Source organism: Excalfactoria chinensis, chromosome 15 (assembly GCF_039878825.1).
Source record: "Excalfactoria chinensis isolate bCotChi1 chromosome 15, bCotChi1.hap2, whole genome shotgun sequence".
NCBI classification, from domain to species: domain Eukaryota; kingdom Metazoa; phylum Chordata; class Aves; order Galliformes; family Phasianidae; genus Excalfactoria; species Excalfactoria chinensis.
The window spans coordinates 9,654,613-9,790,259 of record NC_092839.1 but is presented as its reverse complement, the minus strand read 5'-3'; the positions used below and the strand labels follow the sequence as shown (position 1 = coordinate 9,790,259).

The following is a 135,647-nucleotide window of genomic DNA, read 5'->3' as shown; positions in this document are numbered from 1 at the left end:
TCTTGGGAGACAACACACAACAACAACTCACAACTGCTAACATGATGCACATCGATGCACAACAGGTGGGGTCACAATGTGATCACTTGCCCAAACCAAGCTGGTCAGTTATACTATTTGAGGCTCTACCATCAATAAAAAAAGAACAAATCCACCCACCACACAGGGTGAACGGGAGGTGATGTTTGCAAGGTTTCACCTAACTCCACCTGAACCTTTGTGCTTGACTGGGCTTGTGATGCCTAAATATGAGATAGAGCATGTCAGAAACTGACTTCAGATGTGGACTCATGAATATTTATAGTTTAGAGAAAAAAAAACAACACCTAAATTTGTTTTGGCATCGGCATCAGTCCGTATCAGTCATTTGTCTGCTCGGAAATTTTCAATTCAAATGACAACATTCTACATATCAAAAGGATGGCAGAGGCGCATGAAAACATATACCGGATTGCTGACTAGCTTGATTTTCTTCCTTCCTCCTTTCTGCTCATCTGTTAACCTCTTCTCATACTGAAGGGAAAGCGTTGACAAACGTTGTGCCTACAAAGATTAATTAAAATAAATAAAAAAAAGCTCCCCAAAATGCTTTTCAAAGTTAAACTCTACTTAATTCAGCCATTTCCTGTAGGAAAGCTGCTAACCCAGCTCGTGACACCACTCCACAAAGTGAAACCAAGCAACCATAAATTACTGCACAGCAGACTATGGCACTTACCTCCTTCTGGAAAGTGCAGTCTACTGGACATTTCATGCAGATAGAACCGAGCAGAGGAAATCAGAGAGTAGATTCCTGATGAAGCAAAGCTGGGCTCCCAGCTAACTGTTTCAGGGTAGGTCTGGGAGGGTACACAGGTGTGGAACTGATGTCTCACACGCCCCCTCACTTTCGTGCCTGGAAGTACTTCTCACTGATGAAACCGTGTCATGACTTCTCTTGGGATACTGGGAAGCCCAAATAGTCTTATAGGAAATATCAGGTCAGATGGGATGAGACGGTATTAGAAATTCCTGTGGTTTAACAGGTTCTCTTGTGTTCCCCATTTCCAGTAACAAACAGTTGCACTTGTACAACTGTGAGTGGGAACACTAGCATACACAAAGCTCCGAAAGCTAAGTGCATTGGCATAAGCAACAGGTGTGGAATTGCTTAACAGAAGTCTCCAACACCAGCATAAATCAGTATCAACCACATTACACTGAGTAACAGATGAAACAGTGGGATAGCCCCATATTGCCCACTGATTTCTACATACCTGTTGAGAAAGCAGGTACTTCAAGTGATTTATTTCTTTGCTCTTGCCCAATAAAGAATCTCTTAGTGAGTACGTGACTATCAGCCCACTTACAGAACAGTGTGGTTTATTTCTGAGAAGAACCGGTGAAACACAACCGGACTCTTCTACTCCACTGTGGCTTCTAAATGTGTTTGTTCAGATTAAAGTTTCAGAGACAAACTAAACTAATCACACCTATAGCAATAAAAATAAACAAAACTCCAGGCCAGCAGACAAACAAAACTCCAGTGCACTCATAACACTGCAAGGAGAGTGAATTGCAGGCAGATCTGACCAAGGTAAGAGCCCACTTAAGTATATTAAGTGTCGTGTAACAGAGTGAATGCCTGGAATACAAGCTGCAAGTCAAACATGCACGACACATGCACCGAGTCAGAAAAAGGTCTAGAGATATCTTCCCATTCTAATCCCAGGCTACATATGAGCAAAACCTTTCATAGTATGATGCGGAAGACATGAGGCTACCACTAAGTACTTCTCACAAGGAAAAGAACCCCCACATCATTCTTCGAGTGGACTGAGATACTATTTATTGTAATTAGGTTTTTTTTTGTTTGTTTTGAGATGACAAAGATTTGTTTCCTTAGAGAGAAATTTTCCACTTGGAGTGACAGCAGCTTAATTTCCACGCATAGGGTGCAAGGGTACAGAGTAACTTGGACAGAAGAAAAAGAATAATACAGCTCTATGATGGATGGTGAATAGAGCAATGAAAGCACACAGACCACACCACCAGTCCAAATGCAGTGGTTAGTAAAGACAGCTCAACACTAGACTTGTAGCACGAAATCTGGCTCCCTCAGAGGCACTGCACATCTCAGCACCACACTGCCCAGACTTCTGGTACCAGAGGTCACTGATTTTGGTGCAGCACAGAATGACACAGACTTTTCCAAGCCACAGGCAAATAGTAACACTGTACAGGAAGATGGACACACGAGCTGACTCACTGCCTATTCATCGAGACCACCAGCTTACTTGACTGAAGGAAATCCTGAGCTAGACCAAAAGCAGTGCAGCTGTTATCAGACTCTCTTCTCAGAGTGATGAAGCCCCATGAGATGCGACGGGCTTTCCGAAGGATGAGCTCAGACATCCATACCACATCATGATTAAGGTACCCACAGGCGATGGAGCTGATCTCTCATCAGCTACACACAAACAAAACATTCTTTGTTTCTTCGAGCTCGTACATTTCATCTGTCATAAACCCATGTCCATTTATACGCTTTAGGGATTTTCAAATCCTCCTTGGATGTTCCTTACACACTCACACCTTCCCTTAGGCACGTTCCCCTAACAAACTGCTTAGGTAAGTTGTTCTAGATGTTTCTGGAGTTTACAGTATAGTCACCAGTCAAACTCCATTGTTTCTTTCCATTTGCTATCTGCTCACAGCACTGTCCTTTTACCAACCTCTGCTCTAAGAGATCTTTGCTCTCCAGACTGCATGGTTAGCTTCCAGAACCTACATGGTCAGCACTTACGGAGCACAGCCTAAATATGTGCCCATTGGTTATCTAACTGAATGTGGCAAGGAATCTCTTTATTTAACTGAACTATGAGAACCTGCAATTTCTAGTGCAATTAGTTTTTCCTCAAAAGAGAGCTGAACTGGTACTACTAAATCAATGCCAAACTCATTTTGCTTTACAGCCTACAATTTTCACTTGGGATTATTTTGCTGCAGCACTGTCATTACCTTTTCCTCCCCTGACAAATCATCATCTTCCTCTGCCTCTTTGCTGTTCTTCTCATTGCGCTCCAATGCATCCAAAAGCCCAACACATCGTCTTCTAGGTGAGATCATTTCTTGTTCGTATTCTGTGCAGAGGCTGGATGCTCCATCTCCATTTACTGGCATTACTGCATAACGCAGATAAGAAATCAACATTTTTGTACTCTCTTGCATTTTCTCTGACTTAGCAACGCCCCAAAATCTTACTTGGCAATCCACAAAGAAGTACTGTTTTATCTCCTCTTCCATCTCTTGCAGAGCTGCTTTCTATGACTTAGGAAGAAGATTGCCTTGCTCAACCACTCCCAAAAATCGCTCAAGAATTTGTTATCACAGTGAGGTACAGATTTAAGTAAGGACTTCTCTCAAACTAAAGGGAAAACATATTTAACCTTCAAATGGCTTATGATCAATGGAAAACAATCTCTACTGCCACAGTTGCCTGTGTTTGAATGCTATATTTTATGGATTTTCCTAACAAAACATGAGATCCTGCACAAATGGATCTACCATTCGTGTGGATGAAAAGTAAACAGCTGAGTAAGATCGTCTGAATTGCTCTGCAGCTGCACAATAGATGGATTCAACATAGCTGCACAGATGGGAATTGAGGGGGAGAAAAGGTGGTGGCCAAGACAACCTCTTTATAAATGACAACCTGCAGTCAGACTGGCTTAGACATAAAGCAAAGTCTCATCCCCAGTCTCTGTCATAAATTCTTTGGAATCAGTTTATAAACACACTTCATTGCACTGATCAGAAATGAAGCAAAACAGGCTGGAACATTCTGAAAGAATCTCTGATGTGAGAAATATTATTTTGCATTAGCTAACCATGAATTTTAAAATACTGTTTTCTTTGAAGGCCAACACCCTCTTTCTGTTTTCTTACCCAAATTACTACGTAGGAGTCATTCAAACTAAAGGATGGAAGAACGACATATGAAAGCCAGTGCTAGTCAGACAGAGTTCCAGTTTTTACTTTCTGAACAATGACATTCTGCTGACTTTCCTGCAGGAGACATTTCCATGCCACATCTTTGTGCTGTAGTTGCAATTGCTACTCTGATTCCCCAGCACCAAGCTATGTCCATTCTAATCAGACTTTGACATTGTTCTTTGAGCCCTACGCATTTTCCCTCCTATTCCAGTTTTTAGTCCCTTGCTCTATCTTTTCTGCTTTAACTTAAAACAACAACGGAAAGTGTATCTAGGACCTACCTATCCTTTTCCTCTTCAAACTGGGAACATGATCATCCAAAATCTTGGCTTTCTGCAGGGAGAGGATCCGCTCAGATGAAGTAGAAGGTTCCACATCATTTTCACTCGGGGTAACAGCAGAGCCAGAAGGGAACTGTGCCACAGGTGGGGGCATCTGCAAGCAGTTTACAAAACGTTACGGTAGGCAAAAAGCTACTCTTCCAATCCACTTCCTTTGTGACCAGAAATCCTGTCAATGACCTGAAGACATCACATTTGTTCCAAAAACTCTTAACAGCAAGATTATTCAAGCGTTCTGGATTTCCATGCTTTTGATGACAGGAACAAATAACTAGAAGGTGACACATACAGATGAATTAGAGTAAGCAGGCTTAGCACTAAGTGACTCTTAGAACAGAAAAGGCACACACCACTGTTCAAAACCAACTGCTTCCTAACAGCACTTCTACAGCATCACTCCTTCTGGAAAAGCACACTGGGTTGGGATTCACAACAAAACTCCTATAAATCATCAGAAAGGATCATCAGGTCATCCAAAAATCTGAAACGTATGATTTTGAACAACTTGTATTCAGCCAAAGTATCTTCCAGGAAATCATCCAAATCTGTCATGTTTATTTTAGTCCTAGTCTCCATCTGGAGGCCAAAGAATTCCCCATCCTGGCTCTCAGCCCATTTCTTGCTACGCCTTTCTCCAGCACATTACAAAGTCTTTTTACAAGGACTAATTTTTATATCAAGGAACTACTGTTGAGAAAAAGACCTTCTTAATGCAAAGAGAGACATCGTATCAGTAAAGAAGACCCAGCCACGAAGTTTAATAACTTCTGGGTTTGTCTCACTCTTTACACCAGTCAGCTTAGATCTACATTTAAGGGTTTGACTGATTCTTTGATGTATATACCTTCTCCCAGAGGGCCAGGAAGTTTTTTGGATACTAGCATCAGTTTCTGTATTTGTATGCCATCCAGTGAAGACACTGTTTGTTTAGGAGTGACTGGAAAAGGAAGTTTTTTTTGTGATCTAACCTAATGAGTTGTGCAACATGACACCATATCCTGTTATAGCTCACTCAGATATACTTCCTTTTCCACAAAGCTTCCAATGCAAAATGATGCCCCAAAAGAAAGGTTGTTTAGAAGCGACTCCTTCACATCTCTTGCATCTTAGTGTCCCCAGTTTCCATTACTAACAAAAAGAAAAAATGCTTTTAGTCTGTTTGATTATTAAAGATACTTGCAATTTCTTGAGCAACGCGGAAGAAGACTGAGACACTTCTGACTGCGTGCCCAAAGTTGTCATAAACGTTCACATAAGGGCGGACCCACGAAGGCAGCTTTCCTCTTACATTATCAGTTGTGAACCTATGCAGGATTAGAAAAGGAGATAATTATTTGCTAGATGGACTAAACAAATTAAATAAATGCTGGGACAAGGGAGGAACAGAAAGACAATAGAAGATTGAAATAGTGCAGCAAATATAATGGGCTGATGTCTGCACACAGTAGAAAAGGACTTTGTTGTTACTGTGCATTATGCCATCACCCAATTAATATCATTCAATCATGAAGTCTTTAACTATGCAACAGTAGTACCATTGGCCAACATCCCCTTGTCAGGCCTCAGCATTGAGGGCCATCAACTAAATTCATGTTGCTTCAGCAATACAGTCTTTCCTTGTTTTCATCTTCTCCAGATGAAAACCAGATACAGGTTTATATCTAGAGCAAAGGTTTCACCTGTCATCACATAGGAAGATAGCACCATAGTCCTGGCGATGCCTGATGACCCTGCCAATAGCCTGGTTAACAGCTCTGGAAGCTTGCTGATTGTACCACTGATGCCCAGATAAATACTGCAATATGTGGGAGAAGGAATGAATATATCAGTCACCAGGTAAAAGCACACTCTGTGACACGCAGTCACTACTCAGTTCTAAATCACTTAAAAAGGTATCAACGAGATCCTCTGAAAAAGCTCTATAAGCCTAGGAAAGCCAAATTCAGGTTGAATCAAGTATCACAGCTGGGACACAAAACTCAAGTGGTAATACACAACTCGAGGAGCTACTTAGTAGATGATGCACTGACTTCCCCAAACGGGTATTAAATAATACAGCGAATCTAAGAGCTAACCTGCAGCATAATAAAATGAATTCATAATGCCCTTCATTCTTGTGCTTGAGACAATACCAAAAAGAAAAACCACCACAAACAAATCAACCAGCACAGGCAATTCTTCCCCTCACCCTCATTCTGCAAAAAGAAATGCATGCAAAGACTTTGATCCAAACTTTAATTACACTGGGGATTTTTTTTGAGCTGTATTTGATTGCAACCATGTCAGTAGAAAAAGAATTTGGAACCCTTAATGCTATCAGAAATACGTGAATATACATGTGACAAACTCGTAAGGTTGTCTGACGTTCATGATCTCACAAGGGTGAGAAGAAGAGCCAAAATCTATAGGGACAAGATGGAAAAAGGCACAACAAACCCGCAAACAGCCAAAAGGTTACAGCTGCCCAGTATTACCTGTGCACCCATACTACTCTTTTTCATTTCATTCAGGAACTGCATCTTTAAAACAACTCTGGGCTCCCAACGAGGAGGAAATGGAAGGCCAGTAATGATGACTCCTCGTCCATTCATGTCTGCAAAGTCCAAGCCTTCGCTGGCCTGAAGAGAGAGGGGTCTTCAGCAACAACTCTTAAGGTTTATTTTCTCAGGTGTATCCAATTTTGCATTCATATTATTAATCCTACAAGTACAATAACCTAAATCGTCTGTTCTTCAAGTATGTGCTACTGCAAAGCATCATCTCTCCACAGATGCTGCTCCTCTCAGAGTGATACACCTTGGAAGGACAGGCATATTCACTAGAATCCGGCCCATAAAGAGCTACATTTTTTTCTTAATTGATCCAACATCAACTCTGAAGAAATGCACCCAAGGCTCAGAAGATGAGTTTCTCTTTGTAGACAGTAGCAAAAAGTCTGAGTAATTTGCAACAACGTAAATATTTCCACTGGTATCGTAAATCAATTTATCAACACTTCATTGAAAGGCCACCACATGCAGCCAGGGGATTGAGAACAACATTCGTTTTAAAAATTGAGCAATATTTCTGGTTTTAATCAGTGTCGTTCCAACATGCACAGTTACAGTTGTTTCTTTTAATTCTCCTCCAAAATTGTTCTCATTTAATGAGTCAAACCTTCTGTTCGCAGCCAACAGGAAATGTAAGTATCATGATGCTGATCCCCTTTAGAGAACGCTGAGATGTAATTCCTCAATAAAAATAGGAATTAAACGTATATATACTTGATATAAATACGAAAAGGCTTCGGGGCATCCAGCTTTTTTTTTCTCCTCCCCACTCGACTATGGTTACACAACATAAACATCCTTGTTAAATTCGAAATGGGACGTAATGTGATCGCAGATAACATAAGTTCTCAGTTACATTACCTTTCCCCGACACACTGCCAAAAAAGTAGCTCCATTGGACTTAGGACAGGCAATTTTACCATAGTACGCATCTATTACCTAAAAGATAAAACAAGATTAATACAATTTTTGCTTAAATTATCTCCTTAAGTCTAGGCAAGTATAAAAGGTTGACATCAGATATTTCTGAAGAGAAAATAGACCCACGGACTGTAGTGTATTTCTCCCCTTGAACAAAACACGCAATTCAGGAAAGCAATCCAAGGATATTACTAACTCTTAGAAGCGTGCAGAGCTGTTACAAGCAAGTGAAAAGAAAGCAAGAAACTGAAAATTTAAATACTTGAGAATGCCAGGATGGGACTTCATATAATAATCAACAGCACGTGATTCAGTGGCAATCAGACAGCACTGTTACATCACTGGATTTCAAATGAAGACTAAACAATGCACAAACAGGTGGAAGAGTAAAGGCAAGCTGAATAGAAAACACAGTTCGAAGAAGCTCTCCAAATGTTTTAGTTTTATCCTAGGAACAGGAAGTTAACACCAAAGCACAACTCAGGTACTTAAGCATCATAATAGCTTGCAGATGAGTTACAGGTATGTAGTTCTCATTCCCTACCTCTGAAAAGCTTCCTTTATTCCTGGGTTCCACAAACATTGGCTTCACTTCTTCTATTCTTTTAGCAAAATCATGCTCCTGTTGAACAGGTAATGAACATATCAGAAATTCTCACGTGAAAGTAAACGTCTTCCAGAAATCCTCATGAGAAAGGACATGCTTGGACTTTCCCACCATCTGCTCCTCTCCATGCCAAACACGTGGAGATGGGGGCAAAAACGTTTTTAATAAGCATGGTTAAACAGCATAACTACCAACCATCTGAAGTGTGCAACCAAACCACCCATAAAGAGAAAACAATTCACATACTCTCCAATATTCCAGGCTCTTATCCATGACAGGATACGATGGGAAAAATACCAACAGTCCGTGAGGTACGACTCGCACAAGATTACCTGCAACAAGATAAGCAAATGAACAGTTCAGGGTATTTTTCTCCTGGCATGGATAGCAGAGACTGAGCAGGAAAAAATAAATTAACAATATGGCTTATCTCCAAAATCTCTCCTACTTTCTTGACGTGAAGGTTGGAGCCTTAAGATTTCTCTTTAAATCCTTTCAATAATCTTGTTGTCAATGTAGAAACTGTAGACTATGGTGTTGCTAATATCACATTTTATCCCATAAATGCTATACTTCTGAAAACCACTTATAGCATTACAGGTTTTCTAAAGTGTCACCGTAACTGAATAAAACTCATTATGAGTGCACCAAAGTCGAGGGAAGGAAGAGATCTATTTTCAGATCTGCTTTTCTTTTTCCTTGTTGTTGTCTCCATTCTCTACCCACTGCAACTTAAACGATCAGAACAACAGATCAAGTAACTCAAACCTGATTTTGAAACTTTACCTGTCATAGTACAGACCGCACTGAGAAATCATTCAACTGTTACTTTGTGAAAGCATTTTTCTAAGTTCACCACTGAGGCCACAACGAACACCTCAGATCTCTCTCCTCCCTTTTGCTGGTGTTCTCTTCCTTCAAGCTTTTATAGACCTAAGGTTCCCTTCGTACCACAGTCAGTCTACGCAGATGCTTCTATTGATGTGTGAGAACAGAATAAAAGTTTCATGGTTCCATTATGTTTGTAAAACACGACCAAAATAAATGCTGAATTAAGATCAGTTTGACAAACCGCATTTACATACATCACATGAAATCTCATCAGCTTCTTGTGATCCTTAACTGTTCTGTGAAGTGATGCTTGGCAGTATAACCACTGTGCATCTATTTGCTAGTCTGCATCGCTTTCTCATCATGCTGAAGGACATTTGTGAATCAAACAGCTGATAGTAAAAGTGAACTCCTAACATGGTAACATGGAAATATTAGATTAATCAAACTGGTTTTCATACATAACTCTAGTAGCCAGCTGCTTGAGCTACAGGAGCATACGAAAGAAACAAATAGTACTTAGATACACAGTGCAATCTTTTGCCTTTCTCTGTCTTATCATTGGCTCCCTTTTAATGTTTCAGACACCTTCCAAGTGATTTCAGTGCAGCAATGTGTTTTTGAAAGCCGTTCCCTTCACTTACCAATGGTTTTCCCCAGAGAAGATAAATAGTCCTCCGAAAATCTACAAAGAAAAAAAGTCAGGTAACGTTCGCTCTATTTTCTTCTGTACATTTTTTGTGCATCTTGACCTCCTCTGATATTGATCTAAAATAGCACACATTCGTATTGCTCCCAAACACCCACACCGAGCAATACTGTGACAAAGTGATACTATTGCTACTAAATCTTATCGCTGGCAGTCATTTGAGTTTATGATTAATACTGACATATTAGAAACACAAGTTCTGCAAGAAAAGTTTGTCGATCAGTTCGTGAAGCCTGACAGACATTACAACACAATTTAAAATAACTACAGATAAAGTAGGTGTGGTGAGGCTGCGGGGGCAAAAGGGGTGAACTTGGTTGCTATGGTTATTGTTTACTGCAGATACAAGCAGAGTGAATCACTTAATTAGACTGAAAAAGTACTGTTCTACAATGAGCAGCATTTATCTGTTTCTTCCAGCCCTGACTTACATGTCACCTGTTCTCTCACGCCCTTATGCTTCTTTCTATTCAGTTTCACGTAGTTTCTCATACTTAATTTTCCCAGGAAACTTAAATACGCAAGGGAAACAAAAAATAAATCCACACTTATAAGAGCTATAAATATTGGTATCACCAAACAGCTGTTGTCAAAACATAACTAACGCTGTGCATTCCCTTTCTTCAAAATGGTGTTTTAGGCCAGAGGCAGGGAAATCCCCAACCTTTTCTCCTTGAACGATGTTATCTTCAACAAAATACGCTGAAACTGAGCCTCTGAAAACAAGAAACGCCATCTGAGGGTTTTCCAGGCCTCTTTATCTTCTCTGTCAAAATCATTTAGAATCCTTGAGCCCCCTTCCAGTTCTGTGGAACATCTGGCATGTTTCTCATTCATGGAGTAAAAACTCTTTGAGATGTATTGTTGGATCATTCTGTATTGCTGAACAAGAGTAAGCTGGGCCAGCAAAAAGGCAAAACTCTATCATTCTCAGCTAGAGGTACAGGTATAATGCTTGAACTGAAAGAGGTTTAAGAATGAGCCAACATAAACAACGAGGAAGAAAATTAAACAGAAGAACACGTATATCACACACAAGGATATCTTCATTTCAAAGAGCCATAGAAGGATTGGAACCGAAAACACAATGGTGGCACAAAGGCCTTGGCACTCTTCAGTAACCTCAGAGAACTGTAAGCAAACAACGTCAATGTGCAACAAAGCATGAAAATACCTCTTAAAATGATATGCTGAGTTCTCAATGAGAATAACCTATTATGGAATAGAAGTCCGTATACCATGAACTTCTTTGCTTTAGTATTCATTGCTGGCACTACTCTTTTGCAGAAAAAGCAGAAGGAGCAGAAAGATGGAGAAAAATAATGAAAGACCAGAGAAAAGGAAGAAACAAAGATTTGGATATGTTTTTCTTAAGAAGGCAACGTAGAGGTGAAAGGCGGGTCGTTTGTGATGAATATCCTTAAGCATAAAAATATTTGTTACAAAGGCCAGGCACATTTCAAGTCGATCGAGTGTCCACAGTAAACTGAGGATGAAGCTCTATGCTAGTGTTGTCAGACTGCTCTGTAATGTGAAGGAGGGAGGTGGGACCAGAGCATGATCTGAAGGAGGAAACCTGCCACATCAACAGTGTAAGCAAGTAGGAAAGAGTCTGAGACAGCAGTCAGGTTCAACTGTGAGTCCAGATTGTCAGATAAAGTCACGGACGGGGATCAGTCAGCAAGCCAGGGTCAGATCAATAGGGCCAATGGCCAGGTGTGGTTATAACAGAGCTGGAGACACTTCCTGTATTAGTGCAACTCCTGAGCTCACTTCTCAGATGAAAAGGCATCACTTCTGATCTGTGGGGGATTTTCCATGTGAGGTCAGTCAGGGGCATTAAGGACTGTTACTGCACTCAGTGCCCTGATCCTCACTCCCTTCCAGCTGTCTACTTCTAAACTTTCTGCAGTAGTGGTTATAAGGGTGTTGTTATTCATGTTCATTCACCCGTGAAAAGAACTGCAGAGACCACTGATTTCTCCAGAACCCAAGATGAGAGAACTCAAGGATTCAAAGCAGAGTTCCATACAGAAGTTCATTACCTTCTCTCATAAGTAGAATTGAGCACAGCTCCATCAGGTCCTTTGGGAATGATTCCAACCCAGAGCTGCCGTTTATCAATAACATGAGGATTCTCCAAGAGAACAGGAAAAGGGCTATAGAAACATGAAAGTGAGACTGAAGTCACAATCCCTTTACGATTCTCTACTAACAATCAGTCCAGAACACTCAATTAGATCTGGGATAAAATAATAAATAAACTGAATTTTCAGTAATGTCACTGTTCACATACCCAGGCACTTACATCTGCATTTCCATTGTAAACGATGAGAGAGGGGAGAGAGTCCCGCTAGTAAGGATAATTGTTCTGACTCCCTGTCGAACAAGTTCATGCATGCTATATCCAGGGCTGAAACACCAATAGCTTAAGGTCTTTCCTGTATCGAATAAAGAGAAAATAAGGGAGGCACACCGTATAGTGAGAAAAATAGGATATGACTCGCACATGGCAGCATTTGAACTTCTAAAACTAAAACATCTTGGCATATGAAGCTAAAATCCCAGGCGTACATGTGTCTTGCTTTGGCCCTTCCCAATTTATTATGATTATTCAAAACATAATTTAAGATGTCATTGCTCACTCATACCTTCAAGTAGATTCTATTACCATAGAATCATGGAAAGGATTAGGTTGGAAGTAATCTCATCAGCTATCTCAGGCTATGTCACTTATCCTCACCAATTACAGCTTGTAGACAATTATGCTCAAGTAAATTATTTCCAAATCCCTTGAAAACAGCCATTCTTCAGAGGTTTGCAGCATTTCCATAAAATATGCTACACATCTATAGAGAAACTGGAGATCTCATCAGTCACCTCTGGCCTCTGCCAGGTTTACACATAGTACAAGTCTCAATACATCGCTAGGCTGTCACATGGGTACTTGCAAGTAGTTTTTATTTCAGAAGCAGATACACCCATATGTGTTTGCAACATCACAGAAGAATGTTGTGACTGCTTCATATTATTTTTATTCACAGGCGTCCAAATGATGCAATAAATCCAGTGTTTTTGCTAGCCTTTCCCTGCACACTTAACAAAATCCACTTAAAATTATTCCCGTAACTCAATACTCTGAGCAATGTCCCAGGAAAACAATAGATGCAGAATAACAAACAGCACGTTCTGCTGTTCAGAACAGCAAAGGGAATACACTCATGGGGATGTTATGTGAAAAAACATCAAAATTGAGGGAAAGCATTCTTTGAAAAACATTGCTTTCATCCTTAACAAAATGACTTCTGTAAAACAAACACTTATATTCCTGAGAGCATTTAAATGAATAATTAAGTAGACATTCACAAGGCAAGGTAGTTACAATGATCCTTGGGAAGAATTCTATTAAGAAGGCTTAGATAAAAGGCATCCATTTCTCTTTAATAAGAGAGGAGATGGATTGTTTTCAGTCCAGCTTTTGCATGAACCTGCGTGAGCTCTGTACCTTGTTTTTTTGCAGCTGATGAATCCCAGAGATCTGTCCTTTCCTTCTTCTTCTTCTGATTACTGTTATCCAGATGAATGTGTACCTGAAGGAGAATAAGAGCAAAGCTCCCAGAGACTGCTGCAGAAATGAATTTGCACTTCATCCCTACCAACAGCTTGCTCATGATAAAGAGCACAATTAATGCCATTAATGTGATACTAAAGCTGTATAACTTCCTATCTGCCTTTCATGTTTCGTTTCCAGGTTTTCATGAGGCATCTAACAAGGAGCAAAGAAGCACAGCAATTTAACCCCCCGTTTTCAGTCACTTTATGGGAGCAGCATTTCATGGGTGGCCCTGAAATTTCACTTACGCCTCACAGAGAACTCCTTCACAAATGGCATTACAAAATCTGAGTAATACAAGACATCAGTTTGCCAGGAGAACACAGTACTTCTCCAATTGCAACATTTTCGATAATTCACATTTTCTGCACTTTCCTTATTACATTTTAAACTTCTTTTTTTTTTAAAGAGTTTCTCAATAAATTACTGCATAGATCCCCTTTTTCCGTGGGACCCAATTTAACTATCTTTCCTGGAAGAACCTGCATAACCCCCTTGTAATCAACACCCCGGTTTGCTATGCTATCCACATCCTTCTCAGTCTTGAATACATAAGCACAAACATTCAATGCTACCTAGGAAAAGCACAGAACAGAAAGCATTTCATACCTTATAATACCTGGATATCGACTGAGGTGGCACAAAACTGGTTGTGCCTTCTGGAGGATCAATGTTGAACACCGTCTACAAGAAACAATAGAACGACATGGAAAGATAACAACAGTTATCAATGAAATTAACATACCTTTGCACTGAGAAGTGTTCCCACAATAATCACTGGAGAGATAATCTTAAATACATCTCCCTGCTTCTTTTATTTAATAAGGTAATTTTGAACAAACACATTTGCTACAGGCAATTCTTGCTAACCACTGGTCTTCCTTGTTGCACTGAACAACACAAGCCAGAACCTAATTATACATTCAAATTATACAAATGATAGTATTACTATTCACACTGTACATGACTCTTGGTTGCTCAAGAACACAAGCACACCACATGGTCATGAGATGACAGAGAGCCACAACTGTGTGTGCAAGAACTTTTGGAACTGAGAACTCCAGCTGTGGTATCCTACCCCAGTATCACACTGCATAGAGAAAAATCGAGTTGTAACTGCATTTGTTCATCCACATTTTACATGAAAGGCTTCTAAAAACCTCACACAAGTGCAGAACAGAATCGTGCTTCCTTCCCTTTCCTGTACTCGATGTCTTATGACTAAAAGGGACGCAGTTGCAAACACAGCTTTTCCTGAACCCAGCTGTGCTTCTCAAATATTTATAAATTCTGATGATATTTCTAAACAAAATTTCTTCAGACATTTAAAATGAATTCTCTGAGCTCACAGGAACATCAGCTAGTTAACAAGAAAGATGTTCTCCAGTAATAAGAAGGAAACAGAAGCACAATTCCTGGAAAAATACCTTTTTTTTTTTCTACAGATCTCCTGACTTCACCATTATATTCAAGAAATAATAATGCAGCTTAAGTGATATTTTATTTGCGTCTTTTACCTTAGCCTGTCTGTTTTTTTTTGAGGTCTCGCATTCCCACACACCAATGCTTGAATGCGCACAGCCCAATAACCCAGCTCCACCTGGTGGAGGCTAAACCCAGACAAAATTCAACCTTGCTCACCACAATGAGACATCAAACCTACAATATAACAACCAGGGTAAAAATCAAAGTAGGCTGCTTCATTAGGCAGCAGCTTCCTCCTCTAAACCTGTATAATTCCATCAGTGCACATGTATATGTACAACAAAAGGGGGAAAAAAAAGTGGTTCTCTCCAGCGACACTGAACAGTTTTTAAACCAACTCTTCTATATTTCAGGCACCTGTAGCAGCTGCATTAAATATTTACCTGGATAATATCTGAGAGTTTATGTAATCCAGAGGTATTGATAAATATCCCAGTGCCTACAAAGAACAACACAATTACTCTTACAATAGAAATCTATGTGAGAGTTCAACACACAAAAAACCACCATCAGTAGAATTTCAGTAAGCCCACCTCACACATTGCTCCTGGTTTTGGAAAAGAATCCTCTGCGTGTGCACATGTGTGAACACACAGCAGTGAATGCTCAGCTTTTGACACAACACTGGTTCTTAACTAATTTCTGGTTCATGAACAGGCAACGTTTCCCAATAGAGGGCCTAGAAACAAAATGATACTGTTCCTCAGGGTCTGATTTTTTGCATTTTGAGTGTTAAATGCAAAGATGCCTTTTTCCACTCCACCCAAATCAGCTCAAGCTTCCAATTACTTACATCAGGAGAAAACATCCAAGTGAAATGACTGATAAATTTACAGACTTACGGCCTGAAAGAAACTGCAAAATCTGCTCTAGTGACTCCAGAATCGAGGTCTTGGTTTGGAACGTTATTTGGGCCTTTGCAAACAGCTCAAAGATGTAGCTGCAATTCAGAAATAAAAAAGCACAAGTGGGTAAACACTGTAAATAATCACATGGACCAGTTGCTATTACTATTATTATTACTATTTAACAGCAACAACTTCCAGTTGCAAAACATTCTCAACTCAGTAAGAAAGAAAAAATGATGGGAATGTAAATAAATATATCCCATCAAAAATAATGATTGCTACGTAAGGCTGTTCAAGGAAAGCTGCAGCACTATTTCCAGGAACCAGAATATTACTACCAACACTAACAGTCACTGATCAATACTTCACACAGTGATATGTTTTTTGCTCCACTGCAGGCTTGTTACACGAGCACACAGAAGTGCCTTCATAAGCAGAAAGCTCACACTAGACTCAATTTAACCTGGGTTTAGAATTTCTTCTTCTTCTTCTCACATGCAAACACATTAACGAGAAGACAGTTACCTTCCATCTTTGGTGACTCCACTGTCATTTGGTGGCAGCTCCACTGCATCAATTGCACTTTCCAGCTGAAGAAGAATTTCTTTGAGGGAACCAAGAGGAAAAATAGTTATGGTTCATAGAAACTCACCTCAGGAGCTCACCTGAATCCCTTCTTCAAATGCAATTTACTCAGAAGCTGCCATCAAAGACAGCAACTTAGCTGCTCCCTTGACCCCATAAACAAGCTAAAACAATTAAAGCCTATTTCCTAGATGTTGTCTCTAAATATTTGAATTAAATATTAGCAAATTCTATGACCTCAACTCTTGGATTAAGTCTGTGGTACTCACAAAATACAGCTGCTAACTAAATATTGAACTCTTCTCTACAGATGGAGAAAGTTCTTGGAAATGCTTTGCAAACAGACATCTCGAGCCCTTGACACAATCGCTTCATAGCATCACCTTCTTACAGCAGAATGATGCAACCAATACATTGCCAGCACACTGACAACATTACGAAGTAAAGGAACTTCTGGCAGAGAGACAAGGAATGCATTTATCTGCTAAGCCTCACCTCTCAAGGAAGTAACTGCAACTAAATATTCAACAACCTCTGAAAAACGGAGATTTCCAAGGATTGCTCAGTTGTTAACAGTGACACTGGATGAATCTGCTTATCCAGTTGCTGACCAATTTGCCTTCTGAAATAGTTACAATAACAACTTTTAACAACAGAACAAAAATAAAACAAAAAGAACCTTACTCTTTATCTTTGCTATATCTTCAAGTTCCATGTTCAGCCCTGTGGAAGAAAAGAAAGATTTTAAGGAGGATTTTTTCACATCTGCTTCATTTCATTCTTAGTTTCTTCAAGCCTTTTCAGAAATTATCAGTGTGGAAACTAGCACTGCATACATCAGGAAAGCATTTTCTGTATTCCATTCACTGTTCCACTTCATGACTCTAACAATCAGAAAGATCAATGCAACAGAACGGTGACACAGGAAGTGTAATGGCAAAGGGAATAGAGCAAAGGAAAGGTTTTACAAAGAAAAAGCAATTACCCACCTCTGAAGATTTAAGACTGCAGGGAAAACTCCACAAAAGAGGGATCTCCAACCAGAGATCCTTCCCCAGTGCAGACAGCCCTTAAATGAAGTCTAAGAGAGGAGCCAGGCTCCATCCCTTCCAGTCTTACAGCTGAATTGCCTCCCCTTGTGCTTCCAGGGCTGACTGGGTCCTTTCCCCACGTGCTCAATCAGTGGTTCAGGCCGTGACTCAACGTTTACCACACAGCATTTTACATCACACTGGTTTGGCCAAAGTTTTTGTGTTTGTCTGACATTATTAATAACCACTTACCTACCAATGAGAGTCAGTTTTCCAGAAGCTATTAGAAAAAGTTATTCTCTAGTTATATATCCCAGTAAAACAGCAGTTTGCTGTCACCAACACACCTGAACTGATGCTCTCCATGTTGAATTCGGCATTTACTTCATTCTGTTGAACTACTTTGGCTTGTTCTTCCAGTACGAAGTTTATAACATCAATTGCTGAAGCCAAATCATAGGCCGTCAGGTCAAAAGAAGATGACTCTTCACACAATCTTTCCTAAAACACCAAGGAACTGAAGCATTACTTGGACTGCACAACGTGTTGTTTGAGAGATGGCAACAGAACAGAACAACCTACCACATTGTGAGCTTCATCAAGTATTATCACAGTCCCCTTCAGATCAATGTTGTGAGCTCGTCGGCTCTACAGATGAGGAAGAGAGTGAGGGAACACTTATGGAGATTACAATTGATAGAAGAAAATATTCCTACCATACTAGGACCTGCAAGTTTATCAGAATTGATTTCACTCATCATTTTTGCCACCAGGGATTTGGGAGGAGTGAGGTGTAAACTAAGGGGATTTAGCTTGTGGGTTGTTTTCGTGTTGTTTGGTTTTTGCTTTTGTTTCATTTTAGCAAGTTTATTCTTGTGACATCTGTGCTGGGAGTTGATGCTCTGAAGGCATCCTCAGCAACACCACGTCATCTAACTTCACAAAGGTTCCTTGCTCAAGGTGGCCAAAGGTTTTTGTTAGATGTATTAAGCGTTGGGTCTTTTTGCCTCTTGCAGCAATGCAGCGTCACCCAGCTTCTACTACAATTCATGAATAACATCAGGTTGCTGCTCACTGCAGAAACAAAAGTTTCTCAGAGCACATGCAGAACTTTTGCAAAGTGTGCTACTGAAGGTTTGATTGCAGGAGGTAAATATAATCAAACAACAAAGACATCACATTCAGCAAAGCTAACTCGAGCAAAACTACAAAGAAATCAACAAAAGAGAAAAGCTTTGCAAACTGTAGGAAAGTAAAACTAAATAGTGAAAACCACGAAAGGGCAGCCTGAAATAAAGAAAATTGTATTTAAAAACAGAGAAATGTGCTACCTTTGCGTCCAATAAATAGTTGTAAGGCATAAAAATAATATCTGCCTGCTGCTTCAGGCTTCGAGAGAGATAATAAGGACAAGCTCTGTTGGAAAAAGAGTAAGCACAGGTTATAAGGTAATCGTAGCAGAAATATTAAGAGTGCATTCATCATTCCTGTACTGTGTTTCATGCTCTCAGTGGTTTCTAATCAATTTTCCTAATGAATTGAAACTGTCATGTTTGCTTTTCAGGCAAATAGCCCCATCCAAGCAAAACATGTAGTAAAGTGTAGAAACTAATGCCTATCAATGCACACAGCTCAGATGAACAAAGGAAAAAGGAAACTGATAAAGAGTGTTATTTGTTGCTGCATTATACTTTTAAACCTGTAGGCAAGAGGTAAATGCTGGGCTATTTTACCTCAATAAAAGTCACATCATCCTCTTAAATCTGACACAAAACTGTAATGTTTGTCACATTAGATGACATTGGAAGCCTTTACTCAAGCAAGAATTAAAATACTGGTGATCTGATCTATCTTTACACAAGAAAGAATTGAAAAAGAATGCTGTGTGATGAAAACAACAGTAGAAGTTAAGGCTTGAGTACACACACAGTTTTGTCAGAAGCTGTCTCTGCAACGTATCTGGCTACTTCACTTGGTTCTCAGCATTGCTCTGCTACTTTAGTGTATGTCCAGGTCATATCAATGCATTAAAAACTACAAGCTGATGAACGGTTTTCACAAGTGAGAAGGAGTAAAATCAGAGAACAACTACCTGTGCTTGCTTCCATTTTTAACCAAGTCTTCGATATCCATGATTGAGTCCATCAGCCCTTTCTCTGTAGACTTTTCTGTGAACAGTTATAACATTACAACCAGAGGCTTAAGTGAAGGCACCCCTCAAGGACTTCTTGTTACCCTGTTCATCACATTCATCCACTTAACGTTTAGTTCTTGAAAGACATGAACACAGAGCACAGCACACGCATATATATATATACATACCACATACAAATGCACACACAGACTCTGCCTACTCTTTCAAACTTCCCTACCTGCCTAGCAACTCCCTCTCCAACAAATGGGGCTTTATTTCCACAGCCAAACTCACCTTCCACATTGTTATAAAAATGACAAGCACGAGCCATCACTTTCTTTCGGCACATATAGATCTGCAAAATATAGCACTTTTTAGCACAGCTTGTCAAGCACTGTGAAGTGAGCTAAGAGATGAAGAGTTATCCATTATCCATAATCACTTAATGACTAAACACGGGCCACAGTTCTTCAGTTTTAAAATCAGGCATCCTCCTGTTCCCCCGAAGTTATACTCTGTGTGTGTGAGTGGCACAGAACGCTCACATGTTTGGAGGAAATTTGCTTACATTTTGCTACATGTTTCAACAGAGCAACCTTTGACATTACTCATCAAAACAACAGGTAAAGCAGCCACTGATGCATTACTTTCAAATGGTTGTTGCCATTAAAAAACACTGAAGCACAGACCTGAATAAACTGCTAACTATTAATCACCTCTCATGTGCTACACAATCACATCCTCCTTCAAATGCTACTGGAACTGCCAAACGAAATCTTGCACTAAGATATAGCAAGCTCCACAAAATGCATGAAGAAAACAAAAGAGCATCTTTCACTACAGCCTCCAGTGATAAAACAGTGTCAGGCTTAAGAATTACACACTTTATGCCAACACAAAAACCAGCCTGGCATGTTCTTGTTACACGTGTTTCCAAGGCTCTGTTCTCACCTGCATGTGGTTGCTCTCCTGTCGTTTCACTTCAGGATTGATGCAAAGCTGCTCTCTGGAACCCAAAACACATATCTTTGGCCTGTTCAAACAGAACATACAAACCTGGTGTTAAAAGACAAAGCAAGAAAGAAGAACACAGTTGAACACACCTACGTGGGGTTTAATACCTCAAATGTGAGAGGTTCATGAGAAACAGATGAGCATAAAACACGGGTCAGAATCATAACCAATGAGTTAAGTCTGTCTGCAACAGCCACAGATACGCTCCATAGTACTACATTACTCCTGGGAACAGTGGGAGGCAATGAGTAGCAGCTTACATTGTGCAGTAGAGAATCTGGGTTTTGTTATGACAGATCAGCCAGATAAGCTGGGGCTGCCACTTACTGCAAGCTATTTGAAAGGCGGCTGTCATTCTTACATGCATGAGATCATGACAAGAATTAATGCAAGGAATTTTGGAAGCAAATGTGTGAAGTAAAGAACCCAAACCAGACTGAATTCAGGAAATTCAACAACTGAAGGAGAAAAAGACAACAAAGAACCCCAGGTTGTACACACACACATTAAGAGAAGCACATTTCAGTACCAGCTTTTTATACCATCATAATTTTATACAGACATAAATTCAGACAGCAACTAAAACAGTATTTTCTTCCACCTTTTCTTTACATAGGAGCACTATCCTAAGTCATATTTACCTGTAGACTGTGTTCTTTAATTCGTTAATGACCTGCGTAAGCTGAGAGTGAGTCCTGGATGCATAAATTATTTTAGGAATGTCTGTGTAGTACGCTGAAAAACAGAGGGAAAAAGAGCAGAAAAACACTATTAGCACAACAAGAACATGTGATATTATTCGTTTCCTCTCCCAGCTGATGCTATGGCAACAATTTGCCCTGTAGAGACAAGAGATTCTGTCACACAACTGCTCACACGCATAAAATGAGCTCAACGTGCTTTTAATACTCTAAGAAAATTAAAAGTACGGCAATAAAAGCGGGTGTTCATTAACATCCCTGCATCGCTCCCACTGAATATACACAATGAAGCACTCACTTGGGATATCACCATCCGTGGCAGCACTACCCCAGGAGGACACGGGTCTGTCAGGGAACAGCTCGACTCCATTCATACGCTGTGCAATTTTACGGGCTGAGATGGTATCTTTGAAGTGTTCTCTCCAAGCCAGAGTGGAACAGAGCAGGCAAAGGGTCTTTCCTGTACCCGTAGGGCTCTCTAGAATGCCGTTCACTTTCTTTATTGAAGAGAAATAAAAGGAATAAAGGGAAGAACGAGTCATTGGGAGGTTCGATAGAACAAATACCCGCTATAAAAGCATAACGTGGAACAGGACAAAGCACGGCGGGGCTGTGCTGGGCGGTCTCACCGTCTGCAGACACTCGAGCACTTTGGCCATGTAGGTCTCCTGACACTCATAGGGCTGGAAAGGGAAATCCACCGTGACTCCCCTCAGCGTGATCCTGGGCATCGCTGCCGCCCGAGCCCTGCAACGGAGAGCACCGTTAGAAGCCGGGACCGACCGAAACGACACGGAAAGCCCCGCCGATCCGAGCCCGTCCCAGCCCAGCCCGTCCCGGTAGCGCTGCCATTAACGCCGCCATTAACGCCACCAGCCCTCACCTCCCGCACCCCCGTTCGGAATCCCCGCGTCTGTATCACGCGCCCTTCCGCCAAGTTGCGATGCGTCACTTCCGACGGAAGCTCACTCGAGACTTCCGGCGTTGCCCAGGAAGTGGGGCCTGTGTGGGCTGTAGCGGAGCCTTGAGGCGGGGATGTTGCTCTGCTCAGCCGCTGTGCGGTTCAGGCCCTGGGAGGCAGCAGGTTGGTCGCCTGTCTGGGCCTGAAGGGGGCCCAGAGGCCGCTTTTGTCAGCCTGTCCCCCCTGCTGTGCTCCTCCAGTGTGTCAGGAGTGGCTGGAGCGTCTCCTCTCCTTGTTAGAGGCTCAGGGTGATGGCGGATGGCTGAGCTTGCTCTCTGGGGCTGCTTTCTGCCCTGCATACCTGGAACCCTGCACAGAGAGCAGGCACAGAGCACGAGGTTTGCTGTGCAGTCACCCTGCCTGGTAGATAAGGGAATGGCTCCTTTATTTTGTTGGGCCTTGTGGCTTCTGCAGCAGTGAATGTTGACAGGTGTCTTTTGCTAAGGGTGAATGTGCTGCTCCTTTGTTCTGCTTCCCTTCAGCACATTTCTCTGCCTCCCTGCAGCCCCTCGAACCTCATGTGCCCACAACCAGCCCTGAGCTGCTCTGTGCTTATGGATCACTGTGTAAGATGCCAGCAAACCATGCAGCTCTTTGTAACAAATGGGTAGGTATGGTTTACCTGGATCCCTACATTTCACTAATCTGCATTTTACCTACATGAGGAGAAAGGTAGGAAGGAAATGTTTCATATGCATCTCCCCGCGTTGTCGCAGCATCCCACACTGTTAAACAGTTGCCGTGAAGATGCAGCACAGGATGTGGTTTAGTTTACTGTATCTTGTCAAATAGCTCCGAGCAAACAGCAAGGCGTAATGTTTGAATGTAGAAGTGTTCAAATACTTTACAGGCCTTAAATGTGACTCTGTTGTATGAGCTGATCTCAAACTTCTGGTATATGCTGAGTTCCATTAGGGGAGTTTACTTGTGTGGCTATTTTGCTCACCAGTCTTTAAACTCCTTGAGCTGAACTTGACTGGCTTGTAAACTGTCTTTAACTGCAGCTAATGGGCTGGAGAGGTTGGGGTTATTCCTTCTGTGCTTTGCAGCGCTCCACACAAAATGTAACAGTTTATTTTGCCCCTGTTTCTGCATATGCCAGAGAGCTCTAACTTGATACTCATCGTGCAAGATTATGCTGCAAAAGAAATGACTTATTAAAACTGTGAAGCACCGTAAGAGTGAGAGGTAAGATATTTGTAATGGAGAATAAAGCTTTAAAAATGATCGCAACTACGTGGAATTTTCTGTCATTATTTCTTATGACTTTCCTACGCTAAAGAAGAATAATAGCAGTGCTATGTCAAATCAGATTATTTTTAGAGTTCTTTAGGTAATGTTGATTGAAGCAATGTTACTTTTAGAGGAGAGCTGGAAGGCTACCAAACCCAAAAAGGAGCGTGAGTCAGCAGCCTGCTGTTGTCCGGGCTGTGTGAGTCAGCACTGGCTGAGGGCTCCTTATCCTTCTGGAGGATTGGTTCTCTGCACCATTTACCTTACTTGACCAAGTCTGCAGTGCCAGCATTGGTGAGCCTGTCAGTGCTGCACCTGAGTGTTCTAAAATCAGAGCACCAAACCTCATTAAATTTGTTTCTCATTAAAGTTGCTGAAGAATTGTGGGGGTTCACTGAAGCTGGAACATCTGTTTGATGTTGTGACACAAACACAGGAAGCACAAGAAGTTGTCTTATGCCTGGACTTTCATTCTGGTTCCTGGCTCCCTTCATTCTTGCAAGGCAAAACTTTGAAGAGGGGGGAAAAGAGAGAAAAGGAAGGTTTTAAAGAACAAAACAGATCAGTGCAGTTACTTGGCAGCCCAGCCACCGCACTCTTAATGCTCAGTAGATAATAAACCAAGACAGGAAGACATGCAGCCAACTGAGTTTTCCTCCCTGCATGCTCGGGTTAGTGACTGTTGATTTGGAATGAACCATTTTTCATTTGAAGCAGCACCTTCAAGGGGAGAAATACACAAAGGAAAGACCTTGAAAAAGATGAGCCTCAAACTGTGTAGGGAAAGAGGGGTGTGTGAGTGACTGAAGTGAGCTGCAGGGCCTGCTGCAAGCAGAAGGTTTGTGCAGTGCAGAAGTACAAAGTGCACCACCTTTAGTTTTGTTCAGAGGCCGCCTATGTGGGATTTCTCTTCCCATCTTGAGGAATTGGAGGAGACTTTGAAGAGCAGCATTGACTGACGGTGAAATTGCTGCTATTTGTGGGAAGGATATTTGTCTCCTTTGGTATAGGAGAGAATTAGGTTGCCATTCATCGTCCTTCTGAGGATGTGTGATGGTTCCTGCAGCAACCATCTAAAACTTCTGTTTGGCCACATAATTCTTTGGTTCTTTTGAACCCAGGTAATCCGGAGCCTTGGTGTCTTTTCCTGCTGTTGGGTAATAGCAAAACAAAAGCTTTCCTCTTTGGCACCCAGACTTTCACACAGTCATTCTGTCATTAGGAAAATGAGTAACTACCCGTTTTACAGATGAAGCCGCCTAAGCAGATGGGGTCAGTGATTTGGTGTGTGGCAATCACTGGACCGGAGCTTGCATCTTCACCTGCTCCAAATTTGCCCTTTGTTATCTGTAGTTGCTCAGCCCTCCAGCGTTGCACTGTTCACTTCTGTACCCACACCCAGGGGTGACCTGAATCCACAGCTTGTTTTGCACCTTTACGTGACTGAAGTAGCACAACTCTTCTCCCCGACCCAGTCCCTTTGTACAACTTGGCCTCATTTCTCAAGTGCACGATGGTTATGAAGAAGAAACATCAGAATAACCCTGTTGTTTCCTTGCCTTCAGGGAAACATTTCCTTGATTTAGTGCTGGCATTGTCATGGATTTCTTGTTTTAGTTAACGATTTCAAGGGGTTGATGGCTGCCCTGTGTGGAACATTTATCATTCCATGCCAGTTAAGGCAGCTTCTCCCAGCTTGAGACTGCAAATAGTGCAGAAAGGTCTCATGCTATTGCCTGGCAGTGTGCTAGTCTCTTATATTGCAGTACCATAGAAACTTGAAAAGACAGTTACATTGAAAATAAGGAAGAAAGGTCACCCAGTGTAAGAGATGGACCCAGCATTAATTATATTGAAGTTCTTTATGTGTCAGGTCATCTGGAAAGTGCCATCAGTGCTGGAGCTGAAGTGTATGCTGTGTGGCATAGCCACTTCCATGGAGTTTGATCACTGTTTCTTGTGCAGTGTGCTCCAATGGGACACGCACCTTGCAAATGTCCTGTACCTTTTCTAAATAAAAGGAAGAAAACTTATGCAGTTGATGTCTGGATGCTTCAGAACATTGCATGGGGTAGGCAGACCCTGTCAGACCTCCTGAGTGAATCAAAGCCAGAGCTGACACTGAATGGAGCAGGAGAATTCCAGTATTGGTGTGCCTGGGATTGCTGTCTTTACCTGCTGATGGGGAAATATATTGATGAGCCATAGGAAACTTCAGCCTGCAGCCCTCAGGAAGACCTCTAAAGTCATAGAAATTCAGCCTAAGGAAAAAGCAGGGGATTTACAGCTGGGAAATGAGCCTTGAATAGATGCAGGTAGCAGTTAATTGTCCACTTGGGATTAAAAAGAACCCTGCTCCAAACATGGAGTGGAAATCTGTGGATAATGCCAATATTATCTTGAATTAGCCTTAAGATTTCTATTTCTGTGATAAAGCTTTTCATTTTATGTACAGCACTGAGGGAACGGGGCTCTTGGAGTCTGGGAGAAAAGAGAGGAAGAAAGGACTCAGAGTCTTTCAGGGCATTCAGCAGACACTGCATGTAGCTCCCATCCCTGTTGCAGCCGCTCTGCCTGCAGCAGTGTGAGCAGCCCATGGATCCCTGCAACTGCTGGGGGGGCTCTGGAGCGCCTGCATTGCAGTGCACTGGGGGGGCTGCAACCAGGGGCTGTGCAGGGGGCTGCAGGGCTCTGTGCAAAGCCCATCTGAGGGAAAATGTGGTGATTCTGTGGTCCTGAGCATGGCTGGGGGGCATGCTGCAAAAGGTGTGCTGGCCTCTAGGCCAGAGAAGAAACAAAGGGGGAAATGGTGGAAAATGGAAAAGGAAGAAGAAAAGATGTCCCGATGCCTGAGAATAATAATAATTAACACATACATATATATAGAGACAGGAAAGTTCCGCTGGATTTGGAAGGTTCTCTTCTGCTCTTCTGCATCTACTTTTACATCACGTTCACCCCTAACTGCTGCCCCTTTGGTGCCCTGGTGCACAAACTGTGCCTAAAAGCATGGAGCCCACCAGGAAACCCCCGTCCTTCCCTGCACTGTTTGGCTGAGAATGCAGCAGTGTTTGGGGTCTGGCTGTGAGCCCCATCCTCCTCATTACCAGAACTCAGAGCTGCCCTTGGGGGCAATTAAAAAAATGAAACGAATGGAATGAGATGAAATAAAAGGAAATAAGAAAAGGGGTAAATAATAAAGACAACAAAGATCATGAAAATAAAAACCCCACCACCAACAACAAATCTGCTCGGTTTTGCTTTCAAACAGATAAAAGGGAAGGAGAGCAGCAGACAAGAAAGGCAGGCGGGGGGGAAGGCCATCTTTTGCCGGAGCTGGGTGTGTCTGCTTTCCCCCCCCCCCTTAGTCCCCCCCTCCCTGCTCCGCAGTTCTGGCAGCGGACGAACGGGGAGGGACCGCCGTCAAAGCCGCCCGGAGGAGCCGGAGCCGCTCATTGCCGCCGCCCGTCCCTCCGCTCCATCCCCGCGCTGCGGGCGCTCCGCTCCGACCTTACCTCCCCGTACCCATCAGCATGGCCAGCACCGTCTCAGGTAGGGCTGCTCGTTACCCTTGTTCTCTTATATATATATATATATATGGAGGTTTCCTGTTTTATTTGTTTCCTTTGGGCTGTGCTCTTTTGGTTGCATTGTTCCCCACCGCCCAGCACACACCCCCTGGTGAGAGGCAGTGGGTGCTCTTTTGATTTTAATAGCGATCCACCCATGATAAATGTGTCTATTTATACGATGGCTGCTGCTACTTTGCACCATCCGACGATGCTGCCTGCCAATTAATGGTTATTTCCGCAGTGTGATGCAGCTTTCTTTTCACTCCCCTTAAAAAACGTGCACGGGGTGTAGTTGGATGCAGAGAAATGCAAAATGGCATTTCCTTACAGAATCCCTTACAAGAAAATAATGCCTAAACCCAACCTGGGCGCATTGCTGTGCCTTCTCCCAGCTCCCCACCCTGTGCTTCTTTCATCAGGAGATGCTCCAGGGGAGCGGTCCTCTGATGGCGCTGGTGAAGCAATGCTGCAGGGCAGCCCCCCTCCCTCTTTCTCTCTCTCCCTCCCTCCTCCTGCAGCAGTGCTGGGGCTCTGGGTGGGCTTTGCTCCCCTAAAAGTGATCCTTGTCCTTTTTTGAGCTGGAGAGCATGGATTGAAATGGCTGGAGATGAGGTGGAGGGGAAAAATCCTGCATTGATACAGCAGACAGTGGGTGTGTTCAGGGGGTCTTTATCTTTTCCTTTAAAATAAAATAAATAGAAGTTTCTGGAGAAAACATTTACAGGGCATAAAGAGAGGCTTGAGTGGGTGAAGCTGAACCATGCTGGGCTGAGGTGTGGGGCTGAATAGGAAAGGAAGACAAAAGGGAAACATGGGGAGTGCTTTTGTGCCCCCTCCATGGCAGAGAAGCAGGCAGAAGGCAGCAGGCATACCTGCCTCTTCCTTTGCTGGGTCCTTCTGGGTGTTCTCTGTTCTTTTCTCCTTTTAAAAGGGATGGGAAGGTGGGAGGTATTGTGGGGCGGGTAAGGTGTGGTGGGCTATGTGAGCAGCTGTAGGTGGGGAAGCAGCATGTCAAAAGGTGTCTGAGTGGTAGGAGATCTTCAGCCATTGTATGCATTTGTGCAAGTGTCCCCATGCCAGGGTGTTCTGGGAGGTTCCCCCAGCTGCTCCCACCCTTTGATGGGGCTGGGGGTGCTTACAGCTGGGGAGGGGGCATGGATCCACTTGGGGGGACACAGCAGGCTGCTTGGCCATGACACCAAGGGTGCAGCTTACCCAGCATGGGCAAGGTTCTGAATGCATCCCTCATTTGGTGCATTCTTGCTTTCCCAGCCCCATGCCTGTGGCACATTTCACCTGCTGGAAGATGCAGTTTTACTGCCAGGGCAGACTTCAAATCATGCAGGAATGTGGGCTTCACAAAACCTTGTTTTCTGTGGCTCTCTGCAAGCAGAGAAGCGATGTCAGGGGGTTGGAAGGCAGGGCTGTGGCAGGAGGAGAGCAAAGCTGAGCCTCGCCCAGCATTGCAGCAAGCAGCTTCCCACCAGCTGCTGTCTCCATAGCTGGAAAAGGCTGGAAAAGCAGGGGAAAAAAAGGCAAGCTGCTCCTTAAAACAAGGAAGAAAAAAAATATCTTGTTTTCTCTCTTCATTATCCCCAGCCAAAGCTAATCCATGCTGCAGGGAGAGCAGCTGCAATTGTCTGCAGCTGGTGCCCAGGGGCTGATTCCCCCTTGGGAAGATTTTCTTGGGTTTATTCAAACAAATTGCCAGGATGGTAAGAAATAGGGCTCACTTCCCCCAGCCCAGCAGTTGGCACTGGCTTCCACCTTCGTTTTTTTCTGGCCAGGGTTGTGCCTGCTAGTGCAGAAGCGGAGGGAGCAGCAGCACATGCTCAGTGCAGGTTCAGCTGCAGTGCTGCAGGGCCGGAGCCCCACACACCCTCCTGCAGCAGCTGGACAAAGCTTCGTGCTTCCTGCAGCTCCTAATGGGATCCTGTGGGGCTCTATAGGGTTGGAGCTTTCCCCGTCGTGTGTAGTTGTCTGGGTTGAGCAGAAGCCAGGAGCACCAGCTTCCTCCATAGAGATTATGAAATGATGCAGTAAGGTGGGAGCCCCATGGGCTTTTCTCGGATGCTGGTGTCTGAGAAGGAGGAGCTGAGAGGAGCTGCTGCTTGGCATTCATGGATCCTGGAGTTTTCCCTCCTGCACTGAAACGTCAGAGCTCTGTGGCCTGATATGGGCATGGGTTGCCCTCTTACACCCTTTTCTGAATGGTGTTGGTGGACATCAAACAGCATTGCTTCATACTTTCATTTCTACTACTGGTGAAAGTCAGGGTTCTTTCTGCCGCTCCTCTCCATTCCAGTGTTCAACAAATCACTATTTATTTTCTTTCTCCATTGTTGATGGAGTGCACGTGGCCTGTCTTAGATATTATGGTACTTTTACTGGGACCTCAGTTTTGCAGGCCAAGAGAACCTCTTGCAGGCATTGCTTTTTAATTTAACTGTTCATCAGTGTCTCAAGCAAAGGATCGAAATCTTTAGATAATATATTTTCTTTCTAAAATATAAGCCATATCTTCATTGGTGGCACCATGTTGGTACTGTGTTGACCCCTCAGATATCTCAAAATTCTCCTATGCAGAAGGGAGCTAAACTGTTGCTCATATCTTCAGCTATGATTTAGAAATACAGAAGTTAGAGAGCAACCAAAGACCATGTGAATGCGCTCTAGCACCTTGGCACATCCCAAGTGGTGAAGGATATTTTCTCACCAGGATATTTTCTAACAGCCCTTTTATTCTTCTGAGGTTCCTCTACATGTTTAGTGCCATACCGCAGAATCTTGTGTTCTCTGAACATGTTTATGCAAATAATATCTCTGTCTATGGTGCAAGTACAATAATCCTCAGTTAAGGAAAAGGAAACCAAAATCCAAAGAAACCAAATGGCTGCCTGTAGCTCAGTGCGGCACTGAGCTCCTGACTTAGTCCCATGAACAGCTTGTCCTCTTCCAAGCTATTTGATAGCAGCTTCTCTTTGTCTTATCCAACCCTGACCATCCAAATCCGCATTTTTCCAAAACCTGTAAACACTCTGGGTCAGCTGCCTCCATTTTGGCTTCTTCATCTTCTTTAGCAAGCAACCCAGCCCATGCTTTTCTACTTCCTGGTGTCCCTTCACTAACCCACTCAGGCTGCTGGCTCTCTGCTGCACTGCTTGGACCCTTCTCCCTTGCTCTGCCAGGAGAAGGGGAGATTTCCCTTATTATTTTCCTGCAAAACACTCCACCTGTTCCAGCATTAGAGAGTGAGTGATTTGCTGATCTATTGACTGTGCATAATGCGGGTTGATTTTGTGTGCATGAGTTGCAAATGAAACCTGGGAGGGAATGAGCCAGGCAATAGGAAACCACATCTGGGGATGGCTCAGCAGATGTCCGACAGCAGGCAGAGTCATCTTCATGTCATGAGTGATTCTGCATGCATCCACAGCACCTTCTGGGTCTCTGTAGAAATGGAGATACGTTGGCCTTGTTCCTCAGGATCCCACTGCTTTCACTGGTTCCTCTTCCTCTTTTGGCTGTATGAGCTCTCGTGCTGCTCTGGTTTGGGATTCTGTGGAACAAGAAGATGGAAGTGAGTTCGACTGAGGCAAAGGGCTCACCATCGGCTTGATGGCAGTGAGAGCAGTGAGAGTATCTCCATCCTGCTGTACTCTCGAAGCTTATTGAATTGTGGTTGCATTCGTTCTGCATGTGACATGGCATTCTTTGTACTGAAAGATCTGGATTGCTGATCCTCTTTGCCTTCTGTTTATATTTTAGTTACATTTAGTAACTGGACTATTCTCTTCTTATCATGGTATAATATTCTTCAAAGACACAATTTTTTACTTTTCCATAGTTATATTTGCAAAACGAGTAATTTTCTTCTCGTAACCTTCCTTTGACCTTGCTACCAAATACAGCTCATTCGGTCTCATCCATTTTAATTCTCCGAATTCATACAAATGATTCTCAATGTGCCTCTGGCTCATTATGATTTATATTGTATTGGTGTTGTGCCTTACCAGACCTGTTCTATTTTGCTGGACGTCATTAAACATCTAACATCTAATGAGACAGCCTTCAGCTTCCTTTCATCTGGTCCAGAAGCAAAGAACCAGAACTTTTGACCAATATTGGGTTGGATATGGGGAACCCTGTGGTCTGTGCACATCACCAGAGAGAGATGGTTCATGTTACTCCTACCTTGTGCCCATCCCCAGCCACTTCTCCATTTCCTGCTCCACAGCCACTCAGGGAGCAACTGGATGGTGTCCCTGGGGCTTAACTTGAAGATAAACACTTTACATGGACAAATGCTGTGTGTAGAGCTCACGGGAAGCAGCAGGAATAGGAGGATGCATTATGTACTGTGCAGCACTAGGGGGAGAGCAGGAAATGGGTCACTGGAGAGGAAGGAAGCTGAGAGCATGTTCACTTCTTAACAGGTTGGTAGAGGCTTTGGTAATCTGCCTTGTTCTCCTTGCAACGGGGAGGAAGTAATCTTTTTCATGCAGTATGGATAATGCTGAGAAAAGTTGGATGAAACATTTTAATTAAGATTAATTCTTGAATGGTGTGTGCAGTGGAATTGAAACAGAATAAGACCATGCTTGTTACTGGGCATAAATATTCGGAAGTATTGCACCTTTTTAGATAACATTGTTGTTTAGTAACTACCCGAAGTCCAATGAAACCAAAAATAAAGTTTGCCCCACCTTACAGGCTGATTAAATAAGTCCGGCTTTTCCAGTCTAAATGTTATTGAAATATGTAAATTTGTGCACTGGAAGGCACATGATCTTTCCTGGCAGGAGCTGATTGCATGTAATACTCTGGCCAACCATCTGTCTTGTCTTGCTTCAGGGATTATTCACCCTGACATAAATATGTCCTCAGAACTTTACATCTATTGGTAAATATGAGTGTAGACACTCCTGAGGCAAATTGATGAGGGCAAGGTTTCCACTTCTGGTCTTTGCCCTGGGAGCTTCAAGCATTCTCTTTCTGATGCAACTGAAATTGAAAGTCTTTCTTCAAGAGACCTCGGATTTAATCTCCTTTGACACAGTTTCTTCCCAAGGTTCAGTCTTTCCCCTTTTTCACGCAGAAACTCCCAGCCTTGGCGCTGCTCGGGGCCTCAGGCGTGGTGCTGAAGGGACAGCTCCAACGACTGATAGCGGGGATGGAAGGGCGGTGGTGCTGAAGGGACAGCTCCTCACGGAGCCGTGTTCTGGCTGGGCCGGTCGATTACCGCCCCACTGCCGCCTTTCCCGTTGCTTTCCCCCGGACCAAGCTGTGCAGTTGCCATGGATTTGCATGGCAGCGAGGGCTGCCCTATTGGTGGAGCTCTTTGGCTCTTTGCCCCTCAGCACGCCGGTCTCTGGGTCTGTCAGCTCTCAGCTTTGCTCCTTCGGCCCGTGTGCCCACACGTTGCTAATTGCATCTGACTGCTGGCGCCGGGGTGCAGCTGCTGGCTCCAGCTCCGGGAGAAGGACGCAGACCACTTCCAGGGCTCATTAAAGCACTGCCGCAGCTCAGTGGAGCGATGTCCTTTTGTCCTCCTCTCTCCTCTTCATTTTAATTGACAGAGAGGGACGGTCAGTTTGTGCTACAGAAGGGAAGCAGGACAGGGAAGATCCCAGTGGAATGAAGGCAGTTGCTAAGAAGTGAAATCACTACAATAGGCCTCCTGAAATGCCGGGCTGCAGCGGGCACTCATCTACACAGAGAACCACAAAATCAGAACTGGGAGTTCAAGTAATGACATATAAAGCATTGTGGTTCATAATAAGTGCTAGGAGTTAAACTGGTGGGTCAGCAACGTAGCACATCTGCTTAATGTCTTGGCTTCACCCAGAATCAGGCATAATGGTAAAGCAAGGACCTTGGTGCTCTCTGTTAAGTGGTAATGTCTCTCATTGGGTCCAGGGATCCTCCTCTGGGCTCTTGGCAGCACATTATGAGATATAGTAGTTTAACTGATGCATGTTGCTCTTCTAGTACAATGCTGCACTCTCAGAGGCTTCCCAAAGTCTTTTCCATTAAGAACAAAATCAAAGATGTCCTGCTTGGATTGCTGATGTAAACTATTCCTATCTGGCATGCATTTAATAGCAGAGCTGGACAGGGCATTAAAATAGCATGCAGCATGAACTGGGAAAAGTTCAATACAGTTCTGAGCTGAAGGGACTGTTGCTCAGCCAAAGGAGGGTGTTAAGTAGGATGATGTTTCGTAGTTGGGAGGGCAAATAAATGCTGATATAAAGTATGCAAATAGACTCACTTTTTCCCCCACCAGAATAGCAAAGAGAAAGCAGAGAAGCTGTATGCCCTGCTGTTGTTAGGGCAGCAGTGCAGGCACTTGTGATCTCTGAGGGTGCAGCGGTGCATCCTCCAGCTGTGGGAATGCTGAGCAAACTTAAGGGGTCACGGTGGCAGAGCTTGATGGGACCGTGTATTTCCCTATCCTTCACAGAAAGCCATGAGGACAGCATTTACTGTGATTGCAGTCCAATATCAGCATCTGTCTACATGAACCCACCTGTGCCGTCCCTTGCCTGCTCCTGCAGTGAAGGAGTTACACAACTGACTGCAACTTTCCTCTTGATCCTGACGCTGGGAAGTTGCTGAGGGTTGAGAAATATTGCTAGGTGTCAGTGGGCTTCTGAGTCTGGAACTATGATGGAGAAAGTGTTTGGACAGCTGTCCCTTTCTGGTTCACTACAAGAGCAATAGCGTGTCTGGTCCTTAGTGGGAAAATTTTCCACAGCAACTTACACTTCTGCAGATGGTAGAATCCTAATATGTGTCTTCCTATGACATTTGCTACACTGGCTGATAATTTAGTTTGCTCTAGTACTCTTTGGGGACACTATAAAACCCATAGCAGCCTGGAAGTCTTGCACAGAAGCTGTAAATGGTTTTCCTTGGGCCTACTTGCTTCATTTCTCCACGAAAAGGAGCTACTATTGCCATCAGACTCTTGTCATTGCTATTTCTTCTTTTGCAGCCTACAAGGAGAAAATGAAGGAGCTGTCTCTGCTCTCCCTCATCTGCTCCTGTTTCCACACCCAGCCGCACCCCAACACCATCTACCAGTATGGAGGTACGTAACTTGCTCCCACAGAAGCTGCAGGGCTGTTGGCACATGCTGTGGCTGACACTTTGGTACCAGTGTGGGCACTGTCATCCTGGGGCAGAAATCCCCATCTCAGCCCAGGGTTCTTCTGCTAAGCCTCCTTCTGCAGTTTATTCTGTGTAGACATGACTCACATTTTCCCAGAGGCTGTCCAGTTCCTACTGGGGTGAGCTCTTATGTTTTTTTTCCCCCCTAGATATGGAGGTGAAGCAGCTGGATAAAAGGGCATCGGGCCAGAGCTTCGAGGTGATCCTGAAGTCTCCTTCAGATTTGTCTCCTGAGAGCCCCATCCTTTCCTCTCCCCCCAAGAAGAAGGACCTGTCCCTGGAGGAGCTGCAGAGGAGGCTGGAGGCTGCAGAGGAGAGGAGGAAGGTAACGAGATGCCCCGAAGCAGCAGTGGTAGACATTGCCCCCAAACCCTAAAAATGGCTGATCAGGAGCAATCTAAAATGACTGCTGATGGTGTTCTTACCTATTATTCAGCTATAGTCAGGTGAGACATGGGGAGAATGCAGTTCCACAACCTGGTTTAGGCAGAAAGTTGGATGTGGTGGCCATAATTGTCCTCTGTCCCTAAAACTGCAGAGTTTTATGGAGCCCTGTTTGATCTCATGTGCATGGCCAGGTCACGGGGAGTTCTTAGCAGCTGATGCAGGAGATGTAACAGCTGGTCATATAGAGGCCAGATCAGCCTCAAGCCTTGCTGTTACGACAGCTGCCTGTGCTATTTCCCACATCACTGTGAATGCCTTCTGGAGGGAGCTGGTCAGCAAAGCTCTGTGGGGTCCAGAGCAAGGCTGAGGGGTGCTGTCCCATTGCCTCACCAGACCCAGGAGGCTCAGGTGCTGAAGCAGCTGGCGGAGAAGCGGGAGCACGAGCGGGAGGTGCTGCACAAGGCACTGGAGGAGAACAACAATTTCAGCCGCCTGGCTGAGGAGAAGCTCAACTACAAGATGGAGCTGAGCCGGGAGATCCGTGAGGCGCACCTGGCTGCCCTGCGGGAGCGGCTGCGTGAGAAGGTGAGCGTCAGGGGTGCTGACACCCATGGGTGGGTGCTGTGGGGTCTGGGGAGGTCACAGAATCATAAGACCATAAAATAACCTGAGTTGGAGGGGACCCACGTGGATCATGGAGTTCAGCTCATGCTCTCACTCAGAACCTCCCACCATTCCAACTGTGTTTCTGAGACTGTTGCCTAAGCTTGAACTTTGTGTCATGAACAAGGTGGTGGATGCCCCATCCCTGGAGATGTTCATGAAGGTCAGGCTGGCTGGGGCTCTGAGCATCTGACTGAGCTGTGGGTGTCCCTGCTGGTCATTAAACGTCCCTTCCAACTCAAATGATTCTAGGACTGACCGCCTCGTGTCCTCTCTCCTGTTCTTGCAGGAGCTGCACGCAGCTGAAGTCCGCAGGAACAAGGAACAGCGGGAGGAGATCTCTGGATAAAGGGCTTTTCTACACATCCAGCACCTGATTCCTGTTAACAAACCGACCGACACGTTTTATTTTCTTTGTTTAGATGCAGCGTTTGGTTCTCCATCCTCCTCCCCCCCCCCCCCCCCACCCCATCCCCTGGTGTTCGTCCCCCCAGCAACACGCTTCTCTGTCTGCATCCTTAATCGTTTGGTGCTTGTGGGGAGTCACAGGTCGTAGGGACCTCTCAGCAGAATAGCAGCTACTTCACATGAAATAGAGATCAGTCAATCAAGCAGCTTCTTTGGAGGGTTTGTCCTTTTTTCTTAAAAACAAAACAACCTATTTCTTAAACTCGTGTAAAAATTGAGCTATTAATAAATTCAACCAGCAGTGTCACAGATACACAGAATTCTTATCTGGGGACTTTTACTACTCTTGGTGTTTGCTCTGAACTAAGTATCAGGATAACAAGGAGTGATTGTTTCTGTGTGTAAGCAGAGCAATGAGCAGAGTGTCAGTGAAGAGGGCCAGGCTGACTGCATGGCACTGCCATGTGGCTCCCAGCCATCCCTGCAGCCAGGGTAGGCAGCAAGCACACGTCCTTATCTCGGGTGGATCTTTGGTAGCCAGTGTGGAAATAGGGGAGGGTCTCAGCACAGAGCTTGGTGCTGTCATAGAATGTTCCCAAGAATGTCCCATCCTTCTCCCCATCCCCATCCCTGTCCTCATCCATGTCTCCTTCCCCATCCCTATCCCTGTCCCCCATCCCTGATGACTGCAGGCTGAGCCCCCTGCCCTCCTTACGGGCTCTGTCACCTCAGCTCTGCAGAACCCCAGGAGGGCCCTCAGTCTTCAGCCTGTCAGCCCTCCACAGCCCCCTTGGAACGTAGGGACAGGACACGGTGGTGAGGCCGCCTGCTGGCAGGGAGGACATCACTCTTCCCAAGGATGGATGAGGCTCAGTGGATGCTGAGAACAGGGAGCTCCTGGGCAGCGCTTTGGGACAAGGACTTACCAGCAGCACTGGATGAGGTGGAGCTGAGCAGGAGCAGTTCTGCAGGAAGGGTGAGGAGGTGTTCCCATACTCGTTTCTTGGCTATCTTTAGCTTTTCAAAGCCTATTTTTAAGCAAATATTGTCTCTTGGTGGAGGTAGGGATGAGTGGAGGATATGCAATGTGACAGTGGTAGGTGACAGCAGAGTGATGCAGGCAGGTGGCTGACAGCCTGGGGCTCCTTGACTGCTATTGCCATGGTTTTGGGAGGCAGCTGAAGTCCCAGCACTGCAGGGCTGTGCCCGTGGGACCTTGCACCCACTCTGCTTCAGCCTTGAAAAGCTGAGAGGAAACACTGCATCCAAAACATTGCATTGAATTGGGTCCAACTGTGCATGGGATGCAGTGCTGAGCAGCCATCCCAGTCTGTGGTGGGATTTGGGGCAGGAGGTGATGAGGGTACCCCCGTGTTGTGCATTGGTGCTGTGCTTTGGGGAGGGCAGCATGCAGGGGTTGGGCTGCTGGGGTCCCCTGTGCTGTGCGTGGAGCAGAAGGGGATACCCCATCCCTGGAGGAAGGATGGGTTCCTGAGCAGCCTGATCTGGTGGGGGCAACCAGCCCACAGCAGTGGGATGATCTTTAAGGTCCCTTCCAACCCAAGCCATTCTACAGTCCCACCATTCGCACCACAGGCTGTGCGCTTCCCTCTCCATCTCTCCAGAAAAGCATTGCTGGCTTGGTTAGGATCTGATGTTTTCTAAGGTGTGCTTTAATTACACACACAAAACAAATGGTTAGGACCAAAAAAAAAAAACAATACCAAACCAAAAAGAAAACCCACCAAAAAGCCAAAGGGCAGCACTGCTGGGGGGCCAACCCCGAGCTCTTTGCTGATCTCCCCACAAGTTCCCAAGGATCTGGGAGCGACCCCTCCGCAGCCATAGAGCATTTTGGGGGATCTCTGCTCCTGCAGGAAGGGCTCCCCCCGGTGCTGGGGTACTGCAGAGTGCTGGGGGCAGAGAGGGAACCGGAGCAGAACCGAGGGTTGACTTTCTTAGCAGTAGCCAATGATCCGTTTATAGTAGCAGCTGTCTTAGATACGCATCGTTGTAGAGCGCGGCGTCGCCGCCGGCATCACCTCATCCATATAGTGACAAGAAATTAAAGAGAGGAAAAAAAAGAAAAAGTTTAAAAAAAAACAAAACAAAACCTAATTTTAAAAGTAATTTAAGCAAAATATTTGTGTGTAAGAAAGGGTTGAAACTGTCCCATGTTTGTGTCCCATGCTGGTGGGACCTGAGAAAGTATCCGCGAGATGTTAACCCCGTCCTGCTCTCTGTGGTGCTGAGTGTTTGCTTGGTGTGTACTTCTGACCTGGAGCTTGTTGTAAATACTGTTTTTAGTACTATGACTATTACTATGATGATGATTATTCTCCGAAATGTTGTACTCATGAGCAGGAGTCCTAAAGGAGAGAGATGAGCACCTTCCCTCTGGAGCGGGGCTGCAGCACCCACCCAGGGATGGCACACAGGTGTTCGTGCTCCCATCTGTGATTCAGCACGTGTGAGGGCTGTGCCCTGAGCCGAGGGGTGAGAGTGAGGTGCTGTGGGCTCAGCAGGCTGAAGCTGTGCAAGGAAGGGGCTCATCCAGGGGTGAGCCTGGGGAGCCTCCTGGTCCCACCCTGTCAGTGTCACGAGGGTTGAGAGATGTGGCTGCAGGATGCGTTGCTGCAGGCTGAGTCATGCATTGGTGACAGCAGGGATTGGCACACGTGTGTGGCCAGGTGCTGCCCTGCCATGCCATGGGTGGGTGCTCCCAAGGTGGCTTGCCCCTCACACCACTGTTAGGCTGAGCCTTTCTTGGTCTCATCAGCCCTGAGCCATACAACTGCTGTGCCATAACCCAGATGTGGGGTTACCTTTGAGTCAACCTTCTGTGGACAATTCATGATCATGTGAACCCCACACCGGGGCCAGCTGCTATCGCTGCCCTGTTAGCTGGGGGTGAGCATCCCTGGTGTGGGCTCTGCCCTGCTGCAGGACTCTGTGTGTGCAGAACTGCACCCGCGGGAATGGGGTTTGCACTCGCACTGTTGTGCCACTGGGAGTGAGGCAGGGAATGGCTGCTCGTGGTGCTGGAGGTTTCTCATACCCCAAAGCAAGGGCTTGGGGTTCCCATTAGCAGAGCCCACCGCTGCCCATGGGTCCCACATTCCATTCTGAGCTGGAGGTGGTTGTTGTGTGAGAGAAGTGATGTTGAAAAACAAGGAAGGAAAAAGAAAGAAACTGGGTGCGACCCCCCACGTGTGCCCATCTCTCTCCGTGAGTTGGTTGTTTGAGTTCTAAGGCTCCTGTGTGTATTGTGGGAATACCAATAAAAGGCATTAAACAGAACCCGAACCTGAAGGTTTTACAAGACAGAATCCAAGCCTCTGTATGTTCAACGAGTACTTTGCACCTGTACAAAAGATGCAGAAACCGAACTCATCCTTTCTCACCATTCTCGGAAGAAAAGTAATGCTCAAATGCAGGTACCACCCCGAGCCCTGCACTTAGAGGTGAGGGCATGCAGCGTAACAGAGGATGAGCAAAACATTATGAGATGATTGCGAATACAATAAATCCAGTTCTGGAAAATGCGTGAGCTTCTTTTCTTCTCAACACTCTCCCCCCTCTCCCCACACCCTCCACCTCCTGTGTAATGTTTCCTAAAGGCAACACAGCCCCCCTCCTATCCCCACCCTGGGGCAGCATCCCAACAAAGCCCCAGAGTGAGATGCTCCTAAAACATCCCCAGTGCTGCAGCATTCAGATGGCTGCCCTTTGGGATTCCCTCGGGTGCTGCCCTAAGGAACCTGCAGTGCTTCCTTAGTGAGCCTTCATCAGAATAGGCAGCACCCACCACTCCCAGCCCCTCCGGCTCCAAAGGAACATCCCCAAAGCAGCATCCTTAGGGACTGCCCTGTGTTTTGGGGCCCAGTCCATATCTCTGCAGGAGCAATGCTGGGGCTGACGCACCGCAGCTCTTCCCACGTGCACAGGATGCCACCGTCCCCACAAGCAGCAGTTCTATTTTTTGCAGTGTGACCTTGGCAGTTTGGAAGATAAGAACCCAACTGGGAACGCAGCGCAGCTCAGTGCTCAGAGGTTCTCTATCTGCAGCTCCAGGCATGGGGGCCTGTAACAACGTGGTGATCCTATGTAAAACAGAGACCGAGTGCCTGTAAGGCAGAGCCCTCAGCCCTAGCTGAGCTTGCAGCAAAAGGGAGATTTTGCTTCCCAGGAGATCACAGGCCACAGACCCACTCCCTTTATTGCACCTCTGCCATTGGGGATGGGAGGGAGGTTCCCATGGAAAGCAGCTTTGTGTTGTCTGCTGGGTGAGTTACCACTGCTGGGTGATCTGATGGTACTTGAGGAGAAGCAAAATAAATCTGATGGGTGACAGCCCTGCCCACAGCATCAGAATACGATGGTGCCAAGCCAAGCTATGAGTCTGTGAGACTCTGACACCCACTGGGGGAGGTGACATCCATAGGAGAGGTGTCCTGAGCTGCACAAAACACTCCCACAGTCTCTGTTTCCTCCAGGTGCAAAGCACAAATATCTATCTCCAGTTTGATAATGCATTGCTGATAAAGACAGTGGAACAGTCATCAGAGAACGTATCTCTTCAGACCTCAGGGTCAGTGGCAGAGCATCGTGGCACAGCTCTTGCAGGGCTGTGAGCATTGGGGAAGTGAGGACTGGAAAGCAGCTGCCAGCTGCTGGGCACAGCCCTGGCACTGGGAGCTCACTGGTGGCATGCTGGGGTCTCCCCTGAAGCGCTGCATGTCCTGCACGGAGTCATTTATCCCTATATCCAGTCCCTATATCCTTTTTGTGGCTCCTCCTCTGGATGCATTCCAACAGATCCACGTCTCCCCTGTGCTGAAGATGGATGCAGTGCTGCAGGTGAGGTCTCACAGCACAGAGCACAGGGGCAGGACCACCTCCCTGCCCTGCTGCCTGCGCTGCTTTGGGTGCAAAATCCACGCGTAAGCACTGCTCTGCACTCCTGAACGGAATGAATGCAAGTGCATTCACATGCATCAGTGGGGAAGGACGAAGATAGATATACCCAGCACCCCATTGCATTTGGCTCAGGTGCATAGGCTCCCCATGCACACCATGCCCTGGGCTGGGGGTTATGCAGGATGCTGGGTGCATTTGCAAGCAATGGCAGCACGCAGGAGTCTGGGTACACACGCACGGCCTGGGGGCATGCACGAGGCCTGAGAAGCATGCAGGAGATGCGTGCAAGGGGGGGGGGGGGGGGGGGGGGGAGGAAATAACAAGGGGCGAGGAAAAGCACGGAGAAGGAGGGAGAAACACAGGGCAGGACGGAGGGGACGTGCAAGGCTGCGAACGGAGCGGGGCCGGCCGTGCACAGCTGCAGGAGAGCTGCAGGAGAGCAGCAGGAGAGCAGCAGAAGAGCAGCAGAAGAGCAGCAGAAGAGCAGCAGAAGAGCAGCAGACCGCGCACACCCCGCTGCACGCTGCACCCTGCACGCGCCGCCGCGCGCCGTGCCCCCAGCTGCCCCCCGAGCTCCCACAGCCGCGCATGCGTACCGCGCCACTCCGCCACTTATTTCGCAGGCCGCTCGGGCCTGGGCGCCGCGCTAAATAAGTCCCGAGAGCCGGGCCGAGCTCCGTGCGCATGCGCGCCGCCAGCCCGGGGGGGGGGGCCCCGAGAGCCGCGCGCTTGGCGGAGCCCCGCAGCCCCCAGCCCGCCGCGCGGCCCCGCACCCGCCGCCCCGCGCCCGGCTCGGCTCAGCCCCCGCCGCAGCCCCCCGGAGCCGCAGCGAGCGGAGCCGCGGGGCCTCGGCCTGAGGTAAGCGCCGGGCCCGGGCCTACCGCGGGGCCTCGCGCCGGCACGCCGCGTCCGGCCGGGTCCCTGCGGAGCGTCAGGACGTTACGGCGGCGGCGGGAGACGGCGGCAGCGCCCGGCCGGCCCCCCCCCCCCCCCCCCCCCCCCCTCGCCCCCATCCCTCCTCCCGCTCTTCCCCGGCCCTCCAACGGGAGCGCGCCCACGCGCCCCCCCACCCCCCGCCCGGAGCCGCTTATCGGGAGCGCGCAGCCCCCCTCTGTGCCACCCCACGCTCTCGCCTCCATACAGCCCTGCACCCCCCCGCCTTCACCCCTCTATGTGCACCCCCGTAATATAGCTGCTGTCCCCTCCGTGCATGCCCCCCCCCAACACCTCCCAGTGGTGCAGTGGCTATTCTTCCCCCCCCCTCAACCTTCCCTAGGGGTCACTGAAGCTGGATGGTGCTTTGCTTACACTGAGCTCTGTACCTGGGGTGATGTGGGTGGATTCACCCCAAAATGGAGCATGGGGGGGCAGGGAACGGCCAGCTCGAAACCTGTTGTAGTCAGCAGTTGCTGTGCTGTGTCCTTGCAAGGAGGGGATGGAGCAAAGCCTCAGCTTCTCTTGCTGCCTGCTGTCCGGTCAGCGTGGTGCCTTATTGCTGCAACAGTTCATTTGGTTTCTTTCTCCTTGTTTCTTGAAATGAAAACGTTGTAAGAGCAAGCTGTTAATGAGAAGAGGTTTAATGTGGAGGGGGGGGGGGGTTGGAGCAGCTGTGCTTACACTGCTGCTTGTATTGCACCAAGCTCGTAGCCCTGGAAGCACAGTGGTGCCTTTGGATGGTGGCTGAACCTCTCCTATTGCACTGAGTGGCTCAGAGCTGGGCACTGGGAGTGCTGTGCAATGGTAGTGCACAAGGGCACGGCTTCTCCTGCCTGTGCTTGGCTGGGGTTGCTCACTATGAGGTCCCTGCCCATGGGGCACAATGGGGCTGACAGTATCTGGAGGGGTCGGTGGCTCTGTGGAGATATGCCCTGCTGTAAACATCCCCCTAAACCTGTTTTAACTCACCCCTGTCCTGCTTTCTCCCTCCCTTGGCACTGCTGGCTGCAGAGCAGTCACTCCCTGTGCTGTGTCCCTGCAGAGCGCTGCTCCCACGGCCCCGCCATGGCCACACCAGATGTCAGCGTGCACATGGAGGAGGTGGTGGTGGTGACGACACCAGACACAGCAGTGGATGGCAGCGGGGTGGAGGAGGTGAAGACGGTGCTGGTCACCACCAATCTGTCCCAGCATGGGTAAGAGCAGAGGGGACCTGGTGGGAAGGATGTGGACACACCGGTAACTAAATCAATGTTTTATCCCTATTTCTTTCACAGTGATCCACTAAGCTCCAGGCAGTGGATATTATTGTACGGCTGCTGGGCACAGTGCAGCAGGGCTTGTGCTTTGGGGTTGGGCTTATCAATGAAGTGCTGGATGGGGCAGCACTGATCCAAAAGCAAAGCCAGCCTGGGTGATGTCTGTGGCACTCTGCACCCAATTCCTGTCCCACCTGTTGCAGTGAGCTCTGGGACGCGTGGACTGTTGGCTTCTCTTCTCCTCCATCTTTTCTGCTCTGTGCCCAGTCTGCATTAGTGCTCCAAGCCCATTTTGGCAGGCAGAAGCCCCCAGCTCACATCTGGTGCTGGTTTTGGGTAGCTTTACCCACCTCAGGTGTTCTTGTGCTCCCACAAAGCGCGGGGTGGCAAGCAGCTGCTTGCTGCTCTCCAAAACATTTGAGTCCTGCTATTTCTGTGCTCTGGGGCGGGGCATCGTGTTTCAGCTTTTAGAGCACCACACAGTGGCTGTGTTGCAACCAGAGTCAGATCTGAGCAGGCTCTGCTCCATGTGCAGTGCTTCGCCAGCACTCACCCTCCCTTCTCCCACCTATGTGTCCTCCCAGAGACATGAACAGCTGCATCCCAGCATTGTCATGGCAACTGCTGGGGACACTTTGTCTCCTCCTGCTGCAGTCCCTCCAGAATGGAATGGGAGAAGGCCAAAACCAGCCCTTTTTTGTGTGTGTTCCCCTACATCTCTGTAGCAGACAAACTCCATGCTGCTTGCTTGACCCCATCAGCAAAGCTCCTGGAGGGGTCTGAGGGCGCTGGTGTAAGGAAGGTGAAAATGGAGTGTTATATTAGTGCTGTATGCATGCAGGGCTGTAAGAGGGGGAAGGAGGGGAGTCTGTAGCTTGTGCTGTGTTCTCTGTTCCTAGATCTGTTGAGCTCCAGCACATTGTGCCATGTCGAAGTCCCCTGAGCAGGAAGCAGCCTTTGTGTACCAGGTGCACTATGTGTTGTTTCCAGGGAATTCCTTAGGGGAATTTGGCAAGGGCTTCTAAGGGAGAATCTGACCCAGAGCCCAGCTGTGCAGGCAGCATCTCTGCATCCCCTGCCTCTGTACCCACCATGGCTTCAGGGAGGAGAGTCAGATTTTGTGGGCAAATATAGTGGGAATGACTTCTGAAGCAGTCTTCTCTAAACATCACACCAGAGACAGCAATTCCACACAGCTTCATTTTGCATTTCTCTCTTGCCAGTGGTGACATAAATGAGGACACTCTGGAGACAGAAAATGCAGCTGCTGCAGCCGCTGCCGCCTTCACAGCATCCACACACCTGAAAGAAGCAGTGCTAGGTAGGTCTGAGCTGCAGCTGATGGGGCTTGGCTCCTTGGAGATTGCTGAGAGCTGGGGAGACTTGCTGGGGGTGTCCCCGCATCCCTCTCTGCCATCGGGTGTGCTCTTTGGGGTGCCCAGCATGGGGGATGCTGCTCTGTGTAAGGGATGTTCTCCAGGGCTTGGGGAGGGCTGGGTGCTGCTGCTGCTGCTCGCTGGAGCGCTGCTGCCCTCTCCTGGTGTGAGATGTGTCCTTGTGATCTTGCCAGCTCTTGGCTTTTTGCCACAGGCAGATGTGATGCTGGCTTTCCATCAGCTTTGGTTTCAGACAGAAGTGAATTCTGAGAGCAAAGGCTGTAACCCAGCAGGGGCTGGGAATGCCTTAAAAAGTTACGTTCACCCATATTTGAGAATGTCTGGTCATCCTAATGCCACCATTCCTTACGTGGTTATCAAGAATTGGATTTGCAGCCCTGGCTGCTGATTTCTCAGATTTCATGCATTCAGCTGTGGGAGGATTTATAATTTATATGGATGTTTCAGTGCTATTTCACCTGAGCAATTTGGATGGCTGGATGGCAATATGCAAGTGAACTGTGACCACAAAGCCCATTCCCATCCACGGCCCTTGTGTGTTACCTACTTGTGCTGATCTCGACCTTCAGCACTGTGTTGGGTGCTGCAGCTCACATTTCTCTCTGCTCCATCCCTTGCTCTGTTCCCTGTGAGAAGTGAAGATGGCTGAAGACGAGGACAGCTTGGAGGCAGAGATCGTGTACCCCATCACCTGTGGGGACAGCAAAGCCAACCTCATCTGGAGGAAGTTTGTGTGCCCGGGGATCAATGTGAAGTGTGTGCAGGTGGGTGTGGGGCTGTCCCTGCTTCTGCTCCTGGCTGGGAAGGACCTGAGCTCCTTTGTGCCCACATCATCCTGTGTGCTGTGCTTGGGTTGGTGACTCTGAGCTTTTTTGAGTCAGAACCACATCATGGTAGGAGAGGGAAAGAGTTTTGGGTCTGGTACCTGCTACTTGTCTTGCTCCATCTGAGCAGACATGGCTGGAAAGATGCTTTCCCCATTTAACTGCATCACTGTGGAGTTGGAGGAGTTTGGGCTCTTCTGCTGTTTGTTCAGTTTGAGTGAAACTGAGGATTTATTGAGAAGTTCACATAGGGAACATGCTGAGCAGTGTCTGCTGTGTCCTGGAGGGCTCCTGGTTAAAACCTGTGTGGACGTGGGAGGAGAGCCAGGCTCCATCTCCAGGAGCACACAGGGCATGCTGCCACATGAGAGCTGTGCAAAGGATGTTCCTCTTCATTCAGAGGAAACATGGCCTGTTACAAAGAGAACAGCTCCCAGTGTAGATAACTGCTTTTGCTGCTGCCTAAAATCAACGTTCTCTTTGCACTGAAGCCCATGCAGCAGTTCCTTATGCATTAATTGTGAGCAAGCTTGCTCACTTTCACATGTGGAAAGGGGACCTGGAGGTGGGAAATCTTTTCTAAGACTGCCCATTAAACGCTGCTTTGGGGTCTGCCTGACTCCGGAGGTTGCTTTTAGTTCAACTCGTGGGTTCAGATCCGGCTGGGTGTGTAGGGCAATAAACAAAGGGGCATAACAGGCTCCTGGTACAGCAGCACCAACTCCCTGCAGCTGGTTTTTTGTGCAAGCAGGTGTGCTCCAAGAGGGGTCAGAGGTTTCACTGATAGCAGTGGCTGTGCTCGGTAGCAGGAGGTCAGAGGCTGAACAGGTTTCTCCTTCCTCGCTTACGCAGAGCTGTGTGCACAGGGCTGTGCTGGGCAGCCCATGGAGGCCATACAGCCCCATGCAGCACTGCAGAAGCTGGGACAGTGAGCTGTGCACTGCTGCTTGGGATCGCCTGCATCAGCCTTGGGTGTTTTGCTGTGCAGGGCAAGCAAGGTTGGGCATTCAGCAAACTGCTGTGTGCTGCTCGTACCCCAGGCTTTGCCAAGCAACTGCCAGCTGCATGTCTTCAGCTCTGAGCTGGTAGTGCTCCAAACACAGTTTTCTCAAAGGTGGGGGATGCCTGCCAGCCATCTCCAATGCTGATACTTCATTTAAACATGTTGAGTCCTGGCATGAACTGCCCAGGTTTGCTCGGTGTCGTCATCTCCAGGGTATTTCTCATTGCTCACCTCACTGACGCTGCATTTCTCCTCCTGCAGTTCGACGGACACCTCATCAGCCCCAAGGAGTTTGTGCACCTGGCAGGAAAGTCCACTCTGAAGGACTGGAAGCGGGCGATCCGGATGAATGGGATCATGCTTCGGTCAGTCTACACAGCAGCAGATGGGATTTCTTCTTGCTGGGTTGGAACAGAGCCTTCTAAACGTTTGTTGTGTTGCAGAGGGCATTGATGTGCTGCTGAATGCTGGCCCCAGATGTTCTCAGCTGATGGCTTTGCATATCCTTATGGACAGGGAATAATTTCGGGCAGCAGAACCCCAGGAGTTTTAGCACTTGAACCTCTTTGCATTCCCATGAGGTCCTAAGTGAGCACTGCAGTGCCCAGGGGTCAGGCTGTGTTGTGTGTGGTTCTGTTTGAGCCACAGAGTGTGGTCTGCTCATGAGTTAACACTCCCATTGCATTATGGCTGCTTTGGATCAGTTTGTTGGTTTTCTTATTTTCCCAAGGACTTATTCACAGCTTATTTATGGAAGCATTTACCTCCTTTGGCCTCAACTGTAGCAATTAAATTCTTCTATGTTCTTGAACGCCAGCCTGAGACAGGTTCAGTAACACCCACATCCCTGCCTGTAGGCAGCACCTCATTCCCTGGGGACTGCCATGCTTTCCTCATCCTTTCACAGGGTGACACTGCATCTGTCGGTGTCCTTCTGCTTTGATGCATGAGTCTTGTTACTCCTAAGCAGCTTTTGTTCCATGTAGGTTCTGCTTAATAGGCTTGTGCTGGGCAGGGCGGGCCCTTGGGGAAATAAAGCGTGTGAGGGATGTGTGATGGGGAGCTTGCAGGCTGCGGGAGGATGCCAAGGGTTCACTTGGCTTTGGTCTTCCCAACTTCTTCTTTCATACATGAGTCTGTGTGTGCAGCTGTGAAAAAAGAGGAAGGCTGGGTGAGATTCTTCCGTGAGAATTGGTTATTTTTTTCTTTTCTTTTTTTAGCCCTTCCTTCTCATTTTAGCTGTTGAGGAATATTTCCCTTGAAAGCCATCAGCCCGCTGTAGGCAGATGCTCTCCCTTCTTCCTTCTGTTCCCACATGGCTGCGTTTTGTTGAACCTATTCAGAGCATCTTTGGGCATCCCTCATCTCGCTCCTGGCACAGCATGGCAGGGCTGGGGGCTCTGGGGTGTGCAGAGCAATGGTCAGAAGCAAAGTATGTGAATCTCACCCTATATGCCTCCCCTTTTGGGGGTGAGAGAGGCTCAGGCCATTGGCTGGTCCTAGGAGCCAGCGATGTCCTCCTGACTTATCTATGATGGCATCTTTCCCCAAATTCCTTCTCTTTTAAGTCATTTTACACTGTTTTCTTTCTTTCAAGTGGAGCTTGAGTAGCATTAGTCAAACATACCTTTGTTTTGTAAAGTTTACTCTAAAACTTCTGCTAGCTCAGAAAAACAAGGTAGTTTATCAGTTTCAGTGGTACCATCAAGTCTCCATCCCTGCAGGAAGTTTGGCCACAGGACCTCCATCCCATTCCACACTGTGTTGTTTTTGGTGTTAGCATACCAGGCTTCCCCCCCAACCCCAGTGTTTGCTAACAGCGAAGGCTGCAGGTCACTTTGCTTAGGGAATGAATGAATTATCCACTGTGTTCTACCCTGAAGGTTTCCCTGCTGCCAGGAAGCGGACATTTCAATAAGTCTTTTCAATAAGTGGCCAGCATTGAGCAGGCTGTGGTTGCTGCTTTAAGATACTCTTAGCAAATGCTGCTTGTAAGGAGGAGAGAACTTGGCACGGGATGCTCAGACCTTTGTCTCTGCAGCTCATGGTAGTGTGCACAGCAAACCCTGTGGGCATTCATCACACCTCCTTGTCCTGCTAGCAGGCACTGTGCTGGGGGAAGCAGAAGCAGAGCACAGCTGCTGCTCTCTGCAGGGTGCTGAGAGGAGAGGAGAACGCTCCCTGGGATGCTGAGATGTCTGGGGGGATGTTCTGCAGGCAGCTCCATGTGCTGCCTGAGTAGGAGCTGCTCCTCCAGCTGAGCACGTGAGCATGTCCCTGTGTTTGCTCCCTTTCTTGCAGGAAGATCATGGACTCGGGGGAGCTGGATTTCTACCAGCACACCAAGGTCTGCTCCAACACGTGCCGGAGCACCAAGATCGACCTGACCGGTGCCAGAGTGTCCCTGAGCAGCCAGACCTCCACAGAGTACATCCCTCTCACTCCTGCTTCCACAGATGGTACGTGCAGCAATTCCTGGCACCTTTGCAGCAAAAGCTTTGCAGAATTAAAGCAGAACTGGTGCCGCATACCCAACGTCCCTTACAATCGCCTCTCTACTATATTTTGCTTAGCAGTTTGCTTTTATTCCTCTTTTTTCCCCTTGCATTGTTGCAGGATTTCTCATAGCAGAACTAGGCAGTGCTCTCAGTGCAGGGAGGCAGTCCCCTCTCCCCATTGCTCTGTAATGCTGCATGACCCAAGGGAGCTGCTCTTCTGGCACCCTGTCCTGTGTAGCTGAAGCAATTGATCAGTGAGCAAACAGCGGTGGGGATGTGACGGGAGCTCTGTCCCAGCTGTTGTGTCTCGCAATGGTCACAACCCCCAGGGCTGGTGTGGTCCCCAGCAGTGCAGGGTCAGAGCCCTCCTGGGGAACTGACTTCAGCTTGAATAATGAATAGGCTCTCGCTGAAGGCTCCATGGCTGAATTATTTATTGGTTTTGTCTGGTGGAAGATTAAAGAGAACTGGGGAATACAATGGCTTCTGTATCTGCTCTCGTGCGTGTAGTTTATAAAACTGGATTTAAATGACATTGCAGCTCTGTAGCTTTAGCCCTGAGTTTAATTTGTCCTATAATTACAGGCAACTATTACATTGGAAGCTATTTCTGAATACTTTTTCTTAACTCCATTTGCTTTTGAGAGTTAAGAAACACCCCTAAGGACTTCAGAACACATCTGTGGGGCAGTGAGCTGCCAGCATGAGTTAATTATGGCCCTGGCTATTAGCTCATTACTGAAGGATGCTGCAATAAGCACAAAGCCACTGAGGTTTGGTGGGGAAGGAACCACCCCTTGCAAAGCTTTGGGACCCCTATGGTTTGTGGGTCTGGCAGATGGCAAGCTGGTCAGAAGGGACTCCAGGGTATCAGGTTTGGAGCACTGCTTTGAGCAGTAAGGGTAGATGCAGAGGGGGATGGGAGGAGAGCGCTCTTGGTCTTGTGAAAGGGTTGCATAAATAATCCCTTTGGTATTGCACTCCAGTGTGGAAAAATCAGCTGTGGCCGCACAGTGCAGCTGCATGGCTCCTGTGCAAGTGGCCCCACCCAACCAAAAGGGGCAGTTCCAGCAGTGTAGCAAGGAGAGCATCCCTTGGAAACAGCCTGTGAAAAACAGAGGAAAAAATCAGGACTTGGTTTTCTTTATTTTTTTCTTTTCTTTTTTTTTTCCCTTTTCCTTTTCTGCTATTGGTTGCAGTGAATGGATCCCCAGCTACAATTACCATAGAAACATGCGAGGACGCCAGCGATTGGACCACCAGCATTGGAGGTAGGGCTGCATCTGGGCGGAGGCTGAGGGTGATGTGGGAGAAGTGGGGGGTGGTGGGGACAGGGGTCAGGGACAAGGAGCAGGGCCCGTTGCTGGAGCTGCCCTGCTCAGACCTCCTGGTGGCAGCCCATCTGTTTAACTGCTGCATCGGCTTGGGATGGAATTGTTTCTAAGCACTGGAGTGTCTAAGTGTGGTGTGGCTCTCGGGGGGGGGGAAGAAATTAATTGGAGAGCCATGAATTGTCTTCCATGGTCCTGTGGAGTAATTGGAGCTGGAGAAATAGATGTGGGGCTGAGGGTATTGGGTTCTTAGAAGTACTGTGCTGTGGTCACAGCCTTGCACCTGTGTGCTGAGTCCTGAGCTGGAGAAATGGGCTCCTCTGGCACCACTCTCTGTGCTGCAGCAGGATGGGATTTGTCCTTCTCTCTGCCCTACTGTGCACCCATAGACCTGGGGGACCTCACCCTTATATGGGACAGAAGGCACATAGCAATCACTTGGAAGCTGGTTAATGTGCAACCCCTTTTTTTTCCCTAAGAGCCATGAAAACCCCACTTCCACCTCTGAGGGTTCTGTAAAAGCTCCCTTTCTCTTCCCCCAGATGACACCTTTGCGTTCTGGCGAGGCCTGAGGGATGCAGGTCTCCTGGACGACGTCATCCAGGAGTTCCACCAGGAGCTGCTGGACACCATGCGGGGTTTGCAGCAGCGTGCACAGGACCCCCCCCTGCAGCTGGGAGGTGAGCAGCTGACAGCAGGCACTGGGCAAAGGGTGTCCCTTGGGAGCTGTCATGACTCAGACTTGTTACAATCAGAAATGAAATAGAAAGGAAACTTGTTTCTGCACTTTATCATCATAAATGTATGCAGATGGCCCTGTTCTCCTTGGTGCTGCTGCAGGAGGGCAGCTCTGAGTTGGGGCTGCAGGTGGCCACAATTCCTTCAGGTTCTCTGGGCCCTGGGTTTCCTCTGCTGCTTTCAGGACACTGGGCAAAAGCATTTGGCTCTAGGGCTGGAAGGAATTTAGGCCATTGCAGTAATGATGCAGCAAGCAGCTGCTGTGCCAGGAGCCTTCTTATCAATCCCTGCTAAGTAGGAGAGTGCTGTTTATCCAGGAGTGACCTCCTGCACTTTCTCACTACTTCTCCTGCCCAGTTCCTTGTGTTGCCCTCACACAGACTTTGGCTGTCTCAGCTGAACATCTTTTCATTCAGATATCTTGTTACCAAACTATTTGTGTTCTTCTGTGTCTTGTCTTCCTTTAAGATGCTGTTCTACTCAACAACGTGGTGCAGAACTTCAGGATGCTGGACCTGGTCAAGAAAGTCCTGGCCAGCCACAAGTGCCAGATGGATCGCTCCAGGGAGCAGTACACGCGGGATCTGGCAGGTATGCTCCCATGTATCCAACAGCCTGTATTATTTTTGTGTGAGGCAGCAGGTTTGGTGTTAAACTTGGTGCTTGTGGGTCCCATGCTGGAGCCGTGGGGATGCTCGATGCGTGCTGACCCCGCTCTTCTTGCAGCTCTGGAGCAGCAGTGTGACGAGCACCGCAAGCGTGCCAAGGAGCTGAAGCACAAATCGCAGCACCTCAACAACGTGCTGATGACTCTGACTCCTGTCTCTGTCCCCACGCCTTTAAAACGCCCCCGACTCACCCGGGCCACCTCTGGACCGGCTGCCATCACCTCCCAGGTGCTGTCCCAGCCAGCGCAGATCGCCGTCACCCCAGCCGTGCCGATGTCCCAGCTCACCAGCCTGCCTCTGGGCAAAGTGGTCTCAACTCTCCCATCCTCAGTGCTGGGTAAAACCCCATCCCAACCTCCTGCTGCCAGCTCTCCAGCCTCCCCACTGCTGGGTGGCTACACCGTACTGGCTTCTGCTGGCAACTCCTTTCCTGGTGCAGTGGAAATCCACCCAGACACTCCCAACGTGACGGTGCTGAGCACGGCGGCAGCGACTGCTCAGGACAGCAGCACAGTGGTGAAGGTGCTCAGCCCTTTCCAGCTGTTGGCGTTGCCGGGGCTCGGTGCTGCCATCCAGAACGTGACACATGTGGGTGGTGGTGGCGCAGTGCTCAGCGTGCCCTCCGAGGGTCCCACAGCTGAGCACACCGCTGCCATCGAGGTGACTGCTGTGGCTGACGAAGCAGAGCAGAAGTGAAGGAGAGGGCCCTGCCTGGAGGGGACATTCGACACGGCGCTCGGGGGAACGGCCTTGGGTCTGCGTGGTGCAATGAGGGACGTGGGTTAAGGAGGCTCAGGGCAGCTGGAGCTGGGAGCAAGGAGGTGTGTGGGGCAGGCAGCGAAGGGAGGGGAGGATGCCTGGAGGAGATGAGGGCAGCAGCGCGTTCTGCCCTGATGGGAGGAGGTCTGGAGAAAGGAAACAAACAAACAAAGAAAACAAAAAAAAATTAAGGCGAAGTTTTCATAAAGCTTTCCCTCCCTGCTCAATTGGGGCACTTCCTCCACGCTGTGTCTGAGGAGCAGGTTGGGGTGTAGCGAGAGCTTCAGGAGCGTGGAGCGCTGAGCTGGCACTGAGCTGGCTGCTGGGAGCCCACAGGCAGCAGTGGGAGGAGTGTGGGGCTGCTCACCATCCCTGTCCTGCAGCACTGGGTGGGGGGGACACAGAGCCCTGGGGCTGACCCTTGGGTGCAGGCACTGTGAGTGGGTGGCCCAGGTCAGAGCGAGGAGGATCCCAGGTTGTGATTTCCCCAGAGGAACCCAGAGGGCCGGGAAGAGCTGCCACTTCTGGGGTTTTTTGGGTCTTTTTCTATTTTTCTCAAAAAAAAAAAGAAAAAAAAAAAAAGAAACAACAAAGAAAACTGTTTTTAGGGTTTTGTTTTGTTTTTTTTAATGGAAGGCTGTGAGCACAGTGAGGCAGCACGGAGTACTGGGTGCACAGTGAGGAGCTGAGTGGCAGCAGCCCCGTGTCCAGCATCAACACACTGGGTGACACTGGGTGCTGGCATCCATCATTGCCTGCTGCAGGAGGATGCTCTGAAGGAATGGGGCACTGGCCTTATGTGTGTCCCGGTGTTTGGGTGCTGGGAGGAGCTGGGTGCCTCAGGTGTGGGTTTTCTATGAGCTCAGTCAGGCAGTAGCAATGGCAGGTTGCTTCTATCAGCTAATAAATGGGGTTTTTGACAGAGTTTTGCTGGCGTGTTGCTTTTCTGTGTCTGGTCCTGGGGCAGGAACACATTGTTTAAAGTGAAAACGCAAGTGTTTGTAAGTACCTACATCCACATGTATGTATGTGTGCTGTACTTGTTACCATCCACCCATCAGAGCTGTGAGGAGTGGTTCCTCCCTCCAGGCACGAACTGTGCTTGCTTTCCCCTGCCCTGACCCAGGGTCAAAGCCCCATGTGGAGGCTGAGGCTCTCTCTTTGCAGGGCTGCCATCCCTTAAGATAGCACTGTGATTTCTTCTTCCCTATCTCTGTACTTGGAACACCATCAATAGATCAGTGTGAGCAGCAGCACCAAGCTGGGATGCAGCAGGACAGGCTTTGCACCATCCCCTCCTTACCAGCAAAGCTCTCCAAGCCTGGTGACCCTTCCTGGGTGTAAAGCAATAAAAGCTGTGCGGGAGGACTTGGGCTGGGAAAGTTCTCCATCCCCAGCAGACACAGGGTGCAGCCTCAGTGCCTCAGCCCTGTTGCACGCTCTGCTCTGGGGCAGGAGGGTGGCGCTGCAGAAGCAACCCATGCAGCAGAGCCTCTTGGCAGCCCCGCGGTGTTTCCCCACTGCTGCTCTGTGCAGATAAGGCTTGGAATGGTGCCCAATGGTTGGGTTTGGGACTCCACGAGGAGAAAAAGGGGTGAGTTGTGTATGATGATACACAGAAACGTATAAACAGAAACAACAACACACGGCTTGCTGGCCTTGGGCTGAAGGCACCAAGGATTCACCCATTAGGATGTGAGCAATACGCCCAAGGTAAAGGTCCCGTGGTGCTGCGCTTGGTTTCTCTTCTGGTTGGTTCTTCAGCCCCGTATGCAGCGATGGTAAACCACCACCCGTGGGTGTGTGCCTCGGGGAAAGGCTGCTGCCCTTTGCTCGGTGACTCCAGGCTGAGGGCTGTGCTGCAGCCCTCCCTGCTCTCACCTGCAGCCCCGTGGTTCCGTATGGGTGGGGAGCACCGGGACACAGCTGCTTTCTGTTCTTCCCTCCCAGCTCTAACGGAGCTCAGCCTGCACCAGCCCCACTGCTGCCGTTGTCCGCGGGTGCTGCTGCGGTGCTGCAGGTACAGAGATGCTCCAGCCCCATAAGGACCCCCGTGGGCAACGAGTGCCAAGCGGTGAGCACTGTGAGCGCAGGGCTTCAGGCTGCCGGGCTCTGCTGGAGAACTTCCACCCCCCCCGCCCCCAACCCGCCTCCCCCCGCTTCCTCCGGCAGGAGGAATGGAAACCGAAACTGAGCGCTTACGGCTGGGTTCGTCTGGCTGAAATGAGCGAACGCCGGGTTTCGGCACACCCCCAACTGCTGGTGCCGTGACGGTGATGCAGCTTCTCTCTCCTCACGCAGCTCCTCCTGCACGTTGGGTAACAGCCGTGCTGCTGCTCGGCCGGGCTCCTTCTGCTCCTCCCCGCGCTGTGAGCACGACCTGCAGTTTGCCTTGTGGAAAGCCAATGTCTTCCCCTGCTCTGACTCACAGAGCTGCAGCGTTATGGGAAATATCCCACCCGTAAAATAAGGGTGAGCCCTCAGTGCTCTGTGTGAGCCCGTCTCTGCCTGCGTCGTGCAGGGGAGGGTTTGTTTGGGTTTTGTGGTTGTGATGCTTTACTTCTGAGTGATAATGGCCAGCCCAGCACTGACTGGAGGGGATCTGTGCCCACGGGCAGCACTGCTGCTCAGCATCGCAGCATCAGTGCCTGCTCTGTGCTCAGATGAATCCTTCCTCAGCCTTTCCATTGCATTTTCATGGGGAAAAAGAACCGGTTCTCCCCCCCCCCCCCAGGGTGACCCAGCGCTGCCCCAAACCAGCAATGCTCCCAATGAGGAAGAGGCCGCCAGGCTCAGTCTCAGCCCAGGGTGACAGCGGGGTCACGTCCTGGGCCGCCTGCCCTTTGCTGATAAAGCACAGCACAGAGCACGGCCCCGCGGCTGCGGCCCCACTGCCATCGTCCCATAGGGCTGGCAGGGAGTGGGGTTTCAGTGCATAGACCTGAGCTGCCCACATGGCCGATGGGTCGTGACCCACTACTTGGGTTGGGTCAGGTCCAGCTCTGTGCTGCAGGGCTGGGAGACATGGAGCATCGTACCCTGTCTGCCCATCCTTGTTGACAAACACCAGGAGCTGCTCTGTGCCCCTCCTTCCCCATCTGCTCACTCTGCCTGTGAGCTGCCTGCTGGCTCCTCTGTGCTTCCTGCAGCTGCTTGTCCTGCAGCTGAGCCGTCTTTCCACTCACCCGTGATGGTTTGCATCTTTGCAGCAGGACTCAGAACCCCGCTGCCAGCACTGAGCCTCTCCCTCCTGTCCCCTGGCCCTTTCCCAGCTGCTCACATCTGGAGGATCCTTAGTGCTGCCCAATCTCTTTCCAGAACGTGCTGGATGTTGGCATGGAGATAACTTTACAAGGAGGGAAAGCTGAGGCTGCAGAGCTCCGAGCACAGCGCCCATCCCGGTGCTGTCCCTTTGCCTGGGTGGTGACACAGTGCACAGCTGCAGCCCTGCAGCTCACTGGGGGCTGCCACAATGTGGGGAATCCTCCTGGGGAACTCCATTGGACTTCCAATGGGTTTGTGCTTTTTGGGGGTCAGGCTGCAGTGCCAGCAGGGCAGGCTATCTGTGCATCCCACTCTAATGGACTGCTGCTTGGGGTGGGGGCTCATGGGGTCTGCAAGTGAGTTGAGAAGGGGCAAAGCAAACAGGGGAGGGATAACACTGGGACAGATGGGGGAGGGGCACAGCTGGAGGCCGAGGAGCCCCCAAACTGCTGCTGCTGAGTCCTGGAGGTGATGCTTGCATGGTGCCATGCCTGCTCTCGGTTCCCTGTGCCCTCCCTTCTGGGGGTGGATTGATATACACACATATTTTTTTCCGGCTCGAACTTGAATTTTGCATAGCTGGCTGCACCTCTTCAGGCACGGAAAGGAATGGAAAACGAAACTGATGATAAACAGAAAGGAAACGGAGTAAACCCTGCCCCTCCCGGAAGCCCTTTTAAAGCCCAGACCGCCGGGTCTTCTCGTGCCCTGTGCCGAGCTGGGATCCTCGAGGCGCTTCGTCGTTCGGTCTCGGTCGGAGGCGGCGGACAGCGGAGCGGTGAGCAGCGGGAAGCGGCCCCGACGGTGCGGGGATGGGGAGAGGGACCGTGAGCGGGGACCGCGTATCCCGACCCTCGGGAGCGAGAATGGGACTGGGAACTCTCAGCCGGGAATGGGGGTAGAGCGGCCGTCCTGCTTGGTGCCCGGGTGGGCAGCGCCTGTCGGACCCACCGCTCCCGCTCATCACCCCCAGGTGCGACCCCTCCCGGTGCCGGTCCGCTCCTCCTCGGTGCCGCTCCCGCCCCGGACCGCGTATTGTTCCCCCCAGTGCCGCCCGGTCCCGGCGCATCTCCTCCTCCCCAACCCCCCGGTTCCCCGCACTCCGGTGCCGGTGCCGGCGGGAGGAGCGGGGCGGGGCGGGGCCGCCGTGATGCAATTTCCGCGAAATCTGGTCCCGGTTTGAATGCGGGGAGGCCCCAAAAAAAGAAACCACCGGCGGTGGCAAAGGGCCGTTCCCGGGAGTAACTGCGGTGAGAGCGGTGCGGGTCCGGGGACGCCGGGTGTGATGCGGGGTGAGGTGAGGTGCGCGGGGTGCTGCGGCGCGTCGAGACCCAGGGCTCACCGGGTTTACCGAGTGCTGCAGGGCACGGGGCTCCCTGGAATGCAGCGCGACCCCAGGGCACGCTGCGGGTGCTGCCCGGCCCGGGGTGGGGTGCTATGGGGTCCTGCGTGACACCGGGCGCTCCGGGGTGATGCACGGCGCACAGCTCACCCAGCGCTTTTAGCTCGCAGCATCGATCGCTGGGGGCGGAGGAGGGGCTGGGGGCCATGAGGCTGAGGGGGAGCGCTGTCGGGGTGCAAAGACCTGGGCTGCGCAGTGTGGAGCTCCCAGCCGGCGGGGCGCTGAGTGCCAGCTCAGACGAGCAGCCCCCCGGCCCCCCTCCTCTCCCGTCTGCCCTTCTGAGCTTTGGGGGCACGGTCTGAACTTTTCCAACTCGGAGAAGGCAAAAGCAAAGAGCTGCGGCTGCCACCGTGCACCGAGGCCGTGCGCGACGCGGAGTTTGCGCTCCCCATCGGCACTTTGAAGCACGGGGGTGGGAGAGCCGTGCTGGCTCCCCGAGCCCTACGCTGTCACACAGCAGGGACCGAAATCGGGGTGCGGGAGCGGATCCCCGGGGTGCCCTCATTGCTGCGGGGAGGTGCAGCCCCGGCCCACTGCCCCACGCCGCTTGGCTTGCAGCAGCGAGGAGCGTTGCCTAATCTGCCGTCAATAATTAACGAAGGCAAGGTCTGACAAAAATCCGCCCTCCTCCCCCAGCTGCTCTCCAGCGTGGCAGGGCGGGGAGGGCAGAGGGGGTGCGCGGCCACGTCGGTGCGTTCCTCTGCTCAGCGTTACTGGGGAAATGAGGTTGTCCCATAGGGAAAGGTCCCCACGGAGGACGATGCTGTGGCAGCGAGACACAGCCCTGCCCCGCGGCGTGGCCTCCTGAGATGGGCAAATGCTGTCAGTGAGGTGCTGGCTTGGCTCGGTCTGGTTTCAGACTGGGTGCTCATATCCGTGTTGGTGAGGGTATGGCCAGTTGGGACTGAGGAGGATGATCGTGCTGGTGGGGCTGGGAGTGCAGCAGGGACACGATACACACAGTGATGTGAGCTGCTCGTTGCTCCCATCAGTGGGATGAGTGGTTTTAAAGCCAGCCCGTGCTTTTGAAGGCTTGTAGGAGGAGGAGCTGCTTGGAAAACACACCGAATCCAACCTGCAGGTTGCAGGGATACGTATGTGCCTCTTGACCAGCTGCCACTGTCCCTGGGCCACATGGATTTTGTCCTGTTGACATCAAAGCTTTATCACTGTGAGGAGAGCTGCTCTATGGGACAGCCTCCCTCAGCTCCCTCATGCTCTGCATCTCTCTGCCACTCCGTTTGGATTTCAAAAGCTTCTGCAGCTTCTTTCTTTCTTTTCTTTTCTCTTTTTTCACCCCCCTTTTCCTCTCTGTTCTGTAAGGGATAAAAAAAAACAACAACCTGGAGCTCAGCTTTAATGCACAAAGACCTTAACAGGGGAATGCACTTCCCTTTCCTCTTCCCTCCTACTCACAGACCCAAACAGCAAACGTGCTGAAAACCAAATGCTTTCTGAAGCCAATAAACAATGGCAAAAATGACCATTTAAAGCCAGAGTGTTCCCCCACAGCTTTTTTAAGCTAAAATATCCCACCTTTGGCATGGATTCCAGCTCTGCCCCTGACCCCAAAGGCTCCCACCTGCAGGAGCTGAAGCTCTCTGACTTTGCCTGGGAGTTTGGCACTGCTGTGGGGCCATGGAGAGCCCTGGGGGTGAGGATGGAGCAGCCCTGGCTCCATGTTCCCCTTAGGGATGCTCTTAACACTTGAGCAAGAGGCACGTCCAGCAGCTCAGAGGGATTTAGGGACTGGGTACGTGCAGGACACGGCAAGAGGGTGGTGCTGTATGAGCACATCCAGTGTGGTCCCTGTGGGTTTGTAGACCCACAGCCGTTAATTGCTGTTCTTCCCATCTGGCTGAGGGCTGCAGGTTGGGTACCTAAGGTGGATGCTGAGCACGGGACCGGTGGCTCTGCTTGGTGGCACGTCCTGCCTCAATCTGCCCGAGCATCGTGTCCCGGCCAGCTGCTGCACCCCGAAAGCCCCACAGCATCCTTTCTGGGGATGCTCCCTGCCCCTGGTTGCCCAGGAAACGGCTCGCGGATGCTCTCGCCTGTGGCACGGAGCACTGAGTCACCGTCCCCACATCTGAAGCCGCAATGTCTGCAACCGGATGTTTACTGGCCGAGCGTGCCCGGCTCCTGCCCTCGGCTGCTGCGGCCGGAGAGGAAGGAGGGCGGTTACCGTGCGGATTAATCCTAATTAATCTCGCAAGCCACGGGGAGGAGGGCTGAGGGCTCGGGCTGGGGTTGCTCTGCTCGGCCTGGTGGTGCCCCAGCACGACCCGGGGAGGGGAACAGAGCAGGAAAAAGAAAGGGAAAACTGTTGGGAGTTGTGCAGAGCCGGGGGAGGCGCTGGGAGAGGGAAGAGGAAGTGGGATTGTCGGGGGCTGCTGCGGGAGGATGTCGGTGGTTACCGCGGTCCCTAATCACGCCATGCCGTGCTGCTGGCTGTTCCTCGCTGCGTGCGGAAGGTCCGAGGGCTTTGCTCAGCCTCGACAGTGACCAGAGGGCTGGCAGCTTGTGTGTGGTTCTCAGAGACCCACGGGCACTCAGTGCTTTGGGAGCAGCCCCCAACTGCTCAGGTGCTTTGGGTGAGTGCAGCTCTGGCTGACAGCTGGGAAGCATGACTGCAATATCCCAGCACAGCAAAGAGCCCAACTTAGCTTCCTGCTAAGCCACTTGTTGCTTGTTTCTTTGTCAGGCTTTGTGGGCTCGCACCAATGGCCAGTGGGTATATAGCCAGCTAGCACCACCTCACAGAGACTTCCCTGCACCAGCACCATGCCGAATTCCAAAGGCCCCAAGGTGCTGCTGGGCAGCCTGCAGAGCCAGCTGGAGCTGCTGCTGGTCTGCTCCAAGTGCAGCGTGAGGGAGGATGAGATCACCTACCACCTGCGTCCAGTGGAGCACAAGTGCTTGTATGAGATCCTGCTGGCCCGCTGCCACAGCCGGCATGGTGTTGCTTGGAGGAAGGTGTCCCGGCGGCCAGGCTTCCCGAACCCGGCGCGCTACGCTGTCTGCAGGTATTACAGACTGGGCTTGGGCTGCAGCAAGCATGGCAACCAATGCACCTTTGCCTGGAGCCCAGAGGAGGCCATTGTGTGGAACTTCGAGCGGGAGCACCAGCTGCAGCGGCGCTGGCTGAAGGCGGCGGTGCTGCTGGCACAGCTGGGGGACAAGTCCAGCCCCGAGCCCCTCAGCGCCTGCAGCGAGATCCTGAGTGAGTTCGGGGGGCAGTTCCAGGAGATCTGCAGGCTTTGCTTCTTTGGCTGCCCTCAGCGCATCTCGGCGGGCGGCCACGGGCGGCTGTGTGAGTCGCACCGCGTCTGGGACCCGCTGCTGGTGCACGTGGTGGGCGACAGCCGGCGCAAGAAGCAGTACACGGCCATCCGGCCCTGCCCCGAGTTCATGGTCACCTTCAGCTACTGCCGCTTCGTCTCCAAGGGGCAGCCGTGCCGGCACGGTGAGAAGCGCTGCCAGTACGCGCACAGCGATGTGGAGATGGCCGTTTGGGAGGCTGAGAAGGATCATGGCCTGGCACGCTCCGACCTGCTGTCAGCACCAGGGCCGTGCGTGGAGAACGGCAAGCCCGCAGCGCCCGCCCCAGTGCACTTCTACTGCCGGCTGTGCCTGGTGACCTTCAACTCACAGGAGAGCTTTGAGAGCCACTGCTCCTCCGTGGAGCACGCGCAGATGCTGTCGGTTGACACCTCCGTGCAGTGGGTGCACCGTGCTCCGCCTCTTGGGCTCAGCACCTTCAAGCTGTGCAGCAGGTAAGGGAGCGGGCAGCAGCACGGGTGGCGCGGTTTCCAGGTGCAGGTGGCAGCTGGGACGGCTCTCTCCCAACAGAGCGGAGGTGTGCGAGATGGGGGACGGCTGCACCAAGGCTCACTCCAACGAGGAGCTGCAGGAGTGGATCCAGAGGGTGAAGGTTGCTGCCAAGAAGAAGAAGCAGGCCATAAAAGAAGGGCTGGTGTCCTACCAGGACCGGCTCATTGCCGAATACCAGAAGTGCTCCAATGAGGTGCTGATTGTAAGTTGTGGGCAACAGGGTGGGAGCAGTAGCCTTGTACATCTGTGGTGTGAGAAGCTTCTGATGTGGGAAGGGAGCCTGTGGTCTGCGTTGGCTTCATTGCCAGAGTTGGGCTTGGGAAGGGAGCTCATGCTCCCCAGTGGCCTCACAACCATAATTGAGTGAGATGCAGAAAGAGAGGCATCATCCCTACATCTTCACCCCATCCAGATGGCAGCCAAGCACCAACCGCCTGCTCTGGATGCCTGAACACGCTGTTCTACCTTGAGGCCTTTCATTTCCCAAGGCTGGGAATGATGAGCAGGAGCACATATGAATGATCCTGCTTGGGGTTGGGTAGAAATCAGGTGGAAATGTTGCCATGATGTGATCCACGTGTTTTTCTTCCTCCCCCCCCATCCTTCTCGTGCCTCTCCCACAGATGTCTGAGGATGTTGAGGGCGTTAAGGTGGTGTGCGAGGAGCCCCTGGATGTGCACTCAGAGAACAGGAAGCTGAAGTACCAGTGGAAGTTCAGGGTTTACTCACAGGTAAGCCCAGCGCTGTGCAATGGGAGCTCAGAATGAGAACACGTTGGTAGTGCTCTCAGCACCTCTTTGTAATGTCAAAAATAAGAAGATCCATCCATGCTCTTTCTCAGGGTCTTGTGGGTGTCAGGAGCAAGAGGATGGGTCTAGTTGTCCCCTTGCAACTAAACAGATCTCCAGTTTATGGCAGGCTTTTTTAACTGCTGTAAAACTGAAACGTGAGCTTCCTAAAAGCTGAAAGGAATTTCCAGTGGGGTTGCATGAGGTGAAGGTCATGAACGTTATGCGCTGGTTCCTGCAGCAGCTTTTGTGAGGAATGGCTGCTGGAGGACCTCACTGCTCCCCGTCTTCCCTGGCAGAAGCCCCTGCAGCACGTGGCACTGCTGAAGAGAGAACCTGGAGCCAACTTCTTCCTGTTGGGAAATGGGCTGCCGAGGGGCCTGCAGTACCTCCGGGGCGAGCACGTGGCCATGCTGCCGTCCAACCCACCCGTGGCGCAGGTGGAGATCTCCTTGGAGTGCTGCACGTTGGGCTTCTTTGAGCAGTGGGTGGTGTTCGATTTTGGCAGCCGCCCCGTCCTCATGAAGAAGCTGAAGGTGAGGGTGGGCCGGCGGGAGGCCATCCAGCACGTCCCCACTGGCAGGAGGAGCGGCCGCACCGTCGACTTTGTGCGGTGGAATCGAGGCAATCGCATCATCGTTCCCAGCGTGGTGAGGACCAGCGAAGACATGGATCTGCTGGCCAAGTACAAGCCTGCTGCTCTCTCTCTGGACTCCCAGCGTGAGGGCGGCTCGTGTGCTGTCATCACCCGCCTCAACTACCGCGAGAGGATGCACAGCTTCCTCTTCCGCGAGGAAGAAGCGGAGCAGGCTCTGATTGCCAAGTAAGTGCCAGGTGTGGATTGGAGCTGCGGACCCATTGCTATCCCTGCCCTTGGGACTGTGCTGGTGGTGAAGCTGCCGTCTCTTCTGGGTTGGGTCTGTAAGACCATCCCAGATGGATGGAAAGCTGCCAAGGGGTAGCTTGCTTGGGAGTGGTAGGAGGGGAAATGCTGTCTCGTCCCAGGACTGTGGATTAGTTAGAGGCAGGTGGTGATGTCCCGTCTGCAGTGGAGAGGGCAGTCTCTGATTGTCCAGTTCTTTGCTGTTAATTTGGTTGTTTCTTTCTTTCAGACTCAACCTGCGGGTCCTCGTCTCGCTGACCTCCATGATGCAAAACCTCTCCATGGGGATGAAGGTCGCCCAGGCTGGCGAGCTGTTTGCTGAAGTGCCTACCCCTTATAACCTCTCACCAGACACAGATGAGGGATATCTGCTGAACAGGTCCGTGCCCACAGCCTTCCTGGCACTTGACCCCCCTGTAGACAATCGAGTTTATGAGGTTAGCGTGGAGAATAAAGCCACCACGGAGAAGACAATCTGGCTACAGATACCAAAGAGATGTTGCTCAGAGTTGAACTTGAAGCCAAACACCTCCCACAATGTGGAGATCCAGTTCCAAATCGACCAGCTGCTGTTCCGGCAGTGGCACCAGGCTGTTGACCGCCTGTTGGATGAGGGACTGGTCCTACCTGATGTTGCCAGTTGCTCTATTCCCTGCTGCCTCCGACAGCCACAGACAGGGAACAGCAAACAGAAGCTGGCCATTTCCTTCATCACTGGCCAGGCAACCAGCAAGCGGCAGGTCCCACCGCTTCTTATCTACGGGCCATTCGGCACAGGCAAGACGTTCACATTGGCCATGGCCACCCTGGAGGTCATCAGGCAGCCCAACACACGGGTGCTGATCTGCACTCACACCAACAGGTTAGCAGGGGGTGAGGGAAGAAGCAGCTGGAATTGTGGCTGGGTTCTTGCTCTGGGTATTGATCGTCCAGTGTGATGAGAGGGAGCCAGAGTGTGTGGGAGGGAGCTGAGCTGGCCTTTTTCCAGTTTGCTTTTCAATGACTTGTTTAAATAAATATATTAATATGTCTTAAAATGCTTTGGCACTCCTGCTAGGAGGAAGCCTGGCATGGATGGAAGTGTTTGCAGAAGAGGTAGCATATTCCTGCTTTGTTATACAATGGGGCTGGCGAGACCATATTTCTTTCTAGCCTTTAGTGTGTACTGAATGAAATGGAAGGGAGCCTGCGAGTGCTCTGTGCACATGTCAATGTTTTGACTTTTCCAGGAAGATTATAGGGAAAGGGAATTGCAGATCTGATTGCTGTTGAGTCTGCCTTGAGAGAATCCAAGGTTGTTAAAATTAGAGCAGTTATGCTATGCTGAGTGCCTACTTCCCATCATGCAGGCAGTTACTGCCTTGTATAATGAACAGGTGACTCCTAATCTGCCTGGGCTGGGGGTGCTGGGAGGTCAGCAGCGGAGAGGGATTGGGACACATCTACAGTCCCTTGATAGTTTCCCCTTTTATTCCTCTCCAGTGCTGCTGACATCTACATCCGGGAGTACTTTCACAAGTATGTGATCAATGGGCATCCCTGGGCTGTTCCCTTGAGGATTATAGCCTCTGACCGCCCCATCAGCCTGACTGACCCCACCACCCAGATGTACTGCTGCCTCACTAAAGACCAGCGCTCCTTCCGCTACCCCACGCAGGAGGAGATTGACCGGCACCAAATCATTATTACTACCTCCATGCTATCCAAGAACCTGAAGGTTGCCCCGGGGTACTTCACCCACATCATGATTGATGAGGCTGCTCAGATGCTGGAATGTGAAGCTTTGATTCCACTCTCTTATGCCACTTTTGAGACCCGGATTGTCCTCGCTGGGGACCACATGCAGATAACCCCAAAGCTGTTCTGTGTTGGGGATGGGCAGTCTGCGGATCACACCCTGTTAAACAGACTCTTTCAGTTTTACCAGAAAGAGAAGCATGAAGTGGCCATGAAGAGCAGGATCATCTTCAATGAGAATTATCGTTCCACTGCAGGCATCATTGAGTTTGTCTCCAAGCACTTCTACATTGGCAAAGGCAATGCTATCCATGCCAGTGGGAACATTCCAGCCCACCCTGAAATCTACCCACTCATGTTCTGCCATGTTCCTGGTGTGGCCGAAAGGGATATGTCCATGATTTCTTGGCACAATGCTTCTGAGATAACACAAGTGGTTGAGAAAGTGGAGGAGATATATCAGAGGTGGCCATACGAGTGGGGTGATCAAGATCTGAAGAGGATCTGTGTGGTCTCCCATGGGACTCAGGTACGTATGGGAATGCTTTCCTTTGCTGGAGGGGAATGTATGCACCACTGACCGACTGCTGTCCTGTAACCTTACCAACAGTAGCTTAGGGGTTGACATTCCTGTGCAGAAAGTGTGTTCAGCTGTGCCTCTTTCTTTCTTACCAGGTTTCTGCAATAAGACAGGAGCTGAGGAAGAAACAGCTACTGGATGTGGTTGTAGAAAACTATGAAAACTTGCCAGGTTTGTGTCCTGTGCAGTAGCCAGTAAAGTCTGGTTGCATTTTGAGGTCTCCTGCTTGCCACGGAGGACTTTCCTAGTCAAGTTTGCAGGCAGGAGAGTCTATCGCAGCTGCAGTCACTATGTAATGGGCAGGAGGAAGGGACACTGGGTGGTTAGCAGAGCGTCTTAATGTTGTCCTTGTTGAAATGCTGAGGAAGAGCTGATGAAGCAAATGGCTCATTATGGGCACTCACCCATGGCTGGATGGCAGGGTGTTCTGCCTTTCCTTGCTATGTCTGCCCATACAGCATTTTTTCACACCTCTTGTGCTGGATACCCAGGCTAGCTAATGCTCATATGGTGAGTGCCCATCTATATGTTTCCCTGCAAATATCCCAGCTGCTCTCATGGCAAATGCCTCTTGGGCAGAGTGATGCAGGGCTGATGCACGTAGTGCTAATGAGGAGGGAGCACCTAGAAATCCTTTGGCTGATTTCCATCCCTGTCTGGTTGGTAACTCCTTGATTTCATTCTTGCCTGAGTCAATAAGATTTCGCACTGAATTAAATCTGTACCCAGCCATCAACTCCTTCCAAACTTATGGGTGTTGCTGGGAAGGAGGGTGGGAACCCTGTGAGTGTGATCCCTGAGCCACCAGCATGCGTGAATCATGAAGCCCCAGGGACACCAATGGAAGGGAACTGAAACCAGCATGTCCTGTGGGTGCCAATCGCAGTAAAAATGCAGAACAGTTTCTGAAGGAGTTGTCTGTTGTTCTGTTGATGGTGAGGGAGGGATAGGGCTGGTTTGGTCCTCTAGGTGACTCTTTGTTTCTCATCCATGTTTTTATTATTACTGTCTTTTGTTGTACAGCCAGGACTCCTGGTGGTGAGAATAACTGACCCCCTGGGGTGTGTTCCTGATCTCCACACTCTTTCCTTACCATCTCTTAGCTCAGAAATCACAGAGTGCCTCCTGCTGTTTGCTATTTGCTGTGCTGGCGGCACTGTCCTTGAGGGTAGAGGGGCACTTGTGAAAGGGGCACTACCCTGTCCTTGCCACTGCTTCAGTGCCCAGCCTTTCCCCTGCCTTCACAGTGCATGGGTGGTGGTGACTTAGCATCATAGAATAGCTTGAGCTGGAAGGAACCTCAAAGATCACCTCATTCCAACCCCTCACTTGGTGGCATCTATCCCAGTTCACGGATGTTGCAATCCTGGAGATCTTTCCTATGCTGAGTGATTTCTCCCTTGTCTTCTTTGGTGCAGGCCGTGAGTTCCGGGTCATCATCATCAGCACAGTCCATACCAGCGACAGCCTGCGTGTCTCGGCCTCCCACAACCTTGAGTTCTTCAATGAGGCCAGGGTGCTCAACACCATCATGACGAGGGCTCAGTCACAGGTCATTGCGGTGGGGGATGCGGTGGCCTTGTGCTCCCATGGTCAGTGCAGCAAGGTGTGGAAGCGCTTCATCCAAGAGTGCATTGAGAAAAGGAGCGTCTCCCCAGCGAACCTGACCATGGCCCAGATCAAACAGGCAGCGTGCGACAAGGAGAGCTGGTGCAGGAGGAGCCCAGAAGGCAATGATGAGGACAGTGACACGGATTCCTGGAGCTCTGATACTGAAAGCATGAATCCTGATGATCCCATCCTTCAGGAGCTGTTAGATGAGAGCAAGAATGTGCTAGTGACAGTGACCGAAGAAGGGCTGCTCAATGTGAAGTCTGACACTTCAAACCACTGGGAAAACAGGCAGGAATACGTCAGCTTCTCGTCTCAGGTGATGCAGAAATATCTGCACATGCACCCCAAGATGTACAAGAGGTGTGAGCTGGTCAAAGAATGGTTTGACAAGGCTTCAGCCTTCCCCCTTGATGATTCTCCCGCCGTTACCATTCAGATCAAAGGCAGAGTGCACTGCGGGACAGCATTCACTGGCGATGAAGTGCTTGTGGAAATCCTGCAGAACAGCCCAGCTGACAGCAGCCTGCGGCCCCAGGGGAAGGTGGTGGGCATCCTGAAGCGTGCCGAGAGGGAGCGCAACTTCATCTGCACGATGGACGAGTTCGATCCCCGTGTGATGATACCCATCGATCCCACTGTCACCAAAATATTTGTGCCGGGGCTGAAAGAAAAACCTAATGTCATTCCCGTCCGCAAGCTTGTCAATGGGAAGTACGAAGTGGTCAGCTGCAAGAAGATCAACCAGGACACAAGGAGATGCCAGATCTTCTCTGTCCAGATCATTGCTTGGCGGGAGGGTTTCTACTACCCTCTGGGGATAGTAACTGAGATATTAAATGTGGCTCTGACTTCAGAAGAAGACTTAAGGATTCTCAACTTAGAGTATGGATTGGAGAGGAAATACTCAGCTGTAGTTACCAAGGAGGTAGCCAAATACAACACCTCCACCAAACCAAACCCCAGCAAGGAAAACCTGAGGGACTGTCGGAGTTACTTGACCTTCACTGTCGATCCTCAAGGTGCGAGGGATCTGGATGATGCTGTCAGTGTCAGGGACCTTGGACAACACTATGAGATTGGGATCCACATTGCTGATGTGGCCAGCATCATCCCCAAGGGCAGTGCTGTGGACCTGGAAGCAAAGAGGCGAGGTGTCAGCTACTACGCTCCTGAGCAAGAGCCAGTGCACATGCTCCCACCCCGTGTTAGTGTTGAGATCTGCAGCCTCCTGCCACAGAAGGACCGTCGTGTGATCTCCCTGTTTGTCATTGTAGAAAAAAAGACTGACAAGGTAACTGATGGAAGCTTTGCCCTCTCTGTGATCCGCTCGGACTGGCAGCTGTCCTATGAAGAGGCAGAGCTCTGCATTCAGGACCACTACCGGGGAGGTGCAGATGCGCTTCGTTTTGATACCCTGGAGGGCTGTCTTGCTGTGGCTTATCACTTCTCCAGGATCCACAGGAAGTCTCGGTTGAAGGAGGACTGCTTCTATGACCAGCTGGATGAGGAAAGCTCCCCGGGCAGCAGGGGGTCCCACCAGATGATAGAGGAGCTCATGATCATGTTCAATAGCTTTGTGGCTGAGTTCCTCACCAACAAGGAGGTCACTAAAAATGTCACTCCTCTCCGGTGTCAGGGTAAGCCAAACCCTCAACAGCTTTCACTCATGAAAAACAAGTACAGCCATATCATTCCTCTGTCCCTCCACCTCTCACACTGTCTGGGAGACGAGCCTCCTAGCCAACACCTCTCCAAAAAAGTAGAGTTCTGCCTCCTGGACTCCGTCTGGGAGCACCTGCAGTCTGCTGCACATATCTCTGACCTCCAGAAGATGCTAGACCTTATTGTTACTGATGACATCCACCCGAAATTAGCTCCTGTGGCCCTGGAGTTCAGGAGGCTGCTTGGCCGCTCTTATTTCTGTCGCTCCAACCCCACTGCCCAGACCAAAGTGGGCCATTACTCCCTGAAGGTTGACTCGTACACCTGGGCTTCCTCTCCCATCCGCCGATACATGGACATTGTGGTTCAGCGGCACCTCCATTCTGTGCTCCGCAAGAAGCCCATCACCTGTTCTTCAGATGACATAGACTTCCTCTGTCATGACTTCAACAAGAAGAACTCCAAGGCAATGATGTATGAGAAGAGAGCCCGCTGCATGCAGATGGCCACTCAGCTGAAGGGCCAGGCCATGCAGAAGATTGCCTTTGTAGTAGATATCGAAGGAACGGACAGGTGCTTTAAAGCTCTTTTCCCACTGAATAGAGAGAGCCTTCCTGACCCCCATGCAATCAGCTACAGGGCTCTTCAGCTGGTAGAGCAGCCCATGTTCCTGACGGACCACAGCAGTGTTAAGCTGATGTGGAAGAGGAGGATGTATTCAGTGGAGACAATGAAGGAGCACATCCTGAAGCCTGGCTATCTCCATGATCACAGCGTCACCCTCTTCCAGGCCAAGACGTGGCAAGATGTGCTCACAGCCATCAGACAGGAGAAATTTGGTGCCGTGCCCTCTCTCCTTCAGAAGAACAAGGAGCTCTACAAGCGGCGCATGGGCTGGGTGAGGAAGAGCGATTGCTCACACTACGTGGAAATCATGGTGGAGCTGAACGCTGGTGACACGCTGCAGTTCCAGCTCGCCACTGATGTATTCCGGGGCTTCCTGGTGCCCTTTGTGCAGCTGTGGTGTGTCACGCCAGGTTTTGATGTCTGCCTACAGCACACGGAAAAGCCAATTGATTGCTTCTCTGCGTATGCCACGCTGCCATCCAAGGACAAATACAAGAGTGCTGCAGAGTACAGCAAGGTGTGGATGCCGATGAGCGCCATGGAGTCTGCATCGTGTGCGGTGGCTGAAAATGACTCTATCGTCATCCACGACGTCAAAATATCCTGGGCAAAGCAAAGGACAAGCAAAGGGCAGCTGCAAGGGACTTTCCGCCTTACAAAAAGCTTTCTGGAGGAGTGCTCCATTGAGGTGGACTTCAACCACTGCTACTTGTGCATTCGCCTGGGTGGGCTGAAGCTCCAGAGCCTTCAAAGCGATGAGGAGTGCCTTAGCCACAGCCTCCAGAAGCTGACCTTGGGTCACAAGGAAAGATCCAAAAACAAACTTGTGGTGGATCCGGATACGTACACCTGGGTGGCTCACGGGCTCACTGAGGAGTTCAGTGATGATCAGAAGTCAGACAGGAGTAATGAGCAGACGCTGAATTTTTACATCAGCTACATGTCTATGGACAATATCCCTGCAGAAATCTCACAGGACTCTGCCAGGTTCACCGTGGAGCTCATCCCAAAGATGCTGCCAGATGTGTAAGTGTGCTTACACTCCTGCTCCGGTTAGCCCAGTAGAGCAGAGCAGCTGCTCCCATGGGTCTCCTCTGCCAAACCCAAATAGTCTTTGCTTTGCCTGAAAATGTCACTGCCCAGATCCAGTTGAGCTCTTGGGCCATTGATGCTTGGACGAGGTGTTGGCTTCCCTTAGATCTGTTCTCCAGATGCCTTGTGCTCTCCCAGTTGGCAGTGAGGATGAGGCTGGGGATACAAAGGAGGGTGCCATGCTGAGGTTTCACTGCACATCTGCTTCTTCTTTTCCTGAATTGCTGCAGTGTGTGTAGTAAAAGGCACTGTGAAGCACTGGGGCAGGGTTTACTTCCTAGTGTTCCAGTTGTTCTCCTTTGTTGCTGTGAAGCATTGTCTGCTCATACTGAAGCAGAGCTGATGACTCATTTGCCCTTCTTTGCCTGCTAATTGCATCCATGCCTACTGTAGCTTTTGAGGGGGGCGAATTTACTTCCCTTCATGTCTTAAATTTTAGGAAAAATTGGAAGCTAGGCCAAGAAAATAGAGTGGGGCCATAATAGAAGGGAGTGGTGACAGAAGCTGTGCTCCTTCCTCTCCACATATTTGCAGGCTCAGCTTTTCAGACGGGCACAAATTGCCCAATAAGATTTGTATGCAAATCATTCTAAGTTCTTTCTGGAAGAATCTGTCACAATGCCAAAGCAAAGAGAGAGAAAACAAGACAAGTGTACAAAGCCGTATTGTTGTTTTCACTATTTTGTGCTGCACTTCAATAATTCTTATTTCTCCCTCACAGACGGAAAGAAAATGCGATTTGGAAGCTCAAGAATGCCTCCAAACTTGCTAAAAGCATTGCCCTTGGTCATGAACCTCCATCAAAAGGTAGAGAAGACGTTCTCCATTCTCCTCCTGTGGTCCTTGCTGGCCAGGCAGGTGACCTGGAGCTTCTCTGGGCCTTTGGCACTGGGGTTCTGCTCTCAGGCCAGGAGGTTTCCCTTTAAGGTGCTGGGGCAGCTGCTGGCCCAACAGAGTGCAGGTGGCAGAGGTGCAGGCTTCTACTGGAGCAGATGCAGGTTGGGTTTTATCCCTGGGGATGCAGAGAAGTCTCCTGGGTAGATCCTCTTTGCATGGGATGGGAATTACTTTTGGGTGGTCTTGTAATGGGGCTGCAATTGTTTGCAACCCGACACATCCTCCTGTTGAACTGCATGTGTGCTGACTTTGGTAACCTTCTTCAAACTGGTTTCTGTGTCTCTTTGCTCTAACAGTCACCAAGTCCAAAATCCTGCAGCAAAAATCCTTTGATCTCCCTGGCAGCCAAAGGAAGCTCAACCAGAGTCAGAACCAAGCTGTGCTAAATGCTTTAGAAACACCCTTCACGCTCATCCAAGGCCCACCAGGTAAGGCAGGGGACAGCCCCTGAGTACTTAGCCCTTAAAGGCAGGTGAGAACTTGGCTGTTGCTTTCCCTGGCAAAGGTAATGCAGGTTGGCATCACCTCAGGCTGTTCAGGGCAGTCCTGTTGGTTCTGGGATTTTGTTTGTGGCTGATCATTTGGACAGTGATCTAGAGCAGGAGTGCTGTGGTTAAAGCGTTCTCAGCAACATTCTTGCTTTTCTAGGTACAGGGAAAACTGTTGTTGGAACTCACATTGTCTACTGGTTCCATAAGCTGAACGAGGAGGCCGCCATGAAGGAGCCATTGCAGTGTCTTGATGAGGATGAACCCCAAGGGAAAAGGTGCATCTTGTATTGTGGCCCATCCAACAAGTCTGTTGACGTCGTTGCTGGTAATTTCACATCCTGTGCCCCTGCAGTAGATAGTACTGGTGGGAGGGAGATGAATGGGAGTCTGGGAGGCAGGAGAAGCTGACCCAGTACCATCTGAGCAGGCTTTTTCTCCTCCTCCAGAGATACTGATGAAGATGAAGGGCCTGAAACCACTGAGAGTTTACGGGGAGGCCATAGAGACTCTGGAGTTCCCATACCCAGGGAGCAACCGGAACCTCTCCCGCAAAGCCTTGCGAGACGCAAAGCCAAATCATGGGCTCAGGTAGGAGCCGTGTAGCTGAACAGCCCAGAGCAGCCATGGTTTCTAGTGCAGAACAGCACTATTAACCTGCTTTTCCTTTTCTTTCAACTGAAGGTTGATATCTAATCCATTATCTGGTCAGGAAACTCAGGTTGTTGAAAATATCCTAGATTTTTCTCGCTTCTTTTTTGAATAGCTGTGAGAGTCTCTGACTTCATTCCTGCTTGCAGCTGTCACTGGATGGTTGCTGCATTTTGTGTCCCCAAAGGGCAAAGTGAGAGTTAGGTCTATAAACATGTACAAGTCTGGTTGTGACTTCTTCAGCTAACGTGATTTCTTCACATAGGCAGGTGTGGTGTGCTTCACTGTTGAAGCTGGGGTCTCCACAAGGAAAATATTGATATATTGTCTCTTTATTCAGCAAGATAATTCTGCACCATCGGATCCGACAGCCGGATAACCCCAAATGTCACCAGATCCGTCAGTTTGACAGTCGAGTGAAAGCAGGAGAGGAAATAACAGAAGAAGAAATCAAGAAGTGAGTAGAAAGGGACCCTGGCGAGAGAGATCTGAAAGTCAGCAGCTTTGTCCTGGCTCATGCAAACCAAGGGACCAGGTGGAAACGTTAAAAAAGACTAATTAGCTCTTTGTTTAGAGTGATGGTAAGCAATTAGCTGAGGGTTAGTGCTACAGTTAGTGCCTCAGCAGCTTGTCTGCTCAATGCTATTGTTCTTCTGGTCCCAAAGTCTCAAGTATGTGTGCTCATCCCCCATCCTGACTCTCTGCCCTGTTGAGTTCAGGACAAAATGCATTTCCTGCTGTGTGTGCCTCAAGCCCTTTTCTGGGACCACCAGCTTGTTCTGGGGTGGTTAACAGAGCCATAATCATTTACAGCCTCTGCCAGGTTCATGCATAAGGAACCTGGAGATGTTTCTGCTGTACGTAACCTGGTGTCTTCTGCATCCTTCACCAGGCACAAACGTACCTTGAAGGAAGCTCGTGCCTATGAACTGGAGCGCCACGATGTCATCTTGTGTACGTGCTCCTCTGCATCTGCTGGCTCCCTGGAGAAGCTCAATGTCAAGCAGATACTCATTGATGAGTGCGCCATGTCCACAGAACCTGAGACTCTCATCCCTTTGGTCAACCATCCATATGCTGAGAAGGTCAGTCCTTTCCAGAGAGCTGTCTTTAGGGTGGCTGCTTAGAGCTCTTGAGTCTCTACACACCTCCCACTTCTTACCATGCTCTTCCAAGGAGGGATTTGATCTTGCATTTGGCTTTCTGTAGGGAAAACAAGTTGTGTGGATGTGGTTTTGGTGCTTTATTGCAAGGTGAGCATCGCTGCCACCAAAATATGTCCTGAACCATGTATGAATTATCAGCATGGCAGGAAGCAGAGGACAAATCTCCACAGGCTTTCTATATGATGTCATTCTCCTGTCAGATGGGAATAAGGCTTTGCATTATCTGGGTCAGGATTTTTATACAATACACAGCACGGTCCTTGTCAGACGTTGCTGTAACAGTAACATAAATAAATAGCAACAAATATCTGAATATAAATAGTCTTTCAAAGAGCTGATGACCTTCACCATTGCCACTGTTCTCATAGCTGAAGCATCCACCATTTGTTGCAGGTCGTTTTGCTTGGGGATCACAAACAGCTGAAGCCTGTGGTCAACAATGACTTCTGCAAGAGCCTTGGCATGGAGACGTCTCTGTTTGAGCGCTACCAGAAGCAGGCGTGGATGCTGGACACGCAGTACCGCATGGTGAGGCTTCCCTCAAGCTGCAGCAGAAAACATTATCAGCAGGGTTTGGCTGAGACCATTGGAAGATAGATATTTTCCATTGCCAGAGTGATGAATAATGCCCTTGCCCAGTAAAGCACAGTGGCACTGCAGGGTGAAACCTGCTCCAAAAATGCTGCCAGTTAGGAACATTATTATTATTATTACTATTATGCTATTGTATCATTTTATTTATTTATGTATTTATTTTTCCTGCCAGCACAAAAACATCTGTGAGTTCCCATCCCAGGAGTTCTATGAGCATCGCCTAAAAACGTGTCCCCAGCTTCTTCGCGAACCCAGCGTCCTGCACCACAAGGATAACCGCTGCTGCCCCATCATCTTCGGGCACGTGGAGGGGAAGGAGCAGAGCCTCGTGATTTCCACCGAGGAAGGAAATGAGAATTCCAAAGCTAATCTAGAAGAAGTGGAGCAAGCGGTGAGCAGGGCCCTAGGGTTGTGAATGGGAGTGAGTTGTGAGATGGATGGGGATCAGCGGGGTGGGTGCAGGTCCTGCTCGTGACTGCAGCTTGCTGTGCTGCTCCTGGCTAGAGTCAGAGGTAGGGAAGTGAGACCCAGAGGTGAGAAGCACAGTTGGTCACCATCGCTGCCCTGGGGACATACTGGAGGGCTGCTGGAGGTTCCCAGGTGAGTAGAATCGTGGTCTCTCCAGGTGAGGATTGCGAAGCAGCTGACACTAGGTGGCACCATCCGGCCGGGGAGCATCGCCATCCTCAGCCCTTACAACGCCCAGGTGTCCGAGATCAACAAGCGCCTGCTGAAAGAAGGCATCTCCGGCATCACCGTCTGCACCATCATGAAGAGCCAAGGTGGGGCTGGAGGGAAGGGGAAGGCACTGCTCCCCTCTTCTGAGGGCTGGAGCAACTTCTGACCGAGACAAATCCTACATCAGAGTAATTGCAGCCGTGCATGTTTCTGGGGGTTTTGTGATGGTGATAAATTACGGTGCCCAAGTGGGATGAGGCTGATGGGAGTGGGAGGCTCAATGGAGAGGACATCTGAAGGGGTTATTAAAAAGATCTGCTATTGGAAGTGCTCTGCAGAGATCAATGAGCAGGAGTTGGATGGCCTTCAGAGCTGGAGAAACCCATGTGGTGCTTGCAGGTTGTGGGTCTTGTGTCATATGGGTGGCCAGACACTTCCACCTCAAATACGTGGTTCATTTGTGCTTTATAGGAAGTGAATGGAGATATGTGATCTTGTCAACCGTACGCTCCTGCCCTCGACACGAGATCGACAGGAGGCCAACCAAGAGCTGGCAGAAGAAGTACCTGGGTTTTGTCACTGACCCAAACCAGGTCAATGTCGGCATCACCCGCGCTCAGGAAGGACTCTGCATTATAGGTGGGTGAGCTGGGAGTGTGAACAGCCTGCAGGGAGCAGCTCGATTTGCAGAAAGGGATGGAGGTGCACATTAGTAAGATCTGGTTGTCTTGCTTTGTTATTCTGCCCTTTAGGTTCTCTGTGATTTTGAAACTGGGCTATATGGACAACTTGGGCAAACCATAGGTTGTGTGTGGCTCATGTGCAGCATGTATAGTTAGTTTCTCTTTGTTTTGGATCATGTTGTTTCCCTCATTTGCATCCTAGTCCTCTCTTCTAACAGAATTCACTCCTTAGTTTCCCAGTAATTGTGCAGACGGAGGCTGTGATGTGTAAGGAAACTCCTTGCAAATGTGGTAGAACTGAAAAGGGTGCTGTGGTTTCACAGAGCTCTGGCAGACAGGAATATCCCCAGAGTTACCCAGCACTGCTAGGCTAGCAGTGCTAAGCAGAAGTGTCTGTGGTTGTACTGTGTGATCCTCTTTTGACCACTGCCTCCCTTCCCTGTGCCTACAGGGAACCGGTACCTCCTAGAGTGCAACCCTTTGTGGAGGAGGCTGCTCCAACACTACATAGATCATAACTGCTATACAACAGGCCAAGGGATTTGTGTCAAGAGGACTTTAAGCTTCCACCGATGAAGATGAGTTATGCCGTGATGAGCTCGTCCCTCTTCACCCGAACTGTGCTACGTGTGCCTTGGGAAGGACGCAATCTTTCCTTTATTTGAACATGAACCACCACATGAGTCAAATGCACTGGGAAAGTCAGGATCTCTCCCTGCATGTTGACAGCTCAGCCTCAATGTGCGCTTTGTGGACTTGTTTTTTTATATCACTGCAACCTTGTATAGGAACTTTCACCTCAAGCAAACCAAAAAGCATTGGAAGCGGGCGGATGGGCATGTGTGACTTTACTGATGGCCATTCTTTTTTTAACTAGAAGATGCTCGATGCAGCCACCATCCTATCTGTTAGTGCAGCTGTGCTTTGGGGACCAAATACAGATTCCATTTGTCAGAGGTGGAATGACTGCACGTGGCAGATCCACACGGCAAGCTGTGATTTGCCCTATGGGACCAAACCTTCTGAGTAGTACCACTCGTTTTAAAATCAAGGCCAGGGGATTTTTTTTTTAAGGCTTCTTATTTCTCAAAGCAGGAAAATAATCTCTTGTTGGTTTGGTTTTGTTCTCGAGAGAAGGAAGAAAGCAAGCGGAGAACCACGTTCCATGCTGTCTAGGCAAAGTGCTGTTCTCCGAGCTTGTAAATATCACTAAGCCAAGGCTAAGCTGGTTTTGTAAATAGATTTTTACCCTCTGTGCAAAGGAGGCTGTCCTCACCAGCATACAGATAGTGGAAACTGAGGACTGCTCCAACAAGGAAATGATTGTAAAGATATTTTAAACTGTTGAGTTTTAATTGAAATCTCCTCCTGTAAGATCCCCCCTTACCTCCCCTCCCCCCCCCCCTCCTTTACCCCATATCTTTTTAAAGCTGCTTCTAATTTATTAATGTTTAAATCTGTGAATTTATTTCACAGTCCGTGGCCTGAGGTTTTTTAAGAGTGGTGATGGAAACTCGGTGAGCTCATCCCACGTGTCTATAATGTATGTTTTTATTTAAAGCAGCCGAACTGCTGCGTACTGGAAGCTGTGATTTGCTGGGGAAGGTTGCTTTGCATGGGAAGCCACAGCTGAGAGGGATGCACTGTGGTGAAGTGGTGCTCTCTACTGAATTGTGGAGCTGCTTTTAGAAGCACGATAGTTTTGAAGGAGAACTTCTTCATTTTATTTCAGTTGGGAATGTATGAAGTGCCTGCTTCAGCTCTCCTCCATGAGACCACGTGGCTGATCCTGGATGGTCACATAGGATGGGGCCAAGATGCAGTCACAGCGTTTTTGCACTACATACGTATATACGTATTGTGCTGGGACACAAGTCATCCCTGGCATAAAAGGACTTCACAGCACTATGGCAGAGATGAGGTTTTTTGTCCTGTGACTGATTGCAGCTGAAAACGTAGCGTGGCTCTTCCCAGTGTGAAGGAATGTGCAATAAGAAAGCATTGTGTCTGACAAAGCCCTTCAATGCTGTGTTACTGCGTTCTGACTCCATTGGACTTGAGAACTTACGGAGCAGTTCTGTTCCTTGTTTTAAGCTACCCTCCTGCATTTGATGGGTTTGATCTGTACATCCACATTCTTGTAAGAACTGACAGATGGTTGCAGTTCTCCATGGGACAACGGCCTTTGGGAAGTACTGCTGGTTCTAAGAGTGGTAACAACTGATGTCCTTTGCACCTCGAAGCCATTCCACCCTGGATCTTCACCATTCCATGCCAGCCCGCTTTAGCAAATATTACTGCAATTCCAAAATGAGCTTGTGTAGGAATAGTTTTGTATCGGAATAACCTTGTAGGTGACTGAAATGCAGCCATCTATCTCTGAATGCAGGTTGGAGAGCTGCAAAAGGCGCAGCACTAACAGCCATGCCAGGCTGCTGGGTGCTCTTGCTGTGATCAGGTTATCTCTGGAGTGGGTTGTGTAGCTGATAGTCAGGGCTAGCAGAAAGTGCAATTAACCAAACCTTTTCTAGACTGTTAGTGCCAGCCGAATCTCACGTTCTCATCCTTGTACTCGTGAACACAGAGAATCATAGAATTTAATACCGAAAAACAAGCTGAAAATGATCAGATTTTATTTGCACACAGAGTTTTTAATTTCCTTTTGAAAGCCCGCTGGGCTGTGTTTGAGGGCTTGGCCTGATGCGTGTAGGACAGTAATTTTACTGCAATAAATCGTCGTTTGGGCTTCTTTTTTAATAGAAACGTGTCATAAAGTGTAAGGTAAGGAAGGTTAAATGTGTTGAATTTCTATGTCTGTGACTTGCAACAGACCTCGACTGACTCTTTGGATACAAACATTTTTACCTGCTTCTAACGTTTGTATAAATGAACCTCGACATTCCTTTTTTTTTTTTTTTTTCCCCTTTTTTTTCTATATTTAAGCCATAATTGTGAAAGTGATTCGAACTTATTTAAGTAATAAATTTTCTTACTGAAAATTCTCTTTACGCGGCGGTTCAATCAGAAGCTGTGTGGGGGTGGCTGTGTTTTGAATGAACCAAATGGTGGGAAAAGTAGCACAGAGTGTGGCATGCTCAATGTTGGTCTTCTGTGGCTATATTACACTTTCCTGTTCTGAGTGGTTATCTTTAATCTCCTTGCACTGGAAGGGGTGAGAATGAAATCAAGATCTCTGGTCACCCCATACCTTGTAGTCACCTTAATTGTGACTTCAACATATGCATCAAGCAAGCAGTGGGCATCTTTTGGTGAATGGAAGGCACTGGGAGGTCGAGATGTTTCTACCTCCTGCACTTTGAGCCCATAAGGTCCTGCAGGGCTGTGGGTAGCTGCTCCCACCTGTGAGCCCTACATGCCGTGTAAGGATGTTATCTGGACAGGGCAATTTGGGATTGGTTACTGTTAACATGGATGAACTCATGGGAGGCACTTGCTGTTGAAAACAGAACAGATTCAGTTTGGGGGGGTTGGAAGCAAACATAGCGTAACAAAATGCTTAAATATTTTTTCTTTATTCTTCTTCTGGTTCACTTTGTTCATATGGAAAATATGAGAAAACATTCTTGTCAGTCACCTCATCCTTTGGTTCTCAGGTGCTTTTGTCTTCATCTGCGTTAGCTTTTGTCGTCAGTGTGATGGTGTCGTGCCATAGTTCGTAGACAAGCGTGTATGTTTCTGCTCTTCTGATCATGAACTCGTATGATCGGTCAGGCAGCAGGCCGTGGACTACACAGTTGTTGGTAGTACGTGTCACAAGCCCACAGTGTCCAAATTCTGCCTGAGTTCCACGCTTCAGTAACTTAAAATGCAGCTCATATTGTTCTTGGGGTGTCTCTTGATTTTCAGTAGACCACTTGAGATGGGCCCGGTTCTTGCTTGCATATGATTCCTTTCGATCGAACATAACTGGCATCTTTGCACAGAGAAAAAGCCTGATATCTGGTATTTTGCTCCCTCTAATATCTGCACATGACACCAATCGGTGCTTGGTGTAAAGTCTTCTTGACACTTGCACGGAAATGAAATTGTTCATTACCTTGGAGAGGTCTGACATTCTCTGCTGAATCGAGTCCCACTTGGAGAGGAAGGTTACCATGTCACAGGTCTCTACGTAGCAGACCAGCTCCTCCCGACCTTGTTGCAGCTCTTCCAACAGGTGGGTTAAAAGCTGCAGATGGATTTCGGTCTGGGATCTTCCCATTTTCTTCACCCTCTGGAATTTCCAGGGGTCGATTACTTGGAAGATGCTGGTAGGAAGCGCCAAGAGATTCTGATCTCTCAGGATCAAAAACGTGGGCAGAACCTCAAGGTAATAGCAACACTTCTTCAGAAGCTCCACTTTCCTCTCATGCATCTCAAGGAGGTGGAGGCTCAGATCGGATTGCAGGTACTGCCGTACGAGGTTGCTTCTCTCGGTGTACATCCTCCAGATGTCATTTTCTTGTTCCTCTGTGCTGCGTACTGTATTCTCCGAATTGGTTTCAAATTCATCCAGATTCACGTTCATGATTCCAAAAGTTGCTGTTTAAATAAAGAAATAGTAGCAGTAATGAAATTAAGGGCCAAAGAAAAAGCAGCTGCAAAGGGAATCATGGTGTGACACTTCTCTCTCCATTGAAGCTTAGCTCACACATTTATAGATGAGAAAGAACTGCTAAACTAGGCGTATTTTAACAGGACTTTTCCTTCCTAGCTGTATGATTTCTAATATCTTGTACAGCCTGCTGTCATATATTTCAACCAGCCGGTCTCCTGTTAGCCCTCCCACTGGACTGGCCATACTCTAACAGATTCACCGCCAGAATTATTCTCTGATATACTCTGCCAACATTTCCCCCATCTTATTTGCTCTTTCATTCCAATCAGACACCTTTGTGCTCCCGTACACAATTTCTCTCCGTTCCTCTAAATCTCTGGAGGTGTCTGTTTCTCTCTTTTGTAATCTGCCAGGCCTCTTTACTCGTTCCATGCAGCTTTCTGGTCATAGTACCCAACTGTGATGTTTTAATGCCTTGATGCTAGGTGGTGTTATCCAGTTGACAGAGGTTTCTCTTGGCCTGGCTTTCCCTATATAGATAATGGAAGTCATATTACTTCCTTCTTGGAGTATTGGGAGCCAGTAAACCTGCCAGAAGTCTGGCCTCCCTGCAATTTACACTGTTTCATTCATTCACACTACATCTTCTTTTCCAAGAAAGCTGTCAACTTAAGAAACAAACCAAATTTCCTTTTCACTTTTTCTCTCCAGAAAAATACCCTAAAACCAAAACAGTGACGGTTCTTGGCAGCCCGGAACGAAGTGAAACAGGGACAGCACACGCAACAGGTTACACCAGTGCTTTCAGAGCAATTTGGCTGCCTGGAGTGGTTTGTTTGCCCACAGACGGAGATGTGGTTGTGGTTGTTTTCCTTTCTGTTTTTACATCCCTTTTTTTTTCTTGCCAGAAACGTCTGTTTTTCAGCAGCACTGCAAGGTTGGGAATAGAATAGCAGCACTGCTAGGTTGGGAATAGCAGAAGCTGGTGCTGCATGGCTGGGGGTAGGAAATGGGAACCAGAGGGAGCTGGACCGCCCTGACCCACCTTGCCCAACCTTGGGGAGCCCTCCTTCCCCCTGGCCAGCCGGGGAGCCCCGTCCCACTTCTGCACCCCCTGGTGCTCCCAGCCTGGCCTGGCTGGCTGCAATCTGCAGGCCTCAGCGGTTGCCATGGCAGTGCATTGTGGTGTATGAGGGCTGAGGTCTGGGGCAGGACCGTGGCTGGGGCTAGGTGTCTCTCCCTGATCAACCAGGGGATGTGTGCGTGCATGCTGATAGTGCTTGCTGTCTCAGATTGCCTTTATGAGCTGGGTGCTGGCTGTGCTGGGGCTGAGGGACTGGGTTTTGCCTGCTTTACAAGCAGCCTCCGTCCTCAATGGGTTGTGCCAAGGAGCCCTGGGCTGCCAGAGTGGTTTCCTGGAGAGCACTGAAGGGATGAGCAGGAGCATGAGGGTATCTCCCTCCTCCTCCAAAACAAACCTGTTTTGTTTTACCTCCCTTTTTGTTTCCTTGTTGTGGGCTATGGGAGCACTGAGCCGATGAAAAGGCTGTGCTCAGAGGAGCCCAAGGTTTGTGGTTATTGCAATATCCAAAAGACAGTCTGCAAAGTTTTGGTTCCCTGTGTAAGGCGTTGTCATTGCTCCTCCAGCATGCATCACCTGTGCTAAGCTAGGCAGTGGCTTTGGTGCTTTACCATCTCTATCTGCAAGTCCAAAGAGCCTGACAGAGCCACCTCACTGCGGGCCAGAAGAGCTGGCTCTGTGTTGCAGAGCCCTGAGCTGTCTCTGTACCCTGGGAAGTGAGTGCTCCATTAAGTGAAGCGAGCTTCCATTTGGGTAGGAAGGGGTTTTCCTGTTCTGCTGTGCTGAGGGACCCGCCTGGCCAGTCTGCTCTGTTTTATTGCGGAGGAGAGGCAGGCTCATCTGGTTCACAGCAAAGCTCTGCTGCACAACCGGTGCTGCCATCAGCGAGCTGGGCAGACATCCTGGATCTGAAGGTGCTTTCATACTCCCTGTGATTAAGTCTTTGGGTCAGGGCTTAGCCTTAATGCTGTCTTGGATGCTTAGCTGGTGCATCTTTGCTAAGCTTTTTTAATTGAATGATAGCCAAGATCCATAACGCTGTCCCTGAGCTCCTGCTTGAGCATCGAGCAAGGAGGTGATCTGTCATTTTAAGAAATCAATGCATCTTCTGGTGGCAGCCTGAGCTTACTGTTTCATTTCACAGCTGCCAAGAGATTAACTATACCACTGTCAGGTGTGATTCTGTAACAGACAAGGAAGATAACAAGTACAAGTGAAAGATGGTTGATGTCCTTGCTTGAAGGAGGTTAACAGAGATCACCATTTGGTAATAAGCATGCCAAGCAAGAAATAAATGTGCTGAGATGTTTGGGATCTATGACACGAACCTGTCACTTAGGCAAAGTGTGCTGGGAGCTGGAGCTGTCCTTGTGTTCTGGGCTTTTAAAACAGCAAAGGTGCAGTCCTTGGCTTAGCCAGTGTTACTCTTCATTTTGGTGAGGGCAGGATTCCATCTGAGCACTTTCCGTGAGCACAGTTTGTTATGAGATTGAAAGCGGATTTGTTGCTGAAGTTGTGCAGAGACTTCTGAGCTGAGCTCGCTTGTGATTCTCACCGTCATAAGTGAGAATCTTCATCCCAAATTAGAATGGAGAGATGGAATTCCTTTGGTTACCCATATCCTAAACAGCTGGCCAACTTTCTGCCTTGATTTTAGGAACATGAGCACAAACCTGCTTGTAGTCTTCAGTATTTTCAGTATCTTTACATCAGGGATCGATTCAACTGTAGGATTTTTTTACAGTTCCCCGAGTTTCTTTGAATTAATACGTGTTTGAAGCCATCAAGCTTCATATACTCCTCTCCCTCCCCTCTCATCAGCTGAGCTAACGCTGCTGAGAAGCTGACAGCTGCTGTCTGCCATTTGTCATTCTGCCCTGTCCTCCTGCCCACAGCATCAAAATAGAGAACTTGTTAGTCTTTAAGATCAAGATATAAGCAGACAATTGATTTTTTTCCTCCCTCTTCTCATTAGCGAGTTCTGACACTTAATAAAACATGTATTTCCACCCTGAGAGCAAACAAAACACCCAGATAGTGCCTGTCAGAGAGACCTGGAAGCTGGAATTCATCTTTATGGAAAATCAATATCTGGGACAGAGAAATTGGCAGAATCCAAATTAAAAGTCGCTGACAATTTCTGTCTTCATATTTCACATCTATTGCATTATGAAATAGTGATCTGCTGCAAAGAGGAGCAGGGAGGGTGATGGACTTTGTCACTGACAAGTGCATGGTTCTTCCTGTCTGCTTGGCGCAGGGGTGGTCAGGTCTCCTGGGTGAAGGTGGGGGCCAAGGGGTGCTGGCAGCAGATGCAGGTTTGGAGCAGCTCTTTGGGCAGCACCAGCTGCAGCGTGGCCATGGGGACAGAGATCTGCTCCTGCTCTGCCATTTTCCTGCATCCATTGCTGGTGGCACTGTTGGAAGGATCCCCAGTATCTCCACCTCCTCCAGGGCTCCTGGCTGTGTCCCCCGTACCCCCTGACCATACTCATATCTGGTTGACCCCATCGGAGCTGTCTGTCTGCACTGGGCTTCTTCAGCTCCCCAGATCTCAGGGTGTGATTGATTTACTCCCTGCCTGCTCCCAGTTTCACTAGTGCCTCATACACCTGAAATAAATTACACATTCCAGATGGATTATATCCCCAAATCTAAGCCACGCACCAGTGAACTCAATTTGCTCATCAGGATGTGATTCAGAAGGCTCACTTTGAGGAGGAAGAGGGAGGTAAGCTTTCTAAGGGACCCAGTGGGAGAATGACTGTTCTGAGATGCAAGAGCCTCCAGCTGGATAAGGCCAGGAAGGAGTTAATTGCAATTAAGCAGCAATTATCTCTAACTCATTGCACCTACTAATGATGCTCTGGGAGGAGGCTACCAGCCATGGGCTGTGCTGAGCTGGAAGAACTGCTTGCTGAGATGTGTGTGAGGTTGGAGGCTGCTCTGGGGGCAAAGATCTTCCATGGTCCAGCCCAGGCCCTGGCTCAGTGCTCAGCCAGGAGGTCTGCAATGGGCAGGGCTGAGTGCCTGGGACTGCATCAGGTAAGGAAGCCTTTGTCTGTCAGCTTTGGTTTCTTCACTGGCACCAATTGGTGGCTGGGCAGCTCTTGGCACTAAGGGGAGTCCCAGGGCCACAGACCCTCCTCTCCACAGTGGTGACATTGATGTACAATCTCAAATGCTTTGCTGGGAGTGAGAGACCCTCTGACTGCAGGCTGCAGTGGAGGTGGGTTTGCAGATGATGCATCTCGGGAAGATGGAGTGGGGTTGTGGGAGCTCAAGTAATCTGAGTGGTAGCTCATCAAAAGCCCATTCGGGTCTCCTTGTGCGTGCTGCGCCTTGTGAAACAGATGTCCTTGAGCACAAGCTGAAGGCAGGCTGCCGTGTCCCAGATCCCACAAGCTGGCTGTTACTGGCAGGCTTATGCAAGCAGAGAAGCACGCGTGCCCCCTTTTTCCATGAAAACCTCCTGAAGAGGTCACGCATGCTCAGATGCAGAACAGGGAGTGAGGAGTGGCACAGAGCACAGCACCTTCAGCACCAGCAGACAGAGCTGCAGCCTGTGTCCTGTTTGTTATCGCCTGCCCGGGGCTGGCACATCAACCTGTGCTGGGCACAGGGCTGCAGAAGCGTGTAGAGGTGGCACAGCTTAGAGCACAGCCGTGTCCCCAGGGCTCATCCATAGGGCTGGGGAAGGCTGCAAAGCCCTGCCTTTGGTGGCAGGATGGCAGAGGTGAAGTCAACTCATCCATCTCTGCTGCTCGCAGGCTGGTCCCCAGGGAAGCGCAGGCTTTGGCAGCTCTAAGTGGGGCTGGAGGCGGATGCAATTCTGGAGAACAAAATTCCCATGCAAAACCTTAAGGAAGAAAAAAAAAAAGAGTACTAAAGTTCTTGGCTGAAAGGCTTGTTTAAAGATCTCATCTCTGGCAGAGGAAATAACGCCTTAATTCGTTCCCTTGCTGCTGCCTCCCAACGCATCTCTTTGCGAGTCCTCGTTCCCCAGAGGAGCACAGGCCATTAGTTCTGCCAGGAAACAAGCTGGGGATGAGGAGGATCATTTGTTAGAGGAGCTGAGACCCACCTGCATTAATTGTGTGTAAAGCAGTGGGCAGACACCCTGTGCAGCCCCACCAGTGTGAGGTTGGGTGGATGCCAGGTAAAAATATGTGTGTTTCTTCTGCCTTGGCTCTTTCTTTTCTGAAGTTGTGGTTTCATTTTGGGGGTGGTTCGGGGGATGCTTCTTGCCTGCCTTCGTGCCCTGGCTACCCCAGCATCCCTAGAGCTGCTGAGAGGGCTTTCTGAGGGAGAAAGGATGGAGTGTTTGTGCTGGACAAGTGTTACAGTGCTGTGGGCAATGGGGTGGGAGTTATTTAATGAATGGCAGAGCACCAGAGCTGCCCCATCCTTGTACCCAGGACCCATTGTTGTCCTCCTGCAGCAATATGGCATGGGCAGCAGAGCCCACACTCACCAGCGTGCCCTCGTGTCATCATCACCTCTTCCAGCATGAAGAGCCTCGTCTGAGTCATCCCCTGGCTAAATGGATTGTGTGGGCTTGTGCAGCGTTAGGCTGTTCATCCTCTGCTTGCTGCAGCCTGACACTGGGTAGAACAGCTATTCATCAGCGCAGGGATGAGGCGAGATGGATGTCCTGTGCTGCAGCACGAGCCTCGCTCTCCTCCCACCCGCAGGACCGGAGTGGTCCGGTATGGACAGCTGAAGTGCTCGCTGCCTGGAAAGCTCAAGAGATCTTGAGAGAAATATGGACTTGTGCTTTGCACCGAGTGACTTCACGCTCCAGCTCCTCTACAAGTGCTGGAGCCTCCGTGGAGTGCAGGCTCTTGAAAATGTTTCCACCACGTGTGTCACAGCGGCTCCAGGGAGAAGGAGAACGCAGTGGTGACGGCAGCATCTCACGGCTGCTGATGTTCAGTCTTTCTGGTGGCCTTGGGGCTGTGGTGGCCATAGGTTGTCTCTTTGGAGCCTGTCCTGGCCCTGCTGCCTTCCTCCTGCCTGTGTCTTTACCATGTGCAGCTCTTGCAGATGCACCTGCCCGGCTGCTGAAGGGCCAGGAATTGTTGGGGTATTTTTTTTCAGCTCTCAAGTAACTGAAGTGTCTTTGTGGAGTTTAACAGCCCTCTTTGCATATAAAATAGGTCTCCAGAGAGCAAATCTAGAGTGAAATGTTTCTCCTTGTGACTGACACCGAGCTCTTTCTGCTAGTGATGTTTAAAAGCTTGTTGGCTGTCGGCTGCATGGTCACCTGCTCCTACACCTTCGCTGTGCAGTGTGGTGGCACACGTGCCAGCTGACCCGGCTTCCACCCCTGAGCTCCGTCACCACATTTGCAGGGACCAAGCTAACAACGCTGGATTGTTGAGGGCTGTGGGAGCACAGCTTGCCATGGGGGCTGCTACCTCTCCAGATGGAAAGCATGTTTTGCTATCAGCCCCTAACTGGGGGCTGCCCAAATGATCCCTTCCACTAGCCTAGCTTAGAACAGGGGGAAATCCCAGCAGCAGGAGAGTCTCCTGTTGCAAATCCTTGTGCTGCTCCAAGGTGACTGGGGAGCACCGAGGGACCAGAGGATGCATGTGCTCTGATAGTGGGAAACGGGCTGAGACCTTCCTGTGTGAGGGGGCAGCTGCACTGGTGACTGCTTTGTTACACAGATAGGTGTTAGTCACTACCTGCAGCCAGCCCAGAGCTCCTACGGCTCCTTCAACCTGTTCCTCCCTGCAGGAAGGATGCTCTGGGGTGGGACTAGGGGCTCTGAACACCAGAGCTGCCCTCACTGTGTGTGTCACCCACAGTTTATGTCCTCCAGCCTGAGGGTTCCCTGCCTGGTGCCCCTGGAAGGAAGGCAGCTCACTCGCAGCACTTGCCTGGCTGGGGCCAGCCAACCCTATGGGGCTGGAAGCATCCATTTTGGGTGCCTGTTAGCAGCAATTACACAGCACAGTGATGATGGCTGGGCAAGGGGAGCTGTCACACAGGGGCACAGCATGGCCCCATGTGCCAGGACACCGTGTCCTTTTGCCTGCTCAGAGCTGGCCTCATGTCCTTGGCACTCAGGACATTACTGGCTGCCCTTCCCTTTCACTGCATGAAGGAGGGTTGTTGTCACAGCTCATCCTCATTGAGCTTTTCCTACTGTGGATGCCAATGGTGGCACAGGGACTCCAGGTGCTATGAAGTGTTGGTTTCAGCCTTGAGCATCTGTGCAAAGACAGACAACATTCTGGAGCTATTAAACTATCAGCCCTGTGGGGTATTTTCCTTGTTGGAGGTAGGCTGGGCTTTTGGGCTCTCTAAGTCTGTCTCTAGTGGATGTAACCCCCTCTAGCTGTGTGGGGGAGTCCTGCCCATCCAAACACGCTGCCAACAGCACGGCTGGGAACAAACACACACAGCTCACAGTTCAAATGGTGCGGCTTTTCAACCCCATCAAACAGCTTTATTCACACAAACGTCTCTTAATTTACAAAGCCTCTGCCACTCATACACATCAGGGCATCCACAGCGTTCAAAACTTAAATAGAACGTCTCATACCAACCCGAGTAAACCAAGTACAAAAAATACTCATATAAAGTTGTTCACACGTAGGTCCTAAATCACCAGCTTCTGTGCAAAGAAAAAATAAAAACCAACCAACAGAACAAAAAGGAAGTAATACAGATCCATTTACTAATACCATTAACTTTACTTTGGAGTCTGGGTTTAAGCCTTCTGCCCTCAATGGGGAGCAGGTGTCCCCATGTCCCACAGCTGGGACATGGCATTGTCATGCTGCAGCAGGGAGCAAGCAGCTCGCGTCCCTCCCGTGGCATTCAGCAGGCTTAAACCCAGCCTCGGTTCTGCATACAGAGGAGACATACGATGCACACAATGGAGGATTTCCACAATGATGGTAAATGCTTGTTTGAAATCTTATTGCTCCAGGAAGGCTCTGGGAGCCTCTGATATGTGAAGGAGCTGGGTCCTGAGGAGTAAAGGAAGACCGCAGGGGTAATTCTTATCTGTCACTAGCACCGTCGAGCCTCAAACACAGCAGCACGGGGGAGCTTACCTAACCCCTCTGCCCTCCTCTCCATAGACCCACGCTGCCTGCAGAGCCCAGCACACCCACATGGTGCTGACAGCCGGCCCTGCTGCAGGCTGGTGCAGATAATGTGTTTCCCAATCCTCCTGAGGCTTGGCTTGTTCCCCCCCCAACCACCCCCCCCCCCCCTCTTGTAAACAGCAGTCAGAAGTAAACAGTTTCATACAGTCACCCCCAGCGCTGGGCTCAGCCTGGACACACAAAGCCCAAAGGGCAGCAGGAGGGCATGTGGCCCCCACCCCTACAACAGCAACTCCCTCCATACCTGGATGCTTTGCTGCAGCCAGGAGATGGAGTTGCCCTGGCCCCAGCCTTGGAGTTGCTATCCTAAGCTTGAACGTTCCCAGCAATGCAGCCCAATGCCAAAAACTCCCTCTGCAGGGTTCAGTCTGCAGGAGATGCTCAACAGATGCAGGTGGGGAGAGACACCCGACTCTGCCACCTCGTTCCATAGAACAAGTTTGGTCTGGGCTAAAGCAATTGGAGAGGTGCTAGGAGCTGTAAACACAAGGCAGCTTCATCTACAGTCCAGGAAATCGAGCGCAAACAGCAGCAAAATCATCAGGGAGAAATGCTTTGAAAAGGGGCAAATTAACAGGGAAACATCCATGTTGACCAGAGTTTAGCAGCCTAGGGCTCGTCCTCGGAAGTGTTTGCTAACTGCTAAGTAAGGCACTACGGTCTAGCTTGCTAACATCAAGCTGCTTTACAAACACATCTGAAATGCAAAAGCTGAGGTGAAGACGTGTGGTTTGAGGATGGCCCAAACCTGCCATGGGCCAGGAAAGGGGGGGGGCTTCCCCAGTGCTCACCTGCCACCTCCATGCCCTGCATGCAGACCTCCTGCTGGGAAGCTCAATTCTCCCAGCAAGGGGCCCTTCCAGAAGCGTAACCCATGAGTGGGATGGGAGGGTACAGCCTTCTGCATGCACCAGTTCATGCCAGGGATGGGTTGGAACAGTCAATAAGCAACAAAAGCTCTATTGGGTGGAGGAATGGAATAGGGCACTAACACTGTACTGTGAACAAGAGATCAGTTCTCAGCTCACCGTGGCCCTTGGGGCAATACTGGGCATGAGTGGGGCCACCCAACCCTGCCCAGGAAAGGGGCAGTACCAACAGTTGGGGGGCAATAAGACCCCAGGAACCCACTTCTGCCTGAGCCCTGATGCTCTGGGGGCTGAGCAGTGGCAGTGATGCTGCTTCCCAGACTGTTGCTGACAGTGTCAGCTCAGCAGGGAGCATTGTAGCTTGTCCAGGCCCCAGAGGTTGGAAAAGAGGTGGTGCTGTAGTCTGCATTTACAGCGAGCAAAGTCTAAGGACAGGCAGCATAGCCCCAGAATGTTAAGTGTTGCTACAATATAGGCAAGGAGACTGAGTGTTAACTGATCGGCCTGAGGTTCCAGCCTCCTCACCTGAGCTGTACTGACTGCAACCAAGTGACCACAACCAGCCTTTTGCTTTACTGAGATAGTTTTCTAGCAGGAAGAAGTGTTTTACAGCAGGCCAGAATCCAGCCCGTGAGCCACTGAGGCCAAACCTCCTCTTCCCAAGCACCGCTCCTCACAACTGAAGTTTGGCATCAAATGGCTCAGAGTAGTGGATTGCTTTCTGTTTCTCTTGTATGCAGACAAAAATGTACCTACACACTCCCCATTAGCTCTGTGTCCCCAACAAACATCATTAGTGACACCCAGCTTAGGGAGACAAGGGTCTGCCCCTTGCGGGCAGTGCTGACTCCCCAGTGCCTTTCTAGCTTATGCTACTCTATACCTAACAACAGCAGTTTCTAGTCCAGGCAGCACACACCTATCCAGGAGCTGCCTGGCTGTGAAAACATTCTACTGCTTGCAACACACAGTCCATAAGACCCACCTCTAAAGCAATGCATTCCAACTGCAAACCCATTTCCTAGGTAGAAGCAATAGCTTTAAACCCCAACCTGTGCCCAGCTGGGCTCAGCAATCCTGTCTGGCAGCAGACCACAGCTGTCTATTAACTCCTATCAAGACCAACTGCAGAGCAGGGGGGACATGGGGAGGACTGGGCAGGGCAGCTCTGTGCTCTGGATCGCATTCAATAGTCTGGTGAGTGTGATAAGTGCCCAGCTTGCACCCCTGCAGCCCCCCTGTGCCCCCAGAACACCACTCACCAACAAAACAAAGACAACACCCAAACATTTCACATTGCCAGAGATCCTGAAGATTGAGGATCTTTTGTATTGTCACATTCTCTTATCTTCGCCGGCCCTCGTTGCACGTAATGGAGATGATGGGTCCCTGGTAAATAAACCTGTAGGGAAAAACAAGAAAGGAGAAACAGAGATCAGATGTGTGCATGGTTTTATCCCAGTTACTGCAGTGAGACCTCGCTCCCCTTAGCCTCCTTTAATTAATTAATTTAATTATGCTGCTTGTCGGATGTTAGTTCTCCAGTTAGGAGATGCTGTACACTGGGAGGAGATACAGTCAGTCGCTGAACTGGGAGCCAGGGAATTCTACTCATGTAGCTGGGAGATTTAGGTTCACTATTAGGAAGTTGTTCTTTATGATAGGGGCAGTGAAGCAGCACCACAGGCTGCCCAGAGATGAGGTGGGTGCCCCATCCCTGCAGGCATTCAGGGTCAGGCTGGGGGGGGCTCTGAGCACTGATGGAGCTGTGGGTGTCCCTGCGCACTGCACGGGGTTGGGCCTGATGGCCTTTAAGTGTCAGCTCCAACTCAAGCCATTCTACGATCCTTGTGGCTCCCTTCCAACTCAGAATATTCTGATTTCTTAAGCAAATTTTAACTAAAGGAACGGGCTGCAAAGTAAAGCCCCGGCACTGCCCGCGATGGCACCATCCTCAAGGACCCGCATGCAGCTGAGCACAGCGGAGAGACAGAACACACCGTGACTTTGGGGTCACACTGAACCTCTCGTCCTGTGCGTCAGCAGCAGCTCGGGCTCTTGAGTGCTCTGCAAGAGGCTGCTAAAAACCATTTGGATGCAACCAAGAGCAGTGCAGCACCCTGTGCAGCCCCTGAGGGTGCTCAGAGCCTGGGCTTCGGGGCAGGAAGGACAACTCTGCACGGCACTTAGGGAAGGCAGAGCTCAGCTCTGCACAGAAGCCTTTTTCTCTTGGCTAAACAACACACAACCCTTCGAACCAAGGGCAGTGCATTGCTTCACAACTATTTCCCCCACAATTAACAGCAGTTGAATTATCCCCCAAACTTCAGCTCTGAGCAAAGTCACATGGAGCAAACGGGGAATTTAGTTTCCCCTTCACAGTGTTGGAGGCACAGCCGTGTCCCCTCCAGCCCCACAGACAAATTGTGCCACAGCCACTACCCAGCAAACGACTCCAACCCTTAGTCCCAGGAAATCTCATTAAAGAAATCCATGCCTGCAGAATCCACGTTTAAAGGAAGAGGCCGAGGTCGCTTGCACTCAGCTGGGATCAGAAAGAAGCTGCTCTGTGTCTCATGGGAGGCACTGGGACACCAGGGCAGGGGCAAGGGAATGAAGAACTGTTTGGAAGGTTCCTCCTGCGGTGCAGCTCCATCAGCAAGTAGGGCAGTGCTGCTGCTACTCGTGCCTCCCTGGAGCAGGAGCAGTTCAAGGAAGATCCTGGTCTGACTGCTCCCAAGCTCACTGCACTGACGCACGTTGTTTCTGGGCTTGTTCAAGAGCTTTTAATACCCCCGCTGACGCCACTTCCAGTTTTAATCAGCTCAAATGTTCGCTCAGCATCAGCTGAACACGAACCAGCAGCCCACAGCCCTCACGCAGCGCTGATGAGGATGACGCTAACGTGCAGCTTAAGGCAGATGGAGATGAAAACATGGCCCCCAGGGTAGAAGAGGGTCTCACCAAGGCAGGAAGACATAACCTGGCAGCTCCTGGTGCTCACATCATCCAGCCCTCTGTGGGGATGCAGGGTCCAAGGGAGGGGGCTGAGAGCCCACTGTACCCCCATGTCCTTCTCAAACACATATGTGGGGCTCCTTGGCTGCTCCTTTCCATCCTACCCCAGAGCCTTCCCTAAAGGGATGTGGGGTTAACAACAGCAAAGCACTACCACACAATGCCAGAGGTGCAGTCATCCAGCCCTGCCCAGGGCTCTGCTCCTCTCCAGTTGGATGTGACACTGCCTGAAGGATGTCAGTGCCCTGCAGGGCGGCCCAGAGGTGCTGCAGCTGCTGCCATGGCCAAGAGGAACTGACCGTGCTGTTCTCACCCCATGGCTTGCTTTGTTCATGCCAGGACTGACAAACCATGCTGAACACACGTTCCTGTCATGCTGACAAAGCCCCTTCCAGCAGCATCAGGACACTTTTACTGACTCCTTAACAGACACAACCTACCCCAGCACAGCAGCCTTCTCGCTGGCAGCTCACAGCCAGACCCATTTCTGATGTGCGCTGATCCCTGCCCCCAAGAGGTGGATCCCTACAGGGCAGCTGTTTACTGACAGCGCTCAGGTGTCCATGCAGATGTGCTCATCACAGAGAGGTGCCACTGAGCTTGTTCAGTATCCGTCCTGCTGCACTGACACTGTGATTTTGCAGAGGCAAACAGAACAAGGCAAATGCCAGCAGTTACTTTCAGCTGACACCAGAATGTGTCAGAACGTGGGGCAAAGCAGGGCAGCTGAGGGCAGCACCTCTGCCCGGCCCAAATCACTTTGCATTCAGATTCCTGCCTTCTATCCTGAAAAGAATCACACCTATTTTGCTCACAGAGTATGATTTACAGAACGAGCTGCCTTCCACACTGAACAAAACTGCAGTTTGACACCTTACAGGAGTTATAAGTACACATTTTCTTACACATTAAATTGCGGTGGTGGGTGATGCTGCCTCTTGTTCCCTTCGTAATCCCCTTCGTTCTGTGGACAAGATTAGTGAGCAGCACACAGACTCTCATTGCACCACACAGCTCAACAGCTTCTTGGGTGTGCTGCATGGAGCCAGGTGCTGCACGATCTTTATGGGTCTCCTCCAATTCAAGACATTCTATGCACCTATGGTTCTGTGAGCTTTGCTAATGAGCTCCCAATGCATCCTGCACAAACAGTGCCTGGGAAGGTAGCTAAGAGAATGATGGACAAAGACAGTGACACCCACAAGGGGAAGAGGAGCGGAGGGCTCAGCACAATCCAACTGCTGACATATAAGGAAGGTTTTTGACCCTTTGCCCAAAAGGCACATCTGTGGGAACAGCAAACTCAAGCTTTGGAGAAACCTGAACTGCAAGAGATGGGGAAGCAACACTCAGAAAAGAGGAGGTTATCCCCAGGGAATGCTGCCCACCTCCACAGGACACGCTGCTGCCATGGGGTGCAGGCAGTGATAAGCTCATCTAACCCGAGGCTCAGCTGAAAGCAAGGCCAGAAGCACTGTGCTAGCTGGAAGCAGACTCCAAATCCCTCTGTTTTGCAGGATAACAGCATAAGAGGCACGGTGAGCAGCAGGTCTGTGCAGCACCCTCAGCAGGACTGAAGGCAGAGCTGCTGCGATGCAAAGCATGATCGGAAGAAGTGAAGAATGAGGGAAAATCTGATTTCCGGGATCAGGGTTACAGTTTTCCAGGTCATGATGTGGGCCAGGTCTGCACAGGGGCTGAGGCTGTTGGGAAGGATATCTCACTGCACAGCCCTGCACTGCACGCCAAGCCCAAACTAAGCAGGGAGAGGTTACTTCGGTTTCCCGGTCAACTTAAATTACCTGAGAGCAGAATTCAGGCCCTGCCCTAAATCCCATTTTAAGCTTCTCAAGCTTCCGCTTTAAGCTTTGCATTAAATGAAAGCCCCACCGTAGCCCAGAGGTAGGCTGGTTAGAGCATCCGCATACACAACGCATTAAGAAGCCCTATAGGAAAGCACACCGACCATTCCACTGCCCTACAAAAGCACAGCAGGGGAATGCTCCCACTGCACAGTGCATGGCTGTGGGATTGCAGGGAGCACATGGCTGGTGCCAGGCTCCTATCTGGGCCACGCTGCCTTATGTAAGCACAGCATCTCCACTGCAGCTGCGTCACCCCCAGACAATCAGTGGCAGCTCATGGAGGAGGGATAGAGGGGGGGGGGACGACACTCAGAAGGCAGCTGAGTTTTATGCAAACAGCCCCAGGGTAGGACTGTCCCCTCCATGTTTGTTATCCCTGCATGTACCATTCTGCAGATATGCGCAGGATGAATTTTCCCCAGAGGGCACGGGCTGGTTGCATAACACAGCAGCATCATGTCAGCAGGAGAGTGATCCCAGATGGCAGCAACAAAGCCTGACCCCCACTGCACAGCCACAGCTCAGAGCAGGCACATCCCTGCCCTGCTAAAAGCCTCCTCCCTTACCCCAGGGTGCAAGGCGGGGTGCCCTGCTCTGCACCCAGGACTTCTGCATGCCTGAAGCACTCGCATTCCTACAGGTCACAGCCTTGCTCTAATCCCCACCCCATGTTCGCACCAGGACCAGCACCAAACCCCAGCTCCTGGCAGACTCCATCACATCACATCAATCACTTGCAGTGGAAATTTTGAGGGAGTTAGTGCACTGTGTGCTAGGAGAGCAAAGGAGGTGGTTCATGGACCAATCTGGATAAACCAGCTGGGATGACACCACACCTACCCAAGGGGCTTTCCATTTCTGTATCCCTGTTTCTCTGGGGTTCATTTTGAGGGATGCATCAAACACTTCCTACAGAATATAAGGGTGCCAGGAACTGGATAAGCCTCAGAAGCCCATCCCCTAAAGGCACATCCCTCTTGTATCTGTGGTTCACTTTGATCCAGAAGGATCTGTTTGGGTTTCTGGTGATTAAGGACCAGGAAGCAGCACTGTCCAGCTCTGAAGCAGCCTGTGAAATACCAGGGCTGGAAAGATATCTGCCTCACCCTGTAATCTGTCATTTTTCAGTTTCATTGAAGTGTTTGGCCTGGAGAGTCCCATAGTAACAGCTCTTGTTTACAGACAGCTTTACCAATGAGCACTACTGCTCATTCCCTTGATGTCACTGCTGAGTGACACAGCCAGCTATCCCACTTCCGTGGGTGTCCTTCCAGACCTCCACTAAGGACCAGGATGCAGCAGAAGCCAAATTCAGGACTATTCAGGCCCTGAGCCTGGGGAAGAAGAGAGGGACTCTACATGAACCGAGCTCCATCTGAGCACAGATGTTCTGTAAGCTTCCTTCCTGAGCAGACTCAGGTCTCAGCTCAGATGTTAAACACCAAAGCATCCCACTGGTTTATGCAACTGTGCTTGGCACTGCAGTCCTGCCTTCAGCAAGGAAATGAAATGAGATGGATGCACATACTTTGCAAGTGAAAGCAAGGAAAACAGCCTCATCTGTGCCAGAACCCACCTGCCGTCAGCTCAATGCCTCCCCAGCAGGCCAGCCATGACCCTAATACCAGTGGGAAAGGAGCACCATGTTTGAGAGATAGGAGCTCTCATAGCTTTGCTGAAATCACAGCACATGGACACAGGAAGGGGCAGCTCCTTCCCTGCCTCTGGAAGGGACCAACACACCCAAAGCTGATGTCAGGATGTTCAACGTGCCTCCCCAGCCCAGGCCCACAGAGCAGAGCTCTGGGCAGCACCAGGACGTGCAGCTGCTCATCTGCTCTTCACCTCTGCTGTATTGCTGCAACAGAATAGGTGGGAAAAAAACCACCACTCCAACAGAGTTCTGATGAGTCACTATAGAAATAGCTCTGGGAACATAAAGGACTCCATTGTGTCACTACAAAGTGCATTAACAGGCTGGACAGCAGACAGAATAATATAAAAACCACGGATCACTTACCCAGCTGCAAAGCACAGCAGTGCCCTGCCCTGAATTTAAGCAGCACATGTAACCTGGTCCATTCTGGTTTCGAGCTCAAAGGCATCAGGTCGATCCTGCGGGTTAGCAGCCAACATGTCTTTCAGGAGCTGCTTGATCCCCTCAGACATGGAAGTCCTGCGTTTCTGAGGGATGTGCAGCTCCATCTTTGGGTTTTCTAGCAGCGCTTCCCCAACAGGCACAATCTCAGTCCCTTGCTTAATGTAGGTCCCCAGCAGCTCCCTCTTGGTCTCAGCATCAATGAAGGTGAGCCTCTCAATCATGGCCCAGATGATGATACCGAGGGCGAAGATGTCAGCCTTGGCAGTGTAGTGCCCCTCCCAGACCTCAGGGGCCATATAGAAGTCAGAGCCGCAAGCTGAAGACAGCCAATACTTGTTCACATTCACGTTCCTGTTCTCGTGGCCACCCTTTTTTCCTCGAGCCGTCAGACCAGCACAGACTTTGCTGAGCCCAAAGTCAGCCACCTTGAGAACCGGGGTGCCGGACTTCTCGGTGATCAGGATGTTGTCTGGCTTCAGGTCCCGATGGACGATGTGGTTCTTGTGCAGGAAGGCGATGGCGCTGGTGAGCTGCAGCATGAAGCTCCTGTTGGTCGCAGGGTCGGGCCGTCGTGACAGCACGTACTGGTTGAGGTCCCCCCCCTCACAGAACTCCATGACGAACCAGAGGTAGCAGGGCTCCTCCGCATAGCCCAGGATCCTCTCACCTTACCAAAATGGAGCAAAAAAAAACCAGAGTGAGTTCTGACAGGCACATTGGAAGGTGTCCACACTAACTCAGAACAAGGGAACGACACGAGGCTGATGGATGCAGACAGTAAAAGTTTGAGGAACTGGGTGCACTGGGACAGGTTGCCCAGGGAAGCAGGGGAGTCACCCACACACCTATAACACTGCCAGGGCCAGAGTCCTGCAGCACACCAGCTGCTCTCAGGCCAGCTGCGTGCTGTTTAAGCACTGTGTTTGTGCTAAGAGAGCTCTGCCACTTTCCTACAGCTCTACTGAAGCACCAACAGGTCTTCAGAGAGAACAAACTGGAAGCTCAAGTAGTCAGCTATGTTTAGGTGCAACCTCAGCCATGCTGATGGATCCAGCTGCCTCTACCACAGTCAGCAAAGCACAGGCAAGTCCGAGCGTTTGGACACCACTTGAAGAACTCCACCTACTTTACCAAGGTTGTTTTCATTTAGCAAAGGCCTGCAGACCATCTGGTTAAAGCAAACTCCCAGCAGCAGGTAGAGCCAAGCACTACCAGCAGCACCGAGCCCCAGGCTCTCTGGCATCCACAGTGGTCAGCGATTGGTGTGGGTGGGAATACTGGTTATTTGCACAAACAGTCTGTATCCATGGCTACTGCTATGGAAATGAAATCCTGCACAACACAAGGGTTTGGCTGCACCTCCCTGCCCTCAGCAGAGCATGAGAAGTAGGGCTGGGGTGTGTGTGTGTGGGGGGGGTCAACATCTCCCACCTGGGGTCTGCAAAACGCTGAGCCCAGCACAAAGGGTCAGGGAGCTCCTGTCAGCCAGCAGCACGAGGAACCACAGCAGTGCCATGTGCACAGAGCTGGGAGCATCACACCATAGCATGCAGGTGGGACCAGACTGCATTTCCCAGCAGTCCCATCCCAGGGGGGGAAGCAGCAAAGACCCGCTGGCTCTGACACGCTGAGGTTTGGGCTCAGCATAACAAAGGCTCAGATTAAAGACAAGGCCCCACATGTCTGCAGGCACAGGGAGGACACAGCTGACCCAGCAGTAGCCGTGAGCACCGTGCACTTCACTTTGGGTGGGGTTCTGCTGGGAGACGTCAAAGCCAAGAGTAATATTTCCTCATTTTCTTTCTATAATGTGAAAGCGTTTGGGTTGTTAAATCACCTTCCTGCCTTCAAAACAAACAGCTCCAAACATAACGAGCTGGCAAGCCACTTAAAGATGAACTTAGCAAGACAAGCTGCAAAGAGCTGCAGGAACACAGACAAGAGCCCAGAGCTCCAACACCAAGCGTGCATCCCTCCAGCCCCACAGCCACCCCCCTGCAGCCTGTCCTGGGAACTCATTAGCAGCTTGTTAATTTGCTTTGCATCAGTGAGAACAACTTAATGCCAGAAGAACCAGCCTCCCACTCCTCAGTGCTGCATGGAACCCCCTGTGCAAAGATGCTGTGCTGGAGAGAAGGGAGCCAGCAGTACGAAGCCAGGGACCTGGACCCATGGGCAATGTGCCATGGAGCACAGCCCCAGCTCTGCGCACTGAACAAAGCAGCCTCTGCCCATCACTGCTGTGGGTCAGGTGCAGCTAACAGCACACGCAGTCACACACGAGACCCAGAGGTGTGCACGCATCGTGGCACTGAGAGCACATTGCTCAGCTCCACACCTCTCCTGGAGGCTCAGCGCCACGCTGCCTTTTTGCATCCTGCCCCAAATGAGACGTGGCGCAATCAATTAAACACGATGGAGATGATGGCTGAGCGCTGTAGCTGCGACCTGGCATAGCCTGCTATCCCAACAGTTATGCTCCTGATGCAGAAAGAGCCTCAGATTAATCCCCCCCCCTCCTCACCCTGAGCCGGGCGCCTTGGCACAGCATCTGTGCAGCCTGTAAATAGCCGCGCTGCGGTCGTGCAGAATGGCACGGCTGCCCGGCCACGTGCCCACTGCTGCCTCAGCCAGGAGTGCTGCGGGCAGGAAGGGAACGTAGGCAGCTCAGGGGCTCTCCTGGCTCTGCTGCACACAATGTTTATCAGTACGGTATCAAACCCAAAGGTGGGGAAGGTGGTGAGCACAGCTTCTGTCCCTGCCTGGGACCAGCAGATAACACAGCTCAGAGGGAGAAGCTGAATAGTGACCAGTGCAGGCAAAGCTCTCCCAGCAGCAGGGAGGAGATTGTGCAAGGAACAGAAGGGCACCTGCCTGCAGATGGGTGGGGAGCACCCACAGCTCCCCCAGAAGCCTTCTCTGAGGGATGCTGCCTGTCAGCATGGCTAAGCAGGGGGCAAGAGACCCCAAGCACAGCGAGCTCTCCGTGTGGTGGGCAGGCAGCCACCCCACAGGGGTGCACAAAGAATAGGATAGAGCCCTTCTTGGGGACGCTGCCTTGGATGTGTGCGTGAGGAGTGAAAAGAAGCCAGGATCAGGGCCATGTGGGGACACACAGAGGTCCAGACATGTTCCCAAGGGTCTGGGAGCTGTGGATGTGCTCACAGGGCAGCTCTGCAGCCTTCCACAACATCCACAGCAGGGAACACCAAGCCAAGGGGCACAGGCATCTGGAGAGATACTGGGGGCACCCAGGAGATGGGGCTCCAGTATTTTTCCACTTCTTCACTGCACGTTGGCAGAGCTGGGCCTGACAGCAGCCAAAGGAGCAGAGGGAGGGAGCACTTTGGAGATGTCACCATCACAGTCATTGGTGGTGGCAGGAGGTGACCCCAACAGCCGCGTGATGCTGCCAAAGGGGACCCCAAGGGGAAGGTGGCTGCCATCCCTGTAGGGCAGAGTGGTGGAGAAATAGGGATGGTAGAGTACAGAGAACAGCCCCAAAACTGTCAGAGCCCGGGGGAACACAGAGGGCACCACAGAAGTGGGGTCACAGCCTCGGGGTGCTCAGAGATGGGGCTGTGCAGGGGAAGGACTGAGGGCTGTGGCACCGGGCAGAGCAGCAGAAATGGGGTATGGATGGAGACACAGGGTGATGTGCCTGAGCCTGGAGGTGACAACTGGATCACAAGGTTGGAGGGATACAGAGGGGAAAAGCAGAAGGAGGGGGGTGGGGAAACACAGCACAGTGTGGGCAATGCTGGGCTGCGTGGGGGAAAAGGTTGTAGAATAAAAGGGATAGAGGAGAGTTAAGTAAGATGGGGGCAGCCTGAGGAAAGGGTGGGGGGGAGGGAAGGGTTCCCTGAGGGCAGAGGATGCCAAGGAGGAATTTAAGCAATGTGGTGACAAAGAGGGGGAAAAAGGGGCACACTGGGAGCACCCATATGGGGATCTGCAGAGCTGGAAGGCCAGGGGAGGACACCGGGGGAGCAAAAGTGGGCACCCAGCGGCTCATAGGAGCTGAGATAAGAAGGAGCCCTTAAGATAAAGGATACAGGGACGGACACGGAGATGGGGAACCCAGGGCAGGAGGGAGCCGGGGGTTGTGGGCAGAGGCCGGTGCGGGGCGGTACCTTTGAGGGAGGTCTCCACCAGCCGCAGGTAGAGCTGGCTGCGCTTGTTGCCGTGGCTCATGCGCTGCCCCAGGCCGTGCCGCTGCAGCACGCACTCCTCGAAGCGCACCACGTTGGGGTGCTGCCGCCTCAGGCTGGTCAGCGCCCAGAACTCGGCCAGCGCCAGCTCCACGTTCTCGGGGGCGTCGCAACGGATCCTCTTCACCGCCAACCGAGCGCCGCTGCGGCTGGACACCGCCTCGTACACCACGCCGTACGCCCCGCGCCCGATCTCGGCCAACAGGCGGTACCGAGGGGCCCCCGCGCCGCTACCGCCCGGCCCCACCACCACCGCCGCAGCCGCCTCCTCCTCCTCCTCCTCCGCTACCACCACCGCCGCCGCCATGGGGCCGCGCCGCTCAGCCCGCCGCCGCCGCGCCGCCCTTTGTGTCCCTCTGCGGCCGCCGTCCGCCGTTTCCATGGCAGCGCCGCGGGGGGAGCCCCGCTCGCGGCCCCCCCCCGCCCGCCTGGCCCCGCGGAGCGCCGCGCCGGGCAGCGCCGAGCGGGCGAGGGGGCGCGGGACGGCACGGCGGAGGGCGGAAAAGCGCGCCCTGCCGGCCCCTTTAAGCGCTCGGCCAATCGCGGCGCGCCGGGCCGTACCACTGCCACGTCGGGGGGGGAGCGCGGCGCGGCGCGGGGCCATGCGCATCTTACGGGGGGGAACGGCGGGGGAGAGCCGGCGCCGTTGGGCTGGAGGGGTTGGCGAGGCTGAGGGTGCCGCCCGCGGGGCTCCTCGGCGCGGAGGGCGATGAGCGCCGTGCGGGCCCGGCCGGCCGCTCCCCGGCGGGATGGTGCGCGCCGCGCGGCTGTAAACACTGCGGCCGTGGGGAGCGCTCCGCCCCGCGGGGCCGGTTTGTGGCGTTATGTAACGGGGGCTGCGCGGGGTTCGGGTCGGCCCAGCCCCGCCTTGTCCGCAGGTGCCGCATCGCTGCGTTCTGGAACGGCGGCGCGGATGGTGACACTGCCCCCACCACCCCCGGGCTGTCTGTGGCAGCGCCGCTCATCCCAGCAGGACTTGCTCATAACGCCCGACCCGACCTTCCCCGTGGTGCCGTGGGGAGCAGCAGCCGCCCGCCCCGCTCCCAGCTCCGTTCAGGAAGCGGGCAGCTCTCCCTGAGCCGTCTCTGCTTCACACCGCATCCCCCCGCCCCAATACGGGACACTGGGGAGGTTGCGGATCCTGCGGTGGCTCCGCGGGCTGCACGCACCCAGCGTGGGCAGCTCCAACGCGTGTTTCGAGCTCCGTTCCAAGTGGAAGCCCCTTCACCCTGCAGGCGATGCAGGGCTGCCCCTCCTGCTCCAGCGTGCAGACAGCGGCAGCTCCGCGTGAGGCTGCTCCGAACGCCGCTCACTGCCGCCCTCCGTCCGCAGCCACAATCCCTGCGGCTGCCATCGCCCCTTTTCCCTCTCCGTATCCTCCCCACCTTGCACCGCTGCGGGGCCGGGCCAGGAGCGGCCCCCGGGTACAGCCCCGTGCCGCTGACGCTGTTTGCCGCTGCCTCCCACCCGCTGTAACACGCACTTTTCGTCCCCCCCCTCCCCCCCTCCTTCCTCTCCGAAGCCTCTTAGAACTGATGCACTTAAAGCAAACTTAACTTTTCTATTAACCGCGCATTTCTCTCACCCAGGTGCTTAATTACCATTGTCCCAGGGAAATGTCAGCGTGACTCACAGGCAGTTTCCCATTAGGAAGAGACGGATGAATATTAATTACTCTCGCAGGTGGGTGGGTTCGGTGTCAGCCCCACACCCACCCGGACCGCAGGGACCAGAATGCGTCCGGCTCTGCGCACATAGGAAACAATGGGGGCTGCGGTGCCCTGGGGATGGGAGAACCCCCATCTCTTCCTGCAGCAAGCGAGTTGGAGGCACCAGCTCCATCCCGTGCTCTTGGGGTTAGCTCAGTCTCCAGAAGCCCCACTGCCTATGGAGCAATCACTTGGGGATGGGGATGCTCCAGATGCGTTGCTGTTGCCAGCAGGGCTGCTTTTGGGATGCTCCACACCATGATCCCTGGGCACGGCACACACCTGGAGACAGCAGGAGGTTGGGTTTGGGGGACATACAGGGTGAGGTAGGGACTGCTTCTGGCTACTTGGGATCGTTTCAGTGTGAGAACCCTCTGTGGAACCCCGTGGTGTTCAGTAGTGAGGGTGAAACCTCCTGGGGCTGCCCACACAGCACTGAGGATGCCGCTGTGGTTTGTGGCTGCTTTTTTGTTCTCGGCTTTGTTCTGTGCCTACAAACCTTCAGCTGGGGGTGAAAACACAGCTAACACAGCTGTCCCCTGCCTGTGCCTCCATGGGCACTGAGCCTCCCCATCCCTGCAGCACTGCCACCTCCCAGCACAGGTTCTGCAGGTGGCATCCCCTCCATCAGCCCTGGGAGATGCTCGGCCCTTGTTTCTCCTCTCCATGCCCTGCTCCTTTGGTGCCTGAGTGAGCCAAAACCCACGAGGTGCCACGTGCCGTCCACATGTGGCACCCCAAAGGTGGTGGTTGCAGCGCAGGCAACCAGCTCCCAGCCATGCCCATTTCCTTGTGCGTGGGGAAGGCTGAGCGCAAGCACCACGTCCGGCAGCTGGTGCTCGAGCCAGGGAGAGAGGCAGGTTGCTGGGAAACATCCCTCTTGAGCACCCGATAAAAATAGCTCCGTCTTCAAGGCGAGAGGGCGGGCTGCGCTGCAGCCAGTGGGGCAGTGGGGATGGGATGGGGATGGAATGGGGACAGGGTGCCTTGGTGTAGTGTATAGGCACCAGGGCTGTCAGGATGCAGTGCAGATGGGGCACTGTGATGCATGGTTTGGGGGTTCCCCAGCATTGTCCATCTTCAAATTGGGCTTAGAGATATGTGCCCAGGGTATGGGGCTAAGCAGAGGGCGTGGAGCTCCCTGCCTCCCACCACCACTCTCCCCCAGCCCTTTTGGGTTCACTTCTTTGGGTTTGTCCCCAGGTATAGTTTGGGTTTGCCCCTTGCCCTTTGGGTGGCCTTCATCCTCTCCCCAGCTTCACCACAGGGCTGGGGCTTCTCCCAAGCTGGGAGCACGAGGCTGGGGGCTCCCCATCTCCCCCACCTCGGGCAGGGCTTGCATTCAGCACCCAGCAGTTAAGAGAGACCCCCACCCACTGCCCGTGCCGAGGACCCCAACGGGGTAGCAGCAACCAAGGGGCAACCTGGAGTGCTCACACCCAATCCCTGGGGCTGCAGCGACGGAGCCCACCAGGGCTGTGGCGGGGATGCTGCGGGGCTGATTATTCACAGCTTTCCTCGCCCCGATTGGCTCCGCAGCGCTGAGCGGTGTGGGGCCCCGCCGCAGGAGGAGACTCGGTGGCCATAAAAGCTGGCGGGCGGGCGGCGGGCGGTGAGTTACGGTGTGCACCCAGCGTGGCCCATGCCCAGCTCAGCCTGACCCGAGAGCGCAGCGCAGCAGGACGGGGCGCACAGCAGGTAGGGACGGGGTGCATGGATTTGGGGTTCCCTTCCCTTTACCCGCACGCACCTTGATGCTGGGCATCACTGCTGCTCGAGGGAGTGTGACTCAGTTTGTTTCAAAGCATCCCCGAGCTGCCGTGCTGGGAGCATCTCACACTTTACTCGTTGCTTTATTGCTTTATTTCAAGTCTCACACGTTCGCTGCAGGTGCCCCGCTCATCCCCTGGTGGTTTCACAGCATCGCTTTGCTGGGGCTCGGGGTGATGCTGGTGCCATGGCTGTATGCTCATATGGAGACAGCACAGCCCTGGAGCAAAGCTGAGCTCAGGGGGAGGGCAGGGAGAATGGGGTGGGTGATGGCACAGCGCTGGGTGTGCTGTGATGGTGGCCGAAAGGTCACTGTAAGGAGTGGAGAGAGCTGCTGGGAGCGGGCTCTGCTCCTTCACAAGGGTCTGTGTGTCCCAAGCTGCCTGGGAGAAACACCTGCAGCTTGGGTGTCTGCACTGCGTGGTGACATCTCTGTGTAGAAATGCTCAGAGATGCAGCGGGTGATGGCTGGGAGCAAAGCCCTCCGTGGTCACGCTGTGCTCTGTCACCTGCTGCGCACCCGGAGCTGCTCTCCATCCCTCTGTGCTGGTGCAGCCAGGGCTGTAACCCAGAGCTGTGGTGCACAGACACACCTGGGGCTGTCCTGTGTGTTGGCACCAAAAACCTGAATAGAAAAGGGGCAGAGAAGGAGCGGCCACGCAGCACACACAGGACGCAGGTAGGAACCCAGAGCTGCCCTGGTCCCTTGCAGCTCTGCTGTGCTCATGCAGATGCATTCCCCAGGATGGATGTTCCAGGCAGAGCTCACCTCAGGGTGCTCCAGGTCCCACAGTTCCAAACTCCAACCCCATTTTTCTTCCCCCTCCCTTTGTCTCTCCCGTTTTTGAGCATCTCTTTTCACTGTCACCTCAGCCCTGCTTTACCTCCCCTTTCCCTGCTCCCCACTCTCCTCCTCCTGCAGCAGCAGGATGGCAGAGCACCTTAGGAACATCTGTGCTGAGGTACGTTCACATTGGGTGCATGGGGGCTGCAGCTTCCAGGCACAATAGCACAGCCAGCATTTACCTTAGCAGCAGGTGAGTCCTCTCTCTTCACTCGGTGCCATTGAGGTGAGCAGGGGCTGTCAGTGCTGTCTGTGTCCATCCCGGGGTGATGCACTCGGGTTGTGCGGCGCAGCTGAAGAATGCAGATTTCTCGACACACGATGGTGCAGATAATTCAAATTCAAATTTAATTTAGCACGAATTAATACTGTGGCATTAACAATTCTTCATCAGCGCCAATTAGAGTACATTAGCAGACAGCGCTGAAGAATACAATAGTCTCTAATATGCGTCATTAACGTGTAACTGATCCCTCTGGGTCATGCCTTCCCACCTTGGATTGAAGCAGGAGCGGAGGCAGTGGGATGCTGTTGGGTTGGCTCTTGCTCCTGGGATTGGTGGCACTGCGGCCCTTGGGTTCTGCAGGTGCTGCTCAGGGTTCTGGTGCCCCACTCCAACCCCCTGCATGGTGCATGCAGCCCTCCTGGCCTCATGCAGGGCTCTCGGAGCCTGGAGGATGGTGGTCGCAGCCAGCAGGTAGGAATAAGCCTGGGATCAGCATTCTCCCCCTCCCTACACAGAAGCAGCAGGTGGGATGAGGGATGCAGGGGACAAAGCATGGGGTGAGGCTGTGCTGGAGGTGGGTGACATGTTGCTCCTGTGCTGCCCTGCATCCCCTGTCCCCTTCTGCCAGCAGCTCCGTGTCTTGGCACTGTTCTTTCCCAAGGCCAAGGGGAGGGCTGATTCATCCCCTCCGTGCCACGCAAACGTGCGATCGCAATATTGCAGAGAGCTGTGATGCTGGAAGGAACAAGAGACTGCCTGCAAATGGTACGTGCTGGGTGGTGGGAGGGCTGGGATGGGGCTTTGGTCCTTGTGCATGAACCCACCCGGGGTCAGTGTCCTGCAGCATCCCTTGGGTTGCTCCCCCAGGAGCAGATCCCAGAGGTAAGTCACGTGGGTGCGGGCACAGCTCCCCAGGAGCAGGCAGAGGAGGGAGTTAATGCAGGTACCTGCTGCACACCGACAGGCTCTGGGCATGGACAGGTGTTGGCTCCCAGCTCTGGGTGCAGAAGGGTGATGCTGTCTGTACTCTCACCCTCCCCAGGCAGCAGGGCACGATGGCACAGCAGGTGCTGGTGCTGGTACTCTGCCTCTCCCTGGCTGCAACAGCTTCCGCCGACTGTGCAACCCAGTGCTCCCTCTGTACCAACCAGGCACGTGGCACCGAGAGCAGCATCCAGCCCCTGGTGAGTGTTGGCCCCAAGCAGCCCCCAGCATTCAGCACTGAGGTACAGCAGCAGGGACAGCTCGGGGATGACACAGGGTGGTGGTGCATGGTCTGTGGGTTGCGGTCAGCGGCACCCAGAGGTTTTAGGAAGGCACAAAGTTTGGCTCCTTGTGAGCTTGGCAGCATGAATCCAGGGGATGGGGTGGCGACAGATGGGGTGGTGGTACCTGATTGCTGGGTGATGCCGGTGTTGCCACGGCTGCTGTCTTGCAGATGTGCCTGTGGCAGTGCCAGGGCTCCTCCCCGCCCGGTGCTGAGTGGGAGAGCTGCAGGAAGGCGCTGGCACTCCTGGCCCCGTTGGTGGCCCTGGCTGAGGGGACAGAAGGAACAGACCCATCCCCAGCAGAGGTGGAAGATGAGGCAGAGCCAGAGCAGGATCCCAGCCCTGAAGAGCTGCCGCTGGCACCAGCCAAACGCTACGGAGGCTTCATGAAGAAGCTGGCCAAGGGGAGGCTGCTGTCCCTGCTGCGCGACAACACCCATGGCAAGGGCAGCCTCAGCAAGAAGTCGGGGGGCTTCAGCCACAATCCAGGGGAGCGGGCAGCCCCTGAGAACTACCCAGGGCCGGGGGAGGGTGAGGAGCCTGAGGGCGCGGGGGCTGAGGGGCAGGAGCTGGCGGAGCTGCACAAGCGTTACGGGGGCTTCATGCGCCGCATCCGGCCCAAGCTCAAGTGGGACAATCAGAAGCGGTACGGGGGCTTCCTGTGGCGGCAGTTCAAGGTGACCACGCGCTCAGATGAGGACCCCAGTGCCTACTCAGGGGAGGTCTTAGACCTATAGAGCCTGGCATGGGACAGGTCCCTGTGCCACCAGCCTGACCGGTGTTGTCACCCCATCCTCATCCCTTTGTCCCCTGCTCCAAGCGGCTGCCACCATCCTCGCCTCATCCTCCTCGAAGAGCCATGGGCTCTGCCACCCCCACCCCAGCCCTGCAATATGCCTCAGTTCTGCCCCCTGTTGTCTCGCTCTGGTTCACCTGCACACCCTTTAGGGATGGTATCTCACCCCAGCTGCTGGCAGCACATCCAGTGGGGATGCATCCCCAGCCCTGCCACAGCTGCAGATGCACAGCAGGGGCTGGGAAACATCACAGCTGATGGATGAGGCAACAGCTTTCAAGCCCCAGGAAGTATGAGCCCGAGCGAGGCTGGGATGCAGCCAGCAGGGCTATGGGGCTGTACAGTGGCCATAGGGAGGGGTGGCAGGGCTGCAGGGGGCTGAGCATCCCCATCCCTTCCCCAGTTCACCCATTGCATCCTGCTCATCCTAGTGCCCACCTGGTCCCACTGCCTTCCTTGATACAAGAACACTCTCTGGTTCGCCCCATCTGGGCCCCCTGCTCCCCCACAGCCAATAAAAGGCAAATGCCAACCAAGCCATGGTGGGTGCTAAGCATCATCTTCCTCCGGGTGGATCCAGCCCTCAGCATGAGGGAATCACACATCCCAAGTTGTGCCTGAGCAGTGCCCACAAATCCCACTGCTGCTGCCCTAAGGCCATACTGTGGTTGTGAACCCAGGCACAGTGACCAAACCACCCCATTCCCACACGTGCTTCGATTACAGCGTGACCAACAGCAGCAGCTCTGTGCCAGCAAAGCCCAACCCACACAGAACTCCTCCATAGCCTCACTGCCCAGGGCTGCAGGCACCCTAAGCTGTTGGGGGATACACGCTCAGGGCACCAGAATTGACCACCCCAGCCTCACCTCTAGGCTGCTCTTCCTCTTCCTTTTCCCTTTGCTGCAGCACTGAGGCTGCACTGGATGAATCCCCTTCAAAAACACAACTCGAGCTGCTGGCCTCCCCCACCACCGCACAGGCAGGTGACACAGTGAGAGCCCCGAGAGCCACCGAAGCACAGGACTTTCCACTTTTATTATAAAAATATCTTGCAAGCAAAATGAAAACAAAAAAAAGAAGAAAAAAAATCACGGTCAGTACAGGCAGTCACACAGGTCCCAAAGCAAGGCCAGGGCTTCTCCCCCACCCCACAATGGTCCCATGGGTGCTGGGAGGGGGAGGTCCTGTGGCAGGGGACACATTGAAGATGAGTGCCTCCCTTCTTCTGGTCCTGGCTGCAGGGAGCTGTTGTTGCCCCCAGCCCACATCCAAGTGGGGTGGTGGCATGTCAGACAGAAGCTCAATGGGGTTTCTGGGCTATTTACGGAGGCCCCATTCTTCATCCTGCACATCTTACCCTAGTGCGACGGACACAGCAGTACACCCACGTACAACACGTGACACACTGGGGTTGAGCTCTAGAAATTAAGAGTTACATGGCAAACATTTAGAACATGTTAAACGTTACCGAGGGGTGTTGGGGGGGGCTGCGCCTGGCAATGAGGGGCTCACCGTGGCCCCAAACACACACAGAGCTGCGTGGCTGGAGGGGGCTGCGTGCTTTGTATAAGCCCAGGGCACAGATCTCTGGGCTGTGTGGAGGAGGAGGATGTTTGGTGATGGGGCAAAGCCAACGTGGCTGTGGCTTGCCTCCTGCAGCCCCCCAGTCCTATTGGCATCAATGCAAGAGCCTGTGGAAGAGACACTTGGGACGAGAGGTGGACACTGACATCACTCCTTTAAAGCCAGAGTTTGTTTCCCACACAGCAGAGCCCCCAAAGGCAGGTGGGAGCCCCTTGGCCTGGAGGCACCATCCTGAAACCCCTTTGCACTGCAGTGCTCTCCAGCGACGCATCCTCGGGTTCTGTGAGCAAACCCAGTGCACAACTCAGGGGGTCCCCCATGGCCAAGGGCCGGGGGGAAGTCCCAAAGGCAAGGAGCCCTCAAAGCCATCCCAAAAGTCTGCAAACAAACATCAACCCCCAGGAGTAGGCACAGTGCCAAAGGCTGCACTCCCATCCCCAGAACACGGGTACCGTGGCCATCGGTGCTGCTAAGAAAGTCCCTCTGTAGGGTGAGGGGGGGGGACCGGGACCACTGTGAGCCCCAGCCCCACTCACTGCCGCTGGATCTGGACACTGGCATACTCAGAGCTGCTCTCCTCAGGGCATGGAGGGGGCCGCCGGGGTGCCTTGCTGAGATGCACCATATCCAGGTCGGCATAGGTCAGGTTGTCGCTGCTGGCAGCCGGCTGGCTGCTGCTGCTGCTGCTATTGCTGCCCTGGATGCAGGCGTACTCCGACTGCTGGCTCAGCTCGATGATGCGGCGGATGCTCTTCTTCTCTTTGGCGAAGTTCAGGTCGGCGTAGGTCAGGTTGTTGGGGTCAGACTCCTGGGTGAGACCCCAAAGGGTTTGCTTTTGGAAGCTGCACAGTGAGTCCCCTTCCCACCCGTGCCAAAATGCTCTCCAAAGCACCAACACCACCTGCGCACCACACTGCCCATGCAGCAGCACTGTGTCCATCCCACAGCACACACAACCACCCCACAAACTGCCTCGTGCTTATGGTGCAGCTGCTTCCAGTCCTAAAGCCAGACCTTCCCGGGAGGAGGGGGAGAGAAGGTGGAGGCAGAAATGATGCTGGGAAGCACTGCAGCTCCTTCTCCCCTCGGCCACAGTGTGGAGACACTGAGACACTTCGTGCACAGCCTCCACCCTCCTCTCCCACACTTGGGGGCTGCTCCCCACCCCGGACCCCGAGGAAGGTGACACACCTGGGTGGTGGTGGTCCCGCTGCTCTTCTCTGGCTCGTGTAACCTGTAAGGGGAAAACGAGGGGTCAGGTGCTTCTCATGTGATGGAGCAGATTGGGGCTGTGGGGTCAGATGCAAAGCACAGAGATGTGCACTCACCTGGCAGACGGAGAGCTCTTATCTGCAGGGGGAGGGAGGAAATAGATTAGGAAGGAAACAGTTTAGAGAACCCTCACTTCTGCAGGCACACCAACCCACACACCGCATTGCTCAGAACTTGGACTTGATTTCAGCAGCCACCCCCCATGCCACGCACGTGGTTTCCTTATCCTCACCCTTGCTCTGCTTTGTCCGGATGAGGTAGAGAATGGCAATCACCAGCAGCGCCAGCACAGTGCACACCACTCCCACGGCCACATAGATGAGGCTTTCTACAACGGGAACCACATGTGAGAAATGTCACTATGGATCAGAAGGCTCCAGGCTCAGTGTGATGAGTCCACATGCACTGAGCGGGACATCCAGCATCCCCCAGGACAAAGAGCTTAACCCACATCCTGGTGGGACTCTGAGCTTGTCCTGGGGGGCGACCTCCCACCCTGCACCACATACACCCCGCAGCTCTCACGCACTGCTGTCTCCAATGAAGCTCTCGTTGGTTTCCCCCGAGGTTGGGACGATGACCCGCAGGATGGCCGTGCTGGAGATGGGCTCCTGGTCCTCGTGCACCACCCGGCAGGTGAACCTGGAGCCGCTCTTCTCCTCCCCCGCCTGCACCGTCAGCGTGCTGTTCAGCTCAAACAAGCCCCGGGAGGTCTCTGTTGGCCGCGCGCTGCTCCCCGCGTTCCTCTCCGTGCCGTTCTCCATCCAGCTGATGCTCACGGCTCCCGGGTAGAAGCCCCGCACGCGGCAGGTGAAGTTCACCGTCTCGTTCACCTCCACGGCGCCCGGCGGTGCGGCGACCACAGACACGCTGGGGGCGACTGGGAAGAGAAGCGGCACCTGGAGCCGGCGTCCCTCGGCCCACGGCTCAGCCCTGCCCCAACCCGGGGCTCTGAGCCTCACCTCGCAGGACCCGGCCCAGCGCGAACGTCCTCGTCAGCGGGGCTGCCAGCGTGCTGTGCTGCACCTCACAGCTCAGCTCCGAGCGGACGTCGGCCTCGCTCAGCTTCACCTGCACGGTGCTGGACACGCTGTAGGTGCCTGGCAGCTCCGCGGTGATGCGGGGCGGCTCAGCCCGAACCGGAGTGCTGTTCTTGAGCCATTTCACCTGGATGTCTCGGGGGAAGAACCCTCCGGTGCTGCAGGTGAAGGGCACCGACTGCCCCGGCACCGCTCGGTCACTGGGCTCTGACATGGCCAGCTCGGAGGGTCTGGCTGTGGGAGAAGCATCGACCATCAGGGAGCGTCCTGCCCCTTGCAGCCCCACAGGAGAGCCCACCAGGACAGGCTGGGATCCCACTCACCGTGCACCAACACCTCCGTGCCCCCACCGCTCCTAAAGAACTCTTCACCAAAGGTGCCTCTTTGAAACTTCACACAGTAATAGGTGCCAGTGTCCTCCAGACGGACATCCCTGATGCGGATGGAGAAGTCTTTGTTGGATTCAGTGTCTACTTTCGTCACACGTGGGGAGGTTTTCCGATCATAAATGGTCTGATTGCTGCTGCCCTGGTCCTTCAGCCACTTCGTAGGGCCAATAGGAGCTGATCCAACTGCTGTGCAGTTCAGGGTCAGCACCTCCCCTTTGGTCACCACCACTGGGCCCCGGGGCTGCTCCAGCTTGAAGTCCGGATACGGCTGTGCACTCAAACCTGGGGACAAAGCAGACCCCCTTAGGTCCCTCCTGACAACAGGAGGGCCCTGAGCCCAGAACGGGGGCAGAGCTGTGAGCCCAGTGCCCTCAGTACAGAGGACCCCTGTGTGCCAAGCTCTGTGCAGCCAAGACACCAATCCAAGCCCACTGCCCCCAGCACATCCCACCACAGGGAGGAAAACAAAGAATGTCATGAGGAACCAAGGGCACGCAACGTACCACGTTGGAAACCAAGCTCTCCTCTCAGACACAGACATAACACCACTTTTTCTGCGCTGAATCTCCCCAGCTCCAGCCCCTACCCACGCCAGCAATGCTCAGCACTCAGCTGTAGCCGATGCTGTTCCCTCTGCAGCCAGCAGAGGAAGGCTGTGCCCTGGATGCACCGTGGCTGCAGCTGCAGTGCTGTGCCTCCGCCTCGTGCCCCAATGGGAGCACTGCACCTATCCTGAGCTTCCCAGAGCCTAGAAGTCCCCTGCCACGCTGCGACTCTGGAGATGGTGAGCAGGACATAAGAGTGCGGCCACAGCTGTGCAAAGCCCATTGCATTTGAGCAGGGAGCTCCTGCTGAAGCTGCCAGCACTGGGAGCGTGCACACACATTGAGGTAGGGCCATGCACGCACCATGGTGCAGCTGCAGCCCCACAGCCTGCTCATGGGCCCTTGGCATAGAGGCCACAGCTGCACACTGCTCTCCTGCACCAGGAGGTCACGGGGCAGATTGGTTCAGCAGTACAGCCACAAGCTTTGGGCCTTGGCACTTCCCTTTGGAGCCACAAAGTCAACACGTGGCACCAAACCAAACCTGTGCCAAAAGATAAAAGGTGGAAACACCAACTGTTCCACCCGAGCAACAGGCTGAGCTGTTGTTTTCCATCCCAGCAGTGTCCGTGTGGGCTTATGCAAGCGCAGCTGACTTTTGGGGTGACACCCAAGTCTGGGGAGCAGCCCTACAGCAGAGCCCTGGGCACAAGCAACACACAATACAGCCAGCTCAGCTGCTGAGCCCCTCCCGAGCTCCTCCACTGCCCACAGGCTTTTTGCAAGAGCAGTTGAGCAACGCAGAGAGGAAGTCATAAAGCATCACTTGCCCCACACTGCACCCACATGGGACAAAGTTGCCTCCAGGACAGACCCCCAGCCCCTTTATGTGCCCAGGGCAGCTGCATTGCTCCAGGGGTGCTGTGCTGACCTCTCGCTGCACCTGGTCCAGCAAACGAAGCCCACACAATAATACTATGAGGTGCTACAACACAGGAAGGGTCACGCTGCAGGAAGCGGGGGCCAGAGCTGGGCCTCCTCGGCACCGCGTGACAAGCACTTCTCTCCCTGCTCCCAGCTACAATCCTGCAGAGAAGTGGCTTTGCAGCAGAGCACTGTGCACCTGCAGCCCATCCCCTCGGACACCCACAGCACCCATCACACTGCAGGAGCCTGGTGCAGCCCCACTGAGCACAGCCTGCCCCGATCCACGCGTTCCCTCTGCATCCTCCCTCTCTCCATCTGTTGCGCTCCGGTGAGGCACACGCTGTGCCGGGAGGGGAGGAAGAACTCCAGCTTTAGGGTCTGGGGGCTTCAGAGCACAGGGCTGGGGCGTGGGCACTGCTCAGCCAGAAAGCACATCCCTGGTTGGGGCTGCCAGGGATCCCGCTGGCCCCCAGCACTGGCATCTCTTTGCTGGCAGCCCTGAGGCTCCGTCATCACACGGCTCCAAACAGTCTCTCAGCTCAGAGTGAAACGCAGCTTTTGGCTATTTCTTTTCCTTCTTTCATGTGCTAATGTAGAGATTTTCCCACCGATCTGCTTGCCCAGCACTCTTCACATCGCTACATTCAGGATTTGCAGGAAATCTGTTATACACGAATTTCAGCCACAGAACGCGGTGTTGGCACCTCACTGCCTTAACCTGCCCCACCGCACCTCCTGGATAACAACCACATGGCCATCCCTGCACAGGAACACCCTGACACCCATCCTGGTGCACAACCCGCTCCCACCCCCCCCTCCAGTAATGGGAAAGCACAAAGGGGAAGTTGCACTAAAACCCTTTGCAACCCAAGAAATGCAAAGTTTCCACTCAATCTCCTCCCCCTGCCCTTGCCCTGCAGCCAGCTTCCCCTTACACCACGCAGACCTCTCTCCTTCCTTGTTCTCCCCCCAGCTCCCAGCACGCACCATCCCCACGCGCCGCGAGTTTTCCATCTCGGTGACACATTTTTCTTCGCTCTATTTCCACCTTTTGAAGTATCTGATACTGAACAGATTGCAAGAGGCCGGGCTTTCATTCAGGAGAAGGTGCCTGCATGCTTCGGGCCGGTAAAAATAGCTTTCCTTCTGAAGGCACCAAGGAAGGAGCTCTGGGATGGAGCGGGGCGTGCAGCTGGCCGCTGGCATGCGGGCACTGTGCAGCACCCCAAAATAATCCCAATGGAATTTCACCTGCACGGAGAGGCTGTGGGGAAACTAACAGGTGCTGGCTATAAAAAGAGCCTGGAAGCAGCATTTTGGAGGATAAGAGACCCCAGGATGGTTACCCAGGCAGGGCGATAGCAGGGGCTATATTTGACATTGGTGACATCAGAGGACGCCTCGGATCACGCACAGCCATCATTTGAGGGCTGCCCTCCTATAGCAGAAATTCAGCTGTGTTGGCCAAGCAGGTTTCTGACTCTGGGGAGGCTGCAGGGAACTGAAGCCCTTCATGGAGCAAAGCTTACACAGAAGGGCTGTAAGGGGCCGAGATTTCACAGAGGGCTCTTTGCCCTACAGGGAGACATCCTGCAGGATCTCCCCTTTCCCCCTTTGCTTCCTGCCTGCTCCTCTGCAGCACAGCTGGATCACGGGGCAGAACGGTCCCACTAGAAACACACGTGAGAAACAAGGTTTGCACACCTGCACCATCGCCCATGCAAAGCAGCTCTCCAACCAACTGGAAACCCAGAGCCCTGTGTCCTTTTAGAGGCCAAGATGGATCTTTTTGTCCCAGTAGAAAAAAAAGATGCTGTCCCTTTGGGGCCGCACTTCGTGAAGCTCAGCAGCTCCGCTTCAGCCATTATCATGGCAGGAAATCACAGTGGCTTCACTGGGGCAGCGCTCACAGCCAAAACCTCCTTTGGCTTTGTGCAGCTCAGAGCACAAAGCTTGGGGCCAATGCTCCCCAGCTGCGGGCAGGCAATTAGGAAAGCAAGCAGTGCTGTGTTGAAAGCATTTGCTTTCTGTTGGAGTTCACACTCAGCTCTGCACCAAAGGAGAGCTGTGCGGGGAAAGGTCTCCAGTGGGCCTGGAGGGGTACAGCTCTGCCCAGGGCGTGCAGCTCACTGCAGGGTGAGATGTGGGGTCCGGATGGAGCCAAACAGGCACAGTGCCCACTGGGGACGTGCATTGCTTTTGCCCTACAAAGTTTGCTCCATCCCCCAAAAAGCCACAGACAACAGCAGGCCAGAAGGAGCCCATCATCTCCTCTGCACTATCACTCAAGATTAATGATGCTGAAACACTCTAGAAATGAAACATCCTTGAAAGCAGCAGCCACAGCAGGGCTCTGTTCCTGGTGGGCCAAGAAACTTCCTGCTCCCATAGGGGAAGGGAAACACCGGGGTGAGCACCGACCGTCCATTCACACAGCGCTCTCTTATGGGACCACGAGCCAAGAGGAGGGCAGAAGGAAACACGGGGAACCCGAGGGGACCCGGAGCTGGCCTTAAGTGAGAGCACGAGGAGCAGCCCCACTCTGCTGGAGCTCAACAGTTGAGCAGCAAGAACAGGATTCGGTGGGGGGGATAAAGGGGGGATGGAGGGGGGGCAGCCATAAAAACAAGGTTTGGGTTTTAACGAGAGCTCCCCACTGAGCCGCCCTCCTCCCATCCGCAGCAATGCCGGGGGCGATGCGCCTCTCCCGGAGCCGGCGGGATGCTGGCAAAGGGCTGCAAGCAACGTGCCTCTTCACGTCCCTAATTCCCGCATGTGGCTGCGGAAGGGCAGGATGAACGGCTCCGTGCTGAGAGTAACGCAGCCGGGCCCCGCGCTGGAGGTCATCGCCTGGAAAGGTCACAGCAAAGCGCGGCGGCACCGCATCGCGGCCGGTGCGGGGTTGGGAGACGGGAGAGGAGCGGCAGAAAGGACGGGAGCAGAGGGAAAAACACGGCAAAAACGGGAGAGCTCGGGGCTCACCTGGGCAGAAGGGCGGGCAGAGCAGCAGCAGGCAGAGCAGCGGCCAGGCGGGGGGACGGGGCTCCATCTCCGGCTCCTCCTGGAGAACAGAACGGCTTCAGAGAGAAAAACAACAACAAAACCCAACCAACCAGCCAGGCAGAATTGCTGATGGAGAAGGAAACGGCACTGAGTTCTCAGCCTCCAAATGAGGAAGGGCGGCCGTGCCCCCCCACCCCCATCCCCCGCTTCGCCGCAGCGCGGTACGGATCGCACGGACCTGGCCGGGCCCCGAGCGGCCCCGGGGCCGTTCCGCTCCGCTCCGCACCGCTCCGCACCGCCCCTCCGCGGCGCCGCCTCCGTTGCTCTGACACCGCGAGCGGCCCCGGTAGCGGCGGGGCTCCCCGCAGCCCGGCACCGCCTGGCTCCTGGCGAAGTCGTGGGTGGGAGCTCCCCCCGGGACACCGGCAGCTGCCTTCTTAAGGTGGGCCGGAGGGAGCCCCCCCCCCACCCCCGGAAGGATGAGGGTGAGGATGGGGCAGCAGCTGCAGCGCCCGCGCAGGGTGGGAAGCTGTGGCTGGAGCTGCTCCGATGGCCCCGGGTATCTCACAACGTGCCACAAAGGCCGGCGCTGTTACGGTGGGGTTACCGGGGAAAGCACAGAGGTGGTTGGGACACGCGGTGCTCCCAGATGCTGTGGGCGTTTAGTGCCATCCAAGGGAGCTCGCAGTGCCAGCAGCCAAGCTGAATAGCGAAAAGCCTCCTGGGCTCATGGCAGAAGCATGAGCGGCTGACTTGGAGACTCCACGTGGAGTGGGCAGCTTGGCCTGTCACAGTCAGACTGAGCAAAGAGAGGACCCCAGAGCAGGGCAGGTTGGAGGAGTCCTTATATCCCATCCCTGCACCAGTTCCTGAGCACATGCAGACATCCCTGGTGTGTGCCCTCACCCAGCAGGCTTAGCAGGAGTGCATCCACCATCACAGCCCAGAGAGGTGAGAGCATGAGGACAAGGTGACCACCATAAGAAATGGAGCTGAGCTGAAAGCATCCATGGGATGCACATCCCTGCTGCTCCAACACAGTCTCTCCCAGGGGAGACACATCCTCCACTATCTGCTCCTGCTGCAGTTCCTCCCACCACCCCATGGCACTTCGAGGCCAGGAACCAGCCTGATGCCCAGCACCCCTCTCAGCCACACTCCCTACATCCAGGCATCACTGGCAGCTCCCAGTGCTCTACTCACGCAGTGATGGCAAAGTGCCCTGCAGGCAGGAGCTGAGCAGCACCCAGCACAGGGCACAACCCAAGAGCAGCAGCCATAACCATGCTGGGACCACCACAGGCATCAGCTCCAACTCACTCTCCAGCAGCCGCTGGGGCTGTCGGCTTTATTTAGAGCTTCACATAAACAAACAGCAAAGATAGCTGAAGTGTCTTGGCACCATCAATCTGCACACTGCTCAGCCTGGGTGTGTTCTCTGCATTCTTATTCCTAGTGCTGCAAGCCTCCCCCTCGGCCCTGCTGGTACAGGGGCATGACATACACCCATGTATTACAACCAGCTTTAAGTGACCTCACTTGCTCTGGACTTGGGACAGCACTGGGACAGCTGTGCTGCAACCCTGGACCCTCAGAGCAGCTCCAACCATCGCTGTTCCCAGGGAGCTCCCAAGAGCCCAGCACAGCTGTTGCCTCATTTTCCCTTCCCACATCTGGCAAGCACATGAGCAAACTTTGGCTTTCGGCCTCTTGCACAGGCAACGTGGTGATAAATCAGCTCTTTGCACGGGGAAAAGGAAACGGGATCAGCTACAGTTCGGTCTGCAGCACCTTGGATCCCATGTTTGGGAGCAGCACCAGCAGAGCAAGGCAAGGCTGTGGTGGGACGTAGCCCTGCCTCCAACCCCGGTTCTTTTGAAGCAGCAGCACAGCTCCTGAGGGCCCGGCTGCCTACAGCCTGTCTGGGCTGTTCTACACAACACTGGAGGTTCAGACAAACCCATGATCACGAAACGCAGACAGCCCCGTGCGCAATCAGAGCACTTGGGAAGGAACGTTGGAGCTTAAAAAAGCTCTGCAAGAGGAGGTACCGCGGCACAGCAGATGGTGAGGAGCGAGCTTCCCGGGAAGAGCTTCTCCTGCTCTACGTTAGGGAGCATATGGGCAGTACGAGCTGCCTCCCTGCTGCCTGCAGCCCTGAGCAGGAATGCGGGGTTTGGAGAAGCCGGTCTGGGGAGCAGCCCCTGTGCTGGAGGCAGAGAAATGGGAGCGTGGTGCTTTGGAGATGTGACACCATCACAAGTGGTTCCCTGTGCATGTGAGCAGGAGGCACTGCAGCGCTGTTGTTGCACCCGTGGCAACCCCATGCACCAGAGCACAACCCCTGTTCCAAGCTCACACTGCCAGATCCCAGCCCATGGGAGCTGCTGTTGGGGCTAAGGAAGGGTTTGGGATCATTCTTCATTGCTTTGAAGCAACAGCTTCCTCAGGGTGGGTCAGGGTGAGCCACAGCTGGAGCAGCAGCATCACCTTGAAGGGAGGATCTCGAGCAGATCTCCATATCTGAGCCCAGCAGCAGCATCACAGCTATCCCCACGCAGCCAACAACCACCAACAGCACACACATGGCACTCAGGTCTGCAGGGATCCAAAGAAGCTCAGAGCCACACGGTTGTATCCTGACCCACAGCCCCACATTTGGGGGCACACATCCTGCAGGACCCCCCACTGTTCCCCCACCACCCCCAAGCTGTGGGTTCAGCCCTTGCAGGGCCCTCAGCTAAGAGCAAAGCACACAAACATCTCCTTAAGGAGGGATTTCCAATTACACCGCTGATATTTAGGGCTTCCAGCACAACAAATGGAGCTTCAGCTTCATTAGGTACCATGCCAACTTAGCCCAAGACATCCAGTACAGAAGGAGCTTAAATTAGTTTATCTGATGTTAACTTCTAACAAGCAATATGCCAACATGGGGATGGGAAGCAGCAACCTTCAGCCCGTGTGCACAAAGCAGCATGCAGATGCATCCAAGCCAGACCCTAAAAGCAGCAGACACAAATGGAAGAGCAGCAAGGCACAGCAAATCCCCACTGATGAGACCAAAGTGCATCGTACCCACTCACTGTGTGTTCTCCCTGCAGCACCCAGCTGGAGAAAGAAATAGTGCGGCACCTGGGAACCCCTTTATGCCACATTAATGAGCTGCAGGTGCTTCGTTATGACCCCAGTGCAGCTGTGATGTCCATAGTAAAGCAGGATGGGGGCTGCTGGTTTCCTCCTGTGGAGCCAAGTGTGGCTTCACTTAAAAGAGTTTGGGGTGGGGGGGGGAGCTGCTCATATGAACTGCTTTGCTCTGTTTGTGCTTTTATGGGATGGTTTAGGGCTATGCTGGGATGTTGCAGCTCCTTCCTTGAGACCTCACAGCGATGAATGTGCTCACTGCTCCTTATCACAGCAGGACAGGGCAGGAGGCAAATTCCTAATCACAGCTCCCTCCATCCTTGCACTTCTGGAGTGCTCAGCCAGGGCCAGGCGGTGCTCTTGAACTCCATAAAGAGGTGTTTATGGAGCAGTTTAGCTCTGATTGCTCTGTGTGTGGAGGAAGAGGGGAGGATGTTGGTGCTGCAAATGAAGCACTGGGTGCAGTTATGGGGCTTATTTATCCGTGTCCCTGCAGTGCACGTGGGATGCTCCGGCCCTGTGCAGTGCCCTGAGAGGTGCTGGCACTGGGGTAACTCCACCAGGCTTCCTTAACACAGCCCTACACATTTCCAAGGGGGAATTCCTACCAGGCTGTGTCACAGCAGGAAAGGTGTTCTACATCCTGCCCTGGCCTGGCAGCCTGCCCTGGGAGCAAAGGGATGCTGGGTTTGGGCTGAACTGCTGACATGGTGAGAAAAGCCAGCTGCAGGGACAGGAGCTGGTGGGGACACACTGATGTGAGCACTGGGTTGGTGTCAGCTGGTGAGCAGGATCCTGCATCTGGTTCTGGAGGAGGTTTTGCTCTCCCATTGTGGGTGCTGAGGTCTCACAGTGCCAGGGGATGCATTGGGACTGGGTCGCAAAGCAACAGAGGGGCCAATCCTGCACTTGGCTGCAGAGCTCAGGGATGCTGTGGGTGCAGTGCCTGAGCAGGCAGGGTGAGGATCTGGCTGGGGGAGCAGTGACAGCACCTTGATTTTCTTCTGCTTTCTGTTGTTTGTTTCCGTATTCTCTCAGAGTTCTTTATTGATGGCAAGTTGTTATCACAGTAGTGCATCCACGGCTGCAGCAGCAGATAACGCTGGCTGTGCTCCCTGTGCCGTGGTGGCTGTACCTCACTGCTGCCCAATAAAGTCACCCAGCAGCTGTAGATGGAAACAAAAATGCAGATGCAGGGGGATTGATCACGGGGTTCCATCTCAGCCCATCACTTCCTGCTCATTGGGGGTCGTGCTGGATGTGCTGCAAGACACAAAGCTCAGGCATGGCAGGGATGTGTCCTGGGGCTCAGGGGAGCCACAGAAAGAACGAGACCCTGCGACACGCACTGTGATCCTGGTGGCTGCGTTGCCCTGTGGGTCTGGCCCAGGAGTTGATCTTTGAGGTCCTTTTCAACCCAGGCCATTCCATGATTCTGTGGTTTGGGGGCTCTGTCCTGAGATCTGTGAGCTGAGAATGAGCACCAGTGGGTGTCTGCAGGGAGCCCGTTGTGTGTGTGCACTGCATGTGTGTTGCATCTACGTTGCACCTGCATTGCACCTGCATGGCACAGGGCTGTGGATGCAGGGTCCCAGCTGTGCCCAGTGTGCTCCAGGGAGCAGCACAGTGCTGTGGGACACCGAGGGCAGCGCTGGAGCCCAGGGCAGAGCTCTTGCCCTGTGATGTGCAGGGCATGAAGTTCATTCATGGGGAGCAAAACTCAATTGTGTATGGCACAGATGAAACGCTCCAGCAATCACTGCACGGCAGCCCTTTAGCAGCGGCTCTGACCGCCGGCATTAATGATATCCACCCAATTAGCTGCTGTGCGCTCCGCATCGCCCAAAGGATTAACAAATAAAATCATCATCGCAGGGTGTAAGCGCTTAACACCGCTAATGAAACACCGAGCAGCTCCCAACCCAAACACCCCACCTGTCCCAGCAGCGGGGTGCTGGCAGCCAGTGGGGTGTGGGGTGCTGCCATGGCCGGAGCAGTGGCTCTCCTACACACATCCCATGGCCGGGGCTCCCCTCGCTCCTGGAAGCAGGAGATGTTTATGGGGAATTTGCCTCGCTCAGGGATACGTTATTTTTACACGTTGCCATGGTGACCGCTACCGTTAGGAAATTAAGGCTGAACCTTGTGGAAGCAATGGAGCTGTCAGATGCAATTATTTACAGACCGCTCTGTTTCCCCGCCGTGCCGCCCACCCCACGGTCTGAGCCCCCCCTATGGGGCCCCATCCTGCTCTATGGGGGGCATCCCAAGGCTCACCGCTGGCACCGTGAGGCCCCTCTGTGCTGGCAGCACCTCAGCGCATCCAGCACAGCCAGGCTGCTCCTGCTTGCCGCGCTCTGCTGCCTCTCTAAATATTTTCTCCTTTCCTTTACACTTCTCCTAAGAGGGGCACTTGTGCCGGGCTCAGGGCGCTGCCAGCACTGGGGTTGCAGCCAAGTGCAGCTGAGCTTTTAAGGTCGCTCCGTGCTGTTGGAGATGGGGTTCCTGTAGCATCCTGACCAAGCCCACAGCATCCCCCCCCCCCACTTCCAGCAGCTCATTTCCTACGTAAAACCCCTTTGCAGCAACACGTCTGCGGGAGCTGAGCCCTTGTGCACACAGCTCTTTAAGGCAGGATGCACGTGGGGACCCCACAGGTCAGGTCACCAAGCCCCCCCCCTGCCTGCCCCACTGCCCCCATGGGTGCTGATCCCAGGCAGGGCAGCAGTGCTGGCTCTGATGGCTGCCGTCCCCAGGCAATGTCCCATCAAACACCAAGAGCACAAAGTAAGTCTTTCTTCAGCTCTGAATGTTCCTGTTCGTCCCACAGCCCTGGAAATCCATCTGCAATCCTTGCCAGCACTGTGTCCTCAATGACATCCCCCCAACGGAGCACGGCCAAGACTAAATGAGCGCTGGGTGTAAAGGATTTCCTTTGAAATGTGTTTGATGGCTTTCGTTTTCGCTCTCTGTCCCTTAATGCCCGTGGCAGGGAGGATGGGGAATGGCCAGAAGGGCCGTCTCCAATCTGCCCAACAGCTCCAGTGATGCCACAGAAACGGGACCAGGCAGGGCAGGGTGTTTCCCAGCACAGCTTCTCAGGCACCAGAGAATCCACGTGGGTGAGCAGCATCCTCCAGAGAGCTGCTTTGCTCCTCAGCTCAGAGCTCAGCTTGGGGGTCCCATGGATGTCCCCAAGTGTGACACAGACCTGAGGACCCCAAGCACACAGCAGGGCCCCCTGTCCCCATAGTCAGGGATACAGAAGGTCCCACCGTGCCCCAGTACAGCCCCCATTCCTGTGGGATGACGGTGCTTCATAACACACTGTGTCCAGGCTGAGCTTACAGGGCTGGAAGAACACCTGGAGAGAGCTGAGGCCTCTCCTCATGGGGAAACTGGAGTGAAGAACAAAGCTGGCAGTGAGGCCACAGCACTGAAGCAGTTCCTATGACAACCCCAAATCCCAGCCCTATTTATCCCCTTTAATAAAAATCCACAATAAAGCATGAAACTGAGGAATAAGGTTCAATAAGAAAGGCACGAAATAAATCAGGGACAGCACAAAATGTGTCGCTGCTTTGCTTCTGCTTCTTTCCTTGCTTTCTGAATAGAATGCCGCCCTGATAAATGGAGGGCTGTTGGGTTTTGTGTTGCTCTGTCCCTTGAGATGACAGCACAGAGCCCAGCAGGTGCCTGGGGACAGACACTGCCATCACATGAGCTCCTAGGGCTGCTCCCCGTTGGTGTCCTGGCATGGCATCCCCATGGCATCATCTGGTCCCCAAGGCATTGGGGGCCCAAATGGTATTGCAGGGTCTCCCTGGCATTATAGCATCCCCATGGCGTTGCCAGACCCCCACAGTATAGCAGGGCATCATCAGGACCCAATGGCATTGTGGGGTCTCCGTGGGGTTCCCTGTGGCTCTGGATGCTCTTTGTCCCATGGCCATTTTCCCGTGGGCTTTGTGGCCACTGCAGTCTCTTGGTGGCAAGGACGGGGATGGGGTCAGAGCAGGAGCATCTCGGACAGAGGCAGCCCCAAGGCGCTGCCCATCCCTTCAGGAGGCACAGCCAGCACCGGACTCTGCTTTTCACACATTTATCCCTGTCCTCTTCCCTTCCCCCCTGCTCAGCCCTGGCTCCAATACAGGCTCAGCTTTGTCCTGCTTCCTTGCAAGCACTGCCAGCCCCCCCTGCCCCCCAGGGATGAGTAGAGCCTCTCCTTGCCCTGGCATCCAGCGTGGACACCATGGAGCCAAAGCAGGAGTGACCCAGTCATACCCCCATCCAGCCATCCCTGTGTGCTTGCCGAGACCACATTCTTCCTCACTGCTTTTTAACCACTCCTCCCCCACCCCTCACTGCTGAACCGGCCTCATCCATCACTCGTACCCCTGGACTAACCTCTCACTGTAGCCTCACATGTTCTGCTGGAGCCTCATGCTCCCCGCTGCTTTCCCCACAGCCACTCCTCACACCAGCTCCTGGCCCAGCCCCTGCAGCCTCAGAACCATTTCCCAGCTCTCGGGGCCAGCGGCAGAGCAGATACCCTTGGGGACACAGCTTGGATCCCACCACCCCCCTTCTCAGTGCACTGACCCCCACTGCACCCCGAGGTGCTGCCCGCTGCGCTCCTACCTTGTGTCCACGCTGGGGCTCTTGTTTGTGCTTTCACTGCCGGCACACCCCGGGCTGATGGCTTAAAGGATTTTCCTTTAATAACCACCAAATCCCTTTCCTGGGCCGTAAGCCGCAGACCTGGGCCTTTCCTAAGGTGCACAGCGCTCCACCGTGCCTTGCTCCTTGCTGCTTTGCATATGCTTGCATCAAACTGGATTTCCCCACTCCTGGCCCAACCCAGAGAGTCAAGATCGCTGAATGCCCTCGAATCTCATTTCCCCTCCTCTACGAGGTCCGTTCCTGGTTCCAGTCCCCCCAAGTAGGGGCTGGGCACCCTTTGTCCTGCTTGTGGCATCCCCTGCTTCACCATCAGCTCCACCCAGGCACAGAGCTCCCAGCCCCAGAGCTCCATCCCAGCTCCCAGTGCACAGCCCTGTGTGCCCCCTGGGGCAGAGCGGGACAGCACTGGGCTCCTTACAAGCACCCGGTGCCATGCGCAGGACACTGGGTGCTCTATGCCTCTGAGCCGTTCCCCAGGGAGATTAACCCCGAAACCATCCCCATGACCCGTCCCCTGGTGCACTGGATGCTGCTTCAGCCATGCAAATGAATTTCACAAGTGCCTTCCCTCCCTCTGCAACAATTCGCCCCTTGATAACGATCTCTGTGTCCCCATTCGGTTCCCCTGCGTGCACACATGCAGATATCTTACTCTGTCCTCTTTCACTTCTCTTTTCTTATTTCACAGAAAAGCAGATAAAATAGTTGAGAGCTGATAAGTGCTACAGCTTTCAAGGTCAGAGGCAGCTGCAATGATTCCTATGACACAGCTCCCTGCCTCCACCCCGCTCCGTCCTCCTCCTGTGGCTACAGGATGTGGGTTACAAAGGACTGAGAGAAGGAAGGAGTGGGCTGGGGATGAGTGTGGCAAGTGCCAGGGCTGCAGGACCATGGAGCCCAGCCTGCCCCTCACCAACCACTCAGGTGGGTCAGGGCAGAGCTGGGGATCTGCTCCGTTTAATCCCAGCCCTGTTTGGAGGGAGCTGCTGTGGGGCTCAGCACGAAGCCGGCAGCAGCACAGTGTGAATGAGCACAAGGCTGTGGTGGCCACACATCTCCAGGGCCCTGCAGCAACTGCGGCATGGTTCTGACACTGAACACAGCAGGACCAGGTGGCAGGGCTGTTTGCTGGCTTTAATGAGGATGAGCTCGGTGTGGTGATGGGATGATACAAATCATGGATCTCTTGAGCTGGGGAAGCTCTGATGGAGACATTCATGAAGTCCTCCTGGAGCCAATGGCACCACACAGCTTGCACAAGGCAGAGGTGCTCAGCTCACTGCCCTGATTCTGCACCCTGGGGAGCTGCTGGCTCCTGAAGAGGCTCTGATGAGCCTGAGCTGAGCCTGCCCCTGCCTGGCGTGGCCACCAAGACAGGAAGGAGAACTCTGAGATCCTCGTGCCAAGCTTGGCCGGCTCCAAGCAGCTCCACTTCTTCTTTCTGGTGCCCCACAGAAAGCCTCTGCTTCCTGCCTCAGTGCTGTGGAAGCTCACTTAGCAGCTCCCCTGATGCTGGCGTACTCGGAGCGTTCAGCGCCATGTCTCCTGCTGGGCCACCGTGCTGCAGGCAGGGGCTGCAGGTCGGCATAGTGGATGTCCTTGTCCACCTCACTGCTTTGCTATAAAAAAATGTAGAAAACCTTGCCAAAATCAGCCCTGCACAGCAGCTTCCACGCAGAGTGCACGGACAGCTGGGTGCTCACCCACCACCACCACCACCCTGGCCCTGTGGCTGCTGCATCTCTGGGGCACCTGGGCAAAGGTGTCAGTGCCAAGCAGCACACCTGTATCAGGGCATCGCTCTGCCTCATATCAACACCCTTCTCATACCTGGTGGAGCAGCTTTGGGTTCTCTACATCCTGGAGTTCACTGCTGGAGGAAAGGATAGTAGTTAGAGCAAGGACAAGGCAGCTGAGCACCCCACCACAGCCACAGCAAACATCACCCGGGCCCAGAGCAAAACAGTATGGTATCTTCCCTAAATTGCAGCCAAGTGAGGCAGCTTGCCACCTCACAGTGCAGAGGGAAAAGGCAGAGGTACCAACCTGGGGGTCCCAGGGCTCCCTGCACAGCATGGAACAGGGAAGGGTGAGCAGCTGCCCGTGGTCACCTCAGCCACGTGTTGGCTCTGCTCCCCTCCCCTCTGCTTCCTGCGGTACAAGCAGAAGGCGAGGATGAAGATGAGGAGGATGAAGCAGAGCACAGCAGCTGCAACCCCTATGCTGGGGAATGGAGAGGTCTCTGTGGGGACACAAAGTAAAGGAGGGAGAAGGTGGTGGGCATAGTGCAGTGCGGGCCTGGCTGTGGGAAGGGCTGGGGCTGAGCTGGGACAGCCACGATGGGGTCACAACAGGATGGAAGCCCACTCACCATACACCGACACATTCGTGCCCTGACCACGACAATATATATTATTTCCCACGTTCTTCTTTTGAAACTTCACGCAGTAATAAGTGCCGGCGTCGTCGGGACGGATGTCTTCAATGTGGATGGTGAAGTCTGTGTTGGACTCGTTCAATGCCCTCGTCACACGGTGTGAGGAGCCTTTCCGATCATACACAGTCTGACTGCTGCTGCCCCAGCCCTTCAGCCACTTCACAGGGCCGGGGGGACCCGATCCAGTCACTGTGCAGTTCAGGGTCAGCGTCTGCCCCACGGTTACCCCCACCCATTTATTGGGCTGCTGCACCTCTAAGCTCCATCCCACCTGGGCACCTGCATGTGAGAACAACAGAGCAGCAGGGTCTGAGCTCAGCACTGCTAAATGTCTTCAACAGGATCCCAGTTCCTGCTCCCAGCCCCTCCTGCCCAAAGCTTTTGGATGTGGCAATGAAACGCAGTGCACCAGACCCCACATATCCCTCACGCTGGGCACACACCCAAGGCCAAGTGCCACATCCCAACGCTGGGGGAAATGGCCAAGGAGTGCGTGGATGGGAGGTGGGTTGTCCAGACACCCTGCGGTCCCTCACCCCAAACAGCCCCACACAAGACCCGAATGTCAGGAGAGAAAAGCTCCCACCCAGGGTTTATCTTTGCAGCAGGGACCCAATCGCGGCTGCGTCAACCCCTCCCAACTCAGTGGCTGTGTCAGGCAGCAGGAACAGGTACCGGGAGAGTTGACCACAGCTTCTGCTGCTGTGCTGCCCCGTACTCACCCCACACCCATGGCAGGAAGAGGCCGAGCTGCCTGACCAGGAGCTGAGCCAGCAGTGCAGTGTGGAGCTCAGCCATCGGTGCTGCCGAAAGTTTGGGCTCTGACTCCAGAAGGAAAATGAGAAGCTGCACAGGAAATGGAGGCGAGCGGCGCATGCTGTTAACGCTTTTGGTGCCTGCTCGGGGCAGCTGGTAGGACAATGAACCAGCAGGGAGCTCAGCGGGGTTAAACCTCAAAGTGCATCCCAGGTTGGTGCACCCTGAGCTCACCCTAACCCCTGCACAGAGCATAGGGGATGCAGTGGCCGCAGGGCAGGAGAGCAGCCCTGACCTTGGTCTCAGCCAGACGGCAGCAGGGGGGATCTGTGGAAGCCTTGAACAAGTGGCACAGCAGCCTCCTGTGCTCGAGGTGCACACCAGTTTGGAGCCAGTCTCTCCAGCTGCCCCATGCTGGTGGCTGTGGCAGTGTCACTTATTCATGGATGGAGCAGGACCAGCACTGATGACAAGGAACACTCATCAAAACAAGATGGCACAAACACCATTGACACCCTCTGGGATTGCACAGGGCTGCAGAGAGGAGTTTGGTCAGTGATAAAACCAAGAACCCTTCCTTCCCATTTCAGCAGGAAGAGAGCCTGGGGCCCCACCGCTCTGAGCCACACTGAATCACAGCAGCAGATAGCAGAACACAGCGCTCACCATGACTCTGGCACTTCAGGCGATGCCTCTCACCTGCCTGCTGCTGCTCCTGCTCCACAATGCCCCAGGTGAGTGTGTGGTCCTGCACAGCTGCAGCCTTCTCCCAGGATGCATTCCCCATTACTGCTGGCAGGGCAGCTCTTCTTTGAACCTAAAGATATTTGGGCCTATTCTCTCCCATCTTCCAGCTTGCTTTTGTCCCCAGCCAAGCACTCTTCTTTATTTGACCGTGTCCAACCACCTAATGTCTTTGTCCCACAGTGCAGTGTCACAGTGCCAGCTGCCATGCGGGGTGAAGGATGGGGACATCTCTCTGCCTCCTGCTTTGAGGTCTAGAGATGTTCAGGTGCTGCATCCTGGCTCTAGAGCCTCTTGCCAGCCCCAAACTTTCCTACCACTGTCCCCAGGTTTGAGTGCCCAGCCATATCCAGACTTCAAGCTGGAGCAGCCCCGGGGCCCAGTGGTGGTGACCAAAGGGGAGGTGCTGACCCTGAACTGCACAGCAGTTGGATCAGGTCCTATTGGCCCTACGAAGTGGCTGAAGGGCCAGGGCAGCAGCAGTCAGACCATTTATGACCCGAAAGGCTCCTTCCCACGTGTGACGAGAGTAGACACTGAATCCAGCAAAGACTTCTCCATCCGCATCAGGGATGTCCGTCTGGAGGACACTGGCACCTATTACTGTGTGAAGTTTCAAAGAGGCACCTTTGGTGAAGAGTTCTTTAGGAGCGGTGGGGGCACGGAGGTGTTGGTGCACGGTGAGTGGGATCCCAGCCTGTCCTGGTGGGCTCTCCTGTGGGGCTGCAAGGGGCAGGACGCTCCCTGATGGTCGATGCTTCTCCCACAGCCAGACCCTCCGAGCTGGCCATGTCAGAGCCCAGTGACCGAGCGGTGCCGGGGCAGTCGGTGCCCTTCACCTGCAGCACCGGAGGGTTCTTCCCACGAGACATCCAGGTGAAATGGCTCAAGAACAGCACTCCGGTTCGGGCTGAGCCGCCCCGCATCACCGCAGAGCTGCCAGGCACCTACAGCGTGTCCAGCACCGTGCAGGTGAATCTGAGCAAGGCCGACGTCCGCTCGGAGCTGAGCTGTGAGGTGCAGCACAGCACGCTGGCAGCCCCGCTGACGAGGACGTTCGCGCTGGGCCGGGTCCTGCGAGGTGAGGCTCAGAGCCCCGGGTTGGGGCAGGGCTGAGCCGTGGGCCGAGGGACGCCGGCTCCAGGCGCCGCTTCTCTTCCCAGTCGCCCCCCGCGTGTCTGTGGTCGCCGCACCGCCGGGCGCCGTGGAGGTGAACGAGACGGTGAACTTCACCTGCCGCGTGCGGGGCTTCTACCCGGGAGCCGTGAGCATCAGCTGGATGGAGAACGGCACGGAGAGGAACGTGGGGAGCAGCGCGCGGCCAACAGAGACCTCCCGGGGCTTGTTTGAGCTGAACAGCACGCTGACGGTGCAGGCGGGGGAGGAGAAGAGCGGCTCCAGGTTCACCTGCCGGGTGGTGCACGAGGACCAGGAGCCCATCTCCAGCACGGCCATCCTGTGGGTCGCTGCTCCAACCCCGTGGGAACCCAGAGGTAGATCCACTGATCGCAGCAGTGCGTGGGAGCTGCGGGGCGAGCAGGGTAGAGTCAGCAGGCTCCAGGCCTCACGCTCACGTCCGTACCCACACAGGTGCCACTTTCCTGTCCAGCCCTGGCTTGTGGCTCGGCCTGCTGCTGTACAAGGCACTGCTCGGCCTCGGCCTCTTCTTCCTCTTCAAGCGCGTCCTGCACTGAGCAGCGCTGGGCGGATCTCCCGGCCTCCCTCAGCGCTTCACAGCCCCGCGGCGCTGCGGATGGGCCCGGCCTGCGCCCTCCCGTTGCTTCGCCGCCCGACTTTTGAAGACGAAGCGTTCAACTGCACACAGACTGTGCGGAAATCAATACAGCACCTTGCCGAGCTCCTCGCGGTGTTTTCCTACGGGGGTGTCCGGGCGGGGGGAACCGTCGAGCGGTGCGACGGCGCGCAGGGCCGCATCCCGCAGGGCCGCGGGAGGGCGCTGTTGGGTGGGGCCGAGCGGGCGGGGAACGCGTTTCCCACCCGGAGCGTTTTGGGCGCTGCACCGCGGCGGGGCGGAGCGGGCAGTGGGACCCGGAGCGTTTTGGGCGCTGCACCGCGGCAAGATGGCGGACAGGGAGGAGGCGTTGAGGGAGTTCGTGGCCGTGACGGGCGCTGAGGAGGAGCGAGCGCGGTTCTTCCTCGAGTCCGCCGGTTGGGACCTCCAGGTAGCGCCGTTCCGTTCTGGCTGTGGGCGGGGCAGAGCTGGGGCCGTGCCGTGCGGGGCGGTGCGGGGCTCACCTCGGCCTCCTGCGGGCTCAGGCCTCGGCCCGCCGCCCCTTCGGCCCTCAGCGGCTCCGCAGGCCCCGTCGTGCCGTTCTGACGGGTCCGGACCTCGATTTGAATCCGGTTATCTCACTAACACGTGTATAGTCAGCGTATTAGTGGAGGGAGAGGGGTTTGTTGGTGTTCGCGGTGACCCCTCAGTGCTCTGGGGCTGTTCCCGTAGCTTTACCCCTTAGAAATGTGAGCCTCGGGTCGGAAGGAAATATGTATGGTATTAATGTCCTTATGTAGCAAACCCAAACAGCACAGCTGGCAGCATCCTGCCTTTACTGGGACATCCTAAGGGGAAGAGCCCATAAAATAGCTGTGGTCAGGAGGTTCTGTACTGTGACAGAACGTTCAGTTATGTTATTAGTGTTTGTGTGTGTTTGATCTGTTGCTCTGGAATGTTTGCTCTCATCCTGAAACGCTCCTGCCGTGTTCCATTTCAGATTGCCCTTGCCAGCTTCTATGAGGATGGAGGTGATGAGGACATTCTGACTCTCCCCCAGCCGACACCCAGCTCTGTATCCAGAGGCACTGCAGCCAGGTGAGGAGAGAGCTTCAGTTCAGCCTGGTTTGTTTAGCAAGGGCTTGTAAGGCTCATTGTGGAAGCAAATTACATTTAAAAGGAAACCCCTGTACTCTATTTAAAGCATCAGTGTTTGTAAGTATTCAGAATAGTTCTGCTTTTAGAACTACTTCGGCTCATACGGCTCTCTAGAAGTTGTGCAAACAGCAACATTTCCATATCACAAGCACGGGCCTTATTGCACAACTGATCCAAAGATCAGTTGAATGACTTGCTTCATTGCTCAGGAAAAACTGGATTAGTGTTGTGAGGTTAGAAGGCAATCACGTGGTCAGTGACACTGTGGTTCAAGCTGTACCTCCAGAGGAAAAACGTTTTCTGATTTGCTGTTGCACCTTGTCTGATCAGCATTTTACAAGGGAAGCTAATCGGGTCTTACCAAGTCCCTGCGCAGAAAGGAAATGTTATCCAGTTTTAAAGAGGAGTTACCGGCTGTGCTGCAAAGGCAAAGTGCTCTCGTGTCAGATTTTATATTGCAATAGAACTGGATTTCAGTTTGAATCACGGGTGAACAAGAGCGGTCTTGGGGGCTTGACTTTATTGGGGTCTGGAAGAGAAGCTGGTATTTGGGGATGGCTACTCCTTGAAAGAGGCAGAAGAATTCACTATGTGAGCAAGGAAGATGACTGAAGAGTGAACTCTTCTGCTGGGTCTGCAGTCAGTTGTTTTGTGTTGATGTGATCTGCGCAGAGGTTCAAGAACATTATTCACTGCTCAGTTACACCACTGCTGACCTGTGATTTTGTAGAGCAATGAGTCAGACCCTAAAAGTAGAACAGAGTCAACCTGACGTGCTAACTCAGGAACTTTTGTGTCATGAGGCTGATGCACTGTGATCAACTTTTGCAGTGACCATCGAGTAACATCATTTAGAGACCTTGTTCATGCACAGGAGGATGATGATGAAGAAGAAGAGGGACAGCGGTGAGTTTTCACTTAGACTTAAAACCTGTGTGTTTTATCCCTGCTGTTTTGTGGTAGCTTGCTGCTCGTGTACAGATATCTATGTTTTTTAAAGCAGATTTAAGTAGATGTGCTATTACTGTACTGAAAGGTCTTAGCTCAACTGTAAGTAGTTAAATACTCTTCAGGTTTACAAGCAAGGTAAATTGAGTGGAACTGATGCAACTTAAGGTTGTTCAGTGTAGGTAGGCCACCTGGTCCTCTGCAGTCAGCTGTGAGCTTGCTCTTGGATGTGTTACAGGCCAGCTGGAAGTTAATAAACCCAGTCTTCCGCAAGTGCTTAATTGCACTTCATTGACTGTGTGTTCGTTGCTTCCCACTTAGTCCTGTTGCATGTGGTGATCTTTCAGTGCAGAATTAATGTTTGCCTTTCCTCCAAATGGCAGTTATTTCCTCAGTAACAACCTCTTGCTAAATCCTGGTATAAATGTGCTGGATCCTGTCTCATGCATCCCCTGTAGGAGCTGTGGTCTGGCCCTACACAGAAATGATGTGGTTTCTTTCTAGGTTTTATGCTGGTGGCTCAGAGAGAAGTGGACAACAGATTGTTGGTCCTCCGAGGAAGAAGAGTCCCAATGAGCTGGTGGAGGATCTGTTCAAAGGAGCAAAGGAGCACGGTGCAGTGGCAGTTGATCGGACGGCCAAAAGCAGTGGCGAGAGTAGCAAGCCTAAAGTGAGGAGTGATGAGTTCTTCCTTCTTTTCCCTCTTTCTCTGTTGGAGTTTATCTGTCTGTGACTCCCACTGTGACAGCTGTTTGGTCCTGTGGAGTACTAAAACTATCTTAAATGAACATCTGAGTCTGGACTCCTGTGTTAGTGCAGCTCTAGTTTACTCGTCACGGTGGAAAGAAATGCTGCTTTGTGCCATATTTATTAACTAGTCTGGTCACTGTGCCTGAGAGACAGCAAATGTTGCTGATACTTTGAAGCCCTTTGCTTTCCCTCAGAACGATGTTGGGGAAAGGGAACTTTCTGTCCTGGCTACGTGTCATCATGTAACCGCTTTGCCTGCATCTTCTACAGCCTTTTGCAGGGGGAGGATATCGCCTTGGAGCTACTCCAGAGGAAGAGTCTGCCTATGTGGCAGGAGAGAGGAGACAAAACTCTGTTCAGGATGTGAGTCTTTCCGTTGTTTTGTAGCGGTCAGCTGAGGGGCTTCTCTGCTATAACTACAAAGCTTGTGAGTCACAGAATTACATGGCTTGGTGGAAATTCAGGAGGATATGATAAATTCCGCTTTGGGATTTCTGATTGGAGGAAAAAAAACCGTACATGTTTGGGTCTTATGCAGTAGTTTTTCCAATGAACATTAATTACCCGAGCATTCCTTAGAAGCACGGGGATCTTTTCTCAGCCTCTGTAGTATGAATATACCTATTGTAAAAAACAGAGTGCAAAGAGCACTGTGCAGTAAAGCTTTATCTGTTGAAGAGATGCAGAACTTAACAGCATCAGTTCAAGGACCCCTTCTGCTTTGTGAGCAAATATCCCTCCAGGCCTTGGTGGGAGCTTTGATTCAGGCTCCTTGTCTAACACTTGGCTTTTCATCAGCCTTTATCAGAAAGGGGTCTGTGTTGTCATCATCTGATAAGGAATAATCATTACATAACCGGTGCTATTTTTTCTCACCACTGACTATATCAACCCAGTGGAACATGGCTGGGATGCTTTCTGCTGCTTGAAATTCCTCTGCCACTCAGCAGCTTTTCATTTTGCATCCAGTTGCTCTTATTGGGGTGTTTCAGTGAGGCTGATCATTGTCTGGGTTCTGCTGTAGGTGCATGTTGTACTGAAGCTCTGGAAGAGTGGATTCAGTCTGGACAGTGGAGAACTGAGAAGCTACCAGGATCCATCCAATGCCCAGTTTCTTGATGATATCCGCCGAGGGTATGTAGCAAGAGAAAGAAAACCTATTTTCTGAAACACAGGTGTTTATGGTATCCAGGATTGTGAATCTATGTCACATTTTACCCAGGCTTTCTTATAAGGACTTGTGCCTGGCAGTTGCGAGATGCACACCTGCCTTGTTAGTTAAACAAGAGTGCAATCCAAAGGTTTTTGGTTGCACCAGATACTGTGGCTGCCACTTTCTTTGTACTCTTCTTACTTGCTTCTTCAGGCAGATTCCTTCAGACACTCTCTTTGCAGGGAAGTCCCAGCAGAGCTGCGCAGGTTAGCACGAGGTGGGCAAGTAAACCTGGATATGGAGGATCACCGTGATGAGGAGTATGTGAAACCTAAGAGTGTCTTCAAAGCTTTTACTGGAGAAGGACAGAAGCTGGGCAGGTGAGAAAGCAGAAGTGCTGCTCTGCTGTGTGTGTGACTGAGAGTCAATTAAGAGGTTTGTGGGGGAGCTTATTGATTCATCTTTCTAAAGAGAAGATACTCAGTGCCTGTGGTATGTGACCTGTTGGTATAAGAGAGGAAATGAGGCTCAGTGATGCTGTGGGCTCTTAGTGGAAAGGGGCAGGTCTCCAGTTGGGAACCACAGTGATGTGTCACATAGAAGCAGTGTCTCCTGATTGTATTACTGCTGTTCCTGCGGGGGTATGAAGAACCAAGATGTGGTGCTCTTTGAGGTGATGCTATGGGTGAAGCTACAGATGTCTGCCCACTGCCTTGTCACCTTGCTAACTGATTCCTAAATTCCCATTTCCAACTTGCATTGGCATCTCTTGATTGGAAACCTCGTTAGCTGGGCCCAGCAGGTGATAAGCTCACAGTCTGACTCCTAGTGCTCTGCTGTCAGGGAAGCAGTTTGGTTTTTAACAGCTTTTTTGTGTCTTCTGTTCTCAGCGCTGCCCCTCAGGTGTTGAGCACCAGCTCCCCAGCCCAGCAGGCTGCAAATGAAGCCAAAGCCAGTTCTGCCATCGCTATTGATGAGTCGGAGCCCGTCACCAACATCCAGATCCGGCTCGCTGATGGTGGGCGACTGGTCCAGAAATTTAATCACAATCACAGGTACAAGGGCAGCAGGAAACGTGGGTTACTAACTGGGAAGGCCTGAATGACAATGCAAATGGTGCTCAGATGGAGCAGGTGGTGAAATCCTGGCTAGCCTACTAAAGGGAGCCTTGGGGATCCTTCTGTATAGATGAATATCATTAAGTCTGTGGGGTTTTAAGGCAGATGTTTCCTGTTGGATGGACAGGGTTTCTTTCCAAATAGCAGTGGATAGTATCTGGTGATACTGCGCCTCAAATCTTTAACATCTATTAAAAAACCCCTTTGAAACTGTCAGGTATTTAGGAATTGGTGCAGTTATTCTCTCAATTCAGACTTTTCAGCTGGGCTATTCCCTTTCTACTGAATGTAGCACTGCGGGGTGCTCTTGAACAATTTGGTTCCCTCAAACAAACAAAGCTGACCTACATACCCTGCTGCTTCCTTAGAGTTCTGTTCTTCTTGCTTCCCTAACCCTGGAGAGTGCCTGTTTGTCCATCCTTGTTCCTCCAGTCTCTGTGAAAGATGAAGCATGTTCCAAAATGTTACAAGAACAATCCTTTGGGATCAGGTGCAGGAGGTAGATCTGGTGTCACTGTTGTGGCTGCCTATGGGAGCTGAGATCATCTGGGTTACGCTTTGTGATGAGCACAGTTGCTTATAACAAGTAGTGTTGAACAATTTCTTTATGTGTTTGTTCATCTTGAAGGGCTCAGAACCCTTCCAGGTTCAAATAGTTGCTTACACCACAGAACATGAGCAATGTAAAAGAATGTTTAGGTGAAATTCTTTAACCTAGAAAGTACCTCATTTTGTTCAACTTATTTTGCCTGTGGAAAAGCATCTTAAATCATAGGATTGTCTGGCTGCAGCTGACATTGTTACCTGGAAAACAAGTGCAGTGAGTGCAGGGTTGCAGACTCTGGGAAGGATGAATTTAAGCTGTTTGTTGTTCGCTTCTACCAGCTGTTCAATAACAGAATAACCTTTGTGTGTTTGATCCCTTTGGACAGGATCCGTGACATCCGGCTCTTCATAGTAGATGCCCGGCCAGCAATGGCAGCAACCAGCTTTGTCCTCATGACCACCTTCCCAAATAAAGAGCTGACTGATGAGAACCAGACCCTGAAGGAAGCCAACCTGCTCAATGCTGTCATTGTTCAGAGGTTAACATAAAGGAACCCGTGTCTCGCTACACGCCTGCTGGCAGTGCGCATGCATCGTCTCAGCCATGCGTGCACCTGCATTGTGTGAACACAGGCTCACATCTACTTGTAGCTCTGGGTTCTTAGGTCTTGGTTGGACTCTTTTCTCTTTAGTTGCATTTCCTATGGGGTTTTTTGTTGTTGTTGTTGGTTTTTTGTTGGCTTTTTGTTTTTTTGGGTTTTTTTGGTTTTTTTTTTGGTGATGATCAGTGGACTTTAAAATAAATAAAAGGAAACGAACCTGTTTTCAAAGGAGATGCAACCTATTGAGCCACAGATTCTCCCAGGAGAGTTCAGTTACCTTTGTGCAATGTGTTTCTGTGCTCTCTAGAGGGGAAGAAGGTAAGGAGGGAGTTCCCAGGGAGCAGTTTCCCTCTGTGCCATTCAGATGCTCTTTGCAGTCTGTTACTCTCCCCTCTTTTTTTTTTGGCACGTTAAATATAAATGTACAAGAACGGATGACGTTGCTGTCAGGATTATGGTTAACGCTGCTATAAAGGTGCTGTGAGGGAAATGGTTGTGAAACAGTTGCTGCTCAGCGTGTGGGAAACTGATCTGTGTGTGTGCAGGTGCAAAGGTTTGCACTACTGGAGGGAAAGTCCTGACGTCTGTTCCTTCAGCACAACACTTACGGTGTTTGTTACAGTTCCCACCTGCTCTGCCAGCACTTTCTCCTGCAGTCCAGACTGACTGACTGCAGTTTTAATGTGCTGTATTGCATTTATTTGAGAAAGCCAACTTCCTGCTGATTTTTTTGTCGTTGTTCTAAGGAAGGCACAAAGCTGAATCAGCTTGAAATGGCTACAAGGCAAACAGTATTTTACTGGAAAGCAGATTTTATTTTCAGATGATTAATTGAGCATTTGAAGAGTTCAGGTGAAAAACTCTTAGCTGTGGTACCCTTTGATTTATTGCCTTTGCTGAGGACCACGCAGCTGAATGCCTGGGATGCTTCAGCTTCAGTCTGTCAGCTCTTT

The 135,647-nt window shown here is 51.8% G+C and overlaps 11 protein-coding genes across 22 annotated transcripts in view; 6 read left to right on the top strand and 5 right to left on the bottom strand.

Annotated features, from left to right (window-relative positions):
• Positions 1-22,772, bottom strand: part of RTEL1 (regulator of telomere elongation helicase 1) — a 33,589-nt gene extending 10,817 nt beyond the window's left edge. For 3 of the 4 annotated variants that reach the window (XR_011905357.1, XM_072350036.1, XM_072350038.1), the window contains exons 1-28: positions 22,228-22,772; positions 21,974-22,091; positions 21,643-21,841; positions 21,285-21,378; positions 20,581-20,662; positions 19,924-19,984; positions 19,588-19,663; positions 18,827-18,911; positions 18,078-18,143; positions 17,843-17,996; positions 17,149-17,187; positions 16,405-16,483; positions 15,874-15,971; positions 15,415-15,470; positions 14,156-14,230; positions 13,439-13,523; positions 12,242-12,374; positions 11,979-12,092; positions 9,869-9,909; positions 8,640-8,725; positions 8,331-8,408; positions 7,727-7,804; positions 6,791-6,934; positions 5,996-6,111; positions 5,497-5,620; positions 4,257-4,410; positions 3,001-3,164; positions 448-543 (exon numbers count right to left, since the gene is read on the bottom strand). Coding sequence is in view for 3 of the 4 variants with exons in the window: in XM_072350036.1 (XP_072206137.1) it covers positions 448-543; positions 3,001-3,164; positions 4,257-4,410; positions 5,497-5,620; positions 5,996-6,111; positions 6,791-6,934; positions 7,727-7,804; positions 8,331-8,408; positions 8,640-8,725; positions 9,869-9,909; positions 11,979-12,092; positions 12,242-12,374; positions 13,439-13,523; positions 14,156-14,230; positions 15,415-15,470; positions 15,874-15,971; positions 16,405-16,483; positions 17,149-17,187; positions 17,843-17,996; positions 18,078-18,143; positions 18,827-18,911; positions 19,588-19,663; positions 19,924-19,984; positions 20,581-20,662; positions 21,285-21,378; positions 21,643-21,841; positions 21,974-22,075 (2,679 nt within the window). In the remaining variant the exon portion in view is untranslated. The remainder of the gene's footprint in view (positions 1-447; positions 544-3,000; positions 3,165-4,256; positions 4,411-5,496; positions 5,621-5,995; positions 6,112-6,790; positions 6,935-7,726; positions 7,805-8,330; positions 8,409-8,639; positions 8,726-9,868; positions 9,910-11,978; positions 12,093-12,241; positions 12,375-13,438; positions 13,524-14,155; positions 14,231-15,414; positions 15,471-15,873; positions 15,972-16,404; positions 16,484-17,148; positions 17,188-17,842; positions 17,997-18,077; positions 18,144-18,826; positions 18,912-19,587; positions 19,664-19,923; positions 19,985-20,580; positions 20,663-21,284; positions 21,379-21,642; positions 21,842-21,973; positions 22,092-22,227) is intronic. The other variant, XM_072350037.1, reaches the window with a different exon arrangement.
• A 4,019-nt stretch (positions 22,773-26,791) lies between these two features.
• Positions 26,792-36,055, top strand: STMN3 (stathmin 3). Its single transcript, XM_072349889.1, has 5 exons — positions 26,792-27,090; positions 34,111-34,206; positions 34,436-34,611; positions 35,067-35,258; positions 35,626-36,055. Exons 1-5 carry the CDS (start codon positions 27,072-27,074, stop codon positions 35,683-35,685), a joined length of 543 nt encoding a protein of 180 aa, XP_072205990.1. The 5' UTR covers positions 26,792-27,071; the 3' UTR covers positions 35,686-36,055.
• Positions 36,056-40,987: 4,932 nt separating this feature from the next.
• Positions 40,988-53,001, top strand: GMEB2 (glucocorticoid modulatory element binding protein 2). 5 transcript variants are annotated; one of them, XM_072350570.1, is made up of 10 exons: positions 40,988-41,522; positions 42,612-42,796; positions 44,083-44,180; positions 44,893-45,020; positions 46,345-46,448; positions 48,385-48,542; positions 49,781-49,852; positions 50,455-50,592; positions 51,119-51,241; positions 51,377-53,001. In XM_072350570.1, exons 1-10 carry the CDS (start codon positions 41,349-41,351, stop codon positions 52,012-52,014), a joined length of 1,818 nt encoding a protein of 605 aa, XP_072206671.1. In that variant the 5' UTR covers positions 40,988-41,348; the 3' UTR covers positions 52,015-53,001. The 5 variants fall into 5 exon arrangements, with proteins under 5 accessions (XP_072206671.1, XP_072206670.1, XP_072206674.1 ...); XM_072350569.1 differs by having other exon boundaries at positions 44,890-45,020; XM_072350573.1 differs by having other exon boundaries at positions 41,386-41,522; positions 42,643-42,796; positions 44,890-45,020.
• Positions 53,002-55,801: 2,800 nt separating this feature from the next.
• HELZ2 (helicase with zinc finger 2) lies at positions 55,802-77,652 on the top strand. Of its 2 annotated transcripts, none has more exons than XM_072350530.1 (20): positions 55,802-56,119; positions 59,448-60,519; positions 60,596-60,779; positions 61,201-61,308; positions 61,665-62,188; positions 62,478-63,110; positions 63,731-64,514; positions 64,661-64,736; positions 65,984-69,494; positions 70,282-70,367; positions 70,754-70,885; positions 71,106-71,273; positions 71,395-71,536; positions 71,937-72,053; positions 72,489-72,681; positions 73,156-73,290; positions 73,529-73,747; positions 73,982-74,138; positions 74,506-74,673; positions 75,169-77,652. In XM_072350530.1, the coding sequence occupies exons 2-20, from the start codon at positions 59,528-59,530 to the stop codon at positions 75,291-75,293; spliced, it is 8,454 nt and encodes a 2,817-aa protein (XP_072206631.1). In that variant the 5' UTR covers positions 55,802-56,119; positions 59,448-59,527; the 3' UTR covers positions 75,294-77,652. The 2 variants fall into 2 exon arrangements, with proteins under 2 accessions (XP_072206631.1, XP_072206632.1); XM_072350531.1 differs by lacking the exon at positions 55,802-56,119 and adding an exon at positions 56,519-56,591.
• A 675-nt stretch (positions 77,653-78,327) lies between these two features.
• On the bottom strand, positions 78,328-80,446 carry FNDC11 (fibronectin type III domain containing 11). The gene is given in 3 exon segments (XM_072349777.1): positions 78,328-79,259; positions 80,321-80,404; positions 80,407-80,446. Coding segments are annotated over 3 exon segments (1,056 nt in total).
• Positions 80,447-86,812: 6,366 nt separating this feature from the next.
• On the bottom strand, positions 86,813-100,946 carry STK35 (serine/threonine kinase 35). The gene is made up of 3 exons (XM_072350568.1): positions 99,470-100,946; positions 95,256-96,003; positions 86,813-89,754 (listed from the first exon to the last, which is right to left on the bottom strand). The coding sequence occupies exons 1-2, from the start codon at positions 100,155-100,157 to the stop codon at positions 95,291-95,293; spliced, it is 1,401 nt and encodes a 466-aa protein (XP_072206669.1). The 5' UTR covers positions 100,158-100,946; the 3' UTR covers positions 86,813-89,754; positions 95,256-95,290.
• Positions 100,947-102,646: 1,700 nt separating this feature from the next.
• PDYN (prodynorphin) lies at positions 102,647-107,180 on the top strand. The gene is made up of 3 exons (XM_072350609.1): positions 102,647-102,954; positions 105,139-105,280; positions 105,535-107,180. The coding sequence occupies exons 2-3, from the start codon at positions 105,152-105,154 to the stop codon at positions 106,099-106,101; spliced, it is 696 nt and encodes a 231-aa protein (XP_072206710.1). The 5' UTR covers positions 102,647-102,954; positions 105,139-105,151; the 3' UTR covers positions 106,102-107,180.
• LOC140259359 (tyrosine-protein phosphatase non-receptor type substrate 1-like) lies at positions 107,180-118,028 on the bottom strand. Of its 2 annotated transcripts, none has more exons than XM_072350602.1 (9): positions 118,002-118,028; positions 114,903-114,981; positions 110,383-110,730; positions 109,982-110,293; positions 109,549-109,899; positions 109,252-109,347; positions 109,076-109,097; positions 108,939-108,981; positions 107,180-108,555 (listed from the first exon to the last, which is right to left on the bottom strand). In XM_072350602.1, exons 2-9 carry the CDS (start codon positions 114,967-114,969, stop codon positions 108,280-108,282), a joined length of 1,515 nt encoding a protein of 504 aa, XP_072206703.1. In that variant the 5' UTR covers positions 114,970-114,981; positions 118,002-118,028; the 3' UTR covers positions 107,180-108,279. The 2 variants fall into 2 exon arrangements, with proteins under 2 accessions (XP_072206703.1, XP_072206702.1); XM_072350601.1 differs by lacking the exon at positions 118,002-118,028 and adding an exon at positions 115,162-115,451.
• Positions 118,029-123,783: 5,755 nt separating this feature from the next.
• Positions 123,784-126,306, bottom strand: LOC140259362 (uncharacterized). Of its 2 annotated transcripts, none has more exons than XM_072350608.1 (5): positions 125,910-126,306; positions 125,122-125,466; positions 124,797-124,992; positions 124,581-124,620; positions 123,784-124,369 (listed from the first exon to the last, which is right to left on the bottom strand). In XM_072350608.1, the coding sequence occupies exons 1-5, from the start codon at positions 126,196-126,198 to the stop codon at positions 124,241-124,243; spliced, it is 999 nt and encodes a 332-aa protein (XP_072206709.1). In that variant the 5' UTR covers positions 126,199-126,306; the 3' UTR covers positions 123,784-124,240. The 2 variants fall into 2 exon arrangements, with proteins under 2 accessions (XP_072206709.1, XP_072206707.1); XM_072350606.1 differs by having other exon boundaries at positions 124,581-124,623; positions 125,910-126,305.
• Positions 126,050-128,528, top strand: LOC140259360 (tyrosine-protein phosphatase non-receptor type substrate 1-like). 2 transcript variants are annotated; one of them, XM_072350604.1, is made up of 6 exons: positions 126,050-126,156; positions 126,534-126,677; positions 127,017-127,367; positions 127,457-127,768; positions 127,851-128,180; positions 128,278-128,528. In XM_072350604.1, the coding sequence occupies exons 2-6, from the start codon at positions 126,611-126,613 to the stop codon at positions 128,379-128,381; spliced, it is 1,164 nt and encodes a 387-aa protein (XP_072206705.1). In that variant the 5' UTR covers positions 126,050-126,156; positions 126,534-126,610; the 3' UTR covers positions 128,382-128,528. The 2 variants fall into 2 exon arrangements, with proteins under 2 accessions (XP_072206705.1, XP_072206704.1); XM_072350603.1 differs by lacking the exons at positions 126,050-126,156; positions 126,534-126,677 and having other exon boundaries at positions 126,718-127,367.
• Positions 128,529-128,712: 184 nt separating this feature from the next.
• Positions 128,713-134,916, top strand: NSFL1C (NSFL1 cofactor). Its single transcript, XM_072350605.1, has 9 exons — positions 128,713-128,870; positions 129,420-129,517; positions 130,409-130,483; positions 131,030-131,195; positions 131,546-131,638; positions 132,300-132,409; positions 132,671-132,808; positions 133,319-133,483; positions 134,479-134,916. Exons 1-9 carry the CDS (start codon positions 128,769-128,771, stop codon positions 134,639-134,641), a joined length of 1,110 nt encoding a protein of 369 aa, XP_072206706.1. The 5' UTR covers positions 128,713-128,768; the 3' UTR covers positions 134,642-134,916.
• Positions 134,917-135,647: the final 731 nt, after the last annotated feature.

Excerpts from the sequence above, each read along its gene's own strand:
- STK35 (XM_072350568.1), bottom strand. The coding sequence starts at position 100,157 with ATGCGCATGGCCCCGCGCCGCGCCGCGCTCCCCCCCCGACGTGGCAGT. Across the intron at positions 96,004-99,469 it reads GGTGGAGACCTCCCTCAAAG|GTGAGAGGATCCTGGGCTAT; the intron begins GTACCGCCCCGC and ends CATTTTGGTAAG.
- LOC140259359 (XM_072350602.1), bottom strand. The coding sequence starts at position 114,969 with ATGGAGCCCCGTCCCCCCGCCTGGCCGCTGCTCTGCCTGCTGCTGCTC. Across the intron at positions 109,348-109,548 it reads GAGCTTCATTGGAGACAGCA|AAAGCCTCATCTATGTGGCC; the intron begins GTGCGTGAGAGC and ends TTCCCGTTGTAG. Across the intron at positions 108,982-109,075 it reads AAGAGCTCTCCGTCTGCCAG|GTTACACGAGCCAGAGAAGA; the intron begins GTGAGTGCACAT and ends TTCCCCTTACAG.
- LOC140259360 (XM_072350603.1), top strand. The coding sequence starts at position 126,854 with ATGTCTTTGTCCCACAGTGCAGTGTCACAGTGCCAGCTGCCATGCGGG. Across the intron at positions 127,769-127,850 it reads GCTGGGCCGGGTCCTGCGAG|TCGCCCCCCGCGTGTCTGTG; the intron begins GTGAGGCTCAGA and ends TTCTCTTCCCAG. Across the intron at positions 128,181-128,277 it reads AACCCCGTGGGAACCCAGAG|GTGCCACTTTCCTGTCCAGC; the intron begins GTAGATCCACTG and ends GTACCCACACAG.
- HELZ2 (XM_072350530.1), top strand. The coding sequence starts at position 59,528 with ATGCCGAATTCCAAAGGCCCCAAGGTGCTGCTGGGCAGCCTGCAGAGC. Across the intron at positions 60,780-61,200 it reads GCTCCAATGAGGTGCTGATT|ATGTCTGAGGATGTTGAGGG; the intron begins GTAAGTTGTGGG and ends CCTCTCCCACAG. Across the intron at positions 71,274-71,394 it reads GTCTGTTGACGTCGTTGCTG|AGATACTGATGAAGATGAAG; the intron begins GTAATTTCACAT and ends CTCCTCCTCCAG.
- GMEB2 (XM_072350569.1), top strand. The coding sequence starts at position 41,349 with ATGCGCGCCGCCAGCCCGGGGGGGGGGGCCCCGAGAGCCGCGCGCTTG. Across the intron at positions 42,797-44,082 it reads ACCAATCTGTCCCAGCATGG|TGGTGACATAAATGAGGACA; the intron begins GTAAGAGCAGAG and ends CTCTCTTGCCAG. Across the intron at positions 44,181-44,889 it reads CCTGAAAGAAGCAGTGCTAG|AAGTGAAGATGGCTGAAGAC; the intron begins GTAGGTCTGAGC and ends GTTCCCTGTGAG.
- STMN3 (XM_072349889.1), top strand. Across the intron at positions 34,207-34,435 it reads CACCATCTACCAGTATGGAG|ATATGGAGGTGAAGCAGCTG; the intron begins GTACGTAACTTG and ends TTTCCCCCCTAG. Across the intron at positions 35,259-35,625 it reads GGGAGCGGCTGCGTGAGAAG|GAGCTGCACGCAGCTGAAGT; the intron begins GTGAGCGTCAGG and ends CTGTTCTTGCAG.
- NSFL1C (XM_072350605.1), top strand. The coding sequence starts at position 128,769 with ATGGCGGACAGGGAGGAGGCGTTGAGGGAGTTCGTGGCCGTGACGGGC. Across the intron at positions 128,871-129,419 it reads CCGCCGGTTGGGACCTCCAG|ATTGCCCTTGCCAGCTTCTA; the intron begins GTAGCGCCGTTC and ends GTTCCATTTCAG. Across the intron at positions 132,809-133,318 it reads GAAGGACAGAAGCTGGGCAG|CGCTGCCCCTCAGGTGTTGA; the intron begins GTGAGAAAGCAG and ends TTCTGTTCTCAG.
- PDYN (XM_072350609.1), top strand. The coding sequence starts at position 105,152 with ATGGCACAGCAGGTGCTGGTGCTGGTACTCTGCCTCTCCCTGGCTGCA. Across the intron at positions 105,281-105,534 it reads AGAGCAGCATCCAGCCCCTG|ATGTGCCTGTGGCAGTGCCA; the intron begins GTGAGTGTTGGC and ends GCTGTCTTGCAG.
- LOC140259362 (XM_072350606.1), bottom strand. The coding sequence starts at position 126,198 with ATGCTCTGTGCAGGGGTTAGGGTGAGCTCAGGGTGCACCAACCTGGGA. Across the intron at positions 125,467-125,909 it reads CTTCCTGCCATGGGTGTGGG|GTGCCCAGGTGGGATGGAGC; the intron begins GTGAGTACGGGG and ends TCTCACATGCAG. Across the intron at positions 124,624-124,796 it reads GGGAGCCCTGGGACCCCCAG|CAGTGAACTCCAGGATGTAG; the intron begins GTTGGTACCTCT and ends CCTTTCCTCCAG.